Raw genomic sequence first — 144179 nt, 5'->3', positions numbered from 1 at the left:
CTCCTAGGAAAGCTTCTGAACTTTCAGGGTGATGGAAGATGGGGAGAAAATGGGCAGATGTCAAGCTCAATGCTTTTGGACTCCTACAGCAGAATGCATGACTAGAGAAGTTATAGAATTGCCTTCCATGGAGCCCTTAGATTTGAATCTCCAAGAGCGCATGTCTGTCCTCTGTCTCTGCCCCACAGTATCTAGCCCAGTGCTTTAGATCTAGTGAGAGCTCACAAGACTAATGCCCAGCCTCATCTGTGTCTATGTGCCAGGCATTATTCTCAGAGCTTTACATCTGTTAACTCTTCTAATAAGAGGTGCTCGATAAATATTTTAGGATATTGAATAAACACATAATAATTGTTTACCTACAATGTTTAGGTAAAATGTGAAGTAAGTTAGGAAAATCAGTTCAATGAATTTTTGAAGCTGTTCAACTCTATAACTTTTCAAACAACAAATGACAGATCACATTCTTATTTCCTCTTGTCGGTACACATTTTTATTGCTGATATGTTTTCACTCTCATTTCTACTTCCTCTGCTCTCTCTGGGAGGTTCCAAGTGTCCTGGGCAGGCAAAGTGATCTAAGCTCCAAGCTCTTTCAATTGTGTTAAACCCAAATAAAATGACAGTGGTCACCGGGAGACTGAGCTTCCCACTTCCTGCTGTAAATTCAGTCCAGGTCAGTGATGTCAGTGGTTAGAAGAGAGAAGACATATATGCAAGGATATCCTTTATTATCTACACTGGTTTCAACCAGCCAGTGAGAGCAGTAACGGGTAAGTGCTTTCCCCTATTCTCCTAACAGTGCATCTGCCATTCAACTGTTTTGTATACAACTCAGATTCCTTCTCTACTGACCTCATACTTTGTCTCTTCTAACTCCCTCCCAACTCCTCCTAAAATCTTTCTCCAAAGCAGACTATGCATGGCTCCACCTCTAATTACTATTTACTAATTTGCATGCATTTTTTTCTCATTATAATGTCATCACAGTGGGGAGTCAGTCCTACAGGCAGGGTGCCCAGGAATGATGCATGCCCAGTTAAGCTTCAGTTGGACCCTATTTTTCTTTGGCCAAACTTCAGCTGGGTACTTAGGTCACTTCACTTCTGGGGTCAGGAGAATGTCAACTTTCTGCAGTTTCTCCCTCAACATCCGTTTATTCACATCATATTAGTAACCTGTGAATATTCCTTTGAATTCATTAATTTGATACATTCTTTTTTTACAAACAAACTTTGATCCATTTTCTTCCTTAAATATGGTATAATAGAGTCTGTCTTCAAATTTCTCCTTTGAGAAATACTGCCCCCTCAATGGTAATCTTAGGAACTCTGTTTAAAGGAGTTCACCATAACTCCTTATAAAAAAAACCTTAATAACCTACACTGCCAGTATGGGATGCCTACTGACTCTTAACTAAAAAAGATAATTTGTGTGTGCTTTCCAAAGGATATTTAGACCTGCTGACTTTTGATTGTGATGGGAACGAATGAAATGGATGTTGACCAGCTGTTCCTTATGGAGACTCTGAGACCAGAACAATAAGAAACAAATTAAACTGAAGCTTGGAGTGGTTTAGGTTCAATGTGAGGAAAAACTTCCTGTGGATAAAAGATGCAAAAAGTTGGAATGGGTTTCTAAGGAAGATAACTCAACATTTTCTGGATGTCTTCCAAAATGGAATAAATTTGCCCTTGGATAGTTAAAATGATATCCTTTTATTGTGATATAATGCCTCAAGATTCTTTCCATGACTGACATTCTTTGATCCACTTTTGGAGAAAAGAAAACATTAAGAAAAGTAAACATTATTGCAAAAATGACAAAATAGCATTTTAAAATAAAAATAATTACAAGATTATTTCAAGTTAATTTAAACTATGATTTGATTCTGGTTCAATGCAATTTAACAAATACTTTTTAGGTATTTACTAATAAGATAAAGATAATTGAGACAAAGTCCGCATTCTCAAAGAGCTCCCTTTCTACTCAATCCACAAGGCAAGGGAAACATGCTTTTATTAGAGCTTTTGAAGAGTGCTACGGTAGAAGAGATTACTGCAGTGAGATTTGGGAAGTCTGCATGGAGAAACTGGCTTTTGAGGTGGTCTTTGAAGGATGCACAGGAACTTGGTAGGGAGAGTTAGAACAGAGGGACACTTTCCTTTTAAAGGGATCAGAATTAATAAAGGTCCAGAATTAATAAATTCTTGAGCTGGATGGAGGATAGACATATAGGGCAAGGGAAGGTGCTGATAATAATAAAAAAAAAGCCCAAGCGAGAGCATGACATTCCAATTCTGTGTCATGGAGGCATCAAAATCCAGAGAACAAATGATATAGTAAGACCAGGATAAGGATGTAGCCGTGGAAGTGCAGCAAATATGTTGGGAATGCCATATTCAGAGCTAATTTATCTCAGAAAATCTATCTGAGATGAAATATGAGCGAGATTCCAGTAATAGTCTCATCGGAAAGCACTCACATTGCAGTGAACCATCTTAGGAACGGATCCTCCAGGCCCCGGTGAGCCACTTAGCTGTCACGTGGAGCAGAAACAAGCCCTTCCCACCAAGCCCTACCCAAAGTACAAAATCATGAGAGAGAAATGATTGCTGTTGTTGAAGGACTCTGACTTTTGGGGTGGTTTGTTATACGGCAAAAGATAACGGAGACACAAACATATACTTTTTAAATATGAAAATTACGTAAGGTTATGAACTTTAAATTTTGGACACTAAAAGGATATTATCAATTATCACCCTCTCATGAAATTTGAAGGAAAACTTTAACACCAAAACTTCAACACACAAACAATGAAAAGACAATCTCAGACTAGAGGCTAGTTCTTTAAATTTAGTAAATTTAACTCCGTAACAAAATTCACAATGTTGCCTTTATTTTTCTCATTTTTTCTGGACTTACTGAAATATAATTAAGAACTCATACTTGGAAATCATTGCTCTACCATCTCATAGCATGATTCCAGAAGCAGGATATCCTTATTTAAGAGCACTTTAAAGCTTTAACAGCTTTTCTTACGAAAATATTTATCTTGCCCAAGCTAATAGAAAGTTCTTTCCTTTTTGAATTATAGCCTATATCATTACTGAATATCACAAATAGATAAAAGATCTCACTGGCCAAAACAACAATTTGGATATTCTTGTTAGTGTCATTTGCAAAATGTGGTTACCTATGTACTTGGGGGATACAAAACTATTGACACAATTAGTGGATCAATGATGAGGAATTAGTTGCTGTGGATGGAAGCATTCTCACTTGCATAACAAGCTCCTGGATCAGATGCTCCACACCAGGGACAAGCATGCTGCTTGGTGAATTGGAGGGCAAAATATGTTCTGGATTTCTCTCCCAAATAAACTATACACATTCTCACATTGTGAGGCCACTAGGAAGAGCCTGTCGGGTGACATCTAGTTTCTCCCTGCCCTACACTGGCTGGCAAGAGGCATATACATGTGCCCCACAGGTCTGAGGCACCACCTAGTGGTGGGGCATCCCTGGTAAGTTCTCAGTGGAATTCGGAAAGGTCAGCTGAGTGTGTCTTTAATAGAACCTTTCTATATCTTCCAATGAAATCAGTAGGGCCTACACAAGACATTGAATTATTCAAGTCATTTTCATGATCAACATTTTGGACTAACATATATTAGAGTGATATGGGTTGATTATTATGTTCTAATATTCAAGCCATTTTACTCAACATTTGTTTCTAAACTTGTGTTATAATTTTTAAGAGAAAGTTTTCCCACTTGTTTAGGAGTGGAAAACATTTCTGGTCATCTTTGGCTTCTTATAGCAGTTTTGTAGAAAGCGAAACAAAGAGGACAAAAATATTTTGAATTAAATGCTGAGAAATGTTCGATAAAGCCATCCTAAGAATGCCTGAAATATAATGAGGTGATTTTCTTTCTTTGGTGCATTTTAAGTGCATTGAAAGTTATAAATTCATCCTTAAAATTTACAAAGATATCCACGAATACATTTAAATTAAAAATTGGACTTGTGGTATTTAAGAGCAAGTGTGTTTCCCGGTTTGAATAAACCACACCAGCTCTGAAGGACTTCTTTGGGACAATTAAGGGAAGCTGAATTTTATTTGGAAATTAAATGTTATTAAGGAATAATTGTTACTTTTGTAAAGTGTGATAATGAAATTGTGGATTGCAGGGAAATATTCCGGTTTCTCAGGAACGGATATTGAAGTATTTAGTGGTGAACTATCATGGTGTCCATAAGTTGTTTTAAAATACTTTAAATTTATGAAACAAATATGCCCAAATGGTAAAAATTATTTTTTAAAGGTGATGCGTATGTGTTTATTTGCTAGTCTCTCTACTTTTCTATTTGTTTAACATTATTCACAATAAAAGTGCAAACAAAAAAGGACACGTAATATATGCTTGTGTTTTCCTTTCAGGGAATATGATGGAAAGAATTAAACAAATCCTGCATTACACTCTAAAAAATAGAAGTTAATTCTGAAATAAACATCTACTTTAGAGCCCATAAACTTTCCATCAGTAAGGCTTTCTTTCTAATTCTCATTCAATCCTACTTATTTATCTTCTTACTACTGTCCATAGACACGCTTCTAGCAATCAGAATAATTTTGATATTGCTACAAACTGAACCCAAACAAGCACAAGATTCAAATTTTATTTTACTTAATTTGATGAGTTTCAAATGTGTGCAGTTTGATTAAGCAGGTGATTTAGAGAGGAGATAATGGGGCTGACACAGCCTTCTGAATGAGGCAAAGGCAGCATAATTGAAGTCATCTAACAGGATTCCCAGCAGGGAATGATTTGCCTGAGTGTGTGATCTGATTTTCTTTGATGTTTGTATTACAGTAATAATATTAACAGCATCCCAAACAACACTTGATGAAATTTTAGACTTGCTAAATTTTAGACTCCTCTGACATCAAACTTGGCTGTTTTCTATACAGTTTCTCTCACATATTCTAGCTCAGCATGTGGGAAAACCAGGACAGTAGGGGACGTGTACCAGTTTCAAATTCCAGATCAAATATCTCTGCTTTCAAAAATAATTTTTTGTGCTATCCTTACCTAAATCTGTCGGATATCAAGGTGAGAAAGTATCTAAAATAGTCAAACTCATGGAAGTAAAGAATAGAATGATGGTTGCCAGGGGCTGGAGCTTGGAGGGGGAAATGGAGCATTGTTATTCAAGGGGTAGAAAGTTTCAGTTATGCAAGGTGAATAAATTCTACAGATCTGCTCTACAACATAATACCTATAGATAACAATATACTGTAAGAGAATAGATTTCATGCTAGGTGTTCTTATCACAATAAGAAGAAAAAAGAACATGGATAGAGCAACATAGGTTGGGTGCAAGTACAGAAATAATGATTGGGCAAGTCCTGCTAATGGTGGGTAGTGATGGTAGTTAACGTACAAGGAATAGCGCATCTTCACATTTCCAGAAAATTGCTTATGTTGCTTTAAAGGCAATTTAGAAATATAACAAATGTTAAGTGTCATTATAAGAAATTGAGGACTCCAATTACTCCTTGTAATTTTATTAACAGTGAGTCAGTAAAGAAATAGTGAACTGTGTCTTTAAAAAGCTTTTCAATGAATAATTAACACAGAGAGAGAGAGTCATCATCCTGACTTCACTGTCATATAAATTTGGAATCTGAAAATTCATCTCTCCCTGGAAATGTTTGAAAAATGGGAGCACAGGTTCTGGCTTTCCGTAACTCATGCCTGACTACTAATCCATAGGAGTGAGCTGCATGTAAGTATCAAGGTTCAAATCCGTGTCTAAGATTTTGCAGATCTGATGCAAACTGCTTTATTCTGTGTGTATATTTGGAAGAAAGGTCTTGCTTCTTAGGTTAGAACTAAAAATAAGTGTTGGGGGGCTGAAGAAGACTGGGAATCCAGGGCTGATTGATCAGTTAAGTTTATGTATCAATGATTCCATAAAGTAAAGTTACACTAAAACTAAGCAAATAATCATAAAATAAGAAATTAGTAAAAGTAGGCAATTACTGACAATTGCTAGTAAAAACAAGAAAGGCATTTGGCCAGTTACATGTCCTACCAGTGGAGTTAGAATCCATTTTAATATGGACCCAAGTTGCAGAATTTCGAGAGAGACAAGGTATATGAACAGTCTGTATTCTGATATTTGTGATCATCTACAATTTTTATTAAAAGTACTTCAAACAGTTCCCTAAGTAAAAATCAGGGAAATGCTGTTGCTCTAGTCTGGCTGCTTGATTTTGAAGTTCAGGAAGTGGGATGCTGTAGTTTAAGTTTCAAAACATGCATAACATATTCCCATTCACTACAACAGGTCTTTTAAAGACTCTGATTCCAAATCCAATCACAGTAAAGCAGTTAATTTGAAAGTTCTGAAAATCATTTTTGTTTCCTTCTGTTGAGATCAATTACCTTCTCATTTTAAAAATTCAGATTCTACCTAGATTTATTAGCTAAATCAGAAAGCAAAAATATAGTATGGATAATGGCTTATTTTGGCTCCAACTAGAAGACAGAGAGATTATAAAATCATTTCAGAATTTTCTTATATAAGTTCATTCATTTTGGGGCCAACATTTATTGAGCTCCTACTGTATTCAAAGATGTGCTTGGTTGGCCTCGTGGTGTGTACAAATACAACAGCCAGGAAGGCAGTCCCTGCCCTCTAGGTGACCTTAAGAGACCAGTTCATCGATGACTTGCAAATATTCAAAAATATACAAATTATACACTAAATACTCCTGGGCACTTGTAAAGAGCAGAAAACTTGAGACTTGAATTTGGCTCTAGTTTTCTGGCACCTAACGTGAAAAATGAAACCATAGATTATTTCTTGTTATTTTTGTTGTTGTTTTCTGAGAAAAAGGAGTCATTTATTTTCCTCTGATGTGGCAACATTTTTCCTGGAAGTAAATTCTACCAATCATGAGTAACTTACTGGCCAACATTAATTCAACAAAGACAAGTCCCACTTTCACCAAAACAGGATGAATTTATTTTTGCCATATCAAATCTTTTGACAAGAGATCATGATCAACAACTATCATACACAGCAGAGATGATGATTGTTCTTCTGTTTTGTGGAATAAGTAGCAGGGTCATTCACATGCCCAAAAGATTTGAGATAACGTCCTTTTGTTTTTTGTTTAAAATATCTTAGTTTTCATTATTCTGATAGTGCAAGTCCAAAAAGAAAAGTGTTCCATTATTCTGAGAATTGCTAACAGTAAAGCATAAAGATTCACAAGGAAATATTTTATGACTATTAACTCTAATGTGTTCAAAAAGTCACCCAGGTTTGGTGTCATCAAAAGCTTTTATCAGGTAATTTCCTAATGGGACATAATGTTTCTGTCGAGGAAGTTACCTAATGACTTTGATATTTCCTCTTTATTCAAATTGTACTGTGTATTTTTAAGAACACATTTAAATTATTATCAAGTAGGCTTAAATTATATTGGCAAAGACAAACATCAGTGTATTCTGCTAGTAGAAATAGATGTTTTATTTAACAATGCAAGTTCCAAAAATCATTAACACTATAAACAATAACATGACTTTGTGAATTCTATCCTATGGCTGTTTTTAATAAATTTTCAGTTTTCTGGGGACCTATAGCACAACTGGATAGCCAAATGACCTGCGTGGTTTTGGTGAAAAAAATGTTAATGTAAGGCTTGCATAGGTATAAAAGTGTTTGTTTGGAAATTTGAAGTCTTAACTAATTAATTTGAATTTAAATAATAAGACTGCATAGACCTATTGATTGAGACGCTATTCTACTGTAATGTAGGAGTGACGGTTAGTTATCATTTGTGATTGAGCATCCATTCATTTAGCAAATATTTATTAAGTCCAACTCTAAGACCAGCCCTGTGTACAGTGCGGGGATAAAACAGTGAGTAAAACAGACAGTCTTAACCTTGTGGTGCTTAAAGTCTAACGAGAAGGCAGACAGTCAAAATATCTCACAACTATATAATTACAAATTGCAATAAGTGCTATAAAGGCACGTCTACAGTATAGGAGATGCAGTGAGAGTGTATCATAGGCAGACCTGATACAATATGAGGGTCAGAGAAGGCTCCCTGGAGGAAGTAGCATTTGAGTTTCTATTTGAAGGATGAGTAGGTGTTAACTAATCATGAAGAAAGAGTGGAGGAGCATTCCAGGCAGAAAGAGAAGCATGTACAAGGGCCCTGAGGTGGGAGGTATGGAGGAGCCAAAAAAAGAAAGAAAAGGCCTGCGAGATTGGATCCAGAAAGTGGGGGGGAAGTGGCATGAGATAGGATCAGAGAGGCAGGCAGGGCCAGATGTCAAGATATTGGTGTTTATTCCAAAAGTAATGGGAACACTTTGAAGTATTTTAAACAGGAGGGTGACATGATCAGATTTGCAGGTTTTTAAAAATTATTTACTTTTACTTTTTAAAATCCAAAAGTATAATTTACATACAATAAGACGTATCCACTTTAAATATACAGTTTGATGAGCTCTGACAAATGAATGTATGCTTGTAACCACCAGAAAAATTAAGATATAAATATTTCTATCACCCCAGAAAGTTCTCTCATGCCCCTTTCCAGTCTCAGTGACACCTCCCAGCCCCAGGCAGCCACTCATCTGCTTTCTGTCATTACATACATTATTTTTGTCTATTCTACAATTTCACATAAATGGAATTTTACAGCATGTGCTCTTTTATGTCTGGCTTCTTTCACTCCTCATGTGTTTGAGATTCATCCATATTGTTGCGCATATCTGCAATCTTTTCTTGCTGAGTAGTATTCCATTCTTTGGATATACCTCAATTTGTTTGTCCATTAATCTGTTGATGGGCATTTGTGTTGTTTCCACGTTTGAGCTGTCATGAATAAAGCTTCTATGAATAGAAAAGTCTTTTTGTGGACATATGTTTCCTTGGATAAACATAACAGTAGATGCCAAGCATATGTTTAACTTTGTAAGAAATTGCCCAACTTGGGCTGGCCCCATGGCTTAGTGGTTAAGTGCGTGCGCTCCACTGCTGGCGGCCCGGGTTCGGACCCCGGGCGCGCACCAACGTACTGCTTCTCCGGCCATGCTGAGGCCGCGTCCCACATACAGCAACTAGAAGGATGTGCAGCTATGACATACAACTATTTACTGGGGCTTTGGGGGAAAAAATAAATAAATAAAATCTTAGAAAAGAAATTGCCCAACAGTCCTCCACAGTGGTTTTACATTTCAAAATGCATTTTTTCACTCTAAAGTACATTTTACATCCCCATAAACAGTGTATGAGAGTTCCAGTTCCTCCATATCCTCACTGACACTTAGTATGGTCAGTTTTTTAATTTTAAATGTTCTAATGGTATGAACTGATATCTCACTTTTTTTAAATTTTATTTTAAATAAATCCCCCCAGCTGCAGAGTGGAGAAGGATTGGGAGGCAAAAGTGGACAGAGAGATCAATAATGAGGATGACCAACTCATCTCGGTTTAACTGGGACAGTCCTAGTTTAAAACTGCAAATCCCACATCATGGGAATGCTCTTAGTCCTGGGCAAACCTGGATGGTTAGTCGCTCTGTTATTAAAGAAGAAATGGTGGAGGTTTTGGCTTGAGTGGATGACAGTGGTGATGAAGAGAAGTGGACATATTTGAAAGTTATTTAGGAGATAGAAATCAACAGGACTAAGTGATGGAGTAGAAAGATATGGGGAGAGGGGGAAGATGCCAAGGATAACCCCTAGGCTTCTGGCTTGCACAACGGAGCAGACGGTGGTGCTATCCACTGAGAGGGAGAACACTGGAGGAGGACCAGGTCTGGGGAGGATGACCTTGAGTTCAGCTTTGAACATGTAGAACGTGAGGTGTCTTTGCGACATCCAAGTGGTGCTGTGAAGTACACATATAGCCTGGAGCCTAGAGGGCTAGAACTACAAATTAGAGAATCATGGCGAATACTTGTGAGGTTATTGAAGACAAGAGTCTGAATGAGACCAGAGGGATCTTATTGCAGAACTTCAATGGAAGTTTCTTAACTGACTTTTCCAAGTATTTTACTCTGTAATGTGTATAATGTATAAGTCATACTACTTCAGTGTAAGAAAAAGAATAAAATTTTATCATTAACATGCCACTTTATATGGCAATTTAAAAATTACTTTTGATTCCTTAATATCATAAATGTATCATCTCGAACTCTCTCTTAAACTATAATTTCCAATTTGGCATCATACTAATTCTAATAATTAGATGGATTAATGAATGATTATTTACCCACCCTATGTAAAAACATATTATATTTATTGCAGCATCATTTAAAGAAAACATATTTTAAAAATGGATGTTAAATATGCGAGCCCGAATTTAAAGGTCTTCTGCCTTTTTGAAAAGAGATTGTTTGACTAATTTCACAACTGAAAATCTCAAAACTTAGATATCATCCCTTTGCTTGAAAGATGGATATATCAAGAAGCAAAAACATAAAGATATGGAAAGCATGTCCTAGGATGAAATTCCAAATACTACATCTTAATTTAGGTATGTTATTTTCATTTCAATGTATGTGTAATTTCTAGATTATCTCCTATTCAAACCTCAGAGAATACACCAAAATCTGAATCTTAGCAATGCTGATATTAGTAAAATATGGCTAAATCTTAACAATGTAGAATTGTTTAAAAAAAGATTTTAGGGACCTAATAAGAGAACTGAAGAAAATGTGCATAAATAGTAGAAAAGTATGAGTGAAAGGAAGGCATTGAAGATGCAGATTGTATGTTTTAGGAATGATCATGTAACATAAGGACATGTAGCCACAGAACAGGTCGAGGAGAGCCTGGGCTGGAAGAGAGAGAGATAATTGGGGAAACCCTACTGTACCTACTGTGCTGAGGATCAGAACATCTGCTCCAGCAATCAGGAAAACACTCTTATCGTGTCACATGACCTATTAGACCACATCTGGAATACTGCACTTAAACCCATATTTCTGGAAGCTATATTTAAGCATTTAGCCCAAAATTGTTCTGAAAAATATGTTCTATTATTTTTCTATCATAGTATTAAACACAGGTGCCAGAAAATTGAAGAGAAAGAAAAAAGTTTAGAAAAAAAAGTAGGAATAGTTTAAAGGATGTCAGGTTTAAATAATGTGATAAAATGAAAAGAACTAAACATATCAGCTGAGAGAAACCCATTGTGGACTCATTCATGTGTCGGCTGTAAACATGAGGAAGAAGGAAAATAAATGCGGCTGGAAAACATCAGAATTTGGTAAGCATGGTAGAATAGGATAAGAAAAGAGTCTTCTTTTTATATTTTCATTATCTAATTTTTGATAGGAGAAAAATCATCTGACCTGGAAATTCCCTGATAACCAGTAGCTTGTTTTCTTTTTTTTGTTGTTGTTTTGTTTTTTTTGGTGAGGAAGACTGGCCCTGAGCTAACATCTGTTGCCAATCTTTCTCTTTTTGCTTGAGAAAGATTGCTGCTGAGCTAACATCTGTAGCAATCCTCCTCTACTTTCTATGTGGGACGCCACCACAGTATGGCTTGATGAGTGGTATGTAGGTCTGTGCCCAGGATCCGAATCCACAAACCCTGGGCTGCCGCAGTGGAGCGCGCAAATTTAACCATTACGCCACGGGGCTGGCCCCTTATTCCTTGAGATATTCTAAAAATTTCATAAAGGCAAACCCAGACAGTCTAACGAAGGGGAAAATGACTGTGTATAAAGAATTGGTGAGAATGAGAGAGCACGTTAATGAGGTTCAGCTTGGATTTAGATGTCTAGGAGGAAAATACAGGAGAATGATATAGTGTGTTCCAAATGACTATTTGTCAGTAAAATGTGTACCAGATGCAGACTGATTGTGTGTCAGTTGGTAAACTTTTTATCAATCCCCCTTTTGAAGATTGTTTCTGATGATTGACTTGTGACCCCATTTGCTCAATAGATAGCCACCATTGTAGCCTCTATTTTAACACAGATTCTAACGTAGCTAATCGAACAAGCTTTATATAATAAAAGCCTGAAAGAATAAAGTAAGCCCAGTCCTCAACTCCAGAAATCCTGTGTTTCAGGCAAGCATTTACTGTTGTTTTCTTATTACTGTAATTTGATGGCCTGTCTGTAGGGTACTGAATGCATTATGTAGAGTGCATTGAAGATGTAGTGAATGTTTTCTGAGAGCTTTTGTGCGCTGAGTTATTTTCTAAGGTGCTATTTAATACCACTAGGTGCTGATACAACGATGTGAAATATACAAAGCAGAGCGAGAATGTCCTCCTCTATGTTTTCTCCAGTGCCTTGAAGGCCAGCTTGCTGTGATTATTACATTTTGTCCCCTTTCATTTTATCAACAATAGACATCCAACAGAGTGTAAATTTATGTATGATTTATTCTTTGTTTTATGCCATGAATAGAACACTGCACTCTAATTCAGGAGACCCTATGCCATTCTGTACATTTGTCCAACTGGACACTATTTTAGGCTGCTTCAGAAAATGTGTGTGTTTAGGGCTGGGAAAGACGGTTGGACAACTTGGATTGTATTCAGTATGGAGGCAGCTGAATTAATAAACACCTCTTGATACCACTGATTTCATTTCAAAATAACAAGTGTTTTTATTTAAGCTGTCCATTTCCCTATGAAATAAGATTAAATATTTCCCTCCTCATCTAATTCTAATTTTGATTAATGTTAATAATTTTTCCCCGATAATTCAACATATGTTCATAATTCATAGTTCATAGTTCAAAATTCAACATATGAATTATAATTCTTAGGGGAAAGAATGAACTGTGTTATTTAGCAACACTTAAGAAGCGTGAAAGGCGGCAGTTAACTACGGTAAGATTCCCATTCTTCCATCTTACACCCAATCTCGACTTTTGCTGTTCCCGGCCACACTCTGATCAGATCAAAGTGTCTACTCAGCACCCACCAGATTGTGTCCGTTCCTACTTCTGTGTCTTTGTTCTCATAATTCCCTTTTCCTCTCAGCTTTTCCAAAAATTTAAGTAATTTTCATTATGACATATTTCCAATATACAGAAGAAAGCAGAAAACAAAATACATAACAATGGTATGTATGCATCTACCAACAGCTTAATAGACATTAACATTTGGTCATACTTGTTTTGGTCTCTCCAGGTTTGTTTTTGTTTTTTAAGAAAAAAAGTTTTGCTCAAAAAAGCCTTCCCATTCCTTTCAGTCTGACCATTTGTTTTTGTTATTCAATAAACATTTCTTTATCGAGTATCTACTACACCCAGAGGCTGGGCGAGGGTGTGGAGAGGTGAGGAGAACAAACCAATCAGCCCTATCTTTTAAGAGTTCACAATACAAAGACCTTCTCCTGTTTAAGTGCTACCTTCTCTCATTAAGGCCTTCCTAATAGGAGTCTGACTGGCCGACCTGCCCTCACCAACATCTAGGACACCCACAATCTAAATAACACCATGTAAGGTGTTCTATGTGCAGACAGGTGACCACTGTGCGTTGGACTGGCGGGTACTGGCTTCTGAGAGACAACTGTGCACACCTCTTTCCAACTCTATGTTCAATGACTGCCATGATAGGATCATTTATACCACAGATATTGGCAAACACTGCAAATAAGAGGTTTTGTTTTTTAAGAGAGCTGATTTACTAGCATATCACTGCATATAACACACTCACTCATAAACATACCTATCTTGTATATTTAAAATGCTTTTGTAAATGTGTTAAATATAAGTCCTACAATCTTATTCAAGGATAGAGTCATGTTTTATACGACTTTCTTAATCTCCAAAGTGTTGGGCAAACAGCAGGCATTTCATAAATACTTTCTGATCACTTAAAAGAGCATGTTCATTTCTCTCTTGCCATAGTGATTCACTAATGACATCCACTTTGCCGTTTTTGTTGTACTGAATTTTAAAATGCTGTTATTTGAAATCACTCTGATAGCTAATTGCTTTCCCTCTCCCTGTGAGGTAATTTCGTAAACATCAAGATATCAAGCACTTGCAGCCCAGAAAGACACATTCCAGTAAATGATAGTCTCTCTGGTCTTGTGCCTCCCCTGGCTATGCTAAGCTCTACAACACGAGCCACCTGCTCAGTCGATTTCTCAGTTTCACTCTGCACTTTCTGCATCACCCAGCAGGTCTCTTTTTGACGCTTGGCTTGATGCTGGTCATTATTAAGAATCTTGAGAAAGGGAGGGATGGGTGTGAAGCATGTGCTTCTGGATCAGCAAAGGATCCTTAGCAGGGACCACAGGCTCTATCAGAGTGAAATGGAGTCAGATGCTAGTGGTAACAGTCACATACAAGTTTCTCAGAGTCCTAGCCTTTGTATGTCTTCATTTCTCACTCCTCTAATTAGACAGCATAGCTCGTTGGAGAGTCTGATGCTCTACAATTCCCATATCTGCAGACCGTGTTCAGTGCTCCTTACAATTCTTACGCAAGGGTAGAGATTCTCAGAGATGTGGGTATGTCTGCAGAGGGACTACAATCTATCCTGCCGCGGGGGTCCTTTAAGAGACCCAAGATAACTGAATTTTTCTACCGTGTGGCCTCTTTCTTCAGTAAACCACTTTAGTGTTCATCTATTTGTCCATTTTTAAATTAGAAAAAAATGTTTTTATTTCCTTTATTCTAGCAAAATGAAAATAGAGAGTAGATTATGATTATATCCTATATCCTGAGAATTTAAAGAAAGTGACTCACTGCCTTTATTTTCCCTCTTATTTATGGGAGGTGGAAGGATAGGGGGTAGAGGGTACTTTATGCTTTGTGTTATGACTGTTTACTTAGGGTTATGTTGCATTAGTAAATGAAACAGCATCTACCTCCTTTTCCCGTCCTGCCAGAATTCCCAACATCCAGACCATTTGGCTCACTTTCAATCTGAAGATGTTTCGTCAAATTCATTCTGATCTCCACCCTTCCCAGTGGCCTTTAACAAGCCCTCAGTCCTAGGGGAGGAAGCGAAGGCAATCAACTAGTTTTCCCATTTTGCTTGTCAAATGGTTTCAAAATTCTCAGTTTGAAAGGAAAAGGCTTTGTAGAGACAGCTTCTTTCTCTTTGTGTTAATGACAGTAAGGAAACGCGCCCTCCCAGCACCAACCTGCTGTGACCACTGTGTACTAGGGCAGCTTCCACGGCCTGCAGGGCACCCGTGGTTTCCCAACCCCAGCCTCCGTGACGACAGGCCAATAGCTCACATCTGGCTCTGCTGGAACCACATTTATTTCTCTACTGGTTCCTGACTCCTCATAAATCACAACCCTTAGCAGGCCCCCACTCTTATTATCAGTCATAGAGTGACTGAATGTTATTATCACCCCACTGATCCGTCTGTAACAACTTTCCCTTGTTGGGCTGAAACAGAAGAAGTAGGCAATATCCATCTTTTTGAACCACTGATTTACACAGGGGCTGAGGAGCCTCTTAGGAAAAAAACTGAACAGTTCGAGTCTAGACATGTCTGATAGATGAGGCAATGGAAACCAGATTAATAGTTCTAAGGATGATGAGAGAAAACTCCCACCAAAGGAGAAAGGAGACTTGCAAGATAAACCAGACTCAAGATCAGCACCCAAGCAACATTTATTTCAATATCTAACTCAATAAATGTTTATTGAATGCCTACTGTATACCAGACCCTACTCTAAGTATTAACCTAATTTTGTACGTTTTATCATCTGTGAATACAGAATATAAGAAGACTGACTCATTTGGGGGCTTCTATGTGTCCTTTTGGCAGTCAGGACAATTTTACAGTTACAGTTTTAATAGCCTTAGCACTTTTAGAGAAATTATTAATTTTGGTAACTGATGATATTCAAATTGGGTTACTTTTTTAATATTAACTAATGCTACCTGATATTGAAATAAGAATCCTAAAAATGTTAAGATATTTCACAAGAAAAATGATCAATGTAATCTAATAATTTTCATATGAAATGATATTATATCAACAAAAATTTTGCATTCCATTTCATATGATTACCTGACAGTGGTAACTTCCAACTTTTTTGGTCAGATGCTTGATTAGATGTGTCCAAATCCCGAAATGAATTAAATAAATTATCATGTTATATATAATTCCACATTCATGTGTTGTGTATAACTGTGCTGGCACTTTTGTATTGCCATTCTATCCTCAACAAAGGCACTGAGCACTCAGAACATGGAATGAAAACATTGGTGGGTTTGAAGTTAAGTGGAAACCCATGAATCTTGAATTTTTAGCCTACCCAAAATTTGACCATCAGACTTTGATTCTCAGGATAACCTCTGCAATGATGTGGCAGTTACTGTGCTGCTGGTGACATTGTAAACGCAATGTCATTGGAATTTGTGTATATCAACTTCCGCTCCTGGGGTATTTTACCACAGGAACAGTGCGTGGTGGAAAATAGATACAGGAGAACTGAAATACGCCCCAGTTAGCATTTCCAGGCACACGTGGTCCCGGAGGACAAAGTCGTAAGAGCAGTGGTGAACACAGACACCTCAAGTTATACTGCTCATGTTAAGTGAAGAAATATTATGGAAGCTATTAAGAATCTAGGTAATATTTCCTAAATGGCTGGGTATTACACCTCTTCTGTGGCTTTGGGAGAAAATCTATCTGTTGCTGAAAAATTTCTAGTATGGCAAATGTGCAAAGAGCCACATAAAGAACAACACAGATATAAGGAAGACCTGCACGAACTTTCAGCCAGAAGATGAATAAGGTCTGAGGATCTAATATAAAACATGGTGACTATAGTTGATAACACTGTATTGTATAACTGAAATTTGCTAAGTGAGTAGAACTTAAATGTTTTCACCACCCCCAAAAAAGATAAATATTTGAGGTGATCAATGTATTAATTAAATTGATGGCGGGAATCCTTTCACAATGTATATGTATATCAAATCACCACAATGCACACCTTAAATATCTTACAATTTTATATCTCATTTATACCTCAATAAAGCTGAAATTTAAAAAAAAAGAAACCTACACATAGTGAATCTCATTCATTGCTGTAACGTGTAATGTCATAATTCCTGATGAGACAAACAAACTGGCAGAAGACAGGAATTTCCCTTTATAAGATTCTGAGTATAAAGATGAGAATATCTCCTCATCTTCATGTCAGAGTTCAATGTATCAAAGTAACTTAGCAGATTCTGGGGTGCCAATGTAAGGAGGGAAACTTCAAAACTACTCACCACTTCCCACTTCCCTGCATCTGAAAATATTTCCAAGCCCATGTCCTGAGGTTCTGATAGATGCCTCCAGCCTTGGAGTTTGTTCCAGTTGCTTCAGTGGTATCAACTTCTGCTACTCTGGGACAGTCACATCATGTTTGGGAAAGCCCGATTTCCCCCGAACTCTTTCTAGGATAAGTGGATTGGGCTTCCAGATTGCTGTCAATAAGTTTCCGCTGTTGTTTGCCTAACACGTGAGGAACTGCTACCAACAATATTATGTAACAATAATAAATACTAATAATAATAACTAAGAAAAGTAGCATTGGTGATTATGGTAACTGGCGTCATCAAGTCATCCGAGCCTACAGGAATTAATTGACAGCCCCAAAAAGCCGGAAGTGGGCAACTGAGGTTCTAGCACAGCTACTACGGTGAGAGAATTATCCACATGGGAATGCAAATATCAGTTCCGTGGATTACTGAGCACATAGCAGCTCACAACACAGGATGCCCAAGGATGAGGTGCCTTTGAGATTGAGTTACACTAACTTTGTAGCAATGCGCAGGAGAAAAAACAACAACAAAACGATATAGTTTACAACACAGAGCAATAAATTCTTTAAAGTTTTAGGGAAATCTCATTTAATGCCATTTTACGTTTTCCTAATCAAATAACATTTTAAAGATATTTTGCCAGTTTCTCGGGTAGCATCTCAACCTTCAACTCATTCTTAACAACTAGTTGTCAACATTTGAGGTATGGTTTCTCCTGCCACATTCTGGCTCATTTATTTCTCTACCCACAGTAATCATATGGTCTATTACAGTACAACTTCCTCTGGACGCCCTCCTTGCTCTTCTGAGCTTTATAAAGGTTCACATCAAGCCTTTCAACACAGTGCTGCCAAGTCTACATATTTCAATTGCCCCTTGTTTGAAACCAAATTTTTAGTATTTTATATGCGATAGGATTGTTTTAACTACTTTTTGGGGTGACAGTTTCTATTTCTTAAAACTTTAAACATTTTTAGATTTTTTTTGCCAATTCTTCAAACGACATGTCAGTGTTAATTTTCTATGTTTTACCATCAGAAACTAAAACTGAATATTCCCATTCAGATATTAAAAGCATTTTTGCTAAATCAATAAATTTTGGCAAACTGCTCATTCACGTAACTGAATCTTGTTTTTCAAAGTATTGATTTTTGGTGAGTTGATCTACAAAAGTTGGAGGCTCTAATATAGGTCCATGCTTACATTGAACAACTTCTAGAGAATATAAACATACATTAATACTTTTGAAGTATTTTGGCTATGATAGTATCTCAGATGGAAAACATACACATTAGAACACACCATCCATGACATAAATGATTAATAAAGGGACAAGACTTTATTAGAGATTTAGGCTCCAGAAGTTGAGAATTATCTTTATTACAATCCCAAACAGAGCTAATAAGTAACTTAGAAGGCCCAGGATTCTGTTTATAGATATTATATTGTGCCCTTCATCTAGCAACATTGCTGAACACCGCTGGGCATTTGGATGCTTACTTATTCATACCTTATAGGAATTTTTGCTTCACTGTCGCAGCCATAAGTTCTCACTTGTTAACAGTTATAATAATTATTATTGTTTTTATGGTAATACATTGCTGATAAAAATTTTTGCATATCACTATCTCTGTTAATAAGGAAACGAGCCAGTTACACTGCAGTGCATTTTTTAATAAGTAGGAAGAATTTTGTATAGTAGTATAGAATATTTCAACTCTTCAGCTAAAATTTCAACTGATTACACATTCACACGTAGAAATTTAAGTTGAGTCAAGATTCTGTGAACAATAAAATTAATACTCAGAAAGGCAAGCTCTTTTCTCATAAGCTGGTTTAGCATGGACTTCTACCTTCATCACTACTATGCTTCAACTCTATCTCCTAAGACTGAACATAACAAATTCAAGAAGAACTTATTTAGCTGAGGCTAACACTAGGATGAAAATTATTAGAAGGGCTTTTTGATAAAGTCAGGAATCAAACTGATGGCACCAACAAAGACTGGGACATCTTTGGGTTCACTGATAAGACAAGAAACCCAAGAAGCAATGTTTGCCTACAAAACCAAGTAACAGCAAATATTCATATGCCAAATTTTCCTCCTAGTATTCATGAAGTAAAGCTACTGTCCCCAAGTTGCCCCCAGCCAGCCCTGCCCCCATCAGGCTCTTTTCTAATCTATCCCTGGAAACTCTACATGGAATCATTGATCAATCTTGAGCTATATTCATATCGGTGACTGGCAGGGATTAATATCCTTTCTGAATTACAGTAACTTCCTCTGAATAAAACCATGCACAAAAACTCCACTCTGGTTACAATATATAACTATGATATAAAAAGAAGGAGCAAAATCTCTGGACACTGAAAACCAAAATAGCCTCTTAACCATTCTCCTAAAATAGGTTATACGAAACCTCTTTTTACAAAGAGATAATTGGCTACCATAAATAGTATAATAAAAGTAGTCTCGTTTCTGCTGTAAAAATTGAAAAGTATTCATGACAAAAAGAGAAGACTCAGAGTTCTAACTTTTGATTTTTAATACTGAAGTCATTTTGCAAAAATATGTGATGTCTTATTTTATATAGTTGTCAAGCTAGCTAAGACTTTACTACCAAATGATTACCTGCTTAGGCACTGTTAAATGATTTAATTTCCAACATACTTCTTTACTTAGTAATAAGGGCCATTAGCACACTTTAGCCCATATAATTTATAAATGATTGATATGATTAAAACTTTACTCATGACCTAATTCTGGGAATATGGCTATGTACGAAGAAGAGGTTGCAGTGTTAGGACATATTTTTTAAGGTCACAAAATAACAACTTGACCAGCTGAATCCTAAGTTTGCCAAGTTTTATAAATGAAGGATAATAATGCTATCAAAACAGCAAATGCTATCAAAATATCCTTCCTGTCTTGTGTTTTGAGGCGCTCTTGTCAAATGAGGAGTGATCAAGGCATGGTGATGGCAACTAGAAAGATATGAAAAGCTATTTCTTCCAGGGAGTGTGCAGTTATGATGCTAAGTAAGTAGAAATATGATTGGACAGAATCGAGCTGGGTCTGATTGGCCTCTCTCATTTCAGGAGCAGGTAATAAAAACTATTCTGTATGTGAGGGATATACTGAAATGAAGGAAAATACAGACAAGAAAATACAGACAAGCTAAGAAGCTGTTATGAACACATGTGTGAGGTGAGTAGGACATTGATTACTGTGGCGACTATAGATTTAGTAAGAGAGGCATTAAAGGGAAAATATTGAATGAGTTGGCAGTCGACTGAGTAAGGAGGAAAGATGAGAACAGGAAGAGAGGCAGTAACTAAGACGCCCTCCAATGTTGAGAGTGTAGGGTCCCAGGAGAATGTGAAGGCCTTGGCATCCGTGGAGAATTTTGAAAGAGCTGCAGATTTGGAAAGAAGGTGGAATGGAAGCAAAATATGTAAATCATTGATTCAGAAAATGAGACTATATTTCTTGGTAAAGAAAAATTGAATCATGTCTAAATATCAAAGGGAGCGAACTGGAAAAAAAGAGATTTGAAGTATTAGAAGGATTCTCAATACTAATGAAGTCCATGGTCAGGAGAATCTGTGTCGTGAAGACACTACTGAAGAGGAGAAAATGAGGTCTTCAGCGACACCTAATCCTAAGGGGAAGCAAGGAGGAGCGAGTAGTGACAAGACCCTGAGGAAAAGCAGGTAGAAGCTACAAGGTGACAACACAAGATGATGCCAGTATTTGAGGCTCTAGAAGAAGAGCTGACTCTGTTGTCATACCCTTTTCCATCCTGTGATCTTTATTCTTGGTGTCTCTACCCTCCCCATTCATTCACTCACTCACTCACTCAAAAAGCTGATTAGGCACCTAATATGCAGCAGGCATATGCTAGGATATGAAGATACATAAAGCAGAATCTTTGCCCTAAAAAGCTCACAGACTCATGGGAAGATTATCGGGTATGGGGGAGACAGACATGTTCTTAACTCATGCTATACATTGTGGTAAGTGCTCACTTTGAGAACACCAAGGAGGGCACAGATAATTCTGACTAGGAAATGAGCAAGACTTCCCAGAGGATGTTTGCCAAAAAGTCTTAAGCATAAACATTTATCACCAAAAGCTTTCATCAAGATATATCTAGAGGAATGTTCATAGCAACATTATTCATCAGATCCCTTGATTGGAATCTGTCCAAATGCCCACCAACGGTAGAATGGATAAATAAGTGTAGTATATTTACATAATGGCATGAGAACGAACAAATTTCAACTACATACAACAACATAGATGACACTTAGAAACATAATGCAGGGTGAAAAAAGTCAGACACAAAAGAGTACATATTGTATGATTCCACTTACTTGAAGTTCAAAAACAGGCAACATAAATCTATGGTTAGAAGCCAGAATGATGGTTATCCTTGGGGGAAGGTAATGACTGGAAGGGAGTACGGCGGAGGCTTCTGTGGTGTAATACTGTTTCTTCATCCAAATGCTGTTGACAGTGTATGTTGAGTTTGTAGAAATTCTTCAAGCTATGCACTTATCGCTTGTGTACAGTTCTGTATATGTCTTATACTTCAATGAAAAGTGAAATAAAGTAAGGAAAGAAGGACCTGGAAGCTTAAGAAGAGAGGCCGAAGTTTGAGACACTGTGGAATGTGAACCAAGGAGGGCATGGTAAAAGAAGAGTGTGCTGGTTCTTCTCTGCTTGTTCCTCTACATCTGCTCTGCAACCTTCCCCATTTGGAAGGACAACTGTCATGGGCTGACTTGTGTCCCTCTAAAAAATATATGTTGAAGTCCTAATCCCTAATACCTCTGAATGTGACCTTATTTGGAAATAGGATCCTTATAGATGTATCTAGTTAAGATGAGGTCATACTGGAGTAGGGTGGGCCTCTACCAATATGACGGATGTCCTTATAAGAAGGGCACGTGAAGACAGAGACACAGGGAAAATGAATGCCATGTGAAGACAGAGGATTGGAGTAATGCATCTACAAACCAAGAAATGCCAAATGTTGCTGGCAAATAACCAGAATCTGTGAAGAGGAAAGGAGGATTTCCCTAAAGTTTTTAGAAGGAGCATGGCCCTGCTGATACCTTGATTTTAGACTTCTAGCCTCCAAAATTGTGAGATGATAAAATTCTGTTGTTCTAAGCTACCCAGTTTGGGGTACTTTGTTACAACAGCCCTGGGAAACTAATACACTGACCTTTACAGATCTATACAGGTGGTCCTGTCGTTGCTGGCTCCAGGGTACCTCCCCATCCCTCGTAGTTTTCTCCCTTTACCCAGCCTACTTTTATAAATAGTCTCCCCATTAAACTCCTCCCAAACTTACCCTGCCTGAGGATTCTGCATTGATCCTGAATTATACGAAAAAGGAGAGAACTAGCACTTCCTAAGTGCTACCTACATACATGGACATAACACATTATAATTTTTAGAACAAGTTCCCAGGAATCATGACAAGAAACCCTCAGGAGCATGCCCTACAAGGGACCTAAAACCCTATGATAGAGACAAGTAAAGACTGTTTCTGACCCAAGGATTGCCTGTTGTTCTTAAGCAAGGTCTGTGTACCACCTCCCGGAGCCAGACTGCATTCCTGCAACAAGGAGAGAACTTGTACCTTCAGCAAAGCCCCTCCTTAAAACTCCTTTGTTTAGAAATCATGCTTGCTTGCTTTTATTTTCACAAAAAGCAGAGGAGAAGGAAATTTATCTCTCAAAGTAAGGCAATGGAAGGCAAAAGAATTTTATGATTGGCTGTCATCATGGCCCATAATTTCCGTCCTGGGAAAACCCACCCAATTGTCTGCATGGACTTGGTTACAGGCTACAAGCCATGAGACGAAGCCCTTGGTCGTCTGCCCATAAATGGACCATCCATCTCCAGAGGTCAAAACCAATCATCAATTGAGAAGACGAACCATCTCCATCTTCAGGAAGTGTGCTTCAAACAGTCAGGCCAACAGCCAGATATAGCTTGGCATTGAATTGATAAAAAAGAGTGGAAGGAAGTTATGTTTTATCATTTCTGTCTCATTATGATAAAAAAAATTGATGAATGGTCTGGTCCAAAGAGGGGGCAGTACCAAGCTTGCTGTATGCTAAGAAAGAGAGAGGCAAGAATGATAACTATAATAATAGTTACATTTGAACGTTTGATGCTCCCTATGTGCCAGGCTAAGCCCTTTACCTACTTACTCTCCAACGCTACAAGATAGGTACTATTATTACCTCATTGTATAGGTAAGGAAACTAAAGCTTAAAGAGATTGATTACATTGCCCAAGTCACATAGCTAGTAAATGTTAAAGTTTAGGATTCACACCCAAGCCTGTAATATAGACACCAAGGCTCCATTGTCTTCCCATGACAAATGGAATACGGAAGCCCTTGGGTCTCCTCTGAAAGGCTGAAAAACTTAGGGGTAGGGAAAGAAGTGAGTTGTATTAAAAACAAATGGAATTCTCCTCCAGATTTTGAATTCTGGCTGTGAGGCCTCCATCTTGCAGACGAGGAAACCAAGGCTATTGGAGGTTAAGTAATTTGCCAGAAGTCACATAATTATTAAGCAGCACAACCCAAATTCTTGCCCTCTTAGGATGAATACTATATTTGTAATCAGTTAAGGCTGAACCTCCATGTTTGGGAAGCTTCTGAGTATTAACCTTAGAAATTAAAATGCTGATCAAAACAGAAAATGTCTTCCCCAGAAAAGAACTCTGCTATTAACTGAATTAACAAATCAGATCGAGTGCCTCGGGAGGGGACTTCTTCCTCAGAATAATCAAGCTTAGTTCCTTACAAAATTGTGTGGAATAGCAATTCACAATGTGGAGAAATATTTGGTAGGATAGATCCTATAGACTCAGGATCACTCAAGATCTAAGAGACAAAATTGTGTTTACTGTGTAGTAAAGGCCCAAAGGGATCACTACAGAAAAACGACCAGCCTAAGTTCAGTGGAATTGAACTAAGGTTCAAACATAGTTTGTTAGTTACAAGTATTTTAAGATTTAGGTTTGTAACTTTATATTATGTATTGATGCTAACTGATAGACTAAGGTTTAACACATCTTTAAAATATAGAAAAGGACATTAATAGTGTATGTGTAAGGTAGCAATAAGAAAATTAAAAAGGTCTTGGAGTGTTACAATGCAGCTAATTGCTATTCTCTAGTTGCAGCTGTGCTCACTGGCTCTCTATGAAATTTCTTCCATTCCACGAACGGATATTCTCAGTGATTTTGCTTCCACAGAGCCATGCTGGGGAGTTTAGGAGTAAAAAAATATCCTACTAGGAGAACAATCTAACTGTAGTTCTCAAGCATTAGAGTGCTTAGAATTACAAGAGGGGCTTTTAAAACAGATATTGGGGCCCCAACCCCAGGTCTGACGCAGCAGGTCTTGGGCAGGCCTGAGAATCTGCACCTCTAACACGTTTCCAATGGATGCTGATGCTATTGGTCCAGGGAAGACACTTTAATAGCCTCTGATCTACCTGTACGGGCAGATCTGTTGCATTAGGTGAGAATCACCCAGGAAAGCCTTCTTTTTCTCCATCTATGTTTCCAGCAAGTACCAGTTTCACATGCATGACAAGGTTAGAGTCAAGGTTTGAAAATGAAAAAAAAGTTGGCATATCTATTCTCCACACAAACATAGAAGCCAACAAAATGCTATAAAATGAACCTAAAATCAAAGCCAAAAAATGCCAATCTAACTTTCCATAAGACTTTGGTGTGCTATCTGGGCATGCTGTATTAAGATTTACTTGATGAAGACAAAAGCTGTAACTCTCAATAAAATCATGTGAGAACAGCACTATTTTCTTCACTTATGAGCTAACAAAAATGAGGATTGAATAGCAGTAGATAATTCACCCAAGGCAGCAGACTAAGGGAATGGGGAAAGAAAGAAACGAAGACAGAGAGGAAGGAAGAGACAGAAGGAGAAAAATAATTCAATTTTTTTCTATTTTCCCCTGTATGTAAAATACACATATCACACTTGTACTGCACATGGAGGAAAGGAAGATTCCTGACGACCCTGTTTGCCTATCATTGGATCATAGAGTGTGAGAGCAAAAAGCGATTTCATTTTATAGGAAGAGAAAGTGAGGCTCAGAGAGATTAGAGCAACCACTGCAAGTTCCTGTGGTTGGCAAGGAGTGACTTACTGAGAGTCCTGGGTTCCAATCTAGTGTCCTCTCCACATGCAAGTTACAACAGTTCTAAAGACAAAAAACACTCTGATTAAAACTGAAAAGAGCACTAGGCTAGAGTTTGGGTTCTGGCTGTCCTCTGGGCACCAGTCACATAATCAGTCTGATTTCAATTTCTTCAATTCTAAAAGAAGAATAACAATTCCTGACCCATAGGGTTGTTCTGGGGCTCAGTGATGGAATGTACATGATGTCACATTTTGTAAACTGAAAAGCAATGCACAGCTCACTGACACTCTAGTGGTAAATCTAGTGTGACCGATGGGCCTCTGGGCATTTTAGAGTTAAATGGGAGATTACAGACAGAAATGGGCAAGAGTCTTAAAGAAAAAACTTACCCAAAATAAAGAGCCAAAAACAATAAGTAACTCCAGAAGACTTCTATTTCACATTTCTGGTGCTGAATGGCATACGCTTTTGAAAAAATAAAAAGTCAAAACAAAAAGGAACAAGCAAAAAGCAAGAAAAGACTTAACCAAGCCCCATTGCATAATGCCCAGGTTATCTTGTAGGATGGCATTGGTTGAGAGACCTGAGTAAACCACACTTTAAGGCTTTGTGATAGCCACATATTCCATAGAGCCCTTGGGCTAACTCTAGCTATTCCTGCCAAGTCATCTGTCTTCCTACCTCAGCTGGGGAAGTTGTAGGTCAATAATACCCAGACCTCGACTTGCAGATGGCTCATGGCCCTTGCAATTACCAGGAGACTCCCAAATCTCTGGTGTTTGGATTAGAATGTCTGGGAGACTACTTAACAACACCACGGCCCTTCCAGTTAATGGTGATTGCAGCTGGAAGGCTTCAGAATCCCAGGACTGCAGATTCTATTGGCCTGGGTATTAACTATGAAGCACTAGAAGTAATATGGTGACCTCCGTGGAAAGACCCAAAATAACAAAGGCCAAGCTGAGATGGAATAAGGAAAACTCAGCCTGAATTAGCATCCATGATATACAGCAAGAAAAACAGGGATTACTTGTCTCCACAGTCTATGTTTAGCAGAATGTGCTCCTTCGAAAGTTGGAATGTGCGGCTGTTATTTATAGAAAGCACCGTAGGCATGTCCAGGACCTTTCTGTGGTATGAAAAAGCAAACTATGGTGAGCCCCAGAGAGGAATCTGTTGTCAATGTTGATAAACCGAAACCCTAGCGATGGGGATGTGATTATGCGGCTCACTGGGGCTATTTCCCCATTGGTCTTGTGTTCCATGAGGATTGGGGCAGCTAGGAGGATAGAGATGGAGGAGGGAAGCACTGATAGTAAATAAGACATTTTTTAAAAGTTAAAATAAGTGTCTTACTCTTCTGGTGTCCCTTCTGGTGACAAGAGAAGGGAGAAATAAGCCGCGAAAAGAAATAAGAGCATATAATTTAAGGCACTTGCTATCATTTTCCTTTTGGCATATTATCAAGAAAATCATTACTGTTTTTATACTATAATATGTTCATTTAGTTTAATAAGCACTTGTTGGGCATTTATGTGCTTAATTTTTATAGTGAAAATGTCATTTCTGTCATTATTTTCCTATTTTGTGTTTCAGAAGAATACCTCTTTCTTTCAAAAGAGTTTTAGGTCCCAGGCAGGTTTGCTTTGCTTTTGGTTGGGCCACCGCTGGCTTACACGGTGCGGTTGAGAGGGTGGAGGGAGACTCACGGGCACACAGCTTAGGGTGAGAAGTGAAGGCTGGATTTCGGCTGCCACTGTGCCCCCAGCCAGGTGTCATTGGGCAGTGCACAAACTGCACACCAGTACTTGGCAGCCCAGTTTCACATAATAAATAAGTTTTTTAATAAGTTGTGTGTGAATTACATGTGGACTCACTATGATCTTTGGTTTCCCCATAAGAAGAGATTTTGTAAATTTTCAGGGTTGTATCTTCTACTCTTATAAGAAACCAAATATTTGTAGCAATTCCACTATGTATTTTTTGTAAGGTGCAGAATTATCTCCTAATTTACCCATTATACAAATCAATAATTAATATTAATATTACAGTAATTATTTAATTATTATAGAATAACTTAATGATGAATTAAATTAAGCTCAGCTAACTTTCTCATGTCCAGGGTGGCAGAGAACCTCTATCTATGTGACCCAGAGTTCTTCAGAATAAAAACTTTATTATTAGCTATTCTATAGAAATATGTGATACTATAACGTATTTATTTCTCACTACCTAATGGTCAGGACAGCTTCCTTGTAATATAAAAGTCTTCACAGTAAGCAAGGAATATAAGCAAACAGGAGTGTTATTGGTGAATTATTCCAAAAATTTGTTTCTCTGCTCTGTCAATCCTCACCACTACCCTCCCTGCTAGGGCTGCATAGTCTTAAGTTTAGAGATGGAGAAGCATATGCCATATGCAGAAACAGAAGACAAAGTATTTTCCCTTTTCTCTCAGTATAAACATGGACTTAACGTGTTAGTGAGAATTTTTATAAACCCACTGTTTTGCTCAGAACTATTTTGGGTGGAAGTAACTAAACCCAATCAGCCTTGGCAAAAGGCAAGCGTGGAGCTGGGACTTGAGAACGACTTGATACCAAGTCTCAAACGCTGCCATTCTTACTTCCTCTCCATCTCTCCTCGTGGTTTCTCTCTCTCAATCTCTCCGTTTCTGTCTGCAGGTCAGCTCTGTATTCTCAGACCTAGCTCCTCATGGATATATAACCACCAGCTGCTCTTAGGCCAGGTGTCCCCTAGCTTCACCACCAGAGGGAGACTGAGACTAGACTGTGGTCCAGCTGAAACATCAATGGGGAGGACTCTGATTGGACTAGCTCGTGTTCACCCAGCGGGGCCCAAACCTGTTCCAATCAGCTCTCAGCAGGGTCATCCGACCAATCAGAGGAGGCCCTGTAAGTGAAGGGCAGCCCCTATTTGCATATGGCTAGAGGAGGGGAAGAAGTTTTTCCCAGAAAAAAGCTGTACGGTGATGGGCAAACAATGGCGACTGTGCGGGTTCTTACACTCACACATGAGAGTTAAGCTAACAGGCTCCTTCCTATGTGTTTATTCAACACGTATTTATTGAATTCGTCCTTACGCCAGGTAGGAAGCTTGGGGTTGGAAGACATAGTTATGAGTCCAGTCCAATCTAATGTGATTTAGGGACAGGATGCTGAATGATTAAGAACTTGGGCTCTGAGTTGACAGACGTGAGCTCAAATCTCAGCTTGACTATTTACTTGGTGTGTGGTCCTGGGCAAGTTATTTAACCTCTCTCAGCCTCAGTTCTCCTTACACTCAAAGCACATTACCAAAGAGCCTGGCATATAGTAAGCACTCAATAAATGATGGCTACTATTATTCAAAAACATATCAAGAAGGTCTTATTGTCCCCATTGTATTAATGAAATGGTGCACTGTCTTCATGAGGACCAAACAGAATGTGGATAAAAATCCATATTGTTTTATTCGGGTGGGGGTGGGGGCCTTAGGCACCCTCACTGGAGCAGTCCCTGCCCTGGCTCAGAATGCACGGAAGACCCTGTACAAACTAGACCTTACTTCAGAGTAATTTTCTCATCATAGGGCACCTTGCCGTAAATTCCCTGTGTGTCTGGCTTTTGTGCCTTTTTCCTGCCCCTTCTCTAACGCTTGCCTGCCTCTCAGACTGGCTTTGACCTGTGCGTTCCTGATAGCCTTGTTTCTTTCTGACCTTCTTTACCTTCTCCCTCCTGGCAGGTATTCCTGACTCTCCAGACAATTGAGGCCTACATACTTTCACACCGTTGCTGGGGTAACATACTATATAGAGAATTGGGGGCACGTTGGGCTATTAGCACGACGCACAGAAAACAGGGACAGGCAAGTGTGTGTATTGCAGTAGAGAGGGATAGAGCGTAAAGTGGGCCACCAAAGCTCTTGTAAGAGGAGAAAGATAAATCCCAAGGGACAGCGAGTAGCTAAATTTTAGTGGAGCGTTCCCTAAGGCAGTCTATGGTCTAGTCTAGAAGAGACCAGGAAGAAGCAAGGCATGGAAAATGAAGACGCACAGCACTGGAAAAAACGTGCAGGTGGAAGGATCACCAGGGACTCACTAAATTGCCAGAAGGCTGGACAATCCAATTTGGGAATGGGCAGGCACCAAGGCAGTTCTAGAAGACCAAGAGGGAGGAACTCGAGCAAGGACTCCTAACAGGTCAGGGTACCCCTGATAAAATGCGTCAAGCCCGTGTTCCTCTGTGTCTCTCACTCCAGATTCAAAGACCTCAGAGAGAGCATCAGATTGAAGGACACCGCCTTGCTGTACTGGGGCTTTGAGAGGAAGGATCAGGTCACTTCAGCTCCTGCAGAGGAAAGTCCCTGGATTTACCATCCACCAGCATCACATTCAGTGCCAGAGAGGTAATTCAGGGTGCTGCTGGGAAAGGGAGGAGATTCCAGGCAAACATCCTCTACACATCCTGCAATATGACATTTTGGTTATTTCAATACAGAAAAATGAGTTGCATTAATTGGAGGAAAATAAATGTCTCCATGATTCCAACATTCAGGGATTTTAGAATTTTTCCCCCCAGAATCCATTTTTTTTAATTGTAAATTTTATGAGAAATCCAAATGTAAAACAGATATAAAGAATAATGACTGGGACGAGAGCGGGGAAGAAGAGCCCCCACTCCGCCCCAGTTGTAGCCGTGCTGAGGTGCCGCCATGGAAAACCTGTGGCTTTGAGAAACACAGTTTGACAATCTCACCTGAAAGTCCTTCATGGTGGCTATTTTAAAAAAAACTTCAACCACTTATTAAAAAGCAGTTCTCACATTAGAGTTTTTAGAGGAGGGAAATATACACACCAGTGTATTTATATCCTAGTTCTTTGTCCTTCCTTCCTGTCAACCAGAGGTTAAATTATGGCTGCTAAGAAATTAAAATGCAAGAGTGATAGACTGCCCAGAAAAATGTTTCTTTGCTTTTTAGATATTTGTCCCATGTTGCTATGTTATTTCAAGTTATTCCTTGAAAGGCTAGAAAATTTACTTTTCATCATTAATACGTTGCACTCGGGACTTGAAAAGGATGAGGCTGAATGCTGTGTGATTGTTAGAACCACCGGTACAACCAGCAGAGACTGATCTCTATACAAGTAGCTTCAATGGAGGAGAAACTAAAGACGGGAGGGCATGAACTCTGCGATTGTAGAGGTATTCTCTCCAGCTCAAAATGACAGTGCATTGACTGGACAGAAAAGCAAATTGCTAGCACTAAGCCCTGCTGAGTGAACGACAGAGTTCAAAGACACCTGCCCTATGGAAACTGGCACATCTCAGCAGCCTCAAAATTTACAGTCAACTTCTTTTTCCCAGTTTAAAATGGTTTCCAGCATCTTCAAACAGCAACTTGTATAAAAATTGTGAATATGTGCTTGTTGCAAGTTCTTAATCTTTACATTGAAAACAGTTAATCTCAAACCCTTTTGCTTAATTGCAAAATAAATCATGGCTACAAGTAGAAAAGAAAAAAAGAGATGAGTATCACTGTTTAACATTTAGAGTCAGAAAGAGGAGATTCAGGAATGTAAAGAAGTATTTATTATTATTGTTGTTGTTATTGAAAAAGTAGACTCACAAAATCCAGCGCAGATTGTGCTAAACCTGCTGACTTTCATTTCAAATGAGAAGCTATATTTGGGTGAGAGAAAATCAGTATTGTGGGGAATTTCAAAGAGATCTCACATTCTAATCTTTCCTTTCACAATTTGGGATATGGCTCAATACGCATTTAAGGGAGAGGCAGAGGAAATGCTAACATTAATTAGCCCTTGGGGAAAAAAGCAAATTAAATATATTTCTGAACAGCTCATTTATACATAGAAATTAATTTTATCCTCAGAGAATTCATTGTTGTACCTGTGAGCCAGAATCACTAGGGTTGAATTCTTATGTTTAGCTCATGCTAGAATCATAAAATGATAGTTATAGGACATTTTATAAACCTTATATGATTCTGACTTCTCATTCCTGGTGTACCACCTACACGGATTGGTGATAATTGTTTTGGAGGCCAAATAAAAAAATAATAATAATAATAGTAGTAGTAGTAGTCATCTTCTCCAGTTGGGAATTTATAATCTAGTTGGGCAAGTAAACACATACACATGAAAAGGCAAATAACAAAGCAAAGCAGTACATATTTAAGGTCTAAATAGGACAACAGCACCTGGGAGTTAGGAGAAGAGAGAGGTCACCATGGGCTGTAGTGGTCGTCGAAAAGTTTGTGGATTGGATAGGACTTTTGCTGGGTTTTTGCACATTGGTAGGATTTTGATTAGGAAAAACAGAAGGGAGAGAGTATTCATTTTAGGCAAGAGAAGTCCCATGCACAATATTCAGAGATGTATTAGGGTAAATAACACTAGCTGCTATAACAAACAGTCTCCAAATGTCAGTGGCTTAACACAGTAAACCTTAATTATTCGCTTAAATCCCAACCTAATGTGGTGGTGGGAGAACAAGGGATTCACCTCCACCTGATCACTCAGAGCCCTAGGCTCATTCCGTCTTTTGAAGTGGTCATCTTCCACGTGTGGTTTGCAAGGTCACTACAGAAGGAGATGGTGAATAGAGGACGGTGCATGGGAGATCTTTATGGGCCAAGCCTCCCAGTGGTGTAAATCACTTCTGCTCACACTCCACTCTCTGGAACAGTCAGGCTCCAACCTGACTGCAAGGAAACTGGGAAATGGAGTTTATCTGTGTACTCAAGAGCAAACTTATGTTATTGAACCAGGCCTTGTTTTTGCTGCAGGAGGTCACGTGAAAGACAGTAAGAGCATGTCACAGAGGCAAACTTTAATGGCTGTTGCTGGTCAGCTCCCTAGTGCCCATTTTCCCCTTCCTAATATCACCCCAATTTTTGTACCCTATGTACCCTTCACTTCAAGGGATATTGACACTAAATTTAAGTACAGCTGGAAGAAGAGAAGACAAGTTCGGACTAGATATCAGAGGTAGTAAATTGGAAGCCATTGTTGGTTTCTTTATAGATAACTGACATGGTAAGAATAGTGCTAGTCAACAATGGTGTGAAGGCATTGGAAAGAGGGGAGAGACCTGAAAAAAAATAATATCTTTGTAATATTTTTAACCGTATTTTTCTTATTTGTAATTTTCTTCTCTACAATCTCCTACTATTACTAGACCATGAGATTCTGGATTATTGCCCTAGGAAGGAGGAAGGCAAATACCACTCAGGGTAGGTAAAAGATGCCAGGATGATATTTAAGTATCTGAGAACTTAAATGGCCTCCGGGCAGAGGTGCAGGAGAAGGGGAAAGGAAGAATCCAGAACTGGCCAAGCTTAAATGCTAAAGAACTGACACTATAATAATCTAAAAAGACTCTTTTTAACCAAAAGACACTGAGTTACCTTGGACTAAATAATTGCTCCCCCAACCCCCATTACAAAGTAGAAATGGAAATTTCATTATTGCAAATACAAAAATGTATATTTCTACCCCTTACATTTAGTAATGAAAAAAGTGTATCTGTTACAGACCAGCTAGGAGGCTGGCTTAGCCTGGGTGTGCACAGAAAGCAGAGTCCTGAGACAAGGCTTGCTTGCAGGTAGTTCATTTTGAGAAGTGATCTCAGTGAACAAGAGCAGGGACCTGGGGAGAGTGAAATAGAGAGAGAGGAAGGCCAGTACAATGGCATGTTGTCTAGCTGGTCACTACCGTGGGCATGTTGGGCTTGCTGCTGATGGCACCACCGGGGGAGCCATGTGGCCTGAGCCTCAGATCTGTCCATCTAAGGGACGGAAGAGGAGGGCATTTTGTTACCCTGCCCCACCCATACGCACTTTCAGGCTGCAGTAAGAGGCCCAGTGGGTCCCACAGGCATCCCACACTGAGGCATCGGAGAAGCCCCAGAGCAAGAAACAGGAGACGCTCAGATCACCTTGCGCCAGGAGCTGCAAACTGACCCTGTGTGGAGCTGGGTGGCCCAGCAAAGGCTGGAGCTGGGGCTGAGCTGATGGGAGGGATCTGAGGCAGCTGCAATGTTCTGGTCACAGGATGATGAGGGTATAGGCCAGAGTCTTGAAAAGTTGATGAAAAGGGAAGGACATCATGCTGCCCTGCCCTTTCGTCTGCAGGTCTCCTCTGTGCTTTTAAAAAGACCAATAATCCAAGCCTTCACAAGAGAGCCAGATTTTACTCACGGACTTTAATAGATACATGCTACTTCAGGAAGCCTCTAAAAAAAAAAAAACAGCTAGAGAAAGGGGAAAAGGCTACCAATTTCCCTTAAAAAAATCCCACTGATAAAAAAAGGCAGATCAATTTGGGTGTCATGCCCCCTCAGGGTTATCACTTAACCTGATGTAAACTGTGGTTTCCCAGAGGGTGAGTCACTGATTAATGCATTTCACTTACTTTTTCTATAGAATTCTGTGATATTTGCTATTACACAGAAAAAGCAGCTAAAATAGTTATGTTCCTCCCTGACCTCCTCTACCCTACCCACTATAAATGAAATGTTTTTGGCTTGTACCCACAGTCAGACAAAGTTTTTACCAGATAATGGTCTCTGGGCACTGATTTCTTCCTTTCGTGAGTTTCTCGTACTGAAACATCCCGTTTTCCATGCTCCTTCACCCCTGCTAGCTGTCACAGTTCAGCATTTTTGACGTTGTCATTATGCTGATAGCAGCAGCCAGTAATGTCATAATTACTAGAGTCAAAACTTTACTGCAGGTTCCAAAAGAAGAAGATTTGATGTGAAAATGTGGATAAAGAAATGTCTTGGTGGAATTTTTGTGTTAATCACTGGAGCCTCTTGCATTTTTCTAAGCATAAGAATCCATTTAGCTAGTGACACCTCTTTTAAGTGATTACAACTTGAGTTATTCTGATTGAAAAAATTTCCATGCTGAGTACCTGAGACAGAAAATTACCAGCAAGCTGTGCTTCTATAATATATTGCTAATGCTGTCATTTTTTTAACTGCGCTAATATGGAGAACTTTTAAGTCAGTGTTAATACTTCCATTCTTTCAATGTGTATTAAGGAGCTGTTGTGTGCTAGGTGCTAGGGATTCAAATTTAAGGAAGTCCCTACCCTCAGGGAGTTGAGTCTAGCGGGAAAGACAGAAAAATAAATAATGATACTCCCCGGGGAAAATGCTGTACAAGGAGCATGCACAGTGTGTTAATTGGTCAGAGAGAACCCGTAACCACCTCTGGGTTGTGGGGTGAGGTGACAGGGATGGGAGCAGATCAGGAAGAAAGCTATGAAGAAGAGGCTGCTCTTGCTCTGACTTTTGAAGGTCGGGTAAAAAATCATCAGAAGAACAAGGAGGGGAGGGCAAGTGCAAAGGTGTGCCTTTGATTGTGGCTTCTTTGAAGAGCTGCAAGATATAGTCAAGCTGGACTGTGGGGTGCCATGGAGAATCACTAAGAGGTGACAGCTGATTGGGAGGGTTTGAGTGTACTTAAAAGTTACACTTTATCCAGGCATTGGAAGGCAATCTGGGGATTTAAGCTGGAGAGCGACATGATCACTTTTGTATTTTAGAAAGAAAACCTTGGTGGTGGCATGGGAAATGGATTGATGGGCTGGTGCAATGCCCCGTCAAGAGGCAACAAGCGCGAGAAGGAAGGCAGTAGTGACGGAGGAGAGGAGAGTGTACTTGAGAAATATCCAGGGTATAAAACTTACTGGTTCCATAACCAACAGAGGAGACGATGGTGCGAGGGAGAGGATAGCGTTTGGGTTGAGTGTGTTTGCTTTTTTTGCTTTCCTTGCTGGCACCAATACTCCTTGCTACTCCTTGCTGTCTGCTCTCCTGCCAATCATTCTCCCCACATGAGCAGATAAGTGACAGGGTAAGAGTGGCGCCTTGTTTGAAGGTACTGGTTATAGTCTTATCTTCTGGCATTTGACCTTTAATGTAGAAGATGGGCTGTTTTTAAATATCTGGAGGACAGTCATGTTTGCATTAGAATTCTAGAATAATAACTGGAATTGATATAACTCTTTGCAGTGTACAAAGCAATTTTCCATTTGTCATCTCACTTAAGCCTCAGGGCAATGCTCTGATGAGTAAAGCCAGTGCTCTCACCATTCCCATATTGCCATGGGCAGTTGTGACTGAGGGAGGGTAAGGGACTTGCCCCAACCCACACAGCTTCCGAGGAGCTGCCCCAGGAATCCCATAATATCCTTCTCACTCCAAGACTTTACGGTACCCACATTAGCTGAGCCTTTTGGTTTTCAGTTTGGAATGTTACACATTGACTTTTATTTCTGTTTTAATACTTATATCCACCCAACTTGATTATAATTGTCATAAGGCTGGGAATTAGGTGTTATACCTCTTTTTCCTTCCATACATACTCACTGGATAATCAATAACAGTTTGTTAATGATAATAGTGATTTCTTTTAAAACTAAAAAGATCTAGGAATTTGGGGCTGCGTTTAAAGTCAGCACTTAACGATTTATACTAAAGGAAAGGAGTGTGGATCAAAGACGTCCACCAGCACTGTGGAGCTGATGGGGACCCTGGAAAGGGAGTGTAAGCAGTGGCTAAGAACACGGGCTTTTGTGTCAGGCAGATCTCTGTTCTCTGTTTAGCTTCAGCATTTATGACCTTAGGCAAGTTATTTAACATTTCTATGCCTCAATCTCTTCATCTCAAAGAGGGAAAGTAATAAAACCATATAGAATTTTTGTGAGGAATGAGCAAGAAAGCACATGTAAACTCTTAGTCCAAAGCCTGGTACATTGGAAAACACTTAATATATTTACATAATTACTGGTATGTTAGTAACCCAGATGTCAACTCAAGCCCCCATCCCATTGCCTCCCCAGCATTTCTGTGCAAGCTTGGGCTCTCCTTGTGACTCTGAGTTCCTGCTGTACAGAGGATGTCTCAGTCTCACTGATGTCTTGTCTCCATTTCTCCGATTCACGCTAACTTAGATGAGGAACTCAGACTGTTTTTCCTTGAATTCCAACCACATACTCCCCTTCAAAAAAATTAATGCATTTTGATGTAGAGCACAATTTTACTGATGATTCCAAGGAATGGCAAGAAGGTTACATCACAGATTTCTAGAGCAGACGACTTAAAACGTAATGCTAGACTTTCTTCTCCTGAAGAGCCTTGGCCGTTTCACCAGCTGCAGCTTCCCACCAAGTTGCCTGGCTCTGGTTCTGCCTCACTCCTTTGCTGCCATAAACAACTAAAACAACAACAATACCAATGGTTCTCCCCATGATGATGGTGTGGGAGAGAACTCTGCAGCTCCCTCTAACCTCTGTCCCCCAACTCAGTATCAAGTCCCTCTTGAGTGGCGGGACTCTGTGAACAATGGGTGCCTGCTCCAGTTCTCACTTCCTCTCCCCTCCTCCGTAGTCTGTGAGGAGGAAGGAGCCACATAGAGATTTATAGAGATTGATTTCTCCACTGAAATGAATTATCCACCTCTTCTTTATGAAGGAGAACCAGCTACAGTTAGTTTTAGTTTCAAATACATTTTTTTCTCTTAGTAACATATTATTATTGTATATTGTGCTGATGGATGCTGCCTGCTTAATAAGATATAAAAAGATGATATTGAATGAATAAGGCTTTTTTTAGATACCTCTTTGTTTGGTCAAGACTTTCACTCCCATCCCAGGACTTGCCATCTGCACTGACTGTAACATTGCACAACTCCTCAGGTGATAACTTAAAAAGGAGTTGGGTTTGCACGAGATGCAAGAAAACTCCTTGCAAAGCAATGCCATAATTTTGACTCAGATAAACCACCTCTTAAACAGCTAATTTTTCTTCAGCCTTTGGAATAACATGGTGTCTTACGATTACATAGTATCTATAAATTACTGCAATGTTTTCAAGTTACCTCTATTGAAATAAAGGATGTCTTGTTATTCTGGGACAAGAAATTAATGTCTTTGTCTTTGTGCCAATGAAAATGAGGCGATCTTGAATTCATTAGATATGGAGATCTGGTTCTTAAAAAGGTGAATCCCTGAACTCACAGTAAATAAAAAGTTCAGTTAGAAATTTGAAGTATGCCTTCCATTTCATAGGAAATCTTTTTTGCAATTTTTTCAGTAACTCAGTGCATTCAGTATCATGTGACTCGAAGATTTTCATACAAGCTGTTTAAGAGAAAAGGATGAAACATACTGTTGCTTTCTAATATGTGAAGTCAACTCCCTAGCTAAATTTTTTTCTGACAAGCACTCAGAAATGTTGGTATGAACCCAAATCAAGTTATGTGACTTTACATCTGGGCTTTTTAATTGCCACTTCGATGGAGTATAATAGATAGTTTCACTCAAGAATCTTGCTTTGTTATCTCTAATCTGCCATCATTTTGATCTGGTAATATACATAATGTCTCTGGTTTCAATTTCATTCCTTTTTCAGTTTACATTTGAGGTTTAGACATGTGTGTATTCACAAATCCCCTTTAATTTTGAAATAGAATTAGCATTTGGAATGATTAGACTGAAGACTAAAATATTAACCCAATTTTCTGGTATATTAAGAAAAAAAAACTAACTTCAAAATAAATTAGTGTTGGATTCCGAATTCTTTGACTTCTGAATAACATTTGTCTTCCCTGAAATACTTGCTATCAATAAACTAAAATTCCAAGACTAATCCATTGCGCAATCCTAATGTAGGTGCTTGTTTTTGCCTGTCTAGAATCCTTTCCCCCGTCTTCTTAGATGAAACCCACATTCGCCTTCACTCTGGGTCTAGGTGGCTGGTGTGGGCAAACTCCTCCTCTTGGCCCAGGGCAGGGCAAGTGAGGAGACCTGACCAATCAGAGCAATGTATCTCTCAAGCATGGGCAGAGCCAAGAGATGGAGAAAGAAAGAGCCTTAATTATTTGAGCCTGTTTCCAGCTGGACCAGAATCCAGTCCACCTTGGAGTCCCTGATTATGTAAGCTTAAGTCAGCTTGAGTTAAGTTTCCTATTACTTACAATAGACAGAGTCCAGACTATAACAAATAGCTTCAGAATATATTTATCTGGCGGCATCTAAAGAAAGATTTCCCTTTGGTTTATCTCTGTTTTGCCACTAAGTTCTTGAAGCTAGATATAAGTCACTTACGGCAGTAATTTCAAAGGTGACTCAAAAAAGCACATTCAAGGATTTATTGCTTCTGCTTCTGGATTGGTAGCTTTTACTCACGTTACTCTCGGGAAATCTTATTCGTAAATCAGTTTCTATTACCAAAATTCTTTCTGAAATCTAGGTTTGCATTTCATTTAATATATTTCGTTACTTTGCTTCCTGTCTCTAAACTATCTATGTATGTGCGTTAACATCTCACAAGAGAGAGGGAAACTGGACAGTATGAGATGGGTCTCTTTAGTGGGGAAAAATACCTTCAAGAAGCTTCGTCCTCCTGTGCTACACCACGATTTACATTTCTGTCTATTTTTTTTCTGTTCTTGTTTTTATGTAAGAATTTACTTTTATGTAAGAATTTCTTTGATTAGTAAGATATATAAATTGAGCTCTTTTAGCTATAAGAGGAAAACTTCAACTCAACTGGCTTAATAAAAAGAAAATTAATTATTATTTCATATACTGAGAAGCCTAAGCAGGAACGGCTTCATGGCCAGTTAATTCAACAACTAATTTGGTTTCCTTCTCTCTTTCCGCTTTGCCATATTCAAGAAAGCATTCCTCACTTAGCAAGATGGCTATGGTAATGCCAGACATTATTGCACAGATGAGAATGTCTAGGAAAAGAAGAGCTGTTTCTTCTCCTGTGTCTCTTTTCATAAAAGATAAAATCAGATCTCATTGGCCAGAACTGTGTCACGTGTTCATGCCTAAACCAGTTGTTGACAAAGGGAATGGGGATAGACTATTGGCTTAATCCACCCTCCTGGAATTGGGGATGGGACCAGTCTCCCCTAGAAGGATGGCCATGTGAAAGAGAAGGAATATCTGAGGGCAGCAGTTGAAAAGGAAAACGAAGAGTTCTGCCCAGGGTTACCTTCCTGAGTGTACATCCTTTACAGTTGCACAGAACCCAGCCATAGAAGGGCCCTGTTATTAGTTTAATGCTCTGCTGTCATGCAATTCTCAATAAATTTTGAACAATGGGCCCTGAAAATTATGTAGCTTGTCTTAGTTCTGGCACATCAAATAACTATGCCAGAGACTTGGGTAGAGTGTCTTCTTTATCTTTTTCTTTTCCATCTTTCCTTGGAGGAATGCAAAATAAAATTTTGCTGTGCAGAGGTGAAGCAAAATTAGGCAAAAGAAGGTGGAAGACAGTAGCTACCGGTGTAAGGAGGAAGCTGTCAGTGCAGATGTGAGCAGTCAGAAAGAGAACAGAAGGGATGGAAGACGGGGAGTAGAAAGTAGGAAAAGACAAGGAAGAGGTCTACCCTGGTGATGAGCCAAAGCAGGTCAACCCAGCTCATCCCCGGGGGGGGCTTATTACCAAAGGAGATTGCATTTCACAGGAATTGGTTAAGGCAAATGTTGGGATTAACTTTATAGCTGTTTAATGATCCTTATATTTGCTTACAGTTGTTTTTGTTTGTTTATTTTAAATCTCTCTCTCTTTTAGCTGCTTCCTTTCTCATGCTATTCCCTTTTTCTGCTATCTCTCCAGTTCTTCTGTTAGAGAGCTGCTTTCCTCACATCAGTTATAGTCTCTTCCCCCCTTTTCAAGAATAGTTTCTACTGTGAGGTAAGAAGGGGTCTGCCTTACCCACATGTGCAAAGGCCTGTTGAGAACATGGGACTTGAGCTGAACCGTGATAAAACCCTCCAAACTAACACAGGAATGCAGCACACTTATCCACTGTTGGTGTTCACGTGGTTGACTCCCACACCCAACCTCACTTTCAGGAGCGGGCCCATGGTATAAGTCTGGCCTATTGGTATAGCTCAGTCCCCTGGACTCAGTGGTTATTTCAGGAATGGACACCTTACTGAACCATCTCGTGAAAATTTAGCTCCAGGATACCCGCCAGAGCAATTGGGAATGAGGTGCTCACTATTTGCTGGAGTTCATTAGCTGATAGGTTATAAGCCTGGAGCTGCTGGCTGCCACTTTTCTCCTGACTTGGTCAGAGCCTGAGAATGAAGTTAGCACAGAGCTAAGCAGAGCTGAGAGGTGGAGAGAGACAGATTTCTCATGACAGCATTTGAGCATTTGGGTTCAGGTGAGCTCGAACTCTCACCCAGACTTTCAATTCTGAGGAGAAACATTCACTTTTTGGTTTAATTCACTTTGGTTTAATCCAGTCACTTTTAATCTAAAGTGATCTGACTGATACACATCATTGCTACCACCAGACACTATAAATGTCTAAGTATTTTCAGCCGCTTTTTAGGAAGAGATGTGTTTTCAAGGAAATTTCATTTGCTATCTTCCAATTGTTTTATATCTACTTAGAAAAATAAGGGACAGAGCCAGCCCTGATGGTCTACAGGTTGAGGTTCAGCGCACTCCGCTTCAGTGGCCCGGGATCAGTTCCTGGGCATGGAACCACACCACTTGTCTGTCAGTAGCCATGCTGTGGCAGCGGCTCACATAGAAGAACTAGAAGGACTTACAACTATGTAGTGGGGCTTTGGGGAGGACGAAAACAAAAAGAGAGGAAGATTGGTAACAGATGTTATCTCAGGGTGAAATTTTCCCAGCAAAAAAAAAAGAAAGAAAAGAAAAATAAGGGACAATAAACAAATAAACAAGACTTGCCCTTGTGAACTTTTGAACGTGTCTTCTGACTGGCCAGGACTAATCTGACACAGTGGATTCAACCAATCAGAACTGAGCAGGACCTGGCCTGCCAGCTGCACGGAGGAGAGGACCATTTGCCTTCACAACTCATGGAGACAGTGCAGTAGAAATTGAGGTGGCACTGGGTAAATAACATAGATCAATTGAAAGGTGACTAAGTCCAAAGTCCTTAGCTTATACACATGGCAGAAATGCCTTTGAGCAGTGTAGAAGATGAAAAAGACAGAGATTTTAAATCAGATTATGAAAAAATATGTATCCAGATGGGGAGGCACCTTTAGAAAATGTCAGCCTACTCCCTATAGGACTTTCACATAGCCCTAGGCTTTACTGCTCTAGAGTTCCAGTAGCCTTCATCTTCTTCTTAGTAGTAGTAGTGGCATTAAGAATAAAAAGACAGACATAAAAAATTGTTGTTAATCATCATTGAGTCTAAAATCTGTTTTCTGGAAATTAGCCCCATTAGCTAGAGACTTTTTAAAGAACAAATATATTTATAAATTGTATCTATTATATCAGCATCACCAAAACCTCATAATTTCAATATTTCAAACGTGTAGTGAGTCCTAAATTTAAAACACAAACCGTCTTTGTGCATGCTTTATTTTACTAAAATCTAGTGTATAAAAACTCTCGTTCTTTTTTCTGTCTTTCATAGACAAACTCCGCAAAAGTTGCTGTACACCCTCAGTCACCCTTCTTCACTTTACTGCCCTCCTTCTGGCCAAATTATACACATGAACATAACAAGAAGATATGGCAGCAGTGAAGTAAAGGTGATGTTGGACTTTGCTATGAAAGCATTTTCTTCTCATGGATGACAGGGTGTCATGGAATGGCTTACAGGAAGGGAGTAATGTAGTAAGATTAAACATACACCACACACACACACGCACACACACACACCCCCATCAGACCATAGAGGAGAATTGGAAAAAACACCCCTGGAGCTCCCTGCGGTGCCCCCAGCTTCTCTCCTTGGTTGCGACCTGGTTTCCTGTCTTCTCAACCTCATACCCTTGGTCTGCAGCCCCAACTTGAACCCCTTGGAACTTGGCTTCTCCAGGGCTTGGAACTTGGCTTTACTTAAATGACTATAATCTGATTCTCTTTGCCCTACCACCTCCCATACACACACAGCTCTTTTTCTGCTTTGAGGGAGAAATTCTGCCTCTAAACTTTAGTGCTAGAGAACTCCCTCCAGATACACAAAAAGCAGGGTGGGGCGAGTCAGGGAGTGTCTGGAAGCTGGAGGGGGTGGGTGGTGATGGGGCAGGATTTGAATCTCACTTTGAGTTAACTTCTCCAGCATTCTGACAAAGTCAACAACCGCCTTCCATTTGCCAAATCCAGTGAGAACCTTTCAGAACTTAATCATACTGGATTTCCCTGGACCTTCGATATTGTTGACAGTCCTTTCTTCCTTCCTGAAACATTCTTCTCCTTTGACACTCTTCCCTCTTAGGCCTCTAAGACACACCTTCTGTTGCTTACCTTTCTTTCCCTGCATCATTCCTTCCTCCTCAGAGTCCTCTTCATTTCACTGACCCTGTGGAGTCATCTCATCCATGCCCATGGCTTTGACTTACAACCTGCACACCAGTGACATTCAAACCTTTATCTCTGCCCTGTTCTTTCTCCTGAATCCCAGAACTATGTATCCAGTACCTATACAGAACAACTGTACCTGGATTTTCACAGGTACCTCCACGATGTCAAAGACAGCACTCATCATCTTCACTCCTTAATTCCATTCTACTTTGTTTGCAGCCAAGCTACCCTTCATCCTGCATTTCTTATTTTAGTAACTGGCACTGCAGTTCATCAAGAGTGCAATTCAGAAACCTGTGAGTCTTGCTAAAATCTATGTCCTAGCAACTCGACTTCCCAAATAACTCTCCATCTCTTCCCCTGTATCAGGTTCTCATTTTTCTTACTGTAATTACTACTGTAACTACTGTAATTACTCTATAGCGGGATTCTTGTCTCTAGTCTCTTCTCCCTCTAATTCATCACCTGATGGCTCTCAGAGTTATCTTAATAGAACAAAATCTTATCACATTGCTCCCTTCCTGCAAGCCATTTGATGATGTCCTATCACCCATGAGAAAAAATGCTTTAATAGGCAAGTCCAGCATCAGCTTTACTTCACTTCTGCCACATCTTCTTGATAACCTTCTTACTTAGACACAGCTAGTCTTAGAGACAATTTTCTTTGTAGTTCTGTTCTTTTACTCAAGATTTTAAGACTACATTACCCTAAAAGAAATTGAGATTTGTGTTTGATTTCTCAATCTTGCCATTTCATTGCTTTTCTATGGACTAACGCATACTTCCCTCTGTACATCACCACATATTGTGGCATGAAGGATGCAAAGATAACCCACAGAATACCCTCAGCAGGACCCTGTACTGTAACAGTGCTGGTCAGGCAATGTAGCATGTAACTTATTATTTCATATAAGTAATAAAATATAATTCTCTTCACAAAATGGCCCTTACTACCTATAGAACGTCACCTCCTCATACTCCTCCCCTTTACTCTACGCTTTCCAGAATAATTCACCACAGATATTTTTTTTAATACCAAGACCCTTTAGTGTACTTGACTGTGATTTAATTTACAAAATTCTAAAATGTACATAACTTTTGGGGAGAAATGTTTGCATAAAGCTGAATATACTATGCAAATACATATTAACATTTAGATTTCTCTTTGCAAAAGCCCATATGTTCTATAAGCAGAAAGAATATAAAAATTTTGTGCTAAGATTAACCCACTATACTAACTAAAAAAAAATATTAAAGAAAATAAAGTATTTGCCCATCAAAAGCAACCAAAGAGGGCCTGAGGAGGGCTCGCTGGAGGAAAGGTTCCCTGGGCTCTGTACCCAGAGGAAATCACTACGTGTTCTCCCCACAGACTAAGGAAGAGAGACGTCTGTGCCCATGTCAGAGAGTGAAGAGCTTTTCTTAAGATGAGCCCAATATCATGTCTAATATGATCCACATCATTCTGAGACTCTGAATAGAGAGAAGACAGAGATGATACGGAAGTTTTCAACCACCAATTATAAACCAAACGGCATCTCCATCCACAAAGAGGCACTCACGATCAGACATGTTTACAATTCATTTCTTTCCTTTCACTGGCACGGAATAGAGTGCATAATGTAGTGGTTTTATCAAAAGGTTGTAATGCAAGAAATTACATGCTGAACATCCCTCAACTCCTGTAAATGGAGTAATGGCCTCATGAAAGAAAGAATCTCTAGAATTGTGATAAATGGTAAAAGATTGAGATATTCGGCAAATGAGTACACACGTAAATTTTAAAACATACTTGAACTAAGATATCTCGTTTTTTAAAAGCAGAAGAGGGGCATTGTTTGTTCACACACAGAAATAATGTGCTGTATATCCAAGTGATTTTGGCAATGAAATTGTAAAATCTGGTCTAATTATTCTTTCACTTTTCTTGGATTAAGGTGGGTTTTTAATGTACTCTTTTTAAAAAGAATGTGCTACAGAATATAAACTTTAGATTACTTTTTCACAGAAAGTGGCCTATTTCATTTGTGAGTTATTGGGATTGAGTCAAGGCTAATGTTTTTATAGTGAAAAACTTGAATTCATTCACTCATTTAAAATGATATTGTTCAATTTACAGTGGTAAATATGAAAATATTGAGCTTACATCCTAGTGGGAGAGAAAACACCACCAATAAAAAATAAACAAGGCAATTTTTGAGAGTGGTAAGTGCCCTAAAGGAAATAATAAGATAGTATGAAAATAGGTACTAATAATAGTTAACATTTATTGAATACTTACTATGTGCTGGCACATTATATTCTTTACGTGTAATCCTGTAATGTAACTGTTAACTATCCTCATTTTACAGAGGAGGAAACCAAGGCATATGAAGGTTAAATGACTTGTCCAAAGTCATAGAGCTACAAAGTAACAGAGTCAGGATTTGAAGTGAAGCAGTTTCTAGTGTATTGGTGGGCTATGATATTTGAATCAATTGTCTTGCTGGAAACAACCAAAATACTTAAAAGAAACATCTTCTAAAAATCAACAAAGAGATAAGACAGTTTTTTAAAAAGCCAAAAGTGAAAGGAAAATGAGAATTCTGGGAGGTAAATGGGCATGGAAGGGAAGTGGACATAGAGATGCTTTTGCCCTGAAGGCATTTCCCAACCTGGGTAAATTAGAAGCTTTTTTTTGATGGCCTGTTGGACAAGGAAGATGGCACAAAGTGGAGAATCCAGTGGAAGACCCTCCCTTCAAAAAACTAGAAACCCTCTTCCAAAAGGTTGTACATTCAGGATAGGCACGAACAACCCAGAAGAAAATTAAAGCCTGTGATTTAATTGCTATCTCAAGACTTAAATTTGGTTCAAGGTGGAAGTGCCCCCAGAAGGTTAGCAGAAGCAAACAAAAATTCTCTCTGAAGGTTAGTACTTTCATCTCTGGGCCTCAAATTGTTTCCACAAATGATTTTCATATACAATGTCTTACACACAAAGAAAACCAAGAATATAAGGAAACTGCACTTGACGAAGAACCACCAGAAACAATAAACAAATAGACCCAAAAAGACTTCAGAGGCAGACAATAAAATAACTATGCTGATTTTGTTGAAATAAATAAAAGATTAATTTGAAGACATCTGTAGGAAACAGAAAACTATAACAAGTTGCAAAGTAGATTTGAAAAAAAAAATCTTCTGGAAATAAAAAATATGATAACCAAAATTGAAAAATCAATGAGTGAGTTTGACATCGGACTCAGGTGAAAAGGTAAAGAGAGAATTAAGTAACTGGAATATAGGTTGGAAGAAATTATCCAGAGGATTGTGTGTTGTATGGAGAGACAAAGGGGTGGAAAAAACAGAGGAAAATGAAGAGAATTAAAGGATAGAGTGAGAAGGCTATGTGCCATTTATTGGCACCTTACTAAGAAAACGAGGACAAAGATGATAAGGGAGGGCACAAAACTGTATTATGTAAGATATTTTGGAAGAACTGAGAACATTTAACATTTGTAATTCAATTTTATTCCACCAACATTTGTTGAACATTTCCTCCAACCCAGGGATTGTTATCATCACTGAAGATACAAAAATATATAGGATTGATTCCCAGTCTCAGAATGTTCATAGTTTCATTACAGTGTAAACAAGAATAGAAGATTAGGGATAAAGAGGATAACTGTATTAAAATAATTTAAGGTTTATTGTGTGGAAGACGAAATGGGTATGACATCTAGGTAAGAATCAGGAACTGTGAATAAAATATTTAACTTATTAAAATGAACTATTTCCCCGAGATGGAACGGACTACTTTTTATATTAGTGAGTTTTCTATCATCTGAGTCATTTAAACATAAGGTGGACAGGCCCTTTGAGGAGATTCACATTAGAATGTAAGGTTGAACTGTGTGATTTTTTTTAAAGTTCTTCTCACCCTGAGAATCTACTATTCAATGTGCATTAGTTATCTATTACTGGCTATCAAATTACTACAAACTCAGTGGTTTAAAACAATATACATACCTCACAGTTCCTGTGAGTCAGGAATCCAGGCATGGTTTAGCTGGGTTCTCTGCTTCCTGGTCTCTCATAAGGCTGCAATTAAGGTTTGGCCAGGGCTGGGGTCTTATCTGAAGACTTGACTGGGGAAGGATCTGGTTTTTGGCAGCATTTCAGTTATTCAAGGGCCATTGGACTGAGAGCTGTTGGCCATAGGCACCCTCATTTCCTTACCATGTGGGCCTCTCCAACATGGCAACTTGCTTCATCAAAATCTATAACAGAGAGAGTCTGTTAACAAGACAGAAGTCACTCTTATGTAACCTAATCATGGAAGTGACATCTGATCACCTTAGCCATATTCTATTGGTTAGAAACAAGTCACAGGTGCTGCTCACATTCAAGGTGAGGAGATTACACAAAGGCATAAATATCAGGAAGTGGGCATCACTGAAGGCCAAGTTAGAAACTACCTGTGCCACACCATGAATAAATAGAACAGGTATGTTTGGAGTCTTGAGAAGGTAGGAAGAATTTGGGGAATCAGAGAGTGTATCATCTAGTAAACAGTAAAGGGATTGAGGAATAGGATTAAGAATCCAGGGGCTGGCCCGGTGGCTCAAGTGGTTAAGTGCACGCGCTCCACTTCAGTGGCCCGGGGTTCTCAGGTTCAGATCCCAGGCGCGCAACAACGCGCCACACATCATGCCGTGCTGTGGTGGCGTCCCACATATAAAGTAGAGGAAGATGGGCATGGATGTTAGCTCAGGGCCAGTCTTCCTCACAAAAAAAAAAAAAAAGAAAGAATCTAGCCAGATTTTAGCAATCTATGATATAATGTTCTTTAGGACAAAATCTGTTATAATGGAAATTTCACTCTGAGAGAGTTAAAAATCTAATACCAAAATCTGACAAATGTAGCACAAAAAAGAAAACTGCAGACAATTCATAAACAGATAAAAATCTTAATACTAGCAAAGAGATTAGTCAGTGTAATAAAAGAATAATAATCAAGTGAGGTTCTTTCCAGGCACACACGGAAGGTTCAGTATTAGAAAATCTATTAAGACAATCCATCATATGGTTCAAGGAAGAAAAAGTCCAATCTATGATCATCTCTAAATATGAAAATAAAAAAAGATTTAATAAAATTTCATATTCGTTCCTGAGTAAAAAGTCTTAGTAAAATGGAGATAAAAAAGACGCTTCTTTAATAAATGTGTTAAAGTGTTAGAAGAACAGTAGCTCGTATAGTAGACTGATCACTTGATGGTCCAAATTAACAGCCTCCCTCTATCCATGCCTTTTTAATGAGACTTTGCATCTTCTCCCATCAAGACGTAGAGTCTTGTTGAATCTGGCCGTGTGACTTGCTTAGGCTAATCGAATCCCACAGAAGTGAGCATGTGCCGGTTTTAAGCCTAGCCTTCCAGAACCCTTGCTCCACTTTCTCTTTTGGACCTCTGCCTCCACCTTGAGCACAAATTCTGGCTAGCCTGCCGGAGGATGAGAAATCACATGGAGGAGAGCCAGGAGGTGCCAGCTAAGCCCTGGAATCAGAGTTACTCGCCATCACATGGCTGCACGCAGACAGGTGAGGGAGGCCAGATGAGACAAGCCTAAATTGCCAACTTGATTTGCAGTATCGTAAACTAAATAAATGGTTGTTTGAAACCATTAAATTTTGAGGTCGTTTGTTATGCAACAATAGCTAATTGGTAGAGCTAGCAAGTCCATGAAAATCCTCAACTCATTTCCTTGGTTTAGGAAATAACTTCTGGCCACATACATCATCCCTCCATTCAGAGGAATGGAAGGAAGGAAGAAGGGAGGGAGGAAAGGAAGGAGGGAGAAGGGAGTTCAGCCAATTCACTATTAAATTTCTGAATGGTGACAAAAGGAAACAAGTAATGAAAAGATTATTCTATATAGATAGGAGCTTTTATTATTGATTTTTAGATCAGACTCAGGATAATGATACTTTGCTACTCTTCTCATGATGAAGTTATTTCTAAGAATGCCTTGATGCACTTAAAGGACAACTGGCCTTGAATGAGCATTTTACCTAGTTTATGCCTTTTTACCTTATTTACATGTTGAAATATAGATTTGTGATAATTACTCAGGCTTCTAAATCATGTTTTGCTTTGCCAAGATGCTTACTATAAGCTACAATATTTTAAATCACAGTAGAGACATTGAATTTCCAGAGGCATAATATTACCTTCATCTTTTGGTTCAAAATCCATCTACTTCCCACATGTTCTTATGGCCGTTGAGTACTTTTCCCCCTTGTTTTGTAATTAAAATAGAATCTTTAAATTTCTATTTCCTTTTGGAAAATTTCCAGCAAATGATGGTATTGGAAGGACGATTTGGGGCACACTATCTCATTACTACTTAATGCTTTTCATTTTTATTACATGTTACTAACTGCTCTGCATTAAATACTACTTTTCCTTTTCTGGTGCTGTGCAGGAGTTGCCATGAAGTAAAATATAACACAGATATTCAAGATTATCCTTGAGGATTAGCTAGTCATTCTAACTATTTCATGCCATAAAAATTGGACCTCTAGTTTAGTTTATACAAAGCAACGTAAATCTGGGAAAATAAATAGCCTGCTAGCTAACGTCATGATTAAGTAGTCAATGTGAGCTCTAGCCTCTTCTTGAGGAAGAAGTGATGGGCTTTGGGGATCATTCATAAGTCTCCATGACGTCCTTGAATCCAGCACAGTTGAAAGGGATGAGTAACTTAAAATCTATTTGGAATCTCCTGAACTGAAATTTCCCTCTAATCTTTCTCCCAACTCTTGAGTCAAATCTTAAATGAATGAACCAAATAGCCCTCAGGAGTTAACACCCTTCCCTCTTTATCTTGCTCTCTAAAGATCTATTTATTTCCCAGTTACTTCAGTGTAAGATGGTTCTCCTGGCATAACAGCTTTAAAATTATATCATTGCTTAGGATTTCTCCCATCTTAGGTCTCTGTTTGCTACAATCTTTTCCTGAAATTTATCTTACAGATATTTATGGAGCAACTAACATAATCATGACACTAGGCCCTATGATAAAGACTTTATGATTTTCCTTCAGGAAGAAAAGATACTGTGGGGCTGGCCCAGTGGCACAAGGGTTAAGTGCGCGCGCTCCGCTGCGGCGGCGGCCGCCGGTTCGGATCCCGGGTGCGCACGGGCACACAGCTTGTTAGGCCATGCTGTGGCGGCGTCCCATATAAAGTAGAGGAAGATGGGCACGGATGTTAGCCCAGGGCCAGTCTTCCTCAGCAAAAAAGAGGAGGATTGGCATCGGATGTTAGCTCAAGGCTGGTCTTCCTCACAAAAAAAAGAAAAGATACTGAAGTTATTCTTTTAAAAACACTACTTTAAAAGGTATCGTTACTTTTATTATCATCCAGAAAGGCTTTTGGCATCTGTTCCTTAAGGAGTGCGTTCCCAATTTCTCCTTTTTACTAATAAAGGGAATTACACTTTGGAGTCAAGTTTCAAACTCAATTTTCCTGCTTAGAAAATGAATACACTCTAGCCAATAAACCAAATTATGAAAAACTGTAAAAAATACGCCCTCAATTGCTTGGCTCTGACTCAGTTCTGGCAGATTCTGATAGTGAGTTGGGAGGACAGTGAAGGTGCCAGGAACTCCAAACACGCTTCTCTTTCCATTATCATCATCAGAACGCGCAATTTTTCTTGGTCAAAAGCAGTACTACCGTTAACCCCGTGAGAGAAAGGCGTCTGTCTCAGGCAAATTCTTTTTACATGTGACTCTTCATCACTTTGTTTTTTGTTTGTTTCATTTTTCTACAAATATACTCCCAAAATAGCCTGCAAATTGGGATCATTTCACTGGCAAGATGGTTATGTGGAAAAAATGTAACATAGTGTGAAAAAATTATCGACCTCTGGGATCAGATTTTGTGACAATGATCCAGTTCCTCTTAATCATGTCATAGTCACACCCAACCAGATTACCTACAGGGTAAGATTCAAACCTCTTCGGAGGCATTCACAACACTCCTTCGTCTTGACATAACTTCTCTTTCCAACTTCCCTCGGCCCTCCCCACCTTCACACATCCTAGAGTCAAACTGCTCTACTCCCTCTGTCCTACATCCACTCTTCTCTTTGCTGCCTTTATGCCTCCAAACTTTCAGCTCCCTTAACTGAAATATCCTCCACATCACTTCAAATATAAATACTATCTGTCTTTCACAGGTCAAATCGGATGCCACCTTATTCACAAAAGTCTCCCTCATATCCCGGTGTAAATATAGCTATCTATCCCACTTCCCCAGCTCGATGGGAGAAAGAACTATTTTCCCTTTAATTTTCAGTTTAAATCACGGTGAGGCTCTACCTCACAGAATGTTCCTCCCACTGGAGAGTCCTCTCTCTATGGTAACTCCAGTACCCCTGGGCATGCATTCTCAGTCGCAGTGGGCAATTTAATTACTCTTATCTCCAGGGAGAAAAAATAAAACAAAACAACAGAAAACCTGCTTCATCCGCCAAGTGGCCCTTTCCTGTCACTTTCGTCACTTTCATTATCACTACAGTGTGGGGAAAACACCCAGAGTCTGATTATCCCTGTGTTGCACTTTATGTCCCTTACTTGAGAATCTTTGTCATCTTGGGGTGTACCACACCAAAATCTGGCAATCTGCCAGCCAGAGCAAGCCCTGTCCTCTGAAGAAATTCCCTTGGGCCACGTAAGATTACACCACTGTTGTTGCTCTGAACATCATTTCCCTTCACCGGAGGGGCAGAAGGAAAAGCCTCTCTGCTTGCAGGCACACGTAGCTGTCTTCGTCCCCCACCACCCCCAATGTCGCTGTTCTTTGGTTACTTCTTTCCTCAAGTCTACAACAATGTACCCACAGAGCCTTGCCCAGGGTACTGTGGGCAGTGCCAGAATAGCTCGTTCTTGAGGGATTTCCATCTCAGCCCCATGCTACAGCTGGAGCCCCCCATCCCACGCCATCCCGTCCCTTGCTGACTGACTTGCATCTCATTCCCAAGACCGGAGCTTCACATCACTCTCCGTTCAGTTAAGGGTGCCTTCCAGGTAATCATCCAGGGTCTTAGGAGAGGCATTGGTTAAAGTACCTTTAGTTCTAAGTATTAAAAAAAAAAAAAAAATGAACAAACAGAAAGAACCTCAAACTGGATTAAACAATAATGAGATTTGCTGGATGACATAGCTGGAAAGTTAGAGGCAGGATAGACTCAGGGATGACTTAATCCCATAGATAGCTCTATTTCCTTGTGATTCTTGGCCTTGTCTTCCTCCTCATATTGACTTCATCGGAAGGTGATGGGGTAGCCTTAGAGGTCTGAGCCCCACACCCACACATGACAACATCAAGAAGAGGTAGAGGGTCCTTTCTGCAAGCATTCCTGGAGTAGTGGGCAAAAGATTTCCCAAAAACCCCAGCAAACCTGTGTTTGGGTCTCATTGGCCAAAATGGGGACTCTCATTTCTGAGCCAATCACTGGCAAAGGGGAGCAAGATAACCAATCAAGCCCATCCCACCGTGAGTCATGTAGTTGATGGGGGAGGCGTGAACACTAGAACAAAAGTGGGTTCCCTTAGAAATGACGGGAAGGAATGCTGAGTAGGCGTCCGGTGGAGAGGAAGTTCACGCATGTCTCATAACAGCTAGCTTCTTTCTGAGCTGGTGATATGGAAAATATCTCATATACATTGATTAAAATCTTAGATACTGCAATGTTACTCATTTTTTAAAAAGAGCTTTTAGAATCTTACAAACATAACATTGAGTGAAAGAAGACAGACACAAAAAGAGGATTTGTACTGTCTGATTCCATTTATGTAAAGTGCAAAAGCAGGCAACACTATTGTGTTAGAAATAAGAGGATATACGACTGGATAGGGGCATGAAGAGGGATTCTGGGGTGATGTTCTGTTTCTTGATTTATGCTAGTTACAGCATGAGTTTGATTTGTGAAAATTCATCCAGCTGTACATATATGATTTATGTACTTTTTGGAATGTATGCTCTAATTCAATTAAAAAGTTAAAAATAAAAAATGAAATTATAGTGCAGATATATTACAGATACCAAGATGAAGTCTCTTCAAGATTCAAGAACTTCATAGCTGAGCAGAGGGTTCACATTAAGTCAATAATCCATCACTGTACAGTGTTAGGATATGTTCTGTGATGTGGGGCATCAAATTCAAGTCAGAGAATGCTTCCTAGAAAGGATGACATGTTGAAACAAACAAAATGTATGGGTATGAATTTGCCTGGTGATGGGTGAAGGGGTTGCTGTGAATGCACAGAGATAACAGACTACCTGAAAATAGGTCCCTATGGCTGGACCTGAGTGTTTACAGAGAAGAGCACACCTAGAGGCTAGAGAGGGCAACAGAGGCTTTTTAGGTTATGTTAAAAAGGTGGGCTTTATCCTGAAGGCAAAGGAAAGTCATAGAAGGGGACTGTCATGATCCGTCATCAGCCAAGAACACACTTAGCACTCATAGCAAAGGGATTTCTAATTGTATGTCTGAAAGACTGGAGATAACATCTGTGAAGAGGTTGACAGGCATCAGGGTTTGGCTGAAAGGAATCAGTGGGAAGCTTACTGGCCTGCAAGTCAGATGATCTAGATTCTTTGCCCACTTTTCCTACAACCTTGATCTGTACCCTTAGACCAGGTGGCACGGGGAAGGGAAAGAACACTACTTAGGCACTAGGGTGGGGCACATCTATTTTGTCTCGTTTAATAATCTCATTTAATATATCCCCATGCCATAGCTATTCTTACCCCTATTCTACAGAAGAGGGGACTGAGCCTCAGAGGGGCACAAGCGGCCCAGCTGAGATGCAAACCCAGGACTTCTGGGGCCCTGGTGCTGCTCTTCCTGCAGGATGCCACGGAGCAGCAACAAGTCCCATCTCTTTGGGGGCTTATTTCCCTCATCTGTAAGGTGAAGGATTTGCCTTATTTCTGAGGTCCTTTCTAGTTTCTTCCGAGATTCTATGCTATAATTAAGATGCAAAGCCTTCATGCAGAGATTAAATGAAAAAGTGTGTTTTTAACACACTTCATTTGCACATTCTTGGTCTTATTTTTATTATTATTATTATTATTATTTTTTTTTTGTGAGGAGATCAGCCCTGAGCTAACATCCGCCAATCCTCCTCTTTTTTTTTTGCTGAGGAAGACAGCCCTGGGCTAACATCGGTGCCCATCTTCCTCCACTTTATATGGGACGCCGCCACAGCATGGCTTACCAAGCAGTACTTCGGTGCGCGCCCGGGATCCGAACCAGCGAACCCCGGGCCGCCGCAGCGGAGCGCGCGCACTTAACCGCTTGCGCCACCGGGCCGGCCCCTTTATTAGTTTTTATAAGTAAAAGGAGGGTAGGCTTTCAGAGATTTCTTTATCTCAAAGCCTAAATTTTATGGGAAATAAAATATTATTGTAATAGTAATTAGAGATCTAGAGGCTTTCTAAAGCCAGGCCTCTATATGTTAAAAAGCAATAGTATAACTAATTTCTGTAAAATATCAGTAGGAAAAAAATCACCTCCACTTGACAGAATAATGACTTTTTATAAATACTTATGCATAGTGTATTGCTAATTTTTTTGTCATTGAGTCACTATTAATTACTCATTCTTTCCTAATTGCTATGAACCTCACAAATCAATTCCATCATGATCTGTCTCAATGCAAAATAAAAATGCCATTGCTAGTATTAGCTAGTATACTAGCATTCAGTGTACTTTGTATTGGGCCACTCATCCATTTATATGTTTTCTTTCTTTTGTTATTACTGCCATCAAACGTATACTCAAGGACAGAACAGCCAAGAGACTTCGCATGATCTGACCTTCCTTTTTCTCTCTAATAAAGGAACTAACATTGTAATCCAATGGCTCTATGTGTATCCACATCTATATCCATGTTTGAGTGATACACACTACATTGTTGGTAGTGATGCCCATGAGGAGGAAGTACTGTGGGAGAGGGAGTATGAAAAAGGGGTATCACTTTTACTCAATGTACTTTGATATTGTTAGAATAATTTTTTTATAGTTAAAATGTTTTCATATGTTACATGTGCAATAATGACCATATCTAATGGAATCTTGTAATTAAATAAAAATAATTACATGTTTTACCACCATTATTTACAATAATGGTATTTTATGCTGAGAATCCAATCTTTTTTTAAGAGTTTAAATAGTATTGACAGAAAGTAGTGAGACAGAGAAACAATTCTATTAGGATATTCTCTGTAAGTGTGAAGGACAATGATATAAACAAAGCTCCCACATCTAAAGCCAAGAAAATCTTTTCTGGGTGATAATAGCAATGCCCAAGAGCAGTGAATGCCTACCAGGAGTGAAACAGGGATTTGGGCAACCAAGACTGTAATCATGACTCCACAATTAGATTCAGTTCTCAAAAGATTTATTGAATGGCCATATTATGCATTAGGGACACACAGATGAATAAGATATTGTCCTTTAATACCGAATTGGTAGGTTGATCTCTATTCAACCCCAGGTCTCTATTCTACAATCAGGGAGGGGTAATCTTATTAGCACACAAAGGAGGGAGTAATTAATTCCGCCCTGAGAGAGGTGAGGCATGGTGGTTAGGGGAGGTTTTCAGAGCAGGTGACATTATTCTAGGCTTAAAGGACAGACAGAATTTCTCCAGGCAGAAAAGAAAGTAGGCAAGTTCATTTCTTGGGAGTAGAGGAGTATGAATATGAAAGCTATACTAGCACAAACAAAGCATCTAGGCACTAGGTGTGGTCATGCAAAGCGACCAGACTCAGAAGTGGAGTGGGGTGAGGGAAGGATGCTGAATTAGTGAGAAGCAGCAGGATAGGAACTGCAAAGGTAACTGAGGGCTGTGTTCAATCTAGGCGGTATGGCAGACTAGATGCTGTGAATGGCTTTCTGCTGTCATACTACAAACTCCTTAATAAATTTTAAAAAGCATGCTTTTTAAAGAATTGCTCAGCTCACAAGAAATCAAGAGAAAGAGGCTAAGGCCAACTTATTCAAGTGACTGGGAGGATGGTGAAGGAGAAAGAGAAGTGCTGGCTGTTAAGGGAATTGGCTAGCTGAGTGACCTGGGGCAAGTCACTGGCTTCTTTATATCTCATTCTCCTCACATGTGAAATGCGGCTGTTGGGCAAGGAGATCTCTCAGACCCCAGCTCTAACATTCTGACTGCCTGACAGCAGAGTGTCTTTCCTCTCAAACCCTTCAATACACACTACTGCATTTACCTCTCAGGTTGCTGGGAGGCACGCAGGACCCTTTTCCTATTCTTCTTGTCCTCTGGAAATTTAGAGCCTAAGAAATTATTCAGGACTTCTTCATTTACAGGTAAAAATATAATGTCAAGAATATTCATCTGGCCAAAAGCAGCAGAGGAAAAACAACTGTCATTCCATTTTTTAAAAATCCTAAATTTACCTCACATAAAGTGAATAATGTAACCAAAGACTCCGAGAGGAAACAAAAATCAGTTCCTCAGGAGAATGTTTCTCTCTAGTCCATCAGTAATTTTATTAGCAAAATTTCTAGCTTCAGGTATAGAATAGTGCCCAATAAATGTTATGTTTTGAAAATGATAACATTCATTTAAATGAGCAATTTGTGTATTTTAACAGGCTTATAATTATGTAAGAGTGAGTGCGATGTTAGGAAGTCCTCCTTTAATATAAATTTTTATTTCAGAGAAACAGTTTTCCAGTATTGTGGGAAAATAGTGATCTAAAATTTTTTATACAAAATACGTTATTTGAATAAAGCATTCATTTGGTTATGCTTATTTTATTTCAAATAAATTATTTTTAGCTTTTAAAGGAGCTGTTGAAAAGTTCTCTTTCAATAAGGAGACTACTGCTGTTTATCTTTGGGCTACAGTATTTGCTTTGTCCCAGAGAAGAGGATTTATAAACTTTTGTATTTGTTAAATCAATGAGAAAAGACACACTCTTTAGCAGTAGCTATGGAAATCTAATTTCAAACATGTGTAAATTTACTATGAGAAAACAGGAAGGAGGGAAGGAGGGAGGGAAAGAAGGGAGGGGAAGTCAATAATACAGAGGAAAAAGTTAAAATTTTCATTTGATAAATACAACTCACAAATGCTATGGGGAAATATTTATCCCTGCATCTTTCTCACTTATCAGGCATGAAGAAATGTCATTAAGACCCTGTTACCACTTTTATTGTACCACTTTTTAAATTTATCCTATGCTTAAGTCCTCTCTGGGGGGAAATACACATCCTCATACAGGGTTTTGAAAGTCACTCTGGAAGAAAATCTGTGAAAATCTATATAGTGTGACAGAAGAATATGATTCAATAATTATTTGTCTTACTTGCCCTGTAGATAACATTCAGGGAAATTTAAAGCCTCAGTTTCCGTTATTATAGGTAAGAATACTACTTTTCCTATTGGTGCTAAGTAATGTATTTCTTTACAGTGGAAGTGGCTTCTCTAAATGACAATAATTCATTCCCAGTCTTTCCCACGGGAAGACTTGACAAACATGGTTAAATATTGAGGGAGAAAACAATCAAGGTTAGGGTCCTTATTTGAAATACATTTAGGTACCCTCAGCTCAACCCCCTTTACTTTGCCACTTCACTGACTGACATGCAGCATCGTTTTTTGTGCTAGCACATTTCTATATACCTCTTAAGAAACATCCATTGACTAAATGATTAACTGACTGTACTCTCCTTTCCATAGCTGAGAAAATATGCCAAAAGCTTCGAAATAAAAAGATATGTCTCTTTTGGTTTTTTCTCCCCTATCTTTTAATCCACGTCAGGAATTAGGGAAGAAAGGAAGTTTTACATGCTATATCTAAACTGAATCTCAGACAAAGGGTAGGGATTTAAATGACAACTGTATACTGTAAAGTTCTTACATGTTACTAAGTGGCTTGCAGTCAAGGAACTAGGAGTTTCTAGAACTGTGCTTTGCTCAATGCCACTGAAACCGAACACAAGAACAGGATCATTCACAATGATGAGGTCATTAATGAAACACAACTAGACTTATGGATAAATAGGAATGAAAAAGCATGAGTTGGTTAGATTCATAGTGCATCAGATTAAACACAGGAATGTTAAACAGAGAAGCGATTCTCCCCATAGCAATAACTGTTGATATAATTAATCATATGTGCTGATCACCTTTCTATTTCTGGCTTGACTTGTTATTTTAACCTTATTGATTTTTTAACATATTATACTTTTACATCCAGTTCTTCTACAACATGGCTGGAAGCTCTTCGCGGGAAATATTGTCATTTTATTTTTATTTTTTTTGTGAGGAAGATCAGCCCTGAGCTAACATCTGCCAATCCTCCTCTTTTTGCTGAGGAAGACTGGCCCTGGGCTAACATCCATACCCATCTTCCTCTACTTTATATGGGACACCTCCACAGCATGGCTTGCCAAGCGGTGTGTTCGTGCGTGCCCGGATCCGAACCGGCGAACCCCAGGCCGCCGCAGCGGAGCACGCACACTTAACTGCTTGCGCCAACAGGCCGGCCCGGGAAATATTGTCTTTTTAAAATGTCTTCCTATAATGTCATGCACTAGGTTGGTGTTCAATAAATATTAGTTGATTTGGATAATGATATTAAATGAAAACTGATTTTAATTTGAGCAATTTGGTTTAAATTTTTTTTTCTACTTACAGAGGTCAGTGCAGAAAATTTGAAAAACACAGAAGAGCTAAAGGAAAATTTAAAAGTCATCATAAATCCTAGACACCTTTCCCTACTCCCTTTCTGCCCCCAGAAATATGTGAAAGTTCTTAGAGTCTTTTTGCTATGTTGATTTGTAAGGAAAAAATGGTATAAAGCTATACATAAAGTTCAATAGCTCACAATTTTTACTTAATGTATATCATGAACTTTTCCCATGTCAATAAATATTCTTCTACAACACGACTTTTGTGCCAGTAAAGTATTCCATTGTATAGGAGTACCATAATTACTTTACCAAAATCCTATTGTTGCTAATTTTTTCCGTTATAAGTTATTCTACTGTGAATACCCATGTTCATATCATATCAAATACACATATCAATTAATAGTTAATCAAATAATTGAGCTCTCATAATAGAGGATGTTTGATTAAAAAGATACAAAGAATGGAATTAGATGGGTTTGTACAATCATGTATTGCATATTTTACATTTTCACATAGAAAAATTACTAATCTCTTGAGTTCTTAAGTGTGGCTAAGAAATAAGATACTAAGATTTTACAGAAAAAAATATAAGCCTTGCTAAAGTTACTAGTATCTTTTTTTAGAGTATAGAATGATTATAGATAATCAAAGCCTTAAATCATTTAACAATGGAGCACACAAAAGGCTTAGCATTTCTTTTCTGCACAATTTATCATATCTCAGTGAATTATTAAAAGAAAATATGGGGAAGAATTCTTGCAAATTTAGGAAAGTTTGAAGACAAGTGCATTTTAGATAAAATAAATAAATGCTCCATACATTGATACATTGGTTAATTTCAATCTTGATTTGTGTCACATGCAAAAATCTATGTGGCTTTTTAAAAAACTCTAAAATTCTAGATCATGATGACATACTTATTTAATTATAAAGTATGAGACTGAGACCATCTGTCACAGGCCAACATCATTTTTTTTTTTTATAATTCCATCACCAAAACAGATGATGGAAAAAACTTAAAATATCTCTGAATGTGCCATTTAAAGGAATCAGTTCATGAACAATTATTTCTACTTCTTTTCATCGGTTAGGCATTCTGGTAGCTGGTGACCTTTTTTTTTACTCCAAAAACTTTTATGGGGGGCCGGCCCGGCGGTGTAGCAGTTAAGTACATGCACTCTGGTTTGGTGGCCCGGGGTTCGCTGGCTTGGATCCTGGGTGCGGACCTACTCACCACTCATCAAGCCATGCTAAGGCAGCACTCCACATAGAAGAACTAGAAGGATATACAACCATGTACTGGGGCTTTGGGGAGAAAAAAGAAAAAGAGGAAGACTGGCAACAGATGTTAGCTTATGGCCAATCTTCCTCAAAAAAAAAAAATTTTATCAGAGGTAAAACATCAGATTATTAATAAAGAAAGGATTTAGGGGAAAGGATTATTCCTAAGATTATCAGCTGTTATCCAGTTTGATCCCTTGCACCCAAAGTAGTTTTATACCTTAAATATGGGCCAAGAAATAAAAGAATAATAAAAGAAAGTAGCAAGAGGAAAAGAAACAAAATGGATTTAGGCCATGGGACAGAGAGGATTTCCAAAGAATCTAGGACTTCTGCTCTGAAGAATTCACAATATTCTCAGAACTAAAATTTTTAATCTAGTCTTGTAAATGCATCCAGTTATTGCTTAACAAGGACATAAAGACTATCAAAGTTTAGAAAGGATAATGTTTAGGTAAAACACGCTTAAGAAGTGTCTAGGTCCACATCATCACCATCATCATCATCTTTATCAGTTTACATCATTACCTATAACAAAGGAGTGTTCTGGTTGAAACCAAATTACCCAAACATTTATCGAGCACCAGGTTGCTAGAACTCAATGAATAAACATAGTCCTCATCCTCAGGAGTAACATCCTGAAGGGAAAACAATTTGTTAAAAACAATAGTGGTGACACACAGGGAGAAGAAGGCCGTGTGAAGATGCATACAGAGATTAGAATGAATCATCTATAAAGCCAAGGAACACCGGGGATGGCCATAAACTGCCAGAAGCTAGAAAGAGACATGGAAAGATTCTTCAGAAGGAGCACAGCCCTTTCAACACCTTGATTTTGGACTTCTGGGCTCCAGAACTGTGAGAGAATCTATTTCTATTGCTTTAAAAAAAAATAGTGGCTGCTCATAAATAACACATATTTAAATATACATTTTTCTGTCATCTTATAGAGGTAATCCATATTGTTATCCTTTCTCCAAACAAAACATGACTCTTCACATACTTCTACTTGCCTCCATCCCCCTGCTTCCGTGTTGTGATGGTCAGACAGCGTAAGAGTCCACTTGGGGTTCTTGGTCTTGATGTAATGTGAGGTCAAGCAGCAGGATTGCGTGTTTTCCTCCAGGCTCATTCAGCTGTACAAGCAGAGGCATGGCATAGCCGAGTTATTTGCCAAATGAATATGAGGAAGGGAGGGGGGACAAGGGAGTTGAGGACTCGATGCAGGAAATGGTAGTCATGATGGTCATGGAATTTAAGTTGGGTAAGGGGGGATGTGGAATAGAGAAAAGGATAACATCAATGGATTGGAGAGTCTGGAAAGACTGAAGCATTGCTGGAGTTGTGCTACTTGAGGGAATGAACTGCAAGTATAGGGAATAGTAAGGTCAGAGAGCGAGGTGCATGAATTGGGATTATGGAGGGATTTTAGAGACTGCTTATGACAAATTCTAGGGCATGATCATGGAGTAATGGCTGAGGGACAGTGTAGGACAAGATAGAAGAAAGGAGTTCAAGAAACTGAGAGGCCAGGGTGTTGGAAATATCACCTACATATATCCCAAATCTTCAAAAATTAATATAGGAGAAGTGCTGGAGAGAGTGACAGTGAGTCAGGAGCTAAAATCATGAGAATTTAGGAGTGGCTCAGGCACAGGTAGAAAATCCCAACAATGAGGGTTAGTGGGTAATAGCATTTCATGACATTAGACTCAAGCTGGGGAGAAGGGATGGAGAATGGTCTAAAGCAAAAAAAAAAAAAAAAAAAAAAAGGGCAAAGAGATCTACCCTGATTCCAGGTCTATAAATACAAAGGATGTGGTAGAGAAAACAGTCCCCACTTGAGAAGAAGGCAGGGGAAGAGCATCCTCAGAAGACAGCCAGGTTTTCTGTAGGGCAAGAAGGTGAAGGAAGCTTTCAGAAAAGAGATTGAAGATGCGGCAGATTTTGCTGAGGATGGATCTTGAGTTCCAGAAGGAACAGTGGAAGGGATTCAGGAGTTTGGTGAGGGATGTGTGGGCAATGGGGTTAGAAGCAGAAATGGGTGGGGCTGATGGGAGAGGAGGGGTGACCTAGAGCTTCTTATGGCGAGTGACATAAACATACAGATAAGGAGCATAATGAAGATAGTCCTGGCAGACTCAAGGCACGCAATGGGGTGGTGGGAATGCTGCAACTGTTAGGGGCAGGGACAGAAGATATTCAGGACATTCAGGGCTTCCTCATGACCTCAGCAGTTAGAGATAAGGAGGCTGGGAAGGGCCATCTCAAAGGTTTCTCCACACCTGTTGGTGAGGGCGTGTGACTCCAGGAGTGTGATACTCAGTGTGTACTGGACTCACTCTTGACCCCTGCTGGTCAGGACTGCTGATGGGAATTTAACTGGTTACATCCTCTTTATAGGGGAATTTCTTAGTAGCTGAGTAAACATAAAGTGAATATATACTTTGACTCAAAAATTTTAGGAATTTTCCTGCAATATACTCTCATGTGACAATCATAAACAAATTAAATGATGAATGGTTAAGTAAAGCATTGTATATCCATATTATAAAATAAGGTAGATATATTGTTAAGCAAAATTAGAAGTTGCAGAACAGTAAGTATAGTATAATTTCATTTATATATGTTTAAAAGCAACATAAAAACTTATACTTGTACAGCATATATAGCAAACACTTTAAAGAACTTACTATGTGCAGGGCACTCTTCTACGTGCTTTATGTATTAACTCTCTAAAACAGCTGTGTACTATTACTATTATTGCTATTTTATGGATAACGCAAATGAGACCCAGCGAGGAGAAGTAATTTGCCCAAGACTCCAAAAATGTTAAGGAGTAGGGCTTGAATTTTGTCCCAAACAGCCTCGCTCCGGGGTTTGTGCTTTTAAATTGCCTATCAGGTATATAAATACATAGAAAAAAGCCTGAAACAATATGCCCCAAACTCTGAACTGCAGTTTTTTCTGAAGAGAAGAGTAGGACTGAAGGAGGTAGAAGGTGAAAAGGATTGTCAGTTCTTACTTTGAATGCTTCAAGTTTCTTTAAACTTTTAACAATTGGAATATATTCACTTGTGTAGTTTTTTTTTTTCTCCTTTAAAAAAAGTTGCCATATGGTTCCAGTCTGCACAAGGTTGTGTAGAAGGTACAGTGGTGGCATTATTCAAAAGGGTGAAAGGATAGTGATTCACTTGCTTTGAGGAAGGAACTTCAGGGAGGAGGAGATTTTTGAGTCTTAAAGGATGAAGAATTTGCCAGGCAGACATTTGGAGAAGAGCATATAGTTGTTGCTCAGTAACTTTTTTGAACGAATGTATTCTAGGCAGAGGGAACACATATACAAAGTTCCAAAGAGAAGGTAGCAGGAGATAAGGCTAGAAAAATAAATAAGGGCCAGATCACCAAAGGTCTTATGTGTTAAGTAAAGGACATTATCTGGAGGCAATGAGGAGACAGAAGGGTTTTAAGCAGTAGAGATCCCACTGTCCTAGGCATATGGGTTTAATCTAGGTTTCTAGCATATCGTCCTATAAATGCTCACTCCACATAAACCGAAAAGAATAGTAGAAAAGAATAGCTGCTGTTGATGATGATGACGATTTGAGATTCTGGAAGATAAAGTAGGTGGATTCTGATCACGACTGTCTCATATGATACACCAGTCTTACATTTTCTGTATTTAAGATCATTTCCTTCATGGCCACATTAATATCTCGGGATTTTTAATTTCCTTAGGTACTGGTGATTTTTTTCCTGCTTTGTACTCAATTGTATATTTTGCATTTATATAAAAGCAGGTTCTGAAAACAGATCTAAACTTATGAATAAGATCTTCTTATACGTTCTCCCAAAAAGTCATTCTAATTAAATTATCCCATTTTTTCCCCTTACCAGAACTAATACATAAATCCTTAATGCATTTTTGCTGCTCCTTATGAGCTTTTATTATTCCTCCTGAAATCAATTCATTTGTGGATATTGGGCTTTAGCCGAATTATCTCCAAAAGCGTCTTTGTTGATGTTTTAATGTATTTGGCTACAGTACACATGGTATTTCTCGCCAAGGGTGAGCTGATTATTTTTAAATAAGGTATTATTGGTGGCATAGGCCCTTCAATGCATTTTTGGTAAAAATCCACCTGTGATTCACTAAGCTGACTTTACATGAAAATTGAAGCCATTTACGGTTTGGGAGACTGCCATCTCCTTTGTGATGTGTGAGAAACCTCTCTCTCCCTTTGGGATTTCAGAATTTTAAGCTGCTAGCTGAACAGTTGAGTAGGGAAAATGTCCTCATGAAACAAACAAAATGTTTTAAAGGAATGACTCCTTTTTATTGTTCAGTAACCAAGACTAATGTCTACCTTTTATGAGAAATACTTTTGTGCGCAGGGATTGTTTGTTTGATACAGATACCAACTCTTTCATTATCGTGCCTGGGCTCTGCAGAAAGTAGCACCTTCACAGGGTGCTGACAGAGTCCCTTGGACAAAGTTCCCTTTCCAAGATAAATCAAATTTAAGCCAAGCTTCAAAGCTTCCACTTTCAAATTATATTTTAGACTATTCTTCTGTTTTGTAGTCAAGCCTAAATGTACTGTGCAAAAATCTACAACCTATCTTCTTTTTGGTTTACAATAACATAGATCCTTGTTAATTGCTCTCCATTCCTCTCTCCAACTAATAATTATAATAGAAGTTCTGACTGGGTTATATTCTAGGCTTGAATTTAAAAAGCCCAAACTTTCAATGAGGACTCAACTGTCTACAGAATTTGATTTGTACACGTCTGGTTGGACTTTTCCAGTCCTTGTAGATACAGGTGGCGTTGGACGTCAGTGCTTCCCAGGAACCCTCACAGATACCACTTAAATTTCCCCTCTGAACACTTATTCCATCACTAAGAGATGCAACCACCTTTCTTATAAGGGCAGTTACTCACAGATTTGACTCATTGATTAAGATGTAAGCCACACCACTAATTTTTTTCCCTGGCATCTAAACCTCTTCTAAGAAAGGATTCATTGCATTAAAAAAGAATCCATAGAAGCAAGTGGATCACATTTTAGAAAACTGTTTACACAATAAAGACATTAATGTATATGTATGAACATTTAGCCGTGACAGTGCAGAGGGACTCAAGCATTATAAGGTGATCAAACTAGATGTCCTTTAATATATGTTTAAAATTCATATAGTTCATGATTTTCTATACAGTATAATCTTCTCCTTTCCCTTTATCCCTAAAATCCTTAAAGACATTATAATGATTATACAGTTCCTCCTTATCCGCAGGGGATACGTTCTAAGACCCCACTGGATGCCTGAAATCGAGGATAGTATCGGACCCTATATGTATACTATGATTTTCCTATACATATATATTTGAGGCATGACTGCAAAACTAGCAGGAATTTCTTTTTCCTTCTTCACAATTTCATGGATAGACGATTCATTCTTACCGTAGATCTTAACCACCTCAGCATACGATTATTTTTCTTTCCTTATTAAGTCAAGAACTTTCACCTTTTCACTTAAAGGAAGCACTTTATGGCTTCTCTTTGGCATATCCAAACTGCGAGCATCACTATTCTTGCACTTTGGGGCCATTATTAAGTAAAATAAGGGTTACTTGAACACAAGCACTTGCGATACTGCGACAGTTGATCTAATAACCAAGAGGGCTACTAAGTGACTGACAGGCAGGTAGTGTATACAGGGTGGATATGTTGGACAAAAGGATGATTCACATCCCAGGTGGGATGAAGCAGGATGGCACGAGATTTGATCAGAACGGCGTGCAATTTAAAACTTATGAATTGTTTATTTCTGGAATTTTCCATTTAATATTTTCAGACTTCGGTTGACTGGGTAATTGGAACTGCGAAAGGTGAAACCCCAGATAAGGGGGGATTACTATAATATCAAATAAAAAGTATTAATAATTGAGGGGCCAGCCCGGTGGCACAGCCGTTAAGTGCTCGGGCTCCACTTCGGTGGCCCGGGGTTCGCCGGTTCAGATCCCCGGGCGCACCTACGCACCGCTTGTTAAGCCATGCTGTGGCGCAGTCCCATATAAAGTAGAGGAAGATGGGCACGGATGTTAGCCCAGGGCCAGTCTTCCTCCAGAAAAAAGGGGAGGATTGGCATCAGATGTTAGCTCAGGGCTAGTCCTCCTCACACACACACACAAAAAAGTATTAATAATTGAGTTACATACTTTTATGTTGCTGTGCAAATATCTTGTAATGTTAATTCTTAATCAAAATTTGCATTAAAATGAGACCACTGAGCATCTTGTATATATGGAAATACCATACGTTTTCAAGATAATTTATTCCAGGTGAATATAGGGAAAAACAGAGAACTTTATGAATCTTTTCTCCTATTCTCTTTTCTTTTACCTTCTCTTAACACTTTTGCCTGAAGTTAAGAGTTACTGGATAAAGGAGTTATATTTGAAGATTAGAGATAGCTAATGGGGGCTAGGAAGGGCATTGCTTAAAGCAATGGGGAAACACGGTCCTTTATATATCCAGAGTGTTTAAGTGAGGCCCACTTTCCCTGCCCTGAATCCATGCCTGGTTAGACTTGGGGTGTCGGCAAGTCAAGTCTCTCCATCCATTGGTGGTGAGTAGAAACATGTGCTTTAAAACAAAAACAAAGCAGAGTAAACTGGTAATGCAGAGACTAACAACTTTATCCTAATGCTATTACTGAACAATTCGGACCTTAGAATGGCATTGCATTTGCAACCTGTAAGAGATGTGCATGTAGCACAGAATAAATTGGACATTAAAGGGCTATATGAGCAGAAAAAGGAAAGAGAATTACACCTAACTTTTTATCATCATTTTTAACATGTCCTAAGGATTCACCCTGCCTAGGAATAATATAAATAATAACTATTTTAGCTCATTTCATTAAAGGTGAAGATACTCTGACTGGAAAGACCGAACTACTCTATTTTCTCAAACTCCCTTTCTGACAGGTGACTTATATGACACATTTCTGCCAGTTTCCCATTTGTAAGTAATCAGTACTTTTTCCCTCCCTCAAGGAAGAACAAATATGACTTTGAGGAACATGTCTTTAAATAGGTTTTGGAAGGGGGTGGGCAGGGATCATAGGGATTAGGGTGAAGCAGTTTTTTTTACCCTTGCTGGGCAGATTTGATTTCTGTATGTTCACACAGACAGAGGTCAAGGAAACGAAAGCTAAAGATTCACCCTCACTTTTCCTCAAGTCTCCAAACACAACAGTGTTCTAGCTCTCGCATAGCAGTGTTGGCATCAAGTCACTCCTCAGACTGTCAATACAAAACCATAAGCATTCAAGTCTGTATCTTACTAAGTAGAGAGCGTTGATTTCCTTTGTTACTGATTTCACATAAAAAATCATTATTAGCAAGTATGTAAAAGAGTACTTGGTCATAGAAAAATTAATAATGAATTTAATCCCATGAGAAAGTTATTATAACCCCTTTAAGAACCTAATTTACTCTTGGAGATTTCTGCTCTGAGGAGAGCTGTGAATTTTTTCACCTGCAGAATGTAATAATTGTCAAGAACTATGAAGGGTCTGAGATTTTACACTATTTGCGAGCTAAAAATGTCAGTCACAGTTTCATGGATGCTGGCAGAAGACACAAAACTCCAGGACCAGAGACAAACGACAGTTTATTACTCACAGCAAGAGCAGTAACCAGAGTGTCAGCATTTGTGCCAGGTCCCTGAGTCCCAGTTCCCACAGAGTGACATGAAGAGGCTCAGATGACACCTGCACATGCAGTGGGTGGCATCCAAAGAGAGGAACCCAAGTTTTGGTAACTGAATCTTTTCTGACCTTTACCCCAGGGGGAGCATTACCTTTATTATATGGAAAGGTAAACAAACATGCTTTTTGCTGCAGGGGTACATTATCTCTGTCTTCCAAGGTTGTTTGCCATAAAAACACTCTTGAAAAGATATTCCAGAACAAAGGTAGCCATTGCCTCTGTTTGCAAGACGTATAGAAACGTAAGGCACTCACGGAGAATTGTCTTCCAACAACAATGAATTTCTGTCCCTATTTTCTCAAGATTTACACATAAAGCCCCTATATCTGCCTCTTGGCCCATTTTCCACTCTCTCCTCCATCTGGGAGCCTTTCTTGACAATGTTATGGGCAGATGCTGATGGCGGGTTTGGGGGGCAAATTTAAATCATTTGGGAATTGTAACTTTAGTAGCAGTAGTAAAATGAAAGTTAGAAACCCTGTAGGAAAGTTCCCGCAAGCCCCCCTTGTTATTTGGCAGCTTCTCACCTGTCCCCTGTCCCCACAAAAAGCATCTTACTTTCACTTCACTTTTTTTTTTTTTTGGTGAGGACTATCGGCCCTGAGCTAACATCCGTTGCCAGTCTTCCTCTTTTTGCTGAGGAAGATTATCCCTGAGCTAACATCTGTGCCCAGCTTTCTCTATTTTGTATATGGGATGCCACCACAGCATGGCTTGATGAGTGGTGAATATGTCTGTGCCTGGGATCTGAACCCATGAACGCCCGGTCCGCCAAAGCAGAGCACGAGAACTTAACCACTATGCCACCGGGTAGTCCCCTCACTTCATTTTAATACACAGCTAGTAATTCCACTAAATGGATATTCATTGCAGTTTTTGAAAAATGTAAAGCTCTTGGAGAATTGACTCTTAGGTATCCACACACACTAGTGTGAATTAGTGTAAGACTGCAATATTCTGGTTTATAAGAAATATATAGTTGGTCATTCAGATGACTAATTATATGTTTCTCATATATACTTGATCTTCCACAGTTCCTGGCTCACAGCTCCCAAAACCCTTGGAATTTCCAAAGTGTTGAGAGCGATAAATGCATCTTTTGTTATGGTAATGAGTGACTTCCAGAAAGCACCTACTGATGGAGGCTGGTTGCCAATGGAGCCAACCAAGTGATTAGAGGGTTGGAACTTTCAGACCTCCAGGGAGGGGAGAGGGGCTGGAGATTGAGTTCAATTGCCAATCGCCAATGATTTAATCAAGCATGCCCATGTAATGAAGCCTCCATAAAACCCCAAAAGGACTGGGTTCGGAGAGCTTCCGGGTTGGTGAACAGGTGGAGATTCCAGGAGAGATGCATGCCTGGAAAGAACAGGGAAGCTCTGTACCCTTTCCCCATGCCTTGCCCTATGGTGGTTGTCTCTTCCATCTGGTTGTTCCTGAGTTATATCATTTTATAATAAACCGGTAATCTAGTAAGTAAAATGTTTCTCTGAGTTCTGTGCGCTGTTCTAACAGATTAATCAAACCCAAGGAGAGGGTCTTGGAAACCTCTGATTTATAGACAGGTGGTCAGAAGTACAGGTCACAACCTAGACTTGCAACTGGCATCTGAAGTCCAAGGAGGAGATCATGTGGGAACGTCCAGTCTGTAGCTGGTTGGTCGGAAGCACAGGTAACAACCTGGGCTTGTGACTAGCATCTGAAGTGTGTGTGTGTTGGGGGCAGTCTTGTAGGACCGTACCCTTAACCTGTGGAATCTGATGCTGTCCCTAGGTAGATAGTGTCAGAATTGAGTTGAATTCTTGGACACTCTGCTGATGTCTAAGAATTGCTTGGTGTTGTGGGAAGCCTCCCCACATACACTTTTGTTTTTTTCCTGCTGAGGAAGATTGGCCCTAACCTAACATCTGTGCCAATCCTCCTCTATTTTGTATGTGGGACTCTGCCTCAGCATGGCTCGACAAGTGGTGTGCAGGTCCGCATCCGGGATTGGAACCCGTGAACCCCGTGCCGCCGAGGCAGAGTGCACGAACTTAACCACTATACCACCGGGCCGGCCTGCCACATACACTTTTGAATTGAGTCCAGAAACCCAAAAGAAAGACACTTTCCCTTTAACAGCTAGCTGAGATTGGCTGCCCTGAACAACAGCAATTTCGAATGGCAAGGGATAGAAGGGAAATGGTGAAGCCTGGCACACTTTGCGGGTATAGCAGGCCAGAGAAATAACATTGTGGGAGAGTTAAAACAATATGAAGTCCCTGAGTCCACAGGAGCCAGGGAAGACAGGAGGTATAAGATAGGAAAAGATGTGGGAGACAGAGTAGGAAGACGCCAAAGAGAAATTTCGCCAATTTTCAGATTTTACTTGAAGTTGGCACTGTGCCCAAGCCGAGGAAGAATGTTGTCCTCCTCCCTGTCCTCACTGTTGGATCTTCAGTCCATAAGTATTTATCGAGCATCTGCTGTTGCAACTGCCTTTGCTACTATTACCACCATTGCTGGAACACTTGCTCTGTTTCCAGCCTTATGACTACACTCGTGTGACAAGGTCAGGTAGGACATTGTCCCCACCCCCAACAGAGCTTACAGTCAGTCCAGTGGGGGAGACAGACAAGTAAGACAACAGTTACACAATTTAGTAAATGCTATTTACCAAATACAATTATACAATTTAGTAAATGCTATTTACTAAATACAATTATACAATTTAGTAAATGCCCTTATAGAGCGGCATCTAAATCACACAGGGTAGGTCCCTTGCTTTAGGACCCAAACTTCAGACTTCTGTTGTTAGTTCTATAGTTCACAATAATGAGCTAACAGCAGCTAATTCTTACACAGTACCGAATATGTGCCAGGCACAGTTTTATGTGCAATTAACATGGAGACTCCTTATAACAGCCCTATGAAATAGGTATTATGATTGTATATTCATTTCACAGAGGAAGAAACTGAGTCTCAGAGAGGTTGCATAGCTTCCCCAAAGTCACAGAGCTAGTCAGCAGGAGAGGTGGGATTTGATTTCATGCCTCTGGCCCAGAATATGTGTTCTTAGATACCTCCCTATACTGCCTCTGAAGCAAGTTTAAGGTAACTAGGCATTTGTGAGTGGCCCAGGAAATATAACCATCGCTTACAACTTATTTCTATGATAAAGTAAATTCTGAGTTCCAAACTTGTGACTCATGGAGAAATTTTCAAAACAAATGTTTTAAGGTAGGAAACTCCCTGAGACCTCCTTGGCCTATAAAAGAACTGCAGGCATTAATGATATGCCATTTCTAGGACACCGTAAATTCTGTGTAAGAGGCGTAGAATATTACTTACTACATCGTAAGTTCTGGGATCCTCCTTTCTCAGGTTCAATGGTTCGGATATGCAATATTTCCCATCTTATCAGTTTATGCTGCTGAGAAAATTAATGACCTAAGTTCACTTTAAAAAGCAAAGAATCAAGAGAATGAGACGACAAGCCACAGACTGGAGAAAATACGTGCAAAAGACACATCTGATAAAGGACTGTTATCCAAAATGTACAAAGAACTCTTAAAATTCAACAATAAGAAAACAAACAACCAGATTAAAAGTGGGCCAAAGATCTTAACAGACACTTCACCAAAAAAGATACACAGACGGCCAATAAGCATATGAAAAGTTGTTCCACATCAGACCTCATCAGGGAAACGCAAATTCAAACAATGAGATACCACTACCTATCAGAATGGCCAAAATCCAGAATACTGACAATATCAAATGCTGGCAAGGGCACGGGGGAATGGGCACGCTCATTCATTGCTGGTGGGCATGCAAAATGGTGCAGCCATTTTGAAAAACAGTTTGGAGGTTTCTTATAAAACTCAACATACTTTTACCATATCCAGCAATTGCACTCCTTGGTATTTACTGACAGGAGTTGAAACCTTATATCCACACAAAAACCAGCACAGATGTTTACAGCATCTTTATTCATAATTGCCCAAACTTGGAAGCAACCAAGATATCCTTCAGTAGGTGAATGGATAAATAAACTGTCGTAAATCCAGACAATGGAATATTACTCAGCACTAAAAAGAAATGAGCTATTAAGCCATGAAAGGACATGGAGGAAACTTAAACACATATCACTAAGTAAAAAAGCCAACACAAAAAAGCTACATACTGTTTGATTCCAACTACATGACATCTGGAAAAGGCAAAACTATGGAGATGATAAAAAGATCAGTAGTTGCCAGGGTTTAGGGACGAGGGAGGGTGATTAGGTAAAGCACAGAGGATTTTGGGGCAGTGGAACTACTCTGTTTGGTGGATACATGTCATTATAAATTTGTCCAAACCTATAGAATGTACAACACTTACAGTGAACTCTAATGTAAACTATGGACTGTGGGTGATAATGATGTGTCAATGTAGCTTCATCAGTTGTAGCAAATGTACCACTCTGGTGGGAGATGTTGATAATGGAGGAGGCTATGCATGTGTGGAGCAGAGGGTATATGGGAAATCTCTGTACCTTCCACTCAATTTTTCTGTAATCCTAAAACTGATCTAAAAATAAAATCTATTTTTTAAAAAAGCAAAAGCCATTTATAAGACAGCTTGTACTCTTACAGAGGAAAAGAAATGTGCAGTTTGGAACATTATACCTGTTCCCATGCTCTTGATCCCTTGAGAAAATTGCCAAGTCTAACCTTCATCCCGGGGTGCAAGAATTACTGCTCAACAGTGTCTTCTTATTAGGTGTGTTGCAGACAGCCCTGGAGAAAGGGAGAGAGGGAACAGAGAGACAGAGAATAGGAGCCTTCCACAGGGTGTGAAACAGATTTTAAAGAAGGCACAACATTTTCTTAGAGATTTAGGAGGAAATTTGCAGACCATCTTCTGCTACCGGGTTAAAAAAAAAATCACTTTTATTTGAACGTATCATGAAAGTTATGCTTCACTTATGCCTCAGTGGCCACTTCTACTTGAAAATAACCTGCCTCAACAGTAGGATTTTCTGAATATTGAATATTGATTTTTTTCCCCCAAAGGAGTAATGGACTTTGAATGCAGGCAAACACTTATTTGATGAGTACACAGACAGCCAACAAAATATATGCAGTGACAGATCCTCTTTTACAAAAGAAGAAAACAAAAAGGACGAAGCTGACTTATGCCAGGGAGGTCCATGTTTCCTCTCTCTTCTAAGAACCTAATTTCTTTTAGATTTCCTCTCCTCTGGGTTTTTGTTAATCCCAGGGACGCGCTTCTTAAGAATATAAATGTTAGCAGACTCCGGGTGGAACAGTTCCCTCTGCCCAGGAGAGTTAGTGTGTTAGGGGCTGAATTGTGCCCCCTCCCCAATTCATATGTTCAAGTCCTTACCCCCAGCCCCTCAGAAAGTGACTGTATTTGGAGACAGGGCCTTTACAGAGGTAATTAAGTTAAAATAAGCTCATTAGGGTGGGCCCTTATCCAATATGACTGGTGTCCTTACCAGAAGAGGAGATCAGGACAGAGACACGGAGGGAAGACCATGTGGAGACACAGGGAGAAGAGGGCCATCTACAAATCAAGAAAAGAGGCCTCAGGAGAAACCAACTCTGCCGACATCTTCATCTCAGACTTCTAGCCTCCAGAATTGTAGAAAACAAATTTTTGTTGTTCAAGCCACTTAGTCTGTGATACTTTGTCATGGTAGCCCTGGCAAACTAATACAGTCTATGAGACTAAACCCTGGTGACTTCAGCATTCCCACAGTGCTTCTATCCAGAGCCTCATAAAAGCAGTTCATGAACTTGTTAATGCAATTATAAAGAACCTGTAGACTTCTTGAATTCATTCAACAAACTTCTATCGAGCTTGTCCTGCACCTCAGGTACTGAGCTAAATGGCAAGGACAGAAAGGTGAACTCCCATGTAACTCAAAGTAAATAAGACCCCAGACCACCCTCAAGGAATTCACAGACTAAAGACAAGAAGGGCACATAAAGAGTTAATTTCAGTACGGTGTGATCAGTGGAAAGATTGTGGTATGCGGAGTGCCATGGGCAAGGACCAGAAGCTGTGGGAAGTTCACTGGGACATAGGAGAGGTGACGGACTAGAGGCCGCATCTAATTTGGGTCTTCAGGGAACAGTAGACGTGTGCCCGGTGGATGAGGGCAGAGAGACATTTCAGTGATAGGAACACCACGGACAAAGGCAGGGAAATGGGAAGGTGTCAAGAATGTCAGGCGATGAGTGAGAAGTTCAGGGTAATTGGAGTTAGGATGCGCATGAGGGAGGGGGGAGGAGAGACTGAAGAATTAGGGTCAGACCACGAAGGATTGGGTATGCCAAATTTGGATTTTAACCTGAAAGCAGCAGGAAGCCACCAGAGATTTTTGCAGAGAAAAGTCATGATCAGACTTGCTCTGAGCATAGTTTCTCTGCTAGCATGGAGGATGAAATGGTACCAGGAGAGGCAGTTTGCAGAAAGACCAGACCGCGGGGAGGACAGTGGGAGCCTGAACTGAGGCAGTGGTATTGGGGTGCGACAGTCGTCCTGCTTTGGAGATAGTTCAGAGGTGGAATTGGAGGGGTCTGGAAACTTATACTGGAAGGATTTTAACACTTCTACTTCTGTATGTGCTGATACCGGAAAGGTGCTTCCAACTGTAAAGCACTAGACAGTATTTACTTGTTTCTTCTGTATCAGATGTATAAATAAATATCATTGCTTCCTTCAACATACACACTTATCATCAACTTACTAAAACACACAATATTTTATTTACTTTTTAAGAATTCAAAAGAGCTACATTTCCTTTGTTTACATTTGGGAAGAATTGCTCCTCAAAAAAATATAGTGTAATTGGATACAGTTAAAAATGAATATCTTATTTTATCTCCTCATAGCATGTCTGGTATTTTTGTGATTCTTCCAAGTCGGACTTGCTGGAAAGCTGCCTAGTTGAGGCAATAGAAAGCCTTGGAAAATACACTCGCCTGGGTCTAACCTGAGTTTTCTCACTAGCTACCTGCCTTGAGAAGTTTACTCAGTCTATCTAGGCCTCAGTTTTCTTATTTCTAAAACAAGGGATAAATTCCTTTATCCCTAAGACTCCTTCTGACTAAAATTCCATGTCTTTTCTCCCAGAAGAAACACTGCTCTTGAATTTTAAAATGCATTTTTGTTTTGCTGTTGTTTTAAAAAGGAGAAGTTAAATTTTGCTAGAAAATATTTCTCGGGAAGTATACAAATCTTGTTAGACGTTTTTGAGATTCATTAAAACAAAACTGAAGCATCACTCACGTTTAAAACATTACTATTCTTGGGGTGCAGAGGCACTTAGGGAAATGTACTTAAACCTATGTAGGTTCAAGTCTCCGAGTAACACGACCAACAGGTGACGCTTGTTGAAACAAATGCGGAGTCGAACAAGGTAAATACGACGGCAGGAAAATGAACAACAAGCAGGACGATTTCCTTCTCCCTTCCCCAGGAAACTTGTATCTCTACATGGAAAAGGGCTCCAGATCCTCTGGAAGAGAAATGGGAGAATGGGGAGGGGAGTATCCCTGATTTCTCTACTTCCTACCTGCTGGTGTGTCTGATTCCCTCTCCAGCTCTCACTGATAAGGAATTGACTCCCCCGCCCCCCCTTTCCTCCCTCTCTCCCCTTCACCCTGAGTAACCGTACAGTCTTAGCAAGTGATGCTGTCGGAGACGGGAGACGGGCACGGAGGAGGCACCGCCGCCGCCTCGGGGCGGGAGAGCCTCTCCCAGCGCCAGCGCCCCGCTCGGCCCCCGGCGTCCTCCTCGCAGCGACAGCCGCGGCGGCTGCCCCCACGGGTGGATGGTGGGCGGCGGCGACTCGGCCCGGGTTCCCGCGTCTGACCGCCGGGTCGCGGGCCGCGCCGTTCTCTGCTCCTGCCTCCCCGCCCGGGGCTGCCCGGGGCTGCCGGGGCCGCGAGAGGCGGGGACCGGGCGCCGCGGGGAGAGCGCGCGGAGGCGGCGGCGGGCGGCCGGCACCCCTGCGCTCGGAGCGCGGCCGGCGCGATGTCCACCAAGGTCAAGAAGTGCAAGGAGCAAGCGAGGGTGACCTTCCCCGCGCCGGAGGAGGAGGAGGAGGGCGAGGACGGGGGCGCGGAGCCGCAGCGCCGCCGGCGGGGCTGGAGGGGCGTCAACGGGGGGCTCGAGCCGCGCGCCGCGCCCTCGCAGCGGGAACCGCGCGGCTACTGCCCGCCGCCCTTCTCCCCGGGGCCCGACATGTGAGTACACGGCCGGCCGCCCGCGCCGCCGAGGACGTGCCCGGGACCCCAAGGCCCGCCCGGCACGGCAGTTCGATTCGGGGCGACTTCGGGTGGGGGAACAGACCCCGGCCGGGGGCTTGCCCCCTTGGTCCCGCTCTGGAGAGGGACTTGCGGGGCGCCGAAGGCGTGGTCGGGGGGCTCTGTCTCGGCTCACTTGCACGGAACAGCCCCGCGGACGGACATACGGACGCCAGACACGCTTCCCAGCGAGCTGACGTTTCCTCTCCTACAACCGAGGACGCGGGCACGACTGTCCCCTGGGCTGGTGACCCCTCGGAAAATGGACCCCGGGGTCCCCGAGCTTACCCGGGGAGGCCAAAGAAGGGGAAGGGGTGCATAGACCCAAGCGCGCCCTCGAACCCCGACTTCCTCCCTGGCGTCCCAGCGCGGAGCCACCCCTGGGAACTTGGGTCCCCTCAGACGCAGGACAGGGGAGTGGGGAGGGGAGAGGGGACTGCGTGCGGTACAGAGTGTGGGTTGAAGCTTTGTCCGGTCGCCTTGTTCCCCGACGGCCCATTCACAGCTGGAGTCCAAGCCCCAGCGGGTCCCCCGGGGAGAGAGTGGGCGCGGGGCGGCCGCGGGAACCGCTTTAAGGTAACTTTGACTGTAGTTCCCAGGCGGCTCGGGGTCAGTAGTTGTTTCTTTTTTAAAGGAAGGTAGAGGTCGGAGCTCTAGTGTGTGAGAAAGAGCAACTTTTCTTAATTGACAGATCTTGGAAACAGCCTTTAATCAGCTGCGAGACACAGAGAGGATGAAAAAGAAGGCGATTAGTTTTGGGGTGCATGCTCTCTATTTCTCTCGTCACCTTCCTTGGGCGTGCTGCAGGGTTTACTGTCTTTTTTAGGAAGAACGCACAGATCTAGGTAGAGAACTTGGGGTCAGTCGTGGCGGGCGGCCCTAACCGCCTGGGCCGGGAAGTGGTTCTCCCGGGAAGGGACCGAGGTTGTGCAGCGCCCCCTGCTGCCCGCGAGCTGCGCACAGCCCGGGTCCGAGGCCTCTGCGGCGGCCCCCACTCTCGCACTGCTGGGCTCGCCCAGAGCCGGCGCCTGGCGGGGCAGGACTTGCCTATAGGAAACAGAAATCAGAGGCTGGGAGCAGATCTCCTAGGGAAGAGTTCCGATTTAAAATGAGCGACGCATCCCGATGTGGTTCAGTTATTGCTGAAGATTAGCCTGGAGTGGAAATGGCCCAGGAAATGGAGGGAAGCTATAGCCTCTGGGATTAAAGCGCCGCCAGCTCGCTTCGCCGCCTCCCTAAGGTTTTAAGACATTGTCCATTTTTTCTTTGCCAATTTGGTTTCTTATAACCCAGCTCAATTTCTAGATTCTTTAAAATTGTTTTCTTTTACCTTAAATCCACACTGAATGGGGCACCAGAGCGCTCTTATCTGAGAATGCAGGGCGGAGCAGAGATTCCTCGCTTTGCCTTTTGAAGTTTGAGGTCAATTACGCAAAGCACTGGGGCAAATCCTATTGTAGACTTGCTGTCTAACTGCTAATAGAGCATCTTTCCTATCTGCTGACTTTACATAATTCAACCAGTAAATGTTGTAGCTGTACTTATTTTGTAAAGCGGTTGAGAAGACCCAGTCATTTTAAGAAGGTATATGTTTATAAACGTTTCTTCTGGAGGTAGGGCAGCAAGCTCTTCATGTTTACTTGGGCCTGCCATTTGGTACACACCAGAGACTAGCCTGGTGTCTGTAGCAGAGATTAGCTCTCTGTGCCACCTTTGAGGAGAATATGGCCGCAGTTGAATAGCTCAGAAAGTGAACCAACAGCCCTAGGATGGAATCGGAGGAGGGCGCTCAGCCTGTCAAAGGCCCAGGGTCATTTCGGTAGGCAGAAGAGAACAGCTGAATTTAAAATGCAGCCGGGATGCTGAGGATAGAATCCCACTTTTACCAGAAAGATTCCTCAGGGTGATCCTGTTGCTCATTTCACTGCTCCGTGCTCCAGTATTCCACTCGGGAATTTTAAACGGACTGACTTAGGAGGAAGAATGTCTTCTGCTATATCACTAACAAGACTCTTTTTTTTATCCTTTGCTAGAACTCTTGATTCAACCATTGATTGAAACCAAGACTTCCTTTATCCCAATTATTTGCAAACCTAGGGCCAAGTAGTATGTCATCGGTGAGATTACCTCATTCTTGGAGTTTTTCAGTTCTTAAATATGTCTGATGAACTCCAAAAAGGCATTTGAAGGCGTTCTCATGAGTTTCAATTCAAAGACATTTCTTAAACATTTACATGTGCAGGCTAGGTACAGCAAGCCACAAACACAAGGATGACAACTTTTCTGCACTCAAGGAGTTTAAAATCTCATGAGCGACAGGTGGAAATGAAACTGGGCATGAGCAATTATGCTATAAGTTAGAAGAAAATAAGTACCATAAAAACATACACACAAGGATAGAGCTATGAAGGGTCAAGTGCAAAAGAGACAGACAACCACAGTGTTGTGGAGAAATCAGGGAAACCTTTATGGGCCTTAAAAGATAGATAGGATAGGAAGCAGAGACAGACTGAGTAATTAATTCAACAACCACACCCCACCCCCCAATGCCAGGCATATCTAGGGAATATTAGTTGAGTTTGCTTGGAGCATCAAGTAGGTGTGGGTGAGCAGTGAGATGTAGCCGGATGTGTTGGTTTGCGGCATTATGTGGAGGATCTTATATGCTGGGAGACGGCAATAGGGAGCCATTGATTGTTTCAAAGCAGCAGCAATTTGATCAAGGCCACTCTGAGAGCAAGACGGATTGAAGTGGCAGTTGGCAGAATGTGAATAAATAAATTAGGGGACTATTTGTAGCTGTCTAGGCTGAGATTAGGATTTGTAATAGTGTAGTACTGGCGGGATAGAAAGGGAGAGATTGGAAGAGAGAATACACAGACAGAATCTATAGGAATTTGCAGCTCACTGCCCGTGAGGGGTTTCAAGAGAAAGCAGGGTCAGAGATGACTTGGTGATTTTGACCTAGATAAGTAAGATGGTTGATGTCATTGTTGGAAAAAAACAAAGAGGAGGATCTGATTTTTCAGATAGTTCTGAAAGAGGTGTCAAGCAGAAAGATGGAAATGCAAGCTTAAAACTTGGGAGAATTTGAGAGTCTACTATCTGATGGAAATTGTTAGAGTCATGTGAGTATGGGATATTACCCAAAGAAGGAGTGTGAAGAGAAAAACAAAGGGCCTAGGCTCCCTTTTCTGAGGGAAACTTCTTTGTTAGAGGGCAGAGAGAGTGTAGCAAGCAAAGGACACAGAAAACGATGAAGGAGCAGGTAGTACTAAGGCAGGGCTGCTAGAGAGAAGAGTTTCAAGAAGAGCGAAAAATTGACCCACAATTGGCAAATACTCGATAAATCAAGAAACTTGAGCCTACTTTTAGTAAGAAGAATCAATCCTTATGTGTATTAACATACGTACACAAAATCATTAGATTTCTCAGCAGTGTTATCTTTAATGGAAGACTTCTAGAAAGGAGGACTCTGTTTAGTTTTTCTTCTGGAAGTGCTGCCAAAAATTTGTCATAATAAAGGCAGTAATTTGTGTTTATATAATACTTCATGCTGCCGTTTATACTAATTAACTTGAGTCACACCTCTTTAAAGCTGGTTTATCATTGTCATAATTTGGCAAATGGGGAAATTGGTACACAGAGAAGTAAATTCATTTTCTAAAGGTTATTCAGTGAATCAATAATAGAGCTTCTATATTCAATATAGTATTATTAACTATAGTCATCATGCTGTACATTATTAGATCTCTAGACTTATTCATCCTACATAACTGTAACTTTGTACCCTTTTACCAACATCTCCTCATTTCCCCCACCTCCCAGCCGCTGGTAACCACCGTTCTACTCTCTGCTTCTGTGGATTTGGCTTTTTTAGATTCCACATATAAGTGAGATCATGCAGTTTTTTTCTTTCTGTGTCTGGCTTATTTCACTTAGCATAATGTCTTCCAGGTTCATCCATGTTGTCACAAATGGCAGGATCTCCTTTGTTGATGCTGAATATATTCCATTCGATATATATATATATATATACACACACACACTACAGTTTCTTTGTTGACTCATCTGTCGATGGACGCTTAGGTTGTTTGCATATATATCTTGGCTATTTGCTAAGACAGTAGATTTTAGGTACTCTCATTTCACGCCCCCCAAAAAAGGTAACTATGTGAGGAGATGGATATGTTAATTATCTTGACTGTAGTAGTCATCTCACTATGTATACATATATCGAATCATCATATTGTATACCTTAAATATATACAATTTTTATTTTAAAAAATCATAAATAAAGCCATGGAGTAATTAGAGGATTTAAAAAAATAATAGCGCTTCTGATGCTCAGCTCTGTAAGATAGGAGAGCTGAAGATGAGCACACAATGCCTTGTAACCCAGATCATCTAGTTGGATGTTAGTTTCTGCGGCAGTGGCCTTGTGTAAATCTTCCAGTCTAGGCTTCGTCTGGCTGTGGAGTTGAGAACCGTGTTGTGCGTGGCTTGGGCATCAAATTGGAAGTAGCATCTTCCTCCCACCCCGGGGTTGGAAATCAGAGATTCTCCAAATGACTGTTGAGTCTCCAGGGACAGGAGTTTGGACTTTATGGACTAAAGTCAGACTTTATTAGTCAGTGTTATTAAGAAAGAGGCAGGTTTCTCCACAGTTATAGTTTAATTTTCAAGAACAGCACAACATGGCATTAGGCTTGAGAGCTTTAATAATCTGAAACTTTTAATTATATTATTAGTTTATCCCCTAGAGTAGTAATTTCACTATTTACAATACAGACTTGTCATCTTTGTTGGTTGTTTTAAATTATTTTTATATGCTATCAAAGTAATTCATGAATATAGTTTTAAAAGTTAGTGCTAAAAAGGCTTATAGGAACAACAGCAAGTCCCCGGTAGTACTTTTTCTTTCTCTCCACTCCATTTCACTCCATGTTTAACTCTTTTAACTCCTGCTGTCTTATTATTCTTATATTTTAGATGTTATTGGTTGTCTTAGGTGAGAATTTTCACTTACTTAAACCTCTTAATCTCCCCCCATCCTCCACCACATGGTTTATCACAATTTCTGGTTAATATCTTAAAGTCTTCGTTATATAACCATGTAATATTGTTCACTGCTGAGTCCAGTAGTATAGTATGATTACATTTCTTTTCTTTGATAGTTACTTGTTCTTCTTGGAGTAAATATTTGTCCCATCTTGTCCTTGCTTCTTTAGCTAAATCTTCTGCAGTCTCTGGCTGTGTGTGTTTTCCTGAAGACATCCCTTCTAAAACCCCTCTGACTTCCTTTGTATGTGGTTTTACTTTTTTTTTTTTTCTTTAGGAAGGCTTTAGAATCGTCTTTTCAGCGGCCGGCCCGGTGGTGTAGCGGTTAAGTGCGTGCGCTCCGCTGCTGGCGGCCCATGTTCGGATCCTGGCGCGCACCGATGCACCGCTTGTCAGGCCATGCTGTGGCGGCGTCCCATATAAAGTGGAGGAAGATCGGCACGGATGTTAGCCCAGGGCCAGTCTTCCTCAGCAAAAAGAGGAGGATTGGCATGGATGTTAGCTCAGGGCTGATCTTCCTCACAAAAAAATGCAAAAATAAAAAAAAAGAATCGTCTCTTCGTCAGTACTCTTCTGAAATTTCGAGATGATATGCCTTGGTATGGGTCCAGTTTTCATCATGTGAGCTGGACACTTGGTGAGCCCTTTCAATATCTGAAGATTATGCCCTTCGGTTCTGGGAAGTTTTCATGTATTATTTTTTTATTATTTCCTACCCACCATTTTCATTCTTCTCTCTTTCTGGACTTCCTATTATTTGGATGTTGGGCCTCCTGGCTGATCCCCTAGTGTTTGTATCTCTTCTCTCCTGTTTTCCAATGCTTGTCTTCTCTGTTCTTCTTTCTAAGATATTTCCTTGACTCTAGCTCCCAAATCTTTCACTGAATTTTTTCCATTTTAGCTATTATATTTTTAATCTCTAAGAGCTCTTTCTTGTCTTATGAGTATTCCTTTGTCATAGCATTCTTTCTCATTTCAGAGATGCAGTATTTTTTTAAATATTTCTCAGGAGAGGAGGGATTGGCAGATAATAAACCTGGCTGCTGGTATTCTGGAACTGGGCAGGGACCCCGTGTTCTTAGTCTCTGCTCTCCTCTGGGCCTCGTGGCTTATCTAGAGCATCTCTGCTTCTATTTCTCCAGAGATTTCATACCCTATCTTTCTTATAGGGGTGAGGCTTGTCACTTGATCATATCAGTTATGGGTTAGAGATCTGGGGGAAGGATTTCTACCTGCTCCTTATACAGACTGTCAGCCAGTTCCCCCATTTTTGGCTCCTGCCTCATCTCTACTTTCTGGGATTTCTTTTGCCTTCAATTTCTAGGCCTTTTCTGGTATTAAGCAGGGTGGATCAGCTTGCTTCTTCTTCTAGGCAGTCTGGTTAGACCTTCCTTCTCTCTGCTAAGTCATTTACCATTCTCCCAACTCATCTCCTTTTCATCTTCATGTATTATTGACTGGGGTTATGAATATCTTCTGATTTCATGGAAGATGAAATTTGTGTTGCTGTTGTAAGTTCTCCTTGTTGTTAAGGGAGGTAATTTTTTTTGGAGAGAAGGGGTAAGAAAGGCCTCTATTCCATCATCTTGAAACCAAACATCCTATGATGATGTTTTAGGTGTTCATTTAAGCCCTAATGAAGACGGTATGATTAACAGAACCAAGACTGCAGAAGGAAGAATATTCTTAATCATGACTGATCTTATTAGGCAAATGGAGTAGACAGTAACATGTACAGTGTGATGCGAGGGTCATCTGAAGTCCCCCACCTAAAATTGTCTTCGTACCACGCTTCCTAAATTTAACTAATATAGAATATTTTGAAGAAAAATAGATTGTTTACGTTGGAAAGGATTTCATCTCGTCCAGTCTCTTCTTTTACCAATTGAGAAACTGAAGCTGAAGGTTGACGTCTAATCACAGCAGCCCCGACCCCTCTGAAATCTCCAGGGGCCTGGGGCTGTGCCCTTCACACTGTGGCCTGCTTGGGGTTAAGCTTTTCTCTCTTCCTCAAAGAAGTTTAAAAAATGCATTTACTCCTGGGAGGAGCAACACAGGAAACTACTATTAATTCATTTATGAGACCCAATTAATTCATCATTTCAATTTGCCTGCTGATGGCAGATCAACTTGAGAAAGTTTCTAAGCTAAGGAGGAGGACTAAGAATGGGGGAAAGAGGAGAAAAAGATATCTCAAGGCACAGTTGACTCCCCGCCAAATATCACTTATGGTTTTCTCTTCTCTTAACATCAAAGAGGTGAAAGGGTCCTGGACCAGGACTCAACCATCATCTGACAATTGGGTTAGAATTGTAGGAATTTTTCATTACTGTGCTAGGATAGCAAATGTCTGTCTGTTTCCTCCCTCTCTCTCTGAATTATTCATAACTATTGAGCTGTTCATTTGCCTGCAATATCCCATAAACCCTTACCACCAGCTGACAGTAGGCAATAAAACACCGCAGGAAATGGAATGGGAGGAAGAAAACTGTTTTTACTGAGCTCCTGGGCCCTTGGTAGGAAGGAATACTTTGAACTTCCTAGCTGGGGATTGAGATCGCCCCCTTCAGGGGACATGCTCGAGTAATGGCAGCAGAGCTGTCTTCTGAGGAGAGAGGCTCTTTTCTTGACCAGCAGTCTTCCTTCTCAACACTGCCCTCCGTACTGCCCAGTATCAGTCTGGCAGGGGAGCCAGATTAGTGGCCTGTGCAGGGTGGACACAGGGGAGTCTGGCCCCACATAGAAGGTCTGAAGTTGTGAACTGTGAGGTGGCCAACTTCACACTTGTGCATAAGGGGCTCAGCAGTGACTTGATGAGAATAATTAGAATTGTTATAGTGTTTTGTCTTTAATTTAGCATCTAGGTCAAGGATATGTGCCTACAGTTATCTAGTAAAAAAAAAATTCCCTATTAAAAAAAAAACTCCCCTCTTTTCTTTGCACTATTCAAATAATAGATGACAATATGGATTTGGTCCCAGACCTTTTTAAAAAATGAGATTTAAATGTCCACAAGTGTGTGACCTGTTAAGGAAAGAGCATGACAATGCTAATATTCTATACAAGTTTTGCAATTCTGAATACATTTTGTCAAATAGGACTGATGCATATAGATTCTCTGTTGAAAAGTAGGTCGAAGGGTGATGTGATGGGAGCAAGCATCTAAAAACCTCAGACTTTTGACTTCCGATTTGGATGATAATGATGGAAAACCAGATCCCTTTGCTTCTAATAATGTTAGAGGTTAATATATATATAAAATTGATAGTGACTAGTGTATTTAAATAGCCAAATATGAACTTCTCTTGGGTCAATAGAAGTTTTTTATTTTATTACTGAGTTCACTTTGTCTCAATTCTTGTTCAATTATAGACTGAATTTGTATTTGACTTCTAATTTCATTGTCACTAATCTTCCTGAAATAATAAATATTAGTTTTAGAAAGCATTGTGCAAATGAATTTATTTTTGAAAATGAACTTAACTATTAATTATTAGAGCTTATTAATTCTAAGATTTATCCTCTGTTTGCCCCCTAGATTATCCTGACAAAATATAACTTTATGCAAGATCAAAATCAAGAGATGTAGATTTCACCAGTTACTTTTCATGGTGTAACTAAGAATTGAATGTGATTAAACATAAATCTCCTTTGAAAGAAGAATGATTGTTTACATTACTTTAACTTTGTGTTAAAGTGTTCATGACATTCTTTTTTATAGAAGAATTATTCCAATTCCCCTCCACCACTACTTCCACACATTGTCATATGTGACCAATTGTGTTCTTGAATCTAAAGGGAGAAATTATCTGCTTCTTAGGTCTTCAGTCTTTCACTTTAAGCACCCATGCATCTGTACATCCGTCTCTCCAGCAGATAGATATTCATCAGCCGTGTACTAAAAGCCCGGCACGTAGAGATAAAGAAGGCCGTCTCTCCTCTTAAGGATGTTACAGTATCGTTGAGGAGACAGGCATGAAAGCAGACAATTATAACGCATATGATAGTCAACTTAATGGAGTCTACACAAACAGAAACATCTAAGTTCTAGAAGACGTTTGCTTGAATACTTTCTTGGGCACCCACGTTTAAGAAGCATTATCAAGAAGTCACGCAGGCAATGGTTAGGGGTCCTCCTTTTAGAGGGAGCAACACGCTGTCAAATGGCTCTTTTGCTTTTCTGGTTTTAGCTGCTGAGGGGTCTGGCAGAGCTCTCAGGAGAGAGGTGACAGGGAAAGTGATGCAGAGAGGAGCCCAGAGCTTCCCTCCTTAGATATACAGCAGCTTCTTGTCTCTGACTGAGTCATTAGGGCATATACCCAAATTAGCATATGTCTAATAGATTTATTAAAATGATTCATGGAGAATTCTGAATATAACACAGCCCAACAGACACTCTCAGGGAATTAGTTACTGTGGAGACCCAGATATCTCTCTAGACCTGTGAGTGCCGGAATCTCTACATTTTAATTTTTTTGTGGGATGAGAATTTTTAGAAATGAAAGCTGTGCTTTCCTCTTTCTTAAATGGAGCACCTTTTCTTGCTGGTTGTTGCTACTGTGACAGTGTGTTATTTAGCTTTTCATGGTGTGGGTAGAGGCAGGCTCAGTGTAGGTGGTGTGGGACAGGGGACCCCTACCCCTGCACCCTCTACACCGGACGGTCGAACTGATTGGGCTGCCTGGCACACTGGTGCACTTAGATGCTACTGAAGGTCAGTGTCTCCCACTCCACAAATACGTACACTAAGAGATGTTCAAAACGTGTGTTTTTGACAACATTATCAAGCCTGTTTGTCAGATGCCCTTTCCTCCTTCCAAGCACGCTCACACCATGTAGATGTCAGATGTCCCCAGAGGCAGCCACATTGACTGACAGGTGCCTGCTTGCCAGGGGGACTATGGGGTTTGTCTATTTTTTGACTTTTCGTCTCTGACTGTCTTGTCTTTTGTCAGTGTCTGCTGCTTCCCACCTTCATTACCACTTCGAGTTATCACCATCCCTGATACTGTAACGTGGTGGTTGCTCTCTCGCACTTTTTCCCCCTCCTCTGTGCTTTTCTCACTATGTATCTTCTGTGGCTCCTTATGCTTTTCTTGCCCTTCACAGAATGACAGACTGGATCCCAGCCGGTTGGCACATTCACTTTCTTCAGAGTGGTGAACTGACTGGTCAAAACAGTTTGAGTGTTATTCTCATTGCTTTGGCTGACATTGATGGTGTTATTACTTTGTTGGCTGCTTGCTGGGTGGATTGAGTAGATGGTTATTTCTTTACTCATTTCAATAAAGGATTTGAGGTGACTTGTTTAATAATGTTCATTTGTTGCTGAGTGCTAAAGAGCTTGCGATTCAATCCAAAGAGCCATTTTAGAATCTGTTCTTTATAGAACCAAAATGTTCCAACACATAAGCTAAGCATATATTTTAATACAGTGATGTTACTTTGATTTGCAACCTGTTATTCATTTTCTTATTCTCCAGAGACAGCATGGGAAAGTAGAGAGAGCCTGGGAGAGGACCTCTGAGCTCTCTCTCATCTTCTAGTTCTCTATTTTTCAGTGATTTTGAGGAAGTTAATTACCATTCTGCCTGAGTCTCTTTATCTGTAGAATTAGTATCAATTGACAAGTATTTTTGAACATATACTGCACTGTATTAGGCACTATAGAGGTGACATAAGAAGTATAAAACATAAGATAAGGAAGCATTAAACATTTATCCTCAGTTGAACTTAGGGAACATGAATTTCACAGGAGACAATAATCAAGGAGACAAAAATCAAGGAGATGAAATAAAATTAAGCACATAGATTTAGGAGCAGAATAGCAATATTACAAAAGCTCAGGCCAATGAAGTGGTCAGGAATGGTTTCAGAAAGAATTGAAAGACAACATTTCAGAATGGACAGAATCTGGCAAGTCTTCTAGTCATTATCCTGTGAAACATTACCCTCTGTTTACAGAGGTGTAATGTAAGCTGGACCACGGAAGGTAGGAAGGATTTGCACTGGTGAACAGCAGAAATAAGAGTATGCCCAGGATGGAAACAAAAGGAACATCCAGAGGTAGGTGTAGCTGTCAAGAAACCACAACAGCTTGGCTGAGCAGCCACATGTAGCTCCTGTAACCTGCCTGTAACAGGTCTTTCTGCTGAGCCTCCCACCTGCTGACTAGGAGAGAAACAAATGAACCAAATGTCCATCCAACCTGTGGCTTGAATTAGTTTTTTTAATTCTGTTTTTGTTTTTAGCTTGCTAAACAGACACTTACTCTCATTCAACAAATGAATTAAGCAATCAATAAATTAAGCAATTAAGTTAATTAAGCAATTAAGCAGTTATGTGAATTAACAAGGAGGGAAGTCTTGCCCTACATCAGCGCAGGGATTTGCTCAATAGGATAGTGTCTCCCTGTGCCTTGAGCCAGTGTCTAAGGGACCTTTGCTTGCTGATTCTTCCCTCCAGAATCTCCACAAGGGGTTGGAATCTCTATGGTCTTCGTGTCCCCCCTAGTTTAGCACACTCTAAAGAGATGCTATGAGGCTGATTTCATTGAGCTTAGTTTGATACTATAAAGTAAATTTTCTTTTTAAGAAAAATTGCTCAGGCTCCCAGAAAGCCACCCCTTTCCCTGCTCTTCTCTGTAGCATCTGGGCATTGGGGGAGGGGAGCTTGTGTGACCTCTGGAGTGGGGAAAGAGTTGATGTACTCTGACTCTTGTCTCTAGGCGATGTTCATTGTCTACTTGGGTGCTGCTTGTCAGCAGCAGGAACTTGATCTTGGCTGACTTGCCTTTGTTATAACCCAGATGTGCTCCCTGGCGTACAGTGGTTTCAGCTCAGCTCCCATGGGCTACAGAGCTCTATCCAGCTCACAGAACCAGCCGTCATCCCTAGTCTTGCTGCAGGCTCCCTGCTCTCAGTGCAGGGTCCACACTGCATGGGAGCTGAGGGTAGCTTGAGAAAGCCCCCATCATTCCAGACAAGCGGTGTGGGCCGGACAGCCCACTTAACTAGGCTGGGCTGAGGCAAGAATATGTGCCCTTGGTGCTTCCTCACGCTATTGGATCCACATCTGGAGTTTTACTTCCCTTCTGTTACGTTTTTCTTCTCCCAGGACAATAAGCATCATGATTTTGCTGTCAAAAGTGGGAGGGCTATCTTGTCTGCATGATGAGAGCACTCTATGATCAGGTTCCTTCCGAATTAGAGAAATAAAGGAATTGATCAAATCCTTCCTCAAGACAATTTCCTTTTCCTAAATTCTGCTTGCAAAACCTCATTTTTCTTGCAAAAAGCTGAAAATTACCTTGATCTTTCTCTTTGCATTCCTCTTCTAAAATTTATCTTCTCCACTTCCCCCTAAACGTGCCCACCCAACTCTATACTGCACTGCTCACCCCCTCAGGCAGCAAGATGGCCTGAGTCAACCAGGGCAAAGATCTTGTATTTGGAAAGGCAAAGGAGAGAACCATCTTACTAATTTTTCAAAAAGTACCCTTGATATAATAGGAATACCCTTGGTAGCACAGAAATAAGTAGAATAATATGTTTTGAGGACAGTGAGGAATGAATCAGGGGAGCAAGGAAAAGAAGGTTGGCCAGGGAGGGTGCGGGGGGGCTGTCAACATCCCTGAAAGCCAGCCGGAGGATTCTAGTTTTGTTTGGCTTGGTTTGGTCTGGTTTTAAGATAAATGTGGTCGTAAAAGCAGAGTTTAAGAAGAGCAAGGTGCTGGAGATGGCTGTGGGGTACAAAGTGGAAAATCAGGAGCAGCATGAAGCACTGGAAAGAATAGGAGTCAGAGAGACTCCAGCTTGAATCCCAGTCTGCATTTTACTATGTGTGTTACTTGGGGCAATTTCCTTTGAGCTCAGTTTTCTTATTTGTGAAACAGAAAATAATACCTGCTTCATAGCATTGTCATGAGAATTAAATATAGTGCATGAAAAACATACGTATAGACCAGGTACTCAGTACAGTTTAATAGCCTTCCCTGGTGCCATCTCTGCTGGAAAGCTGTTGTAATAATCCAGCTATGATTTATTAAAGATCTGGAAGGTGTTGCTGGCAATGAGAATTGGAAGGAAGGGTCCAGTACAAGAACATTCCAAAGGAGAAGCTTGTGACTGACAGGATCGAGACAGTGAGTCATAGATGACCTTGAAATTGCTAAACCTGAATAACGCCTCAAATGCAAATGTTAGGAGGGGGAACAGATTTAAGGAAGAAGGTGATTTGGGGCATTTTAGAGTGATCGGGGAACAGATAGTTGTACATTGGGACCTGAGGTCGAGAGGACAGGGCCTGGAAAGAGAGTCAGCAACTCAACTCCCTGTGGTGCCCTCTGGGACACCTTACTATCCAGGAGTGTGTGCCGTGGTAGCACACATGAGGGAGTATTTATTAATACTCTGTTTTTTAAAAAAAGATTTAGATAACCATAAAATGGTTTAAAACACTTGGAGTATAGGATAATTGATTTAAAATCTATGTGATAAATCATTCAGGAGGAGGAGAAAAAGACTGCCAGAAATCTGGGATAGGATAGTGATGGTAATTGAGCACTTTTAGATTCAAGCTAAATCCCTGGATACCTTGGGCTGGGGAAAAAAAAAAAGAAAAGGCCAGGGTTACGTAGTTTATACTGTTAAAGGAAGCAAACTCATCTGGAGAGAGAAGCTTCTTGATACACAATTCTAGGATGACTTGAGTGCTTGAATCCTCATAAAAGGTGCAATGGATACTATAATGGACAACCTGTTTAACCCCTTACATGCATTTTCCAAGAAGACATATTAAAATTGATATTTTAAAAATATCAATCCTTGATAAAAACAAGGGCATGACATTAAATAGTCATTGGTGAAGACAGGTCTGCAGGCTGCTTATTTACTGTCGTTCAGGTAAGTACTTTCTGGAGATCAAATTTTAAATGGTAATAAAGCATAGAAAACCTGAATGACTATAAGGCTGCTTGTCCCTTAGCCTACACTGCTCAAACATGTTATTTTGACACTACTTTGGGCAGGGCCAGTGTGACAGGTGTTTAAAGGCCTCACACTCTGGGATCATTGATCCAGGATAGCTCCATTGTTTTTACACTGGAGGTTCCCAACCTTGCTGCGCATAGGAATTGCAAAGGATGCTCATTTAAAATACACATTCCAGGGCACCACCCCTGAGAGATTCTAATTTAGTTCCTCTAGAATGGGGCCCAGGAATCTGCATTTTAACAGGCACTCCAAGTGATCTTGAGGCAGGTGGTCCTCAAGTCACACTTAGAGAAACACTGTTAGAGGTCAGATGAGTTGATGGTAAAGTTATGAAAACCGAGGAATGTTACTCGTATTTTTGCCTCTGAATAGAATGGAGAAAAGTTTGTCTTTGGGTGGACCAAAATATTTCTCAGAAAGAACTTTTTATCTGCCTAAGTGTTTGACAAGCACTAAGAATCCAAAGTTTATTTCGTGAGGTATGAAAATGTTTTTTTTGCCTTAAGGTGTATGGTCAGTGTCTTACTCAGCTTGGGCTGCCATAACAAAATACCATAGACTGGGCGGCTTAAACAACAGAAATGTATTTTCTCACAGTTCTGGAGACTGGCAGTCCGAGATCATTTATGCCAGTATGGTTGGGTTCTGGTGAGAGCTCTCTTCTGGCTGGCAGGTGGTTTCTGTCTTGCTGTGTCTTCACGTGACAGAGAGATAGAGAGAGCAAGCTCTCTGGTGTCTCTTCTTTTAAGGGCATTAATACCATCATGAGGGATCTACCCTCACGACCTCATCTAACCCTAGCTACCTCCCAAGGGTCTCATCTCCAAATACCATCACATCTGTATGTTGGTTAGGGCTCCCACATACAGATTTGGGGGGGACACAGTTCAGGTCATAGCAGTCAGATATCAACAGCATCCATATCAGCCATGAAGGAGCTTGCATGTAGAGCATCTGATTTCAGTTGGTGGCACTCCAATGCAAAGAATGCCCTACACGATGTACCCTTGCAGTGCTGAATGAGTCAACCCGTTGGATGGGGATCTGAGGGTGAGAAAATGTCTGGCAAAATGGTTTTAGTCTTAGCATTACTAAAGTTAAGCATCCTCTCCCATTCACCCTCATTCTTTCCTTATTTCTCATACTAGAGGAGATGCATTGTCAAGACCAGCTGAGATTGGGGCCATGTTTCTGCATTGTAGATGAACTGAATGTGACTCATTCCGATCTTTCAATCCAGATTAAATTTATCTTAATACTGTAAGGAATGTTAGGGGAAAAAAAGACACTTCCTATGTGGATTCACCTTGAAGATAAGTAGCATTAAGTCAGCTCTTTTATTTTGACATAGCTGTATAATTTGTTCTAATTGAGAAATCTGACTTCACACTTAACTCAGTGTTAGAATCTTTTAAAGACAAAATCAAAATGACTCATGTAGTCAGTGTTGTAGAGTACTAAAATCCCACATTTCGCCTCAAATACACAATATGGAGGTGTAGATTCTGAAAGAAGATATACTGAGAAAAAACCTTAACGTACTAAGAAATACAAAGAAAAAATTCATGAAATATCATTTTCTGGTATTTTCAAATCACTCTCTTTTGGGAGAAAAGATGGGGTGTTTTTGTGGAGTGGGGTTTGGCGAGGAAGATTGGCTCTGAGCTAACATCCATGCCAATCTTCCTCAGTTTTGTATGTGGGACACCGCCATAGCATGGCTTGATGAGCAGTGCGTAGGCCCTCACCTGGGATCCGAACCAGTGAACCCCGGCCCACGGAAGCGGAGTGTGTGAACTTAACCACTACGCCACCAGGCTGGCCCCATAGGTGGGATTTTTATAAGTGATTTTCTTTGTAGGTAGCAGTCATTAGATAAAAAGCCCTTTCTATTAATATGTGATACTTTAATAATGAGTTTATTTTTCCAAAGATAACCCATCTGAGTAAAGATTGGAATTCTTTAGGCATATATACTCTGCATATATATTCTGTGGTCATAGATAATGTCAATATATTATCAATGGTAAGCACAAAATTCATCTTTCTTACAATATGGAAATTCAAGCCATTTGAAGAGTACCAGTTTGTAGCTTAATAGTAAAACTATTAGCCCAATGAAGTCAGTACCATTAATAGTAATAAAACATACTCACTTATTACAATGATAATATTTACAAGATTTGTTTAAAACCCTTGTTATAGGTTTTGGTCTTGAAACTAAATTCTCCTCTGTGCAGTTCAGAGAATGCTATTTCCAAGTTCTTGACCACCTAAAAATCATCATCATACCAACACACACACATAACACACACACACCCAATCTTGCACCTCCTTGTCTCCCACACACACCACACACATCACACACCTCACTCTACACACTACCCTACACACCACCCGTCCATACCCTACTAACAATAGTAAAACATACGGCATTTATTTCGCTTCAGAAAGATTATAATGTAATGGTTCCCAATAAGTAGCTATATTTAACAAATTTTGTCAACTAAGGGAATAAAATAAATAAAATTTTAAAACATGAATTTTATTTTATTTTATTCTTGCTGAGGAAGATTAGCCCTGAGCTAACATCTGTTGCCAATCTTCCTCTTTTTTTGCTTGACGAAGATTAGCCCCGAGCTAACATCTGTGCCAGTCTTCCTCCATTTTATATTTGGGTTGCTGCCACAGCATGGCTGTCAAGTGATGTAGGTCCACGCGTGGGATCCGAACCCGTGAACCTGGGCCGTTGAAGCGGAGTACGCCGAACTTAACCACTACGCCATGGGGCCGGCCCCATGAATTTTATTTTTTAATAAAAATATTCAAACTGTGGTTAAAACTATTCAAAATGTGCAAAAGGATACAAGTGGAAAGTAAAAATCTCCCTTCCCCTATGGCTTCTCATTTCCTCTCCCCAGAGCCCCACATGCAACTACAACTAAAAGCTTCTAGTATTGTGTATGTATATATATAAATACTACATTTATTTGATTTTTAAAAGTTGATCACCTGACACTAGTTGAGCAGTCAGAATGGGGTGCCAGTCACAACACTCTGCCCTTGGACAAGTTAACAAGCCTCTCTGCGGACCTCTTTGGTATCCTCACCTCTGTAGGTCTGCCTGGCCACGTTTCCTGGCTGTCTATCTGGGAAATTTCTGCCAGTGGCCTCTGTGCTACTCTCTTGGTTTGGGGCCCACAGAGCTGAGAACTGAGTGGGGGCTGGTAAATGCCTCTGAGTTCACCTGCTGGAGATGCTCCCTAATGTCCACCTCTAGACCCCTGACTGGTTTTCAACCCCTGACTCTAGGAAGGCTATTTTGTCAATGGTAGAAGGTATTTCTGGAATATATATGATAGAAGGAAAGCCCTTTTCCCCCCAGTCATTCACTTTTAACTTATCACTCTTATTTGCTTCAAAAGTCAGTAATGTGAAAAGAGCTTTATCTGGTACCTTTCGGTACGACTCATACCAAAAAAAAAGTCACAGATTTTTAAAAGGGAGGTATCGAGCATTTCAATCAGCAAGAATGTTAGAACTGGGTAAAGATACAAATTTGTACTTATAATGCCATTGAAATATTAAAAATAATCACAATGTTAAAAATTATATTGTTTATTTAGCATTGTTTTTCAGAGACTTGGAACTTCTAAAAAAGCTTTTTATTCATGAGCCCATGAGGAAAATCAGCAGAGCTATATAAATTTCCATTTTACACCTGCGGTAAGGAGGCCCAAGGAAATGAAATTATTTACCCAGCATCACAGAAATTAAAATGTGAACTCAAATCACTGCACATGTCAACTAATGACATGACTTTTATAATGCAGCTGAATCTCAACTCACGTGGTTGGTGTTGGGATTCCAGTGCACATTGTTCTGGAGACACAATTAGCACCCCGTTGCTTTATTCACAAAGTAATACTTTATTTAAGCCATAAATCATACCTATCCTTTTAGTTCAAAGAGAGAACTATATAATATTGGTAATTAATTCTTATTGCACAGGCAAAGTTATTGTCAATGAATTAAATCTAGATTGATACCTTAATTTTATAATTGCTAAATCTTGTCTGTGTCATTGAAAAAATGAATCATAAGTTTTTTTTTTAGGGGGGGACAGGATACCCTTAAGAGAAAAAGATAAAACTAAGATCGTGCAAGATGATACTTTTTTTTGGTCAATTAATTTTGGTTAAAAATATGCAATGGCTGGAGAGGATTCTTCTGGCTAATTCTTGAAAACTTTATTTTCTTTAGCCTTCAAGCCTAGAGCTTTGGTGCCAAGTATCTGCTAGCCTCTATTTTCTAGACTTTTAAGAACAGTAGTAAGGTCATTCCACAAGGTACAATGAGTTCCATCTTTGCCAGAGTCACAAGGGAGGCTCAGGTGTCTGGAAATTGTTCATATTATTATTCCTTCAGAATGCTACTTTCTCTTGAACAGGAACTCTTGTTCTGAAAGGCTACTGGCTCCTTTCTGGGTTCAAGCAGCCCATGTTAGGTACAGCTGTAAATTTCAGGCTGGCTGCCCCGCGGGCCACAGGTCTGCAGCGGGTGCCGTCTACTGCAGAAATGGCCCGCTTTGTGGGAGGAAGCAATGTGCCCTAATGTTCTACAGTTTTTTTTCGTTGCTGCTGATTAGGTCCATGGAGGCAAGCCCATCCCTGAGGCGCAAGACGGTGATGCGGGAGAAGGGCCGGCGCCAGGCCGTCCGGGGCCCGGCCTTCATGTTCAACGACCGGGGCACGAGCCTGACGGCGGAGGAGGAGCGCTTCCTCGACGCCGCCGAGTACGGCAACATCCCTGTGGTGCGCAAAATGCTGGAAGAGTCCAAGACGCTGAACGTCAACTGCGTGGACTACATGGGCCAGAACGCGCTGCAGCTGGCCGTGGGCAACGAGCACCTGGAAGTGACCGAGCTGCTGCTCAAGAAGGAGAACCTGGCGCGCATCGGCGACGCCCTGCTGCTCGCCATCAGCAAGGGCTACGTGCGCATCGTGGAGGCCATCCTCAACCACCCCGGCTTCGCGGCCAGCAGGCGCCTGACCCTGAGCCCCTGCGAGCAGGAGCTGCAGGACGACGACTTCTACGCCTACGACGAGGACGGCACACGCTTCTCGCCCGACATCACCCCCATCATCCTGGCGGCGCACTGCCAGAAGTACGAGGTGGTGCACATGCTGCTGACGAAGGGCGCCAGGATCGAGCGGCCGCACGACTATTTCTGCAAGTGCGGGGACTGCATGGAGAAGCAGAGGCACGACTCCTTCAGCCACTCGCGCTCGAGGATCAACGCCTACAAGGGGCTGGCCAGCCCGGCGTACCTGTCCTTGTCCAGCGAGGACCCCGTGCTGACCGCCCTGGAGCTCAGCAACGAGCTGGCCAAGCTGGCCAACATAGAGAAGGAATTCAAGGTAGGTCTGCGCTCCACCCCGGCTGCCCGGTGCGCCCCTGCGCTAGTCCGCTTCCCCGCTGCTGCCTGGCGCCTTCCCTAGTTGGCTTCACAATCAGTTTTGCCCATTGGATTTAAAATGACGAGGGATTGGGAGCAGCGTTAAGAACTGATCTGATGATGTTCCCCTCAGCATGGTGCTGTGATCAATTCGCTTATGGGATGGGTATGTACTGGATCGGAGAGCTATAATTACGGCGCTGCTCTGTGTTCTGGATAAGCGTTAAGTAGACCACGAGACTTCTCCCCGTTTGTTAAAAGGAGAGTTTTGGTGTGACTTCCCTTCCAAATTCTTCCTCTTCTTGTAGATAGTTGTATGGTGGCACCCAACACAGAAGTAGCATTAGTTTTGCGTGCACTATTTATTGGCCCAAACATTTGTCTATCCCTTTAGATCTAAAGTCAAAAGATATATAAAATACTAAAGTCATTTCATTAATATGACAAAAATGCCTCTCCCTGAAATCCAAAAATGTATATTCAGAGTGGTGAGACACATAGACATCAGGTCAACCCAGAAATATAAGGACAGCAAAGTGTTTTGCTTTAATGGATTTTTTTTTTTGAGTGAACTTTTTTGTCAACATCATCTGCTGTCAAGGAGTATTGTTTATTTTTATAAAAATTGTACATTAATGATAGAAGATTTTTATTTTTATTCAATTGCTACTTCCTCCTGTACATTTTGGATGGTTCTACCTATTAAATCTGGGGCAAAAGGAGATTTCGTAGTTATGGTGAAAGTCAGTCAGACGGTTTTTCAGCAGGTTCTTGTCTCGTGTTGTCCACCTAAGAAGATGATAGTAGACATCAATTCCTTGAATTATTATCTGAATGCTGAGTTGATCTTCTTTATAGTTTAGTGTTCTAGTGTCAGATCACAGAAAGAGTGATTATTCTGTCTTTCAGATCTTATTGGAGCTTTTCATACTTACGCGAGATTTACACAAATGCAACTAGCAATATAATTCAGGTTAAGGGGCTGCAAGAAAATAGTAGGAAAGTTTTGTGATTTTTTTTTCCCTTCCATACACACCAAATTCCCTAGATATTCATCAACCCTCATCTTGTCCCGGTAGAAATCTGGCCCTAGTATAATTTTATCTGTTATTCCATTAAAACGTTTCTGATATAAAAGCTACACATTTATTGTAAAAAATTCTGGAAAATGTGGAGAAAGACAAAGAAGAAAATAAATATCACCTTGTATCTATTCCTTTTGAAGAAATTCATTATGTGGTATTCAAAAAGATTTATTTCCTTGGACCCGAAATGAATTATTATTATTTTTTAGACAGAACTCAGGTAGAGCAAATTGAAAACTTCAGATTCTGTTTAGAGAGAATAGAAAAGCATTCAAGTAGAATAGTTCTAATGGTCACTTCTTTATTTTGACGTAGTAATAAAAAATATAATTCTAAATTTATTTGTCACTTTAAAATGTCACTCAAACCTTGTTTTTATGCATTTTGCTTGATATATATTGAAAGTCTGCAAAAGAGATTCTACAAAAGGGAATAGTTTCTAAGATTATGTTTTAATAATTTATGAAAGATGGTGATGTTTGCAATTCTGCCCAGACAAGTCATCTCAGTGAAGCAGTGGTAAGAAAATTTGTTATTCATAGTTTTCCCCTGAAGCTGGCTAAATCTGTATTGATAATACTTAGAATCTCCTTTATCCTGACTTAAAGAGTCACCTCTGATAACCTTTCAAAGGTGGGAAAATATTACAAGAGGCAAAAAGTGGAGAAAGCGTAACTGGGTTCGAGAGGGCATCCATAAAGCTGCCAGATATCTAAGGATGTGCACAAACCATCTAAAGCTCACAGCTCCTTTTTCTGAATTATATGGAAAGCACTTATGTAGCATAACCCCCTCTGAGCCAAAATACAGACTGTTCTTCAGAAATAGTCTCTAAGGACTACAAGTCTCTCCTCTGACTTAATATTCATTTTCTTTCCCATTCTTTCCTGTCCTTGTTATTTTTTTCCTATCTCCCTTCCTTTCACCTCTTTGCGCTTTCATCCTCTGCTCTTGTCCATCTGTCAGGGCTTTAGACAGACAGAGAAAATAGTGCTTTCCCAGCGTTGACCCAGAGACTCTGAGCTCTGAAAGGGCAGTGGCAGTGAAGCTCGTTTCTGAGGCAAGCAGATGACCTAATTTGCCCTATTCCACGGTGTTTGCTCTGTTCTTTCCATAGAGACTTTGAGTTCAAAGTACTAGCCTTGAATAAAAAAATAGATAATGTGTCCTTAGTGAAAAAGAGGTGATTTTTTTTCCTTTTCAGATACCTATACCTATTTTATCTTATCAATGGCCTTTGAGATCTAGCATCTCACTCCTCCAATTGCCATCACTTAAGTGCTTCAGAGAAGGTTCTCAGCCACCATGCAGTTTTCAAAGTTCCTTGAAGAATACAGGCGGCATGGTGCCGAAAACATATGAAAGTCATTACCCCAAGAGGTTGAACATTCTAGGATACAGATTGAGATAAATTAATGGGGGACAGCTTGGTCACAGGTATTAAAGAAATGTTTTGGATGCGCAAATGTTGTCTGAAGCTATTCTGAGAAACAGAATATCAGAGAGGATGGACTCTGGGTCTAATCCTCCCAATGTCAGTGGCGGGAAAGCTGGTCGTTTATTTAGCTGTGAGAACGCAAAGTGAGATTTCCTAATTCTGAGTCAGTGATGCACATTTTTGCCAAAAAAAAAAAAGAAGAAGAAGCCATTTGCCTTCCCTGTGCCTCAGTTTTCCTCTCTTTAAAGTAGAAAAACAGTTTCAACTTATATCACAGTAGAGTTGTAAGGAAGAGGAAAATGAATATAATGCAAAAGCAAGATAGCATTTATAGCAGGAGGATACTCTAGGAATCATCTGGCTATACAGACCTCTCATTTTACCGATGAGAAAACAAAGGCTATAGCCAAGGTCCCATCTGCTAAGCCTAGATTTGGTGTCTTGGCTCCCAGTCCTAGATATTGTATCTAACATGCTGTATCTGGGAACACTGAAGCACTTCTACAGGATTTGATGTGTACTGAGCGTGCTGCAAGCATCTAATCCTCACTAGGTAGCAATATTAGGTAGGCTTAGTCTCATCAGAGAGGTTAAGTAACTTCCCCCAGATCACACAGCAAGTAAGTGGTAGAAGCAGTATTTGAGGCCAGGAAGTCTGGCTTCAGATTTATGCTTTTAGCTACTACGCTATCCTGCTTCTTTTGTTATGAGGAAAAGGATCTGACAGAACCAAGTCTGCTTAGAGTTGAATTTCAATTTTCCTCTTAAGGATAAAAAGGAACTAGAATGATGATTAAACCACACACGTTAAAATAAGTATGCTGAAACCTGTAGACAGGTTTGATGAGCGCCGAGCTTCGTTGTTCTTCCTCTGGCTTGAACAGGTCTTCAGGGTTTTGAGTTCCTGCTCTGTAAAGTGGGCAGCAGGTCCATCTGGAAACTTTGTGGAGGGCCATGGTAATGGAAAAGTGACACGATGAAAACAATTAAGCCAAATGAAGGGAAAATTATTAGAAAATGCAGATCAGACAAATGGTCTGAGTTGTGATGTAACATGAGACTGGACCTCATGCTAGAACTAGCAGAGCCGCCTCGTGCAATGCAGACTTTAGACAGTTCCTTCTGCAGCTGAGGAAAGGCTGTCTTTAGCTGGAGCTCTCCATTTTTCCTTGGGAGCTCTGCGTATGTTGACAAAATGGTATCCCATGACCGCAATAAAAGAAATCGCAATTATCTCCAGCTCTGATTATTTTCTGCACTTGGGCAACAGACTTCTTCTAGCAGGCAATGTTTAAATTGTTATGAAAACAAAGTGTTCTTGCATCTTGTATGATTACCAATTTTTTGTTTGTTGACTGATCTTTCAGTGAATGTTAAAAAACCGCACAGCTTTCTTGAAGACTGGACAATGTACAGATTATAATTTCTAAAGATAACGAGTCATTATTTAGGTATTACTGCAGAAGTGGTTCCTAAGTTTTCTTCAAGCATAGAAAATAGCCTCTTTTCTTTGTGATCAGTGGAGAAATGGCCATCCTGTGTTGCACCAAATCTTGTAGAACAGTGTGAACTAAAGAGTAACATGAGGAAATTTCATCTAAAAAAAAATGCATTAAAAGGGGAGCTTTATATGGAAACAGGCATGGATTTAATACTTCTCCTGGATGCTATAATAAAATATTTCATTAGTCTTTCAGGAATGGAAGGCAGATGGATATTTAACTGACATTCTGCATAGAAACCAGAAACTGAACATTTTATTAATTTTATCAGTTGCATGGTACCACTTGAATGGAAACCAAAGATTGAAGTTTTTATTCATTTTATCTGTTCTCTTACGAGGAGAAAAGGATTAACTGTAACTGTTCTTTATCTGAATTTCTGATATCTGAAATGGAAACTATTCTAGTCTGTGTAGCCTTTAAACAGTCTCTCCTCTTGTTTATTATAGTTGGTGACGTGATTTTTGCCCATAAAATTAAATTAATTAATTATTTAAGGGAAAAAGTTGAAATCGTCATGTCTTTTGAAGTATGATTTTTGGAAGCCCAGAAATTCTGCTGTGCTAAGTATTACTTAGCTGTTAGACACATACAGTGTCTCAGGACGTGTTGAAATGAGGAGTTCTATTTTCCTCAAGTGTACCGAATTAGATTATTATCTGGTTAACTTTCTTAATGGGCTAGAATGTTGGTGAAAATCATAGAAGTGGAACTGGGGTTTCCGAAAGTGAGACACTTTCCCAAGAAGTGGTCATTGACACCTTGACTGGAACCAATGGTCTAGAAATTGAGCTCCAATTGGAATGTAATAGGGAATCCTGCCAGCTAACTTCCTGATACTAGTCCATGGCGCTATATAAATATGCTAATGAAATTAAAGACTCACAGATTATTTTTAGCAAGGTGTTAGTTCCAGTGGCCTGGAAATTTTTCTCGAAGGTATTGATATTCTGCAACCCTTGAGAATTCAATTACATATAATCAGACATTTCTCTCCTTGCAGTCCTGCAGGACATGATCATATGCCCTTCAGAGAAACAAGGAGAAATACCCCGTCTTTATGCTGATACCTACCCGACATCTCTTTACATTCACCATAAACCAGTCATTCTCAAACATATATGTGTGTCAGAAACACCTGGAGAGCATGTTAACATGGATTGCTGGGCTCCATGCTCAGTTTCTAAACCAAGACATCTAGGATGGGGGTCTGAGAATTTGCGTTTCTAACACATGTCCAGGTGCTATTGATGCTGCTGGTCTGAGGACTACACTTCGAGAAGCAGTGTCTCCAAGAAGGCAAGGGATAGTAAACTGGACAAGTTATTTTTATATATAGTCAATCCTCTATGTCAAATTGCCACGTTAGATAAAAGGCCATTTAAAAAATTTTTCATTATAGAAATGGTCTTGTTTGGGTTTTAAGAAAACTGTGGTTTATCTGTACAAGAGAAATACAACTCTTTTTGATTCTTTGGTCTTTCAGCATCAGCATTTAGCCGGCATCTCATAATACAAGCCAGTGATGTATATACATACCATTTTCAGAGCTGTCTCATATGGTTGGGCGGGTCGTAGGCAGGTCCTGGCTAAAGGGGGTGGGTGAGGGCAAGTGCAGCCTGTATCTAACTCCACAAGCCTTGCATCCAGATAAGGGCTGCAGGTTCCTCCCCAGAGGAAGGGACACCTTTTTCTAATTTACACAAACCTTCAACACTTTCCACTGAAGTAAAGCAAATTCTTTGCATTAAACTCTAAACCTCTTGTTCTTAGAATGACTATCGGAAGCTCTCCATGCAATGCAAAGACTTTGTGGTGGGTGTGCTGGATCTTTGCCGAGACTCGGAAGAGGTAGAAGCTATTCTGAATGGAGATCTGGAATCGGCAGAGCCCCTGGACGTGCACAGGCATAAAGCTTCATTGAGTCGTGTCAAACTTGCCATTAAGTATGAAGTCAAAAAGGTGAGTGGCCCACTCACCCAGCTCCCTGTTGGAGTAAATATGTAATATCAACTATGCCATAATCCCAGAAAATTGTTTTTAAATAATAAGAATAAATGCTGTTGGTAAAAGATTTTTTTTCTTTCACGAGAGAGATTAAGTGAAGTAGCATGGTAAAAGTGTGAGTCAAGCTAGACTCAAGTGTGAGTCTAGCTTCTGATCCTTTCTCCTTTTTATCCATTGCGGGTCCTTGGATAAGTCATAAAACTTCTTTAAATTTCAGTTTCCTCATATAAAAGGAGGATAATATCTCTTATCTGTCTTAGGGTTTTAGTGAGATTTCAATGGATTAAGATATGCAAAAGAACTTTGTAAATTGTTAATTACAATGCAATTAATAATAATAAAATCTGTTACTTGTATATATTTTTGTAAGGCACAGTTACATACGTTCTCATGTTAATCCTGTGACAAGCCTATGTTATCATCCATTTAACCTATAAAATAGGTGAGATAGATGATGAGATTTCTATTCTACAAGGAATTGGAGGTTTGCCAAGTGTAAATGACATGTCTAAGGGCACACAGCTATGGAGTTGGCCATGCAGTTGCCAGAAATAAAAGTTATGATTACTTTTTTACTCTGGTTATTGCAGATAAACTGTTATGTGTATGTATTTGCTACTTGAATAGGGCTTTTAAATTACATAACTACATGAAAATTGTAGTTATGATGTTTCACTATAATAAAAATCTCAATTATCTAGACTCTAACAGCTTATATATGTTATATAACTGAAATTTCTTTGTATTTCAAGAGAAACCGATAAGTCCCAAAGTAGTAAGCTGTTATCAGGAATAGATCTGGTGTCATGAACTGGGCAATCTGTAGATAGCTGAGTCTTCTCTCCTCCCTGCAATGTGGCATGATGCTTAAGAGTGCAGGCCCTGGAGCCAACCTGGCAAGGGTTCAAGTCTTAACTTAACCACATGTTCCCTGAGTGACCACAGGCAAGTCCCTAACCAGTCTAAGCCTCGGTCTGCTCCTTAGTAATAGTGAGAACAGCAATAATAACTACATTTTCAGTTGTTTTGAGGATTGCATGCGCTAATGCATGTAAGGTAATCAGCACAGGTATAGTACATGGTGATTATTCAATAAGAATTAGCTAATAACATTTCGATATTATGAAAATTTATTCTCGGAATGATGCCTCTTAAGCAAGTTCAGTTCTTAGTTGTCATGTTCACTGTACTGGTTCCAGTCCTCAGTAGCAGACCAAAGCAAATTTAAGCAGAAAGGAATTTAGTAAGGGATATTAGGTGGCTTGCAGAATCATTAGGAGAGATGGAGGAACAAGCTTATCTAAGCTGTTCCTTAGAACAGCTTCCAGAAACCTTGCTCAGAACCAGGCCCAGAACTGACCTAGTAATGGAGTTTCTGTGGCCCAAACAGAGCAGTTCTGCCTCTGCTGCAGATGGCCTGCTCCCACACCAGCAGAAAAGATGCCCTGAGTCCTGCCTGTTATATGTGAGCCCTTCCCAATCAGAGGCCTGCACATATGTCTCTGAGCAGTGGAACCTAGGCAGATGCTGGTACCCTAGCAGCGAGTGAAAATGGGAAATCTCTTTCTCTCTCTCTGTACACACACACAATTCTACCACAATGTATAGAACTTCCACATGTAGTGTTCACAATGTTTTAGCCAGCCATTAATGACAGACTCCCCTCTATTTAATAAGACAGTGAAATGTGAAGATTCTCAGAAAATATTGAAGTAAATAACTTTTCCAGGAATTGTCAGTTACGAGATAATTAAATTGGCTCAACTTCCCTCCTCTCAGAACATTCTTGCTAGTTGAGGTTTTGCTATATTGGATGAAAAAGATCATTTTGAATAAGACTGATATTGAACCATTTTTAAAAAACCGTCTGGACATTTATTCACAGACCTTGCAATACACGTCTCTTCTCTTTAACACCTGAGAGGAGAGAATTGATTTCAGACGTCCCTGGTTCTTTATCATGGCTTTGAAAGTGTCATATTAGCAGAGACAGCTCATCTACAGATATGCTTCTGTTAACCAAAGTGTCTTGCAGAGTGAATGTCTTCCTGCATGTTAATTTTAAATAAATTGGTGTGTAGGTTACAATGTATGAGGTGTCATTAATCATAAATTTGCTATCAGTCAACTACCAGGAAACAGCAAGAAAAAAAATGTATTTGGAACTGAAAGGGAATTTAGGACTTTGCAGGTATTTCTGGTTTTGTTTGTTTTATGCTATAAGAGGAATATTAGTTAAAATCTTTGATTTGGAATCTTTACTCAATAAATGTATATAAGAACTCTATTCTAGAATGGCCAAAAAACCCCAAATTCTCTTTTCTTTCTTCCTTTCTTCCGCCCTTCCTACCTTCCCTCCTTCCTTCCTTCTTTCCCTCCCTCCCTACCTCCTTCCCTCCCTCACTCCTTCCTTCCTTCCTTCTTTCCTCTCCTCTCCTCCTCTCCCCTCCCTTCCCCTCCCCTCTCCTCTCCTCTCCTTTCTCTCCAAGGCTTCCCTCGTTTTCCACTCCACACTCACCCATCTCCATCTAACAAAGAGAGAAGTACCCTCATCCACTTCTCCTGCTTCATTTTTCCATCATCTCATTTCTAGCCCCCAGGCAAAACCAAGTAAAATTACAATGATGGGTGAACCCTCCCCCCTGTGGAACTGAGGTAGTCTCCAGCTAGATGCAAGGCACTGGGATTTCAAAATAACTTTATATGTTGTGGAATTCCCCCCCCCATAACGTAATAAACTCATGTTTATTCAAATCAACCCATAATTCCACCAAGGAAACCAGTTTCATGAACTGGTAAGCCATTTAGGTCCCACTAGAGACTCAGAAGTCTCTTCTGCCATCTGCCCAAGATCTACCCCCAGCTCTGGTTCTGAGGCTGCTGGCTTCTATCTGGCCTCAGAGTTCCCAGAGCTCAGGTCTTCAGCCCAGGCCTTAGAGAATCAATGGCAGTTAATCAAGAAAATGAAAATATAAAAGACCTGACCAGGAGAGATCTGAACATGAATTTAATGTTTATGTAGGAAAGAACTTTCCACTATAAAAGCATAGAAGAAATAACAAAGCAAAAATATAAATAATTTCACCTCATACATCTTAAAACCTCTGTACATCAGAAAGATGATAAGCAAAAAAGTGAAGGGCAAACTGAGAAAAGTATTTTTCTCAAATATAACTTACAAAGGGTTGGTGTTCTTAATATCCAAAGAGCTCAAACAAATTTGTAAGGAAAATTTCTAGAGCCCTGTAGAAAAATAAGCAAAGGGCTTGAACAGGTAGTTCACAGAAGAGAAAATTCAAATGGCTCATAAACATATTTAAAAATTTCAAACCCTCTCGTAATAAAAGAAATGCATACTAACTTACAAATACCATTTCCCCTTTCTCAAATTATTAAAGAGTAAAAAGTTACAATTCTCAATACTGTTGGTGACACAGGCATATGCTACTGGTAGAGAACGAACAGTAATGTGTCTTCTGTCAGGGAGTGGATATTGAAGATTCTTCATCCCAGAATCATTTCAGAGGGGTCTCTAAGGTTAATAACGAAACTGGAAAGATAGTAAATATTATCACTGTTTATGTAGAGTTACCCAAGTTATTCTACGAAAGAGAATGGGATAGAGTGGAAGATGAAATCTGATTTTTTGAAAGTGAGTACAAGAAAATTAACTTTTAGACAAAAACATTAATTATTTTCCAATTAGAATAATGGACTATTTGCTCAAAAAAAAAGTCCTAACTGTACCTCTGTCTTCTCTGTGACTTGAGGATGAACATAAGTCCCCTCCCCTCACAGAAATAATGAGAGTTCTGCCTACTTCTGGTGAGCTATGTCTATTGTAAGAAAGCCCTTGATGATGATAAAAGATACTAGAACTTGATAGACCATCGAATCTGGAAAACTAAGCTCTTGAGAAAGAGGAGAACATTTCCTGAGTTCATGCTCCTTGCTCTCTTATTTCCTCCATAGTGGGATTAGGTTTCACTATAGAAAAATCATCTAGAAAAGAGACGTGCAGCAATATATACACGTAAAATTATCCACTGTATATGCAGAAAGTGTGCAGAGAAAGTCCAGAAATTGAGCCACGCAATGAGCAAGTGGTAAATATACTACAGGATCTGGGGGGGGCGGGTGTGCTGGCCGCTGCGGTCTGAGTCCTGTGCTGTGCAGCCCCTTGGCCAGGTTTGTGCTCAGGCACCAAGAGGTAACAGAACATTTTGCGCTCAGTAGGTTCGAAATCAAGAAAAATTGCACCATGTAAGTTTTCGGTTTACATATCACAATTCAAAGAACTTTAAAAAGAAGTTGAATGATCTAGTTTTTATTCACGAGAATATTTTCTTTTAAATTGTATAGACTGTGGCTCCAACAATGTATTAAAAACAAAAACAGAGAGTTCCTACCATGTTTTTGCACAACAGTATTCTCATGAAGATAGTTCTTATAAGGGCTGATTGATAAAAAGACAGTGTAACATGAATTTTTTCTTTTTAAGTTGAAAATTATCTAATTGTTTTCCACAACCTGCCCTGACTGCTGGTTCAGTTTACAATCTGTTAGTCATTTGGTAGGAAAAAAAATGTTTGCTCTCAATGCTACAGTAGTTTTGTTGCATCGAAAGATTGAGACTTACTTGTGTGTCAAGCATTCTCCCTTTAAATCAGAAAACCTCAAATAAAGGTATTATTTTTGTAATGATTTCAGTTTGCTGGCCCACTGAAGTTAGGAAACAACATACTAATTTTTATCCAGCTGGCTATGACTAGTGTGGCAGCATAAGGAGACTTTTTTAGATGGTACAACAGTTTTAAGAGATAAAGGTCACTGCCCTATTTCGAAGTCTTTGGAAAGAGCAAAACTTGTCTCCTGGAGGGATTAGTTTTTTTTTCCCTCACTTGCTACTATTGTATTGGTTTTATTTTCTTTTTTTAAATGTTCCTTGTGTACGTGTGTTAGGATTTTAAATCATTGGAGGAAAATATCTATTTGTATTTTCTTTCCGTGGATTAAAAGGGATCAACAGATAACCGTATGGTAGTGTATTATTATCTCAGTTAAGAAGGGGGTAGAATTAGTAATAAGAAAATATACCTGTTAAGCTGAATTTTAAAGTGTGATAAGTAAAATGCAAACATCATGATTTTGTCTAGTACAGTAATGTGTCGCTTAACAACAGGGATACATTCTGAGAAATGTGTCATTAAGCAATCTTGTTGTGCAAACATCATAGAGTGTACTTACACAAACCTAGATGGTATAGCCCACTACACACCTGGGCTATATGGTACTAATCCTATGGGACCATAGTGTCCTATTGGACACTCTTTTTTGAAAATATGTTGGCATTCTTAGTTGATTTGTGAATTACCCTGATTAATTCCCAACCTTGGGCAAAGTGTACTTGGCCATTCAAAGAAAGGCATATGCAGCTGCACATGGGCACCTTTTGGCATAGAGACCTTTTTACGTGGGCCTGGCGACAAATACATTCTGCTACCTGAATAAGGACAGGGTGTAACGAAATCCCTCTCCTTCTAAATAGATGCAGGCAGATGACTTAGCAAAATCAAATGGCAAAATAAAATAAAATAAAATAAAATGGCAGGGCTGAAATAAGTATAATTAGCTCATTCTTTCCTGATTAGAATTGTAGTTGTAAAAGAACTGCTAGAGATCAATGTTTGCGGTTTTTTGACCTGTGATAGAGGAAGCAAAAAAGGAGGACAGATTACGGAAATAGAAAGGAAATGACATTTGACGCCAGTTCCTGGAAGCAGTGCAAGTGTGGACACAGCATAACACTTACGGGTTCATTGACTCTGCACGTTTGCAGTGGTAGTACGTACATATACATAGGACATATCATGTATGTATTTTTCTCACATGTAGCTTTTTAGGAGTTGCTCATGAAACTTAATAACGCATTTCTCTTTTAGCTATAGTCTACAATAAACCAGTTAACTCTTTTCTTTTCCATTTTGAATTGAATGCAAGTAAGCTGGCAGACGGCAAGATGGGACACATTTCCACAAAGGAAAGCATGTGTCACCCAGATTCCAGAGAGGAGTCTGTGAATTATGAAGAGTTTCAGTCAGAAAGAACTATGATTAAGGTCAACATCAATTTTGCCCTCTTGTTTCCACTTTAGTTTTTCTATTAGTTCTGAAGCAATTTTGAAAAATGGAGGGAACATAAAGGAGAATATTACCAGAACCTTGTTGTGGAAAAATGCGCATTAATATTTTTAGGATGATGCACATGCATTCAGTAGTCGAACCGTCGACAAAGGCATGGTAACCTACCTCTCTCTCTCTGTCTCTCTCTACCAACAGTTTGTGGCTCACCCCAACTGCCAGCAGCAGCTCTTGACAATCTGGTACGAGAACCTCTCAGGCCTGCGGGAACAGACCATAGCTATCAAGTGTCTGGTTGTGCTGGTCGTGGCCTTGGGCCTTCCCTTTCTTGCCATCGGCTACTGGATCGCACCTTGCAGCAGGGTACAGGCTTTTCTACAGCCGTTTCCTCTGTGGTTGGTGTACCATGTCCTCATGGGATGAAAAAGGAAAAAGCTTCCTACTTAAGGCTCTTATCGGTTTTACCCTGAATGTTAATTGACTCAAGAACACGAATTCTGCTTTTTAATGACTGGATAAATTCAAATAAGGGATGAAAACGGATTTGGTACTACTGGGATAGATCACATTTGCAGGCATATAATACTTAGGCTTTTAAGATAAAATCCCCATGCTAGACAGGAGGAAAAGCTACTTGAGTGAAGGAGCACTTGTGCTAATTCTATTGATAGCTTAATAAGTAGACTGGGCTAACCTGTGAAAGGGGAACAGCAGTACTGTGGTGGTACCAAGAAACAGTGGACCTGAGAACTGAAAGGGAACTCATCTGAACCTGTCAAAGAGATCTGAGGCTGAGGGTATTAAGCACAGTTAACAAACAGTGGTATTCTCCAAAGTCTTCAAGAAAGTGCATGTCAAGTTCCTTTAGCCCTTTGTTCTTTCAGGAGAGTCTAAAAAAATGTAGAATTTGGGCTTGGGGGCTTTGGATGTTTTAAATTGTTTATCTAGTTTTGCTTGATTCATTTTGTTCACTACCTTTATCCCGCTCTCAACTTGCCAGGGTAGAGTCAATTTAATTGTGCCTAAGAGATCCTCTAAACAAGATGTGGAAAGAATACTAGTCATGCTAACAGAATCTGTATTAGGTTAATAAAGGGCACTGCCAGGCAGAAGAAGCTGTTCTGAGATCCTTTAATCCTGTTTTTATATTCCAAAATCTGCTTTTGTTTAAATCAGAGGCAATTTCAGGCAAAATGAGTCAAGGCCACTTAGAAATGACCCTGGAAATCCGTCATCTCTGGCTCAGCAGTCTCGCCCGGCAGAGTCCTGCTCCGCAGGCACCATATATGCCTGAGAATGTTCATCCATCTTACTTTATTGTTGAGCTGCCCATGCAATTTAAGGCATAAAATTTGTCATTTTGATCAATTTTGATGACTCGACTAAGTTCCTTTGCTATGTATCATGGAAAATGACCTTAAGATTCTTCATATATATAAACACCTAAAGACTAAAAACTATAAATGATTATAGAGCATGCATTAAAACAAAAATCATATTCCACCCAAATAATTTCCCTTTCTGGGGGAAATGAATTAGAAAGATCAAGTTTATAAATGTTTGTTCTTAGGGCAGCTTAGTCAGTTAAAACGTTACATCAGGTTTTAAGTTGGCATCTTGAAGTCCACTCTTTTCTCTTCACTTGTAAAAGTGCCCAGCAGAGAAAGGAAAGGAGGGAATTAAGTTGCTTCTGGAGCCCACATTTATACCTGCCATCCTTCACCTATCCTATGGTGAAAAGACAACATAGCAAGAATTCTCCACATGTATCCCATTTTTAAGATAGGCATGCTGCTTTCTTTTCATGGTATTTAAAGTTTTAAAAGATCTTTGGAAGAAATGGACTTGACGCTCCCAAGAAATCACTACGTGCTACCCAGAATGTACCCTCTTTGCAGCTGCAGAACAGCACAGTGATGTGTAAATGTGTTGTTTATTTTTCTGTCTAATATGGAAAATGTGGCATTTGTCTGTGTGCATTCATGTTCAATCTCAGAAATGTTTGACATTCTTTGGTGATTTGTTGACATCAAATTAAGGTCCTGGACATAGAAAAACATTTGTTTGAAGTTACTGTCTTTTAAATGTGAACCTTGGTACTTTTTAAGGTCACAGACTGAGTTTGAAAGTAGGGTCTGAATATGTAGAATAGAGAACTTATTTGACAAATCTACCAAATGTACTTAATGCTTGGACTGCAGAGGCCCTTGGGACAGGAGGAATTGTTTTTCATTTCTATTAGAACATGGGGCTTTTAAGGACATTATATCACATGGGATTTTAAAGGAGTTACCTCAAAATAATTATAAACTGAACTTTACAAATGCTTTTGTACTAAATATATGATTTTCCAAGCTCAGGGATGACTTTTAATTAAGTTAACCTACTTAGAGGTTTTAATTATTGTGTATCTCTCTCTTCTTATTGGGGTAGTGACAGATAAAATATTTATCTTGATTATAATATTTTCTGCCTATTTTATATCATACAAAGTACAACTTGATTTTGGAATATTTAGAAGTGAGAACTAACATTTACTTTGGCAGTAGTAAGAGTTTTTTAAATCTTCAAAGAGTTTGTAATGTGCTACAAACACATTATAAGATTTCAATTATAAATGAATGAGTCTGCAAAATCATCATAACATTTCAATTATAAAGTAATAGGAAATTACTCTTTACAAATTTGGAATTTCTTTTTCTAGACTCTGAAAACCTTGACATTGCATAGTCTTTCATGTAAAAATAAGAATAACCAATATATGCCTTGTGATTTCTAGAAATGCATCTGTGAATGCAGTATATCATAAGAAAAATTGGATGTTTAGAAACAATGAAGTTTGAAGGCTTCTTAAATTATTCTTGGAGGAAGCATCCCTTACAAGGAGTAATTTTCACAATGTATAGCTCTTCAGAAACAGAAGTCGAATTTTGAAAGTGTTCTCATTTCATCTGTTTTTTTAATCCTGTATAGTAATTTTCATAAGTGGAAGCCAGATTTTTTTAGTAAAACTTTCCCCTCTTCTTCTGTTTGTCTTATTACAGCTGGGAAAAATTCTGCGAAGCCCTTTTATGAAGTTTGTGGCACATGCTGCTTCTTTCATCATCTTCCTGGGCCTGCTTGTGTTCAATGCCTCAGACAGGTTCGAAGGCATCACCACGCTGCCAAACATCACTGTCATTGACTATCCCAAACAGATCTTCAGGGTGAAAACCACCCAGTTCACATGGACTGAAATGCTAATTATGGTGTGGGTTCTTGGTAAGCCTTTTATTTTAAATATTCTAATTTCTACCAAAATAATATCTATATAATGATTGTCATTTTCTATTTACATTTTCTATTTAAATAGAAAATTAAAATGTTATTGTACATTATATGGTGACAACATCACCATTGTAAGACAAGCAGAATAGAAAAATAATTGAATAATTTAGCAGCTTGATAATGCTAAAAGGTATCCCTTAATACTAAAAAAAATTTTTACAAGTAACATGAGCCTAATTATAAATACACCATGTTTCGGAAATCTAACTTCAGTTCTTGAATAAAATATAAGTTTTTTAATGTGACTCACTGTGATGATCAAATATTTAATTGAAGTACTTGTAAAATAACCCAATGGCTATTAACTGATTAAAGAATGTTTATTGCTTTACTTTCAGAGTTTTTTTTTTAGGAGAGTTTCCATTTTCAGAATGTTTGTTACTTCACCTCACAATAGCCCATTTTGAATAGCTATGTTAAAGTGAAAATTTTAAGCAATGTGAGGAAAAAATATGGAGAGTGGAACCAGTTTATCTATTGATCATTAATTCAAAGTCATTTTCGTATATTCTTCTGTGTCACCCAGGGTGTTTCATGTTCTTGAATTAATAGGTTGGTTCTCTCCCTCGTTCACTGCTGTGGCCTCAACTTGGGTCAAGTAATTATTTTATGAATTTTATTTTGAGCCATTACATTTCTTTTTAAAATTCCACAATATTTTCCCCTTACATAGTCAGGACAAGTTGTTAAATTGGGATATTTTATCCTTTTCTCTCAGAATGGGATTTTCTGCTTTCAGTTTCTTCATAATGTCCTAGAGCCTCCTGCTTAAGGTTTCTTCTTTTTCCAATGATATTCCTCACCCCCTAGCAGGAAGCTGAAATGGGGATGGAGGGTAGGGGAGTGATGTAAGTGTTCCTGGATGATTTGGAAACTGTTCTTGTTAAAAGTCTGTAGTAAGTTTCTCATTTAGAGGCTTATTTCTCCAATAATCACTATGGTTTGATACTTAACCATTGTGATTTTATAAAGAAGAATTTTCTCCTCTCCTCCAAAAGTCTCATGGGGCAAAACTGTTTGACTTGAAGAGTCTTGCTTGCTTATTTCCTTCTCCCCTTCTGTCCCCACCCCTCTGTATGAGCAGCACCATTGCTGCTGCCACATGGAGAACTGTGTTTCCCCGAACTCTAACTTGGTGGAGTGAATCATTCCTTTAGCCGAAGCTTCTCCTTCCGTTCAACTCTGCGCAGGGCCTCAGTGGTGTACAGTCATTCGGTGCTTTATGGTGTCTAGGGTGGTGCTTGACATATGGGGCATTTTATAGATGGGGACTGATGGTGGACAAAATAATAGCTTCTAGTGTAAGCTGTAAAATCTAATCTGTACCCTCTGTGTGTGTTGTGACAGGAATGATGTGGTCTGAGTGTAAAGAGCTCTGGCTAGAAGGACCTAGGGAGTACATTTTGCAGTTGTGGAATGTGCTAGACTTTGGGATGCTCTCCATCTTCATTGCTGCTTTCACGGCCAGATTCCTAGCTTTCCTTCAGGCAACGAAAGCACAACAGTATGTGGACAGTTATGTCCAAGAGAGCGACCTCAGTGAAGTTACGCTTCCACCAGAGATACAGTATTTCACTTACGGTGAGTTATTAGCTGCAGGGTCCTCTTATGTTTTAGGAAGAGAATTGGAACCACATTTTGGAAGGAAATGCCAGTAAAGAGTATGTTTAGTATGACATGTATGTTGAATGTGTGTGGACAGTGGAGAAAGCATGAGCTTTAGAGTTGTACACAGCTGGGTTCATATCAAGGCTATGACTCTCCCTTGCTGTGTGACTTTGTTCAAGTTAATTTATTTCTCTGTGCCTTGGTTTTCAAAAATCTATAAAAAGAAAGTGTTGCAAGGTGGGATAAAATTACCTTTATATATTTTTTTACATAATTTTTTATGTAATTACCCTTATATATTTTTAGGAGAATAAAATTGTCTTAGGGAAAAAAATAGCTCAATAAACTACATGATGTGGGAGATGAGTCCCTGAGAGCATCGACTGGAGAAGATAAAATAATAAAAGGTGTTAAACTGCTATCCAAGTGAAGTGAACAAAAATTCAGCAGAGGTGGGAAGTAGGAGCTAAAGTGACCACGAGAATGTAAGCTCTGGAGAACTGGCAGAAATCCTGGGGAGGATGTTATGCTCCTCCTCAACATGACATGGAATGGAATTCATGCTAAACTTCCCTATGTTGTGAACAGCAGGGAGATCCCAGCTGACATGCAGTGTGCAAGAATCCTTGCCCAGCACAAACCGATGTTAAGCAATGTTAGCCTCCCTTCCCTTGAGGCCAAGTTGGGGAGCCACAATTAGCAAATTTTCATATAGTTGCAAAAACTTAAGTATGGAAAAGACTTTAGACATTATTGTCTAATCCTCATTTTACAGATAAGGAAACTCAGGCACAGAGTTTAAATGTGTTCTGATTGTGAGGAATAACTCTTTATAAGTGTAATTAAGGCTTGCATGGTGATAAGTACAAGCAGCATGTTAACATTATTGAAGAAGGCTGGATGCCTGCTCCAAAATATAAGATGTACATTTCACACACTGTGAATTTTAAACACATTATCTCTTATGGTCAGCACGCAAAGATTTTTATATACCAAGGAGACCAGATCAAATGAGAAAATGATTACCATTTAAAATTAAAGAATTAGCTATAGTATGTATCTTGTATAATATATATCTTTGTAACATATATTATATGTATATATATATCTTGGCCATTTGTGTAATATATATCTTGACTGTTTCAATATATGTGTATCTTGACTATTTCAATAACTATTTATTTAAGTTTATTTATGTGTATCTAATGACTATTGTCTGGAGGGAAATTTGTGAATGCAGGCTTTGCTCCTGATTATGTGTATGATTTTGGTCAAGTTTTTAGCCTTTCTAAGTCTTGGTTGCTCTAAAAAGAGGATAATAATAACATCAAATCCATAGGATCGTTGAAAGAACAGTGCCTGGTACATATTAAACATTCAATAAGTGTTCATTTTTGTTGTTGCAAATGTCTACAGTGCATCCATTCTTCCAGGAGTGACCCAGTTCTCACAAAGTTAACCACATAGTGTTTCATTGACCTTCCAGGGAAATGAGTATCCAGTAGTCTGCTGTGAACTTACTAAGTGACCTTGAAAGAGGTGTTGGAGGTCCTCATTTAGAGTCTATGTCCAAAATTTTTGCACCTCAGTAGCGTTTTACATTTTCCAGGAGCAAATTATATTGCTCAGATATCACATTGACAGCACCATTGTGATTCAGTGACATTCTTCCTTCTCGTAATAGAACATTTTACTTGCACAGACTGTTAGATGAACTAATTTCCCCAAGAAATATGGAAAAGAAGTTTTGTGCCAACAGAGCCTATAGGATGACAAAATAGCTGGTCAATAAGTCTAGTAACTGAGGGGATGAGTCAGGCAAATCCGTTGTTTTGTTAGCCTGGACACAGTCTGTGTCTAATGAAGTGTTTCCCTCTTTCTTCATCTTCTGTACTTTACTCCATTTCTACTCAATGTAAAGTCACCTTAGTATATTTATAATAGTGTTTCCTCCATTAAAAGAATCTATATGAATGTAGAATTCTTATGTTTCTGGTTTAACATGAAAAATAGTGCCTAGACAGTTAATTGCATCTCAAGTAGTTTCAACTGAGATAATAGCCACCAACCTGTAAGAGAGATCCTATTTAAGGTATTTATTTTGCATTGTTAGCAATGAATAGAAAGTTCCGTTTTAAATCTCTTCTCTCTGTTTTTCTAGCCAGAGATAAATGGCTCCCTTCCGACCCTCAGATCATATCTGAAGGCCTCTATGCCATAGCCGTCGTGCTCAGCTTCTCTCGGATCGCATACATCCTCCCTGCAAATGAGAGCTTTGGCCCCTTACAGATCTCTCTTGGAAGGACTGTGAAGGATATATTCAAGTTCATGGTCCTCTTTATTATGGTGTTTCTTGCCTTTATGATTGGCATGTTCATACTTTATTCTTACTACCTTGGGGCTAAAGTAAATGCTGCTTTTACCACGTAAGTAAGACATCTTATAAAAAAGGTATGATGAAAAAATTTCAATGATTGTAATAAAAGATGTTTTTGAGAGCAAAAAGCCATTAAAAACATTAGTGCTTGTGTGTGATTTCATTGCTCCAAAGTCTCATTTCTTTGAGCTTAGTGAGCATTCTACCAGAGGATGGATCAGAATTTGGAAAAATCCTAGACAGCACTGTCTATCTTAAGAGAATTGGGTAACAAATTTTTAATGTTGGATGTCTCTTACGTTATATATGACATTAAATTTAGTTTCATAATTTTTTAACCATTACTACAGTTTCAAAAAAGAGGCATAAGCTTTTATTTTAATGTATCATTAATCAGTACATGGATTTAAGTAAGAAGAAATCATAGCTAAAAGTTGTACAGCCCACCATAATGGTAATATTCCTTCCTTTCTTTGGTCGTCCTGAAGACTCACCTTGCTTGTGAAGTCTTCCTTGATTTAGCTTCCTTAGTTGTCCTTTTAAGTTCCCTCAGCATGGAGACATCCAGATTGTGAGGTCCTCTCTCACCCATTGGTGCTTTGTTGTCATAAAGGTGGGCCTTACCTCTGTGCTGTGATCCTTCCAGGTGGGGAGATCATAAACCCTCCCTGCCTCCCTTTGAACCCTGTAATGCCACAGCTGGAAACAAACTAGACCTTCAATAAGTTCCCTGTAGACTAAAATAGAATAGCAAGCCCTTCCAGGAGTCTGAATTGTTTTGAAATGAATTTTTTCCAATGATTAATATAGAGCAAGTCTTAGGGGTAAAAGAGAACTGAAACTTACTTTATTGTTTCTTTACTTTTTTAAATTTTTGGTGAGGAAGATTAGCCCTGAGCTAACATCTGTTGCCAATCCTCCTCTTTTCGCTGAGGAAGATTGGCCCTGGGCTAACATCCGTGCCTATCTTCCTCTGCTTTGTGTGTGGGACGCTTGCCATGGCATGGCTTGAGAAGTGGTGGGTAGGTCTGTGCCCGGGATCTGAACCCCAGGCCACCGAAGCGGAGTGCGAGAACTTCACCACCAAGCCACCGGGACAGTCCCTGAAACTCACTTTATTGTGATAAAGAATAAAAATCTGTCTGAACCTAGAAGAAGGACAGAGAGATCCTGCACACAGTGCCACCCATGCCCCCTTCCTCCTTTGAACTCATATTATACATTCCATTTTCTTCACTATTTTGTGTGAGGATGTGGCAGCATGATATAGTGGAAAGAATGTAGACTCGAAAATCAGGCAGACCTGGATGGAAATGCAGTCTCTGCTATTTTCTAGCTGTGGCCTTCAGTTAAGTTACTTAACATTTCTCAGTGTTAGTTTCCTTATTTACACAGGTTTAAATCAGGTCATTGTGAGGCATATGTAGGGTAATTTATATAAATCCTCATGCCCACAGTAGGAGCTCAGGCCCTGCCAGTGTCCTCTCCTTGTTAGTACTCCCTCCCCCTACACGTATAGATTCTCCACTCCATACAGAGTCAGAGAGAACGAAGCCAGGGGCGGGAAGGTTTGCAAAGGAGCAAGAGAAAGGAGTTGGAGAATTTTGTGAAACTATTAAATTATGGCAGGAACAAAAAGGTCATAGTTTTCCTTATCTCCTTTTAGCACCTCTGCTCTAACATCATACAATGAATGTTTCATAATAGAGAATAATTCCATAGGAAGAGGAGCCTCTCTATTCAACCCTCTATCCCCAGGGTCTAACATGATTGGTGCTCCTCAATATTTGCTGAATGAATTAATTAATAAATACACTAGTAATAAAACCTACAAATCTATAGATGGTTATTTAGAATTTGTTATAACAAATCAAAAAAAGTACTGTTTCCATAAATCCTTCTTTGGAAAAAGGACTTGCTTTTGAACCTTTCTTTGTAATGGAATTCTACATGTGTAATTGTTTAAGGATTATCCTTGCGGTTCACAAATCAATAATGACAACTTGGTTATATGACAAAACCAGCCAAATTCGGTTGGCAAAAGTCATTTAAGGGGTAAAAGTAGGCAGTTAGTCTGGTGAGGGCCTAAGTACTAATTGCTGTGATGGAAGAATCGGGAAGTAGGTTATATAAATTAAGAGAAAAGAACAGGAATCTTTCATTCTGTTCCCTTCTCTTCATTTCCAGTTAAGTGTAACTTTTAGGTAGGTAATATATTCTTGTAGCAAAAAAATTTGCAGAGAGGTGTCTACAATGAAAAGCCTCTGCCCTTTTCACTCTTGGGCCCCAGTCTCTTACTCTCCTTAGTTCCCAGGGACAATGGTTTCTTTTGGTTACTTTCAGAGAGATTTTTTTGCATAAACAAGAATGTAAGTATTTGTATACTCCTCTTTTTTATTTAAACGCTAGAATATTTCACCCTTGCTATATCTTATTTTTTCACTTAATACCATATCTCAAATAACATTTTACATAAACATGAAGATAGATCCGTCTTATTTTTTTCCTGGCGGCTGTATAGCATTCCATTATATGGATGTACCAGAATTACTTACCCACTCCCCTACTGATGGACATTTAGGTTGTTTTCCTTCTTCCCCATTGCAGTGCTGCAAGGAGTATGTTTGTACATACTTTTTTTGAAGTGAGTAGATAATTTTAATTCCAACCTTGTTCTGTGCCAGAAAACCTGATTTATATTTCTAAACCACCTACAAAATCAAACTCCACACTTTCATCCTTCTAGGAGAAGGGAGTGGTATTGTGGCATGACTTCTGCTTTCCCCTGCTGAATTCAGAGAATTTTCACTTGATGATAAGAGAAAAGCTAGGAATTGGCACCATTTAGTCAGCAGTGCCTTAAAGTCTGAGAAAATAATTTCTTTTTTTTTTTTTTTTTTTTTTTTTGTGAGGAAGATCAGCCCTGAGCTAACATCCATGCTAATCCTCCTCTTTTGGCTGAGGAAGACCGGCCCTGAGCTAACATCTATTGCCAATCCTCCTCCTCCCCCACCCCCAAAGGCCCAGTAGATAGTTGTATGTCATAGTTGCACATCCTTCTAGTTGCTGTATGTGGGACGCAGCCTCAGCATGGCCGGAGAAGCGGTGCCTTGGTGCGCGCCCGGGATCCGAACCCAGGCCGCCAGCAGCGGAGTGCGCGCACTTAACCGCTAAGCCACGGGGCCGGCCCCGAAAATAATTTCTTTTGAATATTACAATAAAATGATTCTACTCTTGGTGTTTATGATGATGATGTTTTATGATGGAATTTTACATCTGTACAGTATTCAGACCCTAACTTGTTTTGCTTTTGACTTTTTAATGTGAAAACTGTTCATTTATTTATTGTGTACGTTATTCTTTCAACAGTGTAGAAGAAAGTTTCAAGACTTTGTTTTGGTCAATATTTGGGTTGTCTGAAGTGACTTCCGTTGTGCTCAAATATGATCACAAATTCATAGAGAATATTGGATACGTTCTTTATGGAATATACAATGTAACTATGGTGGTCGTTTTACTCAACATGCTAATTGCTATGATCAATAGCTCATATCAAGAAATCGAGGTAAACCTGTTTTCTATCCATGGTGTCTATCCTTGCCATCCTGTAATAGCATACTGACCTGCTTTTGTGCCCTGTGGTGCAGCTCAGCTCGTGTAAACAAAGAGGCTTACACCCAGGCAGAGAGAGCCAGGCCGTTCCTCTGTGTTTTCCGCCTGGAGAGATAGGCATGCACCTTCCAGTGTCTTTTACAGGCACAGCAGGGTCCCCATGAATTTACCATCACTCTGCCTTCTCTCACTATATTTCCGAAGTTTTGAAATTTGTGGCTAGAAGTATTGGCTGTAGGGAAATTATTCTCTCCTAGGTTAGCCAGCCAACCATCTGAAAGGTGCTGGTAGAGGAATCACTGGATGTCTGGCAAACATAATGATGTTCTTTATCCAGTCAGAATTTTTAGTATTCTAGAAATCACTTCACTTTTTGTTTTGGATTGGGCTTGGTTTGATACCTTCCCTCATCGTTGTACGTATCTTTTCTTGTGTCTTCCAGTTTAGAGCTCGGTATCTTTTTAGTGCTTTGCTGTTTGTTAAGTCCACTGAATCTCCACTTGTGTTTTAGAAACACATAGGATAGTGTTCTCAAAGCAGAAGTTAGGTCCTCCAGAAATGAAAACGCTGGTTCCCTGAACACCTGCTTGGGTGTGGTAATGGCAGTCTGGGCAGTGAGTGAAATGAGTGAGCCAACTTCCTCCACCTGTGGACCCCTCCTCTTCATTTCTTCTCTTCATCCTTTCTACCAGTTAGGCTTGTTATGCCCACCACCATGGGGCAGCACTGAGGATAAAAAGAGGTATAAGACAGGAACAGGCCACTGAGGGCCTTATGTGACATTTGAGGACATATGGCAGACACATAAACTCCAAAGTGCAGTTCATCTGAGGGCTGTTTTTTTTCCTTTGCCCTTGAAGTATAATATGCTGTATCTACAACCTGGCTTGGATGGGTCAGGATGAGGAGGGAGGGTGGTAGAGAGTGGGGAGCTATTGCTGAATATGCAGAATTGGAGGAGGTGGGGAGGCAGGGAGCAATTAATCTTTTCATCATTCCTTGACCCTGAATTTTTCTTGTGTTTTTGCTTTGTTTTGGGGGGACAGGAAATTCTGGTTAAATTTCAGTGGGTACAGATAGAGGCATATGGAAGAGAAAAATGAAAAAAATGAATATCATGAAAGTGATACTCAAAATATTATGTACACCAGTAGAGATTATATGCAGATAAATATATATAATTAACTTACCTATTTCAAAAGCATAATTTAGGTTCATTGTAAAACTCTACTGGAATCAATTATTAGAATATTAAATTTTTAAAATGAGTTGTTATTTCTTTTCTATTTTTGTGACACAGGATGACAGTGACGTAGAATGGAAGTTTGCTCGTTCAAAACTTTGGTTATCTTATTTTGATGATGGAAAAACATTACCTCCACCCTTCAGTCTAGTTCCTAGTCCAAAGTCTTTTGTTTATTTCATCATGCGGATCATTAACTTTTCCAAATGCAGAAGGAGAAGGCTACAGAAGGATATAGAAATGGGAATGGGTAACTCAAAGTCCAGGGTAGGTATCGAGAACTTACCAAGACCTTAAGATAAATGTTCTGTCTTTCTCCTTGTCTTTTGATGTTTGTTCAATAATTTTTATGCATGAACTTGGAAGATGTTGAAAGTGACTGTCCATCCCATAGTCTTTCATAGACTAATACTTTATATCTTCATAGTGTTTCAAAAAGTCACTTAGTCTATGCCTTGCTTTTGGTTAGAATTTCGTGTAAATTACCAGATTAAAAACAAATAAACAAAAAAAATTCTTCAACTTGTTAAAAGTAAACAGAAAAGTTGTTGTTAGAAAACACTTTGTTTTTTTGTGTTCCATGCTTCTCAGCTGTTATTCTGAAGTTAAATAGTTTTAACCTCACATTTTCCTCTTGGTTGTATGTATAGTTCACCACTATCATATGCTTCTTATTTGTAGAAACCCTTTATTGGGCTAAATAATCTTTTTTCCTTTAATATCATAAAATTGATACAGGCCTAAGAGCATCCTCAAATATTAACCATAAATACCCGTTCTATAAATAGTCAAGAATAGTTTGTCCTTGAATTGTCCCTGTTGAGTCATACTTTGATTTTAACAAAGATGAATTTCATGATAGCACTTTATTATCATGAACTTAATTTTCAGGAATAGAATTGGTATAGGAGACAGAATTATATGAGAAGAACTTCAAATAATAAGGAGCCAGGCAGAAAGGAGAAAATTTGTGGAGTTAAAATATAATTTCTGCCTCAAGTTGCAGAAATGGTCCGTAGTTGTAACACCCTGGGAGCCCACAAGGTTGCGATGTTATCTCCGTAAAGTTCAGGCCTTCCTGAGCAGAGGTAGATATTTTTTCTCAATTGAAGCTGGGAAGAAAGACTGAATTAGTGCAACTTAATTTCTCACTTTTTAAAATAGATGTGCGTTTCCAAGATTTGTAATACCCTGGCATCTTATTCCTTAAGAAGATGGCCTTTTAAACCTTTTTTTGTTTGACCTGGATGTGGGTTCTCAAGGCTGTTAGGTTGCAAGGCAGTGATTGGCTGTGACATCCCGTGATTTCAAATAACACCTCGTATGTATACAGTGAGAAGCAAAATAATGTAAGGAAGAGAGCCTTGGTGTTAGAGCTGGATTTGAATTCTGGTGCTTATGGCTTGTTAGTGAGTACCATGGATAAATCACTTCATCACTCTGAGCCTTAATTATCTCATCTGAAAGAGAGGAAACTTTGTAGGGTTATTATGAGGATGATATGAGATGTACAAAGTTCCAGCCTCAACAAATATCAGTGCCCTTCCTCATTCACAGTTTTCAAAGTGCTTTGCTGTACATTTGAACCTCATGCAACGCTGTGAGGTAGGTATTATTATTATTCCCATTTTATAGATAAGACAACTGAAGCCATTAAAATAACTCACTTACGCAAAGGCACAGGAGCTAGCCAGTGTGAAGTAGGTGGAATCCGAGTTTTCCAGCATCAGATGCTAGCGCCTCCTGCTGCACCTGGCTGCCTCTTGTTCCGCAGCTGTAGCTCTGGCTTGGTGACTGCCCCACTTCTTCCCCAGGGCTGTACCTTCAGCTGCAGGGGTAGCTGGTCTCTTAAAGGGACCAGGCTCCAATCGCCATCCTGGGCAACTCCTGCTACTGCTGACATTGACTTTGTTTTGAAGGCGCTTTGTTTCTCTGGGGATTTATTAACTGAGGCTTTATCATTTAGTAAAGGGAGCCTGTCAAGCATGGGGACTCACAGCTCTTGCACGTCACAGCTTAAAGTTTTCTTTCTGTTGGCAACTGATTTCACTGAGTTTGTTCCCAATAGTCATAACATAGAAGGGGGAAATGCTAACAGTCACGTTGAGAAGAGCGTCTTCAGGTGGCTTGTGGCTGCCCACACCCGTGTAAAGGAAACGCAGCTGTGCACAGCAATGCGAGGGGAGCACTGTGCCCGATTTAGGGTGTTCTCGCCTGCCTGTATGGCACCATTGGCAGGAAGAATAGCTTTTCTCAGAGAGGTTGCTGGAAATAGAAGGAAGGTTGAGCGCTGCTCTCTCAGGCGCCAGGCTCCTTGGCTTCCCCGTCTCCCCATATTGGTTAAAAACTGCCATTTTGCTTTTATTTTTTAAATTGTGCATGGAGCTATTTAAATCTCTTCAATATTATTTGCAAATGCTCTCTGTGTACTGAATTTAGTAAAAATTTGGAGAAATTATGTTTCTGTTTTTCTTTTTTAGAAGAAAGGAAGGAGCCTCAAGAAATCTTTTGTGCTAACCTAGACAGCTAACCTCAGTCAACAGTCAGATACTGACCTCCAATGGCAAATAGGAGAATTAACTTTGTTAGCCAGGGTTTTCTCCTGGGACAATTGTAAGAGAACAGTTAGGAGGATCCTTGCCTATCAGAGCCACTTCCTTCCTCTCTAGCATCCCGCACCTTCCTGAGTTATGATGGTGGGAAGTCAGGTGGTGAGGTGAATACGTATTTTTGGATAGGGGAGACCTGCCTTTGAATCACACCTTATAGGTAGCAGCTTGCCCGTGAATAAGAGGTGGGTCCTGCTCACATACGTGAAGAGTACGCAGTAACAGTGTGCTCCTCTTGTTTTCTGTTCCTACCCACTCAAAAGTTAAACCTTGAAAAGAAAAAGAGAAAAGAAAAGAAAATCAAATTCTTTAGCCCAGTTCTCTCCAAAGTTGTAAACTTCGCTCATTATAAGGCCAAGATACTTAGGAAGACGTGTTATTTTGGCTCATATTTTAGGATTACAAAATACCAAATGATACCATCCCAACTTGCAGTGTATTTCTGTTCAGGTGTAGGAAAGGAATGTAGGCTCAGAGGCAGAGTCACTTCTATGCAACTGCCTTCTAGATGCCGTGAATACATTTTGATAAAGTGTACAAGGTCCCCAGGAACAATTATGTTGAGCACGAGCCAAGTTTTAAAAATATATTTTCAATTAAACAATTTTATTACAGTACATCTTGCCAAGATTTTGATAAATGTTGGCATGTTGCTCATATTAATTTTTCCCTTTGGAAATGTATCAAATCACTTATAAAATTCAACTTCCACAAGATATTTCTCAAAAGTGTTGACTCCAAAAATGGTATCAAGAAGAATAAAGTAGATTATATTTTTGATTTCCAAATGAATGTATTCTAATTTACTAGGTTAATTGTATTTTTTCCTAGTTAAACCTCTTCACTCAGTCTAACTCAAGAGTTTTTGAATCACACAGTTTTAACAGCATTCTCAATCAGCCTACACGTTATCAGGTAAGTGTTCATTAGACGTCTCTTTATGTGTGTGTAATTCCATATATGTCTCTGTGTTCGTGTGTGTGTGAATAGTGAGTAGAATTATATTCTTCAGGTCTACTATTAGGAGAGAACAGAACAGAGAAAATAGTACGTTAGTTGAAGGGGACTTCAGAAATCAGAGTCCAAGTCCTTCATATTTTTTTTTTGGTTGAGGAAGAAGAGTTCCTTTGCAATGTTGAAAGCAAAGTGTTGCCACAATTTCCAAGAACACTTACACTTAAGCTGGAGAAAGCAGTGGGAGATATGGTATATTAGGAAAATGAAGCTCTCATAGTGTGAAAACCTGATATATTTCTCCAGATAATCCACTTTTCAAATGGATTCTTAGGCTCTACTGTTTCATCAGTACTACTTTAAAACATCTTATGCATTTTTGTGTGTGTGTATGTGTGGAAGATAGCCCTGAGCTAACATCCAATGCCAATCCTCCTCTTTTTGCTGAGGAAGATTGGCCCTGGGCTAACATCCCTGCCCATCTTTCTCTACTTTATATGGGACGCCGCCACAGCGTGGATTGAGAAGCAGTGCATCGGTCCACACCCAGGATCCGAACCTGCGAACCCCAGGCTGCCGAAGCGGAGCGTGAGCGCTTAACTGCTGCGCCACCAGGCTGGCCCCAGAGTATCTTATGCATTTTGATATTAGATTTAGATATTAGACATTTTACACTATTCTCCAACTCAGAAGAGGTTATAGTCCTTTATTTTCCATCTAGTTGATCATTTTGACTATCAAATCTTTAGATTTCTGAGGTGTACAAGATCACAAGAATGGGAATCAAGGAAATTATATTGGATAGTGATGTCAATTAGTGGTATAAGCCTCTTCTTCATACGATTTTCTTGGAAGCAGCAAATTCTGCAGAATTGCTTGGCACACTAATTGTCAAAGCCTTACGTTTGAATGGTTACGTTATATTCCATTATGTGGTTGTATTTACTTTATCAGATTTTTATTGATGGAAATAGAGGATATTTCCAATATTTAGCTATGACAAGCAAGACTACAGTAGATAACCTTGTATACATGACATTTGAAACGTGCAAATCTACAGAATTGTCCGATTAAAGTATATATGCATTTTAATTTTTTAGCTATTATCAAACTGATTTTGATGGAGCTTGTACCAATTTATATTCTCACAATAAATGTATGAGAGTGCCCATTTCTTCCTTAATTTACCATCACTGGGTTACCAAAGGTTTTTATCTTGGTCAAGTAGGTGAGGATGATATTACAGTGTAGTTTTACTTTGCATTCTTTGTAATGAATGACCTTGACCATCTTTTTATGTTCGGTGTTCTGTATGCTTAAGACTCAATGTATATTTATTTTTCTTGATGGGCTTTTTGCTATAAATTAATAGAAGTTCTTTTAAGAATTAATTAATTCATTAATTCTTCTAAGAATTAAGAATTATTTTAAGAAAATCAGCCCTTTGTCGGTGATATGAGTTGAGAATTTTTTCCCCAGTTTGTTGTGTGTCTTTTTAATATTTATGGGTGTTTTTACCCCAATTTTTTATTTTTATGTAGTGAACTTTACAATGTTTTCATGGCTTCAGATTTTGTCCCCTATTTAGAAAGATCTTGCTCCATATGAGAATATTTAAGAAATTTTTTACCCATATTTTCTTTAATACTTTTATGGTTTCACTTTTTATATGAAAATATTTGATCCATATAGAATATGTTTTGATGCCATGTGTCCGTGGGGATCCCAATTTATTTTTTTTCCAGATGATTATACAGTTGGATATGTTGAACAATCTATCTTTTCTATTGATTTGAAATACTACCTGTATCTTTTACTAAATTCCTATATCTACTTAGATGTGTTTCTAGGATTTGTATATGCTGTAGAACCACATTATTTTAATTATTATAGTTTAAAACAAAAACAAACAAAACACACAGGTGCACACACACACACTCTCTTATTTTACATAATTTTCCTGGCATTCTTTCTTGTTTATTTTTCTATTTGAACTTTAGAGTTAGCTTGTCTCATTTGCAAAACATTCTGTTGGTATTTTTATTGTGATTGCGTTAAGTAGAACTGACATCTTTATAATGTTCTGTCTTCCTTTTCAAGAACTTGATCTACCTTTCCATGTGTTCAGATCTTCTTTTGTGCACTCAGTATCATTTTAAAGCAGTCCTCATATTGTTTAAATTAATTAGGATTAAGTTTGGTGCAAATCACACAAAACCACCAAATACCAACCACTAAGTAGCTAAAAGAACAAAGAAATGTATTTCTGTCTCCTGTTCAAGAAATCAGGAGGTAGTCATGCCAGGGCTGGTGTTAGGTACCTACCAATGTCAAGGACCCAGGATTTTCCTATCCTATCCTATTACTTTGTCACGAATTTTTCAGTGACACTTTTTTTCAGATTTTTTCAGTCTAACATGACCCCATAGTCCAGGAAAATTATTGGAGCTCTGACTGTTATTTCTGCCTTCCAAAATACAGTCAGAAGGTGATAGGGAAGAAAGGTGCTTCCTCGTATAAGGAATTTCTGTAAAGTTGCACAAAACAACTTATTGGAGGTGGAGGCTGAAATTGAGTTTTAATTCCTTGTGGCCATGTGCCGAGCTAAAAAACCGAGGAAGAGAATTGGTAGTCTCTGCTGAAGTGGATTATATTATTTGTCTTGGTGCTTGTCTTTATGTCTTTACACATGTGTATATCTCTGTTACTTGATTTATAAGTTTCAAGTTTTATCTTTTGACCTTCCAGCTCTGAAATATGAGAAAAGCAATGTGTTTATCTTTCACCATTTTTCCCCTTCCCCTCCCAGCTTTTGCTAGTTAACTCATTAGAACAGTAGGGGAGGGGAAAAAACCTTTCCTCTACCCATTATTTTCGGTAGCTGGGGCCTGCAAATCAAACTGACAAAATACAGATTCACAGGAGAAAAAACCAAAATTTTTATTTACACATGCAAAGTGCATACACACAGGAGAGCTCAGTAATGAGTAACTCAAAGGGGTAGTTAGAATTTGGGGCTTATATACCATCTTAACAAAGGGTGATAAATTTGTAGAGAAGTGACAAGACAAAAGAAAAGGTTTGGGCTCCTGGGGGTAGTAAATTGTGGGAAGGCAAATACATGGGAAAGTAATGGAAGATTAGGGTTACTTCAGTAAAATTTGTTTGTGCAGACCCATCTTGGTGCCAACTTTTTGTCTCCAGTGATGATGGTTTTTCTTCCTCCCAGTGTGGGAGAGAAGAGGGGGAAGACTTTCACAAGGGGAAATTTATGTCCTGCTTTTAGGCAGACAGGAGGAGACCAGTGAACCCTTTCTGCATTTTCCACTTCTTAATTGCCTTCAACTCAAAATAATCCTTGTGCCATCGTGATATATTTTGGGGTGGCATATTCTGATCCCCTTCACTGCCTTCTCAGGATTATAACCCACGTTTGTTTTAGTTTTAGTCACACAGTTAAACAGAGTCAGTCCTCACCACCAGTCTTTCTGCCATAATTTTCCGTTAATCTCTTTGTCGGCTAAAGTTTGTCTTCCTGTAGTTTCCTCAAAAAGAGCTCATGGAAACTATGTTCTCTGAGTTATTTCATGTTCTAAACTGTTTTCAATTTTCTATATATTTATCTTGACTAGCTGTAAAATTCTTAGATATGACTGTTTTCTTAATGTATTTGTAAACGTTGCTCCACTGCTCCAAGAATGGAATGTTGATGTGGAAAAATTCGAGGCCAGCCTGATTGTTTTTCTCATATAGTTGACCTGGATTTTGATTTGAATACCATAGTTTCTTTATCTTTTAAATCCAATAACTTGCTATTGATTGCTCTGTAGGTAGATCTGTATGAATTTTTCCTGGTAGAGGATGGCTTTTCAATCTGCACTCAAATCTTCTTTTATTTCTGAATAATTTCCTTGAATTATATCTTGAAATATTTTTTCTGTTCCATTATTTTGGATCTCTTCTTCAAAGGTAACAATTAGATGCCTGCTGAATCTTCTTGGCCTGTCTTCCATTTTTTCTCTGTTCCATTTGAATCTTTCATCCATTTCCCTTTTTTGACTCGTTTTTTCTTATACTGTGTCTTATTCCTGTCTGTCCTCATATGTGTCACTTCAAATTTACCTTTCATTTCTGTGATGATTTTATTTTTTTCTTTCTCCTCTTCTTGATATTTCTGACCTTATATATCATCTCCTTCTTTTGGCTCACCATATCTTCCTTGACCTCTTGTGCTCTTATTTCAAAGACATAATTGGCTCATATTTTTTTAAAATTATGTTTAAGTGATAGAATTATATATTTTCATCTTTTCTTTAACATTTTTCTGGTGAGTGTTCTTTATTTGCTATTTATTTTATCCTTTTTTTCTTGGACTATCTTAAGATAAGTCTTTATGTAGATTCCTTACTGATTATTTTTCAGCTTTGAATGAAATAAGTTCTTCTTAATCCAGCTGCTTTCAAGAGGTTGGAGTGGGGTTGGAGAATTCTAGGCCACCTTCCAGGCTAACAAGAATTTTCCTTTAGGCACAGGATTGTATATGTGAGTTCATTTTTTCTTGGCAAAGAATAGCACTATAGGACTCTTCACAAGGCAAACTCTCCCTCTCCACCTCACTGGTTACTTCTAGCAAATATGGCTTTTCCTTATAGTTTCTCCTTCACTCCTGTATTCTCAGCTTCTGTAGACTTCGTATCAAAAGGTCAATGGAAATTCTCAGCCATGAATGTCTGCTATTGGCATTTCCCCATTCCCCCATTTCACCTTTTCATATAACCTTTCTGAAAAAGAGTATAGACGGGAGGCTGGCCCAGTGGCGCAGTGGTTAAGTGCGCGTGCTCTGCTTCAGTGGCCTGGCGTTCGCAGGTTCAGATCCCAGGCACGCCCCAACGCACCGCCTGTCAAGCCGTGCTGTAGTGGCATCCCATATAAAGTAGAGGAAGATGGGCATGGATGTTAGCCCAGGGCCAGTCTTCCTCAGTAAAAATAGGGGGATTGGCATCAGATGTAAGCTCAGGGATGATCTTCCTTACAAAGAAAAAAAAAGAAAAAGGAGTATGGGTGCCTCTAAGTTTCATTAAAGAAGGAGTTTGTGTTTCTGTTTCTTATTCTTGTTGCTTTTGAGTGATTTAGAAGTGGAGAAATTCCTAAATTTACTGTCAAATTCAAACTTCTTGTGGCTGAAAATTGTTATGCTTCTATGTGAGATGATCCTTGCTGAATGCCTAGAGACTCCAGAATGCTGTACTTCATATTTTCTAAAGGAAGAGTTCCCTATGCTTGTGGTGTAATCTTCTGTGGCTCCCAAAAAGTGGTAGTGGAAAAAGAGAAACTCTGAGAAAAAAAGTCTCAATTGGTTATACAAAACACCAAACTTCATATAAACGACTTCATTATATTTAGATAAAATCTCTTTATTATGAACTACATGGGTGATAACAATTGGTTTAGTTATGGATTTTTGTTGCATGCATTGTGATTATAATATAGGACTTACCTTAAAGAAAATCCAGATCTTAATCTGCTAAATGGGGATTTTTCCTTCAAAGTCATGACCTTTGGGATATACTAATTCTAATGGTGCTACCATAGCTCAGAACATTTTTGGAATGTCTCTAAAGAATTGCTTTTTAATTAGTTTATAAGACACCCAAAAATATTTTATTATTTTCTCATTACTGGAATCAGCTAATTATTCACCTTGTTAACAAGACTCAGTGCCATATGACTTTACATTTTTAAAAAAATAGTCACATCCACCTTTAAAAAAACACGTGGCCATCACCAATCGGGTCATCACCTTATGTGTTTTACCTCCAGATGAGTGTTTCTTCTCCAAAACAAGTACTTCAAAGACAGAGATTCGAATGTGCCTCAAAGTGCAAGGGAGGAAGAGTTTCAAAAATGCTTTGATCAATGGCAGTATTATTTATATTAACATTAATTATTAATAGCATGCTGAGGTAATTTTTGTTATGTGTGTAAAGAATTTTTTGAAAAAACTGGGGATGATTTCCTGGAGAATATAAAGGCTTGGAGGTGTAGCTATGATTGAATTCTGCTCATGAATACCTGTGTTAGTTCAAGTTAAAAGTACATAGGTATGCTAAGGTGACCTTAATAAATGTGAATTTTTTGTAAGACTCCACAGAAGCTGGTCTGTAGGTTCTTGGGTCTTATTCCCTCTGGTGTCTCTTGGGGCAGCTCTGCTTTAACAGCCTTCTTCAGCTTGGGGACACCTTTGGCCCAGATAGTGTTAGACTGCCTTTGGCCCACATGGTGGTCTCTGGTCCAATCCATGAAGGCTGCCGTAGCTGGCTTGGTTTTTACTGGAAGCACATCACAATTTTTTTCTAAAGGAGTCAATATGAGGCATTCACATTAAGCTTCATTCACAATGAGCTTTATGGCACATTCAAGACACCCTCTATTATGCATGGTCCTAGATTATAAGGATACGAGATTCAGTAATCAATCTATAGATCAAAATTGAGGTGAGTTTATTATATGAGCCAATCCTGAGGACTATAGCCTGGGAGAGCGACCTCCACCAGGGAACACAGCACTCTGGAGAAGTGAGGTGAACAGCATGGTTGTATACTGTTTTGGAACAAGGAACATATATCAAATATGACAGAAGTGCTTTTTTTTTTTTTTTAATACAGTCACAAGATGTTTTGCTATGTACAGCAATCATTAGTCACAAGCTATACACAGCAGGTCAATCCGACCCTAGTTTCTGGGAAAGAATGTTTATCTTTAAATAAATGCTGATGTGGTGGGGGAGACATTCACCCCATCTTTAAAGGCAGCATTCTTTGCTTTGGGATATTGCAAATGTTTAAAGCAGATGTAGAATGCACGCTTGACAGGCCACATCAGGCCATTCTGGAAAAACAAGGTCAGGCCGAATCAGTTTTAAACCAAAATGGCTGCCTCATGTATTATACCTCAATATATACTAACTTTTCTTATTGCTTTTCATTTATTCCATCAAAATATACAGTCCATGCCTTCAAGGATCTCTCTCCTGAAGTGGAAGGGTGGTGTTAAGGTGGGGAGGAAAGTAAGGAAAGAAAAAAGTAGGCGAACATTCACACAACTCTGTGATATGGCTATGTGATGTCAGTGAAATATAAATAAAATGGTATGGGAACCCAGTGAAACCCAGAGGAGGGGATTATTTGAAAGCCAATCAAGTAGAAGAAGGAAATTTATTCTCTGTTTTTCTAAAGAACAGAACTTGAACCGGTGGTTAGAAGGTATAGTGAAGCAGATTTGGGCACAATACAAAGGAATTGTTTTTTAACAGCTACGGTTGTCTAAAAACAGATTAAACCAGCTGTCTGGAAAGAGTAGCAGGCTCTGAATTACAGATGTTTATTCAGTGGCTGTGCAGTGGTGATCTGTCTCACAAAGAGTGGTAGGAGAATATGAAAAACATGTGACTACAAGGTCCCTTCCCTCTCTAAAATTTTACTCTCTGCTTCTGAGTTCTTTATGTTTGTCCACATCAGTCTTATTACCTTATATTCATACTTTGTAGATTGCTAATATTTGTATTATAGAATCTACTGATGACAGTCAAATTTAGCTTCGCTGTAGGATTAAATGAGAAGGTGAATGCAAAAGTACCTGATAGATTGCTTAACAATTATTAGTTGAATTTGAATCAGTGAAAAATGAGCAGGTGAAAAGAAAAGCTTTGACACCTTAGAGAAGGAAAGACATACCCACATATCCAACCACCCACATCTCATTCCTTCTCCCAGTCTTTTCGTTTTTTTCAGGAAGATTAACCCTGAGCTAACATCTGTTGGCAATACTCCTCTTTTTGCTGAAGAAGACTGGCCCTGGGCTAACTTCCATGCCCATCTTCCTCTACTTTACGTGGGGCGCTGCCACAGCATGGCTTGATAAGTGATGCGTCAGTGCGCGCCCAGGATCTGAACTGGCGAACCCTGGGCTGCTGAAGCAGAGCTCAAGAACTTAACTGCTATGCCACCAGGCCGGCCCCCCTTCTCCCTGTCTTAATGGGTGATTGGAAAATGAACTTAGACTTGTTTGCAAGAGGTGACGTTTGAGGTAATTACCATCTAGGCTTTCCACATCCTGGACAGAGAAAATCCATAGTCTACTCTACGATGTCGCAATGTCTACCTTAAAGAGTGATTCACAGGATCATACTAAGAAATTTGGATAGTTCCTGGAGGTTTGTGGAATGTGAAGGTTGGTCTGTTGACTTCTGTTACGTTAGTTAGCAATTTGACCAACAGGGAAAAAAGATGAATCTCTTATTGGTCAATTTAATTTTGGGTACTGGCTTTGATTAGAGAATCAGTTGGAAATTTAGGTAAAGGTAATATTTATAATGGTAGTTTTACTTATTACGTATGCGTTTCATGATCCTTGCCTATAGTAGCATCATTAAGATTGGTTAATCACGATTTGCTTTTCAGAAGCATAAATGGTAATGAGAGAATAATAGTTATATTAATTGAGCACCTACTATGTAATTTACCTGTATCTCTTTTATGAGATGGATTTTAACATCTCCATTGTACAGATTAAGCCACCAAGGTTTTACAGCTTGTAAATAATGGAGTCACAGCTCAAATCCAGGCAGTTTGTCCTCGCAGCCCACTTTCTTAACTGCTACACAGTATTGCCTTGGGTTCACCAGACAACATACTTAATAGGATGGAAATGGCTAGCCTTTGCCCCTTCTCTGAGCTGCACATCATTTTCAAATTCACATGAATTACCTTTCCAACATGAAGTAAGGGATGGACTATTACCAGGCAGTGTCCTGGGTGGGGAAACTGGTTTCCATCCAATATCAGCTTTGTAGTGTCTTGCTTTGTAGTGAAGCTAAACTTAGTGCAGTGGTGGAAAAATATATTTAAGCTGTAAAGGTTAAGGTGAAAATTTCTGTGGAATACACGGAAAGCTTAAAACATGCCAAATTTTGAAGGGAAAAATGTTAAGCCTGTAACCATAATTTTTCTGGGTTATATGCCTGGAAGTGGCTATATCAATTTATATTTCCAGTAATGGGGTACAAAAGTTTCCCAGTGTTCTCACAAGCACTTGGTGTTATCAGATTTTTAAAATTTTGCCAACTACAAAATTACTGCCCTGTGTACTTCAGAAATGTCAGCATCGTGAAAGGTAAAGACCAAGGAAATGTTCCAGATTAGAGGAGACTAAAGATACATGACATCTAAAGGCAGCGTGTGATCCTTGACTGCAAAAATGAGACAGAATATGGACTATGTATTAAACAATTTTTGATCCATGTTAATTTTTCTAAAGTTTGATTATTGTGGCATGGTTATATAAGAGAATATTCTTGTTCTTAGAAAATACCTACAGAAGTATTTAGGGATAAAGTGATATAATGTCTGAAAATTATTTTTGAGTGCTTTAGCAATATAATAATAATATACACAGAGAGCAAGATAAAGCAAGTGTGGCAAATTTCTAACATTGGTGAATCTAAGTGAAAAATCTATGTGAATTCACCTTATTTTGAACTTTTCTGTAGGTTTGGGTTTTTTTCAAAAGAAAAAAATGTTTGCTAAACTTATATAGGTATGAATTGGTATTTATTATTTTAATTTACTCTTCTCGATGACCAGTGAGGTTGAACATCTTTTCATATGTTTGTTGGTCATTCAGGTTTCCTTTTTTGTGAATTTAAATTCCTTTTCCTAATTCTACTTGGCTATTTATTTTTTCCTTATTGACTTGTCAAAATTCTATAGTATTCTGGATACTTATTCTTTGTTGGTATGTTTTACAGGCAACTTCTCTCACTCTGGTTTGTCTTTTAAGTTTGTGTAATGGGTTCATTAAGGAGGCTCAGCCTGTAAATGTGTAAAAGTTCTTTATTTTCAGTGATTTCTCACTGTCTTATTTTGAACTTTTCTGCTGAATGGAAGATCCCTTTACAACATCTCTTCAAGACTCCATAACTTTCCAGGGACTTTTGGTTGTTAGAAAGTTTCGTTTTTGTAGTTAAAGAGACAGTTATGTTTATTCTGAAACTTAAATCTCCAAATCAGATTTAACCCTCTTCTCCTCCTCACCCCTAGCACAGCTAAATCTTCCTGTGACTCTAATGGCTGAAGGCTGTAGTCTCCTTTGTACGTATCTCCTTCTGCTCACTCTCTAGGTGCTGATCCTTTGTTCTGTGGAGTGGGAAGAAGCAGCAGCCAAAGAGTAAACACCTTTCCACCTGAGTGAACTGTAGATTGCGGTTTCCTCCTTGTTATTTGTCGCTACTGCTCTAACACTGACCAAGTGATGTCCTCCGTGTGGCAGGCACCAAAGTGCTGCCTCTGTAACTGGGCAGGGGCATGTTTAGAGGGTCTGAAAGGCTGTGTGGGCTGCTCCCCCTTTGCACAGCTCCCAGACGCAGAGATCTGGCTCTGACTTGAGGTGTGGATCTCATTTTCACCTTTTCCATGAGGGCTGCCCATTGTCCCAGGCCCATTTGTTGAAGAGACTGTCCTTTCCCACTGATGTGTATTCCATCCAACATAGTGGAGATTTTTATCTGTTTGTCAAATAATGAGAGTACAGGTTGAGCCAGTAGCTGTTCCTCTCTTATTTCAGTTATTTTTTCTCCCCGACTTGATTATCAGAAGCAGGTCATCAAGTCCACCGGAATAGACAGTTAATGGGGAGCAGGATGCCAAGCTCCCTTTCCTTTAGGCAACTCTAATCTCTGTGAGTGATTGCCTTGGATTTCCCCCTTCCCTTAGCTTCTAGGGAGGGGGTGCACCCCCTCCCTACCATACAGGGCAGGGAGAGAATAATCTCTCTCCCCACAAACCCCATGATCCCTCCCATGTTGTAGTCCTTTCCTTATGCAGGGTGAGGAGGAGGTAGGTGTTAAGTTCAGTTCTGGTCTAGTGAGTCTCAGTAAGCCCTTAGGGAGGAGTCTGGCCCAACTGTTGGTGGCACCTTGGTCTTAGACCATGGGGTACTTAGCATCCTTTGTCACATTTTGGGTCTAGCAGCAATTCCGGGACAATGAAAAAAATCTCACTTGACACAATATTACATTTCATTGGTATCCTTTCTTGCATAAAAGTTTTAAATTGTCTTAATATAGTCAGTTTTATCAGTCTTTTCTTTATGGCTTATCCTTTCTGTTCGCTTTTTCAAGAAACACTTCCCTATTCCTTTAGAAGTTTTTGCTTTTCGCATTTAGATCTTTTGTCCAATTGGCTCTTTTCGGGGGGGGTGTGGTATATGGTGTGAGGTAGACATCTAATTTTAGCTTTCCCATAAGGATAGTCCATTGTCTCAGCACTATTTCTTGAATAGTCTTTTGTTCCCCACTCATTTGTATTACTGCCTTTCAAGCTGCTTTTAGCTGATATACATTTCTTTGTATTTTCTTTCTATAGGTATCTACCTTCGCTGTCCCCTAAACTTAATTATATCCCTGATATGTTCACCCGTCATAGTGAATTGTTCCCATGAAGTTTCATTGGAGTAGGGCCTGTGTTCACTGTTGCATCCCCTGTACCTAGTAAGATACCTGGCACAGAATTGGCTCTCGGTAAAGATTTGGTGAATGAATGAATGAGTCCAGGCTAAGATCCACCCAGCTGTGAGTCTGTCCTGGGGTCTAGATTCCACACAACTCAACAGGTTTTATATTTTGCTGTGACTGGTAAAATGGGTTTTTCCTTTTTGATAGCATGGGCCCCCTCTTGATCTGTCGTTATTCTCTGAGACAGACATTTTGAATCATCCTAGATTCCTCCCTCTTACTTGACCTTGGCATCTAATGGGTCACTTAGCTTCATAATTTCTACTTCCTTAAAACTGAGGTATATTTTCCATTCTCACTGTAACTGCATTTTAGTTCAGGCCTTTAAAAAATTGTTCCTTTATTATCTTTTTAATGTGATATTTGATATATGCACAAGAATATGTATAATGCATAATAAATTATAAAGTATAATTACATGAACACCTATGAAGCCACCACCCACCTGAGAATGATAACATTATCTGTCTGTTGCCTGTACGTAGCTGATCCTCCCTAGCCCATACCCTTGGCTCCACCTAAGAGGTAATCACTATCCTGAAGTTTGGGTTTCTCATCCTCTTGCTTTGGTTTTCTTTTCAAATCTGTATGTTACATATATAGATAGTGCTAAAAACGCATCATGTAGATTTACTTATTATTGACCTTTATAAGAATAGTTTCATACTTCGTGAAGTCTGCAACTTGAATTTTTCATTCAACATTTATGCTTCTAAGATTCATCCACAATGTTGTGTGTGGCTCTGGTTTGTTAATTTCGTTAATGAATGCAATGACATTATATTGTGTGGCATACCATGATTTGTCTATTCTTCTGTTGATATTTGTTTAGGTTGTTTCCAGTTTTTTTGTTATTTCGTACAAAATTGCTATAAACATTGTTTATGTCTCTTGGTTCACATGTGCAAAGTTTCTCTAGACTCTATACCAAGGAGTGGACTTTCTGGGTGAAAGGATATGCAGATGTTCAACTTTAAAGGATAACACCAAATTGTTTTCCAAAGTGGTCGTTTATACTCATGCCAGTAAAGTATAAAAGTCCTATTGATCCATAGCCTTCCCACACTTGGCATTATAAGATTTTATTAATTTTTTTCCCTTTTTAGGTGTAAAATTGTATCTCCTTTTAATCGTAATTCGTACTTTCCCGAGAAAAGAGTTGAGAATGTTTTATACGCTTGTTGACCATTCACGGTTCCATTTCTGTGAAATGCCTGCTTGTTTTTTGCCCATTTTCCTGTTGGGTTATTTGAGTTTTTCTTATTGAATTAAAGTTTTCATATATTTTGGATCCAAATTCTTTATCAGTTATAAGTATGCCAATATTTTCTCCCAGTTTGTGGCTTGCCTTTTCACTTTCTTTATGATATCTTTATAAACAGAAGTTTAATGAAGTTTTAATTGTAATGAAGTTAAATTTATCAATCTTTTCTATTGTATTTAATATTTTTTATCTTGTTTAAAAACCATCTGGCTCTATCCTGAATTTATAAATATATTCTCCTATACTTTCTTTTAAATGATTTAAAAGCTTTGTCTTTCACATTTAAGATGCATGTGGAATTAATTTTTGTGTTCATGGTATGAAGTAGGGCTCCAATTTAATTTTTTCCATATGGATAAACAACTATCTAGTAAGAGCATTTATTTAGATTGAAATATATTCACTATATATTGCTATGAGGAAACAACGTACAATATAACAGAATATATGGTATTTAGAAAACAAAATGTAATACATATAGTAATTAGTATATATATCAAAAATTAAAGAAAAGGTATTGGAAGGGCATACACCAAAATAACAGCAATGATTATCTTTGGATGGTGGGATAATTGATGTTTTATTTATTTCTTTTGTTCTTCTCTGTATTGAGCATATATCCATATCTTTTTTTAAACAAAAATAAGGTAGTGTCTATAGATGATAATGTAGTATCAACATACCTTAAAGAGAAGTCATTAGTTGAAAGAGAAACCATGAATTGAAATCTTCCAACTTAACTTTTTTTTTAAAGCTTCTTCCATTCTGGGGGTGGCGGGTGGGAAGTTTGTGGACTATACAGTAAGTCTCAATAGGAGGTGAAAAGGGTTAAGTTCTGAACTCCAAGTGACTCTTCTGTAAATAGTTATATAAAATCTCTCTCCGCTGAGTTATGTTTGCTTTACAGGTATGTAAGGCTCTTTGGAGAATAGGATCAGCTTCCTTATGCGTATCATTGGTGATAAAATCATTTCTTTTTGCCCAACAGCAGATAATGAAAAGACTTATAAAGCGATATGTTTTGAAAGCACAAGTGGACAAAGAAAATGATGAAGTTAATGAAGGTAAGCATCTCCAAGTTGAGAAACATTCTTTTACAACTAACTTAGTGAACTCGGAAAACTTTATATTGAAAGATACTTTAAAAATCTAATCTCAGGTAACAGTTTGAGTTCCTCCAAGATTGACAAGAGAATCGTATGTTACATTTCTAAAACTCTATCTTTTTTAAAAAAACAGTTACTAAAAATGTCAATCAGAGACAATTTGTCTCTACTCACTGATTCTTAAAATATAAAGACTACCATCTTCCTGGGAGCTTTTAAATCCCTGTTACATAAGGTCGTCAATGGTTTCAGTTCTTTTCCAGTGAGTTCACATCAGTATTAACATTTTTCCAGAGATGCAGGTAAAATAATGGTTGGCTCAAACAGAGGTCACTCTTTACTTTGTTGTCCAGAAAAAATCTCTCACCCATTTTTCTCATCTGGTGTTTCACTTTTCTCCTTGGCTCCCTACTTAAATGTGCCTATTTTTCCAGGCATATCCTAGGCAGGTCATCTGTCTGGACTACAAAAATTTTCCCTCAGAGTCTGGGGCGGGTAGGCCAAAGCACAGACCCAGAGTTGGGAAGAAATCAACCTGGGAGAAATAAGTTGCCCTAGAAATGGAAATTATAGCTTCCAACACCAATGAGATCCCACTAATCTGGCTGCACTGATAAGAGAAGAAAGGGCTACACTAAATAAAACTGTTGATGGGCTTTGAAGCCATTATTTGATTAATGCAAGGAATCCCTTGTATATCTGAGTCAATCCAATGGTATGTGTATGTAGAAAAAAAATCTGTGAATGTGTGAATGAGAACCAGCAAAAATCTAATCATGGTGACCTAGAAACAGTCTCAGGGAGACAGGATTAGAATGGAGTTGTAGTTTAGAAAGTGGAAATCTGATCAGTTTTACCATAACCTTCCTAAAAAAAAAAAAAATCTAAGTGATGGGGGGAATTGGATGGCCTTGACAGCATCAAAAACAAGGAGCATCTTCCAAGCCCTTGCACCACAGAGGAAAATGAGTCAATGAGAATTTGGAGTTTTGAACAAAGTTCTAAGAAAGTATATCCTATGTCTTAACCTCCTTATTTAATAAATGAGGAAACTAAAGTCCAGAGAGGTAGGGTAATTTGTGTTTCCTGTGTTGATAGACTAAATACAACACTTAGTGTGTAGTCTCCCCATAGCTCAAAAACGGGGAAGAAGGATATGGCAGTAGGGAGGTGAACGGGGGCCAGCTGGGCTTATGGTCCAAATATGATACTGAATGGTGTGAGAATCCATTTCTTCCACCAAAGACTGGCTTTGTGATTTCAGATTAAATCAGTTTATTCCTTCTATATTGCCATATGCAAAAGGAAGCATTTTTTTTTTTTTTTTGCCACAAAGGGACTTTGCAAATGTTTTCATGTATTCCTGAGGAAGAGTTAGAATTCCTTAAAATAAAAAGGTGCTTACTTATATATAATAAAAGAACATAGAAATTACACTTTAAAGCATCATAAAGATACCAGGAAATATCACCAAAGGTGTGTTTTACACGTGATTCTACTATAAAAAGCTGTTAAAATACCCATGATTTGAAGAATCATCACTTAGATGCAAATAAATTCTTGTCCCAGCGTTCACTTTTCAAGGTCAATGGCTTATCTACATTTCAATCATTTGCAAGAGAATCCAGTTTTTAATTGCAATCTACATATGTTCAAAATACTGCCAAGCTGAGTTAGGAGAATGGTTGTGTTTTAATAGCCAGGCATCTCATATGCAGACTCCTATGTATGTGTGCATTGCTAGTGGCATCACTTCTGAACTCCTTAATTTCACCATTGCTTGTTCCTTCCTTATACATCCATGCAATGTGCCACACAAACTAGTCTTCTTGTTCCTTGACTCCATGTTCATCACCATTGCCTTCCCTAATAAACACCCCTACTCTTTTTCCATCCCTTCCCTAACTTGAAACTTGACCTAAAATTTACTTCTTCCATGTGAGTATTTGCCTGTTAAATCAATTGATTCATTTTTAGTAAAGTTTTGTTTTGCTAGGATTTCCTTCCATTCTAGCAGTGGGAGATGATTTATGTAGAAGTCAACCCTGATGGCTGAGGGAACCAAAGGAACTCCCTATAGACAGAAAGGAGATAACCCTGGTTGTCGATCGGTTAACAGAGAAATCATGCTATGTTAAAAGTTGGCTGAGCCACAGGACAATACTTTAGCTGAATTTTACTATTAAAAACATAGCTGGACTCTTTATATAGCTTTTTTCAAAAGTGAGTATGTTTTTAAAGACAGACATTTCTTAAACATTTTAAAGGAAAAAATCTAAAATAACTACCTTGGAGACGTTATGAGGCAAATGTATTCATATTGTATGAATTTCACTCTGTTCTTTTCTAAATCCAAAGAGCAAATTACCAATTACATGTCTTTTAATACAAATGCTATAGGTGAATTGAAAGAAATCAAGCAAGATATCTCCAGCCTTCGTTATGAACTTTTGGAGGACAAGAGCCAAGCAACTGAGGAATTAGCCATTCTGATTCATAAACTCAGTGAGAAACTGAATCCCAGCATGCTGAGATGTGAATGATGCAGTAACCTGGAATTATGGCTTTGACTATATAGCACAAATGTGGGCAATAATCTTTCTAAGTATGAAATACTTGAAAAACTATGGTGTAAATTTTTAGTGTTAACTACCTTTATCATGTGAATCTTTAGAAGTTAGGTCTTAATGATTTTACTGTTTTATCACATACAAGTGGTCTTCATTTTAATTGTCTGCCTTGACATTACAAACGATGACATGCCATTGTATTTACAGGCCCAATATTACTACGTTACTGACGTTTTTGTCTATTTTAGAATAAATTCTATGTCTTTGCACTACCTGTTTGCCTCCAAGAGACTGTAAGCTCCTTGGGCACAGGGACCATGTCTTATTCATCTTTGTGTCTCTAGCATCTAGTACAGAACCTGGTACATAGTAGGTGCTCAATAAATGTTGTTGAAACCAACTGAACTGAACTGCCAACAAAATACAAATAAAAATAAAAAGGCCATCACTATGTAGCATACTTGTTCAAGTGCTAATGAGATGTTTTTTAAAAAATAGAAACTGAAGAAATTTTACAAGCAACTATGACTTGGTCAGATTTTCTTAGCATTTTGGGCATCACTGATAATCCTAGAACCTTTGAGCCTTGAATGAAGAATTTAACATGAAATGAGTTAATAGAAAATATAATTACATTACATAAGTTTCATAGAATTGTTCAAAACAACACATTAAAGATTTTTCTAAAGTATATACTGTTCACTTTCTGTCTTAGATTTTCATTTGTTGTTTGTTGATAATGTGAATTTAGTCAAAGGGGTGGTGAATTTTTTTTAAAGTTGGGGGTTATGCAGGGTTGTTACTTTGTTATAACCTCCTGATTTCCGCCTCTGATGCTTTATTGCTAAGTAAGATATCAACAGCTGACTTCATATCTTGCCCATTAGCTCCATTCTGATTTTTGGGAGGTATGCTTATGGGAAGAAATAGGAAAGAGCAGTGGCTGTGCACCTGGAGAGGCATGGCCAGGCGTCACCCGGTGTGTTTCATTTCTCTTTGAGGCATCTCCTGCCATCGTTGCTTACAATGCTCTTATCAAAGTGTTTCAGTTACACTTTCTACACAAAATAGATTGTGATGTATCTGTGTCCGACATTATATAACTGAGCTGAATCGTGGCAATATCCACAATGCCTCATGACTTTACTAGAAAAGGGGATACAGGCAGGTAAGTTCCCTCGTCTCTTCACAGACCATAAAACACTCAAAGTATTTTTTTTTAACTAGCTAGATTTAAATCTCTAGTAGAGTTATGCTTAATGTCCTGATTCTCTTCCGTCAGTTCCTGTCAAGTCTTACAGGAATACAAATTGTGATCATAGTGCAAAGATAGTTTCATGGATCCTAAAAACCAACTAAATACATGATACTTTAAAAGTCAATTCACACGGGAAGGCTTTCTAGACAAGAAGACTAAGGTGAACAGTAAATGGAAGCACGTAAAGCTCTTTAGAGATTATTTCTTAATTTCTACTTTTGGGGACTTAATTAAATTAAGAAAAGAACTTTATACATTTTTGCTGCCATTGTAGAATATTTCATTGACTTTTGTGCTATGCTAATAGTATTTTGTCTTAAACGTTTTTCAAACTTTATGTATTTTATGTTATGCCTCAGAGCTGAATAAAATATTGAATTTTTTCATTGTTATATGTTACCATACTATGTTAAAATAGTAAAGACATGGAGTTTCCATAATAGACAATACTTGCAGTCTTATAGTATTGTCTAGGATTCCAGGCTTAGAAGTTTTTGTTTACAGCTGTGGAACAGAATACTTAGTAATATTCCTAATTTGGGTGAGAAAAATGTTGAGTGAAAAAGTGTTAGATTCAGCTGGAGGCATTCTTGAGTGAAGAATTGGTGGAATCTTAAAATGAAGATAAAGCTCACAGCATCCATGCCATGTGAGTACATACACTGTTTTTTTGTTTTTTAGTCCATGCCTCTCACAACTGTAGAGCTTTCAACATAGGTTGTTTTCCTTTCTTTACTATGCTTATGTAAATCTGGTATGTTTTTGATATTTCATTTTTTCCTTTCTTCATAGTTTCTAGGTGGTAGTCAGGAAGGAAGATGTGATGCCAAGGCATGGTGGATGCTACGGATGTTGTTGGTGCCCTTCCCAGATGCCCTTTAATGGGCCAGTGCATGCATCTCTCAGATACTTTGAGTGTTGGCTCCTTAACAGGGTGCAGCTATTCACTTCCCCAGGGAATTGCTGTCAGCTGAAAGGAAGCAGCCTTGCCCTGGATGTTATGCCTCCCCCTCCCCACACCAGTAACCAACTGACTGGGATGGAGACACAAAAGGCTGGCCCCTTGTCTCAAGGTAGGGCCAACTTTTTGGTGCAATTCATGCTCCAACGCTCTGGAAGGGATTAGGCTGAAGGCAGACTCCAACTGAAACCTAATCTTTGTTTAGCTTCTTCCCTGTCTCATCCTGCTTCCCTCCATCCCTTTCTCCTAGAGTGTTCCCTCAATAAATCTCCACATCCAAATCGTGTTAGGATTTGCTTCTGGGGAGCCCACCCCAAGACGTAGATATTACTGTGGAAAGTAGGGGCGAGGTGAGCGTTAGTTTAGGGGATTGCTGTTGGAATTAATACTTCTTTCAGATTAATGATAGCTCTGGGCCAGCAAGTCCTTGCCCTACTCACTGTTATAACAGGCACAGTGGGCTTAAAAGCAAAGCTCAAAGAAGTTGGTGGGGCAACTCGGAAAAGGGAGCATTTTAACATGACCAAAAACAACTTGTCCAGAAAAAGACATTTAGGTGCTTGTGATTAATTAAAGGATTATCAAAGTCCAATATCTCTTACTTTTTGACTTCTTCGCTCTTAGTTTTTTTTTTCCTCAGTTACAGATAAGATAAAGGAAAGGAGGCAACACTCAAGTTGCTTCGTAGGCTTACTGCTTAAGAAGTTTGGCACTTTGTAAGTGCTTCTGTGTTAAATTTACTGAAGACCCTTGACTTGATGGAATTCACAACATGTTGAGAAGCTTGGATTCATAGACTTGAAATAAAATAGGGAACTGTGCAAAATAGTAGCCAGTGTCTTCAAAGAGTTCTGTGCACTATTAAACTTAGAAATGACATAAATACGTTGATTATTAAAAGCAAATTTAGTACAATTTAGGATAACTATCTTACCCAGTCACGTCCAAAATATTTCAATTTCGAAGGTGTAAGCCAAATGAAAGCAGCTTTTGTAAATGGGAAGGTAAAGTGGCTAATGGACAGTGTCTAAAGAGAACTGAAGGCACATTAATTGTCAATTGTGTGGCCTGGGACAAATCACTTAACTTCTTTGGTCTCATACCTTGTTCAGCTAAACAGGGTCAGACTATAGCGATAGCATAAGGGACAGGTTCCTGATCTCTGGGCATCGTCAAGGTGTTTTAGAGGGTGATATCATCATCAAGGTGATAATGATCTCTTTCTTCATGTCTTCCTTTTGTAAAAATCAATCTAAAAGGGATATTTTTTAATTTTTTTCTTTTAAAACAAGTTTGAAAGTTTCCAAATTGGTACCACATGTTGGAGACCAATGTGTATACTTATGACTCAGTCACTCAGCCCACCACCTCTAATTGGGTTGATGGTTTTAACTTTAATGCAATTTAAATTGCCTTTATTCTTAGTCTTAAGTTGTTTAGTTCATACTCATCATGATTGCTTTAAGACCACAACATAGATTATAAGCCACTGAAGTACATGATAATTCTGTAAATTTGTCTCAAGGCGATTTTTATCACATCTGAGATGCAATCATTTTCTATTTTTTTTAATGTAGCCCACCAAGATGTCTCTAGTACCTTAAAATATGCTTAAAAAGAGAAAATATAGTGGCAATTTTGTCTAACTTGGCGTTTCATTTATTGTGAATAAAATGTCCCTACCCTGCTAATTATTTGAGAAGTACTTAAAATTAGTAGTTTGAAACCTTTGCTAATCATTTAGAAACAAAACACAGTACTTAAAAAAATAATAAATCACTTGCCTTTTCTAGATGCAAAATGAAAGATTTCCAAATATCATATAAGCTCTTTTTGTCTATTTCTGATGCTATATTATGGCCTCATTTCAATGTTTTAAAATAAATTTGATCTTCAAAATAAACTCTTTTCTTTTACACAATTAACTTAAAGTAAAATAAACACTGGGCACATTACTTGTTAAATGGAAAATAAGCCTTGCCAGTATATGTTTTTAGTACAAATATTGTAAAGATTGTATAGATGAGTTTTATAATGCTACCTTAAATAATATAGCAATCTAAAATAAAATACCTTTTCTTTAAAGTTACATTTCTATACAAAAATTTTTCC

General features: G+C 39.3%; 1 protein-coding gene across 2 annotated transcripts; it reads left to right on the top strand.

The window, feature by feature from the left end:
- Positions 1–75646: 75646 nt before the first annotated feature.
- On the top strand, positions 75647–141422 carry TRPC3 (transient receptor potential cation channel subfamily C member 3). Of its 2 annotated transcripts, XM_058549990.1 has the most exons (13): positions 75647–75865; positions 94628–95399; positions 101236–101424; positions 107808–107972; positions 110654–110870; positions 112284–112517; positions 114706–114970; positions 118291–118486; positions 119834–120043; positions 121334–121381; positions 123217–123300; positions 137161–137236; positions 139679–141422. In XM_058549990.1, exons 1-13 carry the CDS (start codon positions 75654–75656, stop codon positions 139819–139821), a joined length of 2811 nt encoding a protein of 936 aa, XP_058405973.1. In that variant the 5' UTR covers positions 75647–75653; the 3' UTR covers positions 139822–141422. The 2 variants fall into 2 exon arrangements, with proteins under 2 accessions (XP_058405973.1, XP_058405974.1); XM_058549991.1 differs by lacking the exon at positions 121334–121381.
- The last annotated feature ends 2757 nt before the right edge of the window (positions 141423–144179 follow it).

This window comes from Diceros bicornis, chromosome 11, assembly GCF_020826845.1.
Source record: "Diceros bicornis minor isolate mBicDic1 chromosome 11, mDicBic1.mat.cur, whole genome shotgun sequence".
NCBI classification, from domain to species: Eukaryota; Metazoa; Chordata; class Mammalia; order Perissodactyla; family Rhinocerotidae; genus Diceros; species Diceros bicornis.
Note: the sequence above shows the minus strand (reverse complement) of the source record. Positions and strands in the feature narration are given on the sequence as shown.

Coding starts and splice junctions, on each gene's coding strand:
- TRPC3 (XM_058549990.1), top strand. CDS start 75,654: ATGTCCACCAAGGTCAAGAAGTGCAAGGAGCAAGCGAGGGTGACCTTC. Junction 112,518..114,705: donor GATACAGTATTTCACTTACG/GTGAGTTATTAG, acceptor CTGTTTTTCTAG/CCAGAGATAAATGGCTCCCT. Junction 137,237..139,678: donor AAATGATGAAGTTAATGAAG/GTAAGCATCTCC, acceptor CAAATGCTATAG/GTGAATTGAAAGAAATCAAG.